This window comes from Monodelphis domestica, chromosome 7 (genome assembly GCF_027887165.1).
Source record: "Monodelphis domestica isolate mMonDom1 chromosome 7, mMonDom1.pri, whole genome shotgun sequence".
NCBI lineage: Eukaryota > Metazoa > Chordata > Mammalia > Didelphimorphia > Didelphidae > Monodelphis > Monodelphis domestica.
This window is the reverse complement of record NC_077233.1, coordinates 207,813,586-207,952,219: the sequence shown is the minus strand read 5'-3', so window position 1 is coordinate 207,952,219 and position 138,634 is coordinate 207,813,586. Positions and strand designations below refer to the sequence as shown.

General features: G+C 44.4%; 9 protein-coding genes, 1 long non-coding RNA gene and 2 other non-coding genes across 25 annotated transcripts; 6 read left to right on the top strand and 6 right to left on the bottom strand.

Annotated features, from left to right (window-relative positions):
• Positions 1 to 16,793: 16,793 nt before the first annotated feature.
• Positions 16,794 to 20,332, bottom strand: LOC130455616 (uncharacterized). Its single transcript, XR_008913675.1, has 2 exons — positions 18,691 to 20,332; positions 16,794 to 17,724 (listed from the first exon to the last, which is right to left on the bottom strand). It is a non-coding gene; the product is annotated as an uncharacterized LOC130455616 (long non-coding RNA).
• Positions 17,448 to 24,373, top strand: STX4 (syntaxin 4). 3 transcript variants are annotated; one of them, XM_007498519.3, is made up of 11 exons: positions 17,448 to 17,581; positions 18,244 to 18,345; positions 18,522 to 18,621; positions 18,812 to 18,886; positions 18,989 to 19,059; positions 20,332 to 20,440; positions 20,669 to 20,745; positions 21,094 to 21,231; positions 23,302 to 23,412; positions 23,505 to 23,606; positions 23,904 to 24,373. In XM_007498519.3, the coding sequence occupies exons 3-10, from the start codon at positions 18,543 to 18,545 to the stop codon at positions 23,583 to 23,585; spliced, it is 741 nt and encodes a 246-aa protein (XP_007498581.1). In that variant the 5' UTR covers positions 17,448 to 17,581; positions 18,244 to 18,345; positions 18,522 to 18,542; the 3' UTR covers positions 23,586 to 23,606; positions 23,904 to 24,373. The 3 variants fall into 3 exon arrangements, with proteins under 3 accessions (XP_007498581.1, XP_001372058.2, XP_007498580.1); XM_001372021.5 differs by lacking the exon at positions 17,448 to 17,581 and adding an exon at positions 17,665 to 18,039; XM_007498518.3 differs by lacking the exon at positions 17,448 to 17,581 and adding an exon at positions 17,713 to 18,057.
• A 26,982-nt stretch (positions 24,374 to 51,355) lies between these two features.
• On the bottom strand, positions 51,356 to 65,754 carry ZNF668 (zinc finger protein 668). Of its 2 annotated transcripts, none has more exons than XM_007498520.3 (3): positions 65,631 to 65,754; positions 53,546 to 54,232; positions 51,356 to 52,884 (listed from the first exon to the last, which is right to left on the bottom strand). In XM_007498520.3, the coding sequence occupies exons 2-3, from the start codon at positions 54,208 to 54,210 to the stop codon at positions 51,651 to 51,653; spliced, it is 1,899 nt and encodes a 632-aa protein (XP_007498582.1). In that variant the 5' UTR covers positions 54,211 to 54,232; positions 65,631 to 65,754; the 3' UTR covers positions 51,356 to 51,650. The 2 variants fall into 2 exon arrangements, with proteins under 2 accessions (XP_007498582.1, XP_003341692.1); XM_003341644.4 differs by lacking the exon at positions 65,631 to 65,754 and adding an exon at positions 65,089 to 65,219.
• Positions 65,284 to 75,664, top strand: ZNF646 (zinc finger protein 646). 8 transcript variants are annotated; one of them, XM_056806345.1, is made up of 5 exons: positions 65,284 to 65,395; positions 66,705 to 66,833; positions 67,524 to 67,584; positions 68,131 to 73,714; positions 75,340 to 75,664. In XM_056806345.1, exons 4-5 carry the CDS (start codon positions 68,218 to 68,220, stop codon positions 75,402 to 75,404), a joined length of 5,562 nt encoding a protein of 1,853 aa, XP_056662323.1. In that variant the 5' UTR covers positions 65,284 to 65,395; positions 66,705 to 66,833; positions 67,524 to 67,584; positions 68,131 to 68,217; the 3' UTR covers positions 75,405 to 75,664. The 8 variants fall into 8 exon arrangements, with proteins under 8 accessions (XP_056662323.1, XP_056662324.1, XP_007498587.2 ...); XM_056806346.1 differs by lacking the exon at positions 65,284 to 65,395 and adding an exon at positions 65,744 to 65,880 and having other exon boundaries at positions 66,705 to 66,835; XM_007498524.3 differs by lacking the exon at positions 65,284 to 65,395 and adding an exon at positions 65,910 to 66,131.
• A 335-nt stretch (positions 75,665 to 75,999) lies between these two features.
• Positions 76,000 to 83,111, bottom strand: PRSS53 (serine protease 53). The gene is made up of 10 exons (XM_056806353.1): positions 81,594 to 83,111; positions 80,393 to 80,413; positions 80,062 to 80,224; positions 79,615 to 79,880; positions 79,378 to 79,532; positions 78,810 to 79,029; positions 78,403 to 78,553; positions 78,065 to 78,309; positions 77,790 to 77,935; positions 76,000 to 77,032 (listed from the first exon to the last, which is right to left on the bottom strand). The coding sequence occupies exons 1-10, from the start codon at positions 81,649 to 81,651 to the stop codon at positions 76,760 to 76,762; spliced, it is 1,698 nt and encodes a 565-aa protein (XP_056662331.1). The 5' UTR covers positions 81,652 to 83,111; the 3' UTR covers positions 76,000 to 76,759.
• Positions 83,112 to 83,252: 141 nt separating this feature from the next.
• VKORC1 (vitamin K epoxide reductase complex subunit 1) lies at positions 83,253 to 85,642 on the bottom strand. The gene is made up of 3 exons (XM_056806352.1): positions 85,272 to 85,642; positions 84,259 to 84,368; positions 83,253 to 83,822 (listed from the first exon to the last, which is right to left on the bottom strand). The coding sequence occupies exons 1-3, from the start codon at positions 85,448 to 85,450 to the stop codon at positions 83,602 to 83,604; spliced, it is 510 nt and encodes a 169-aa protein (XP_056662330.1). The 5' UTR covers positions 85,451 to 85,642; the 3' UTR covers positions 83,253 to 83,601.
• A 16,413-nt stretch (positions 85,643 to 102,055) lies between these two features.
• BCKDK (branched chain keto acid dehydrogenase kinase) lies at positions 102,056 to 106,501 on the top strand. Its single transcript, XM_007507920.3, has 12 exons — positions 102,056 to 102,259; positions 102,901 to 103,254; positions 103,337 to 103,405; positions 103,502 to 103,612; positions 103,998 to 104,045; positions 104,233 to 104,352; positions 104,465 to 104,563; positions 104,779 to 104,852; positions 104,939 to 105,067; positions 105,156 to 105,245; positions 105,531 to 105,689; positions 105,795 to 106,501. The coding sequence occupies exons 2-12, from the start codon at positions 103,066 to 103,068 to the stop codon at positions 105,937 to 105,939; spliced, it is 1,233 nt and encodes a 410-aa protein (XP_007507982.2). The 5' UTR covers positions 102,056 to 102,259; positions 102,901 to 103,065; the 3' UTR covers positions 105,940 to 106,501.
• Positions 106,502 to 106,647: 146 nt separating this feature from the next.
• Positions 106,648 to 118,684, top strand: KAT8 (lysine acetyltransferase 8). Of its 3 annotated transcripts, XM_056806341.1 has the most exons (12): positions 106,648 to 108,985; positions 109,046 to 109,140; positions 113,318 to 113,392; positions 113,551 to 113,726; positions 114,974 to 115,027; positions 115,143 to 115,307; positions 116,175 to 116,264; positions 116,747 to 116,887; positions 116,979 to 117,072; positions 117,172 to 117,322; positions 117,567 to 117,721; positions 118,468 to 118,684. In XM_056806341.1, exons 1-12 carry the CDS (start codon positions 108,939 to 108,941, stop codon positions 118,530 to 118,532), a joined length of 1,308 nt encoding a protein of 435 aa, XP_056662319.1. In that variant the 5' UTR covers positions 106,648 to 108,938; the 3' UTR covers positions 118,533 to 118,684. The 3 variants fall into 3 exon arrangements, with proteins under 3 accessions (XP_056662319.1, XP_016279442.1, XP_001372200.1); XM_016423956.2 differs by having other exon boundaries at positions 106,648 to 109,140; positions 116,747 to 116,845; positions 116,955 to 117,072; XM_001372163.4 differs by having other exon boundaries at positions 106,648 to 109,140.
• On the top strand, positions 108,837 to 108,901 carry MIR12375 (microRNA mir-12375). The gene has a single exon (NR_162943.1). It is a non-coding gene; the product is annotated as a microRNA mir-12375 (primary transcript).
• Positions 108,990 to 109,053, top strand: MIR12376 (microRNA mir-12376). The gene has a single exon (NR_162944.1). It is a non-coding gene; the product is annotated as a microRNA mir-12376 (primary transcript).
• A 56-nt stretch (positions 118,685 to 118,740) lies between the features above and the next one.
• On the bottom strand, positions 118,741 to 122,037 carry PRSS8 (serine protease 8). Of its 2 annotated transcripts, none has more exons than XM_056806344.1 (6): positions 121,772 to 122,037; positions 121,495 to 121,512; positions 121,178 to 121,254; positions 120,732 to 121,003; positions 120,369 to 120,535; positions 118,741 to 119,991 (listed from the first exon to the last, which is right to left on the bottom strand). In XM_056806344.1, the coding sequence occupies exons 2-6, from the start codon at positions 121,504 to 121,506 to the stop codon at positions 119,680 to 119,682; spliced, it is 840 nt and encodes a 279-aa protein (XP_056662322.1). In that variant the 5' UTR covers positions 121,507 to 121,512; positions 121,772 to 122,037; the 3' UTR covers positions 118,741 to 119,679. The 2 variants fall into 2 exon arrangements, with proteins under 2 accessions (XP_056662322.1, XP_056662321.1); XM_056806343.1 differs by having other exon boundaries at positions 121,089 to 121,254; positions 121,772 to 122,036.
• A 1,985-nt stretch (positions 122,038 to 124,022) lies between these two features.
• Positions 124,023 to 136,518, bottom strand: PRSS36 (serine protease 36). Its single transcript, XM_056806340.1, has 14 exons — positions 136,341 to 136,518; positions 136,024 to 136,059; positions 135,432 to 135,597; positions 133,825 to 134,099; positions 132,633 to 132,802; positions 131,073 to 131,316; positions 130,853 to 130,982; positions 130,468 to 130,706; positions 130,212 to 130,372; positions 129,771 to 130,011; positions 128,555 to 128,696; positions 125,694 to 125,950; positions 125,295 to 125,416; positions 124,023 to 124,588 (listed from the first exon to the last, which is right to left on the bottom strand). The coding sequence occupies exons 1-14, from the start codon at positions 136,372 to 136,374 to the stop codon at positions 124,301 to 124,303; spliced, it is 2,505 nt and encodes an 834-aa protein (XP_056662318.1). The 5' UTR covers positions 136,375 to 136,518; the 3' UTR covers positions 124,023 to 124,300.
• Positions 136,519 to 138,634: the final 2,116 nt, after the last annotated feature.

Here is a 138,634-nt window from a genome sequence, read left to right as displayed (position 1 = left end):
CATTTTTTGTAATCTTTGTCAACCTGGTGGATATGAGGGGGAATTTCAGTGTTATTTTAGTTTTGCTTTAGTGATTTGGAGAATTTTTCCATGTAGCTGTTGATAGTTTGGATTTTATCCTTTGAGAATTTCCTATTCATATCTTTTGACCATTTATTGTACAATGACTGTTATATATTTTCTTAATTCTCTTTATTTCTTGGATATCGAACATGTATCTTTTGTCGCATATATTTTCCCTAAATAAAAATTTTCCTTCTAATTGCATTGGAGAATTTTTGGTAGACACTCTTCAATTTTATTAATCAAAATTGTCCATTTTATCTCCTATGGCAATGATGTTGAACCTTTTAGATACCAAGTGCCTAAACTGCAACCCTTATGCAGCATGTGAGCCCCCCACCCTTACCCCAGATAGAGGAGGAAGGAAGTGCTCCCATTGGGCTGTTGAGCAGAGGGATAGGTTATGTGAGAAATGTCCTCAGGCCTGTGTGGAGAGGGGGAAGGGAGTAGCCCCCTCTGGCATGGGTACATAGGTTCACCAACACAGTCCTATGGACTTTCTATTCCTTGTTTGATAAAGAAATAGTTCCCTATCAATAGCTGTTCTCATTATTTGCTCTTCAGATTTGTTTATGATATGACCTATTTTTTAAATACTTACCTTCTGTTTCAGAATCAATACTAAGTATCAGTTCCAAGGCAAAAGAATGGCAAGGACTAGGCAATTGGATTAAGTGACTTGCCCAAAGTCACACATATAGAAAGTGTCTGAGGCCAGATATGACCTTTTATAATTAAAGCCTTGGAACCATTTGGAGTTAATTGTGATACACAGTGTGAAATGTTGGTTTAAATCTAATGTCTGCCAAATTGATTTCCAGCTTCACCAACAGCTTTGTCAGAAACCCAAAACTTGGGTTTTCTGAATATTATGCTAATGATCTTGTGAACCTTATCTGTTCCATTCATCAGCTTCTCAATTTTCAAATCACTCAGTGGAAGTACTTATTGAATCTGGGAATGGGGAGGGAAAGAAAATGAAATATGTAAACATGGAAAAATATTTTAAAATTTTAAAATAAAAAACTCAATGTGTTCAATTTTCAAACCCAGTAGCCAATAATAGTATTAATGATTATTACTTTGTAACATATCTTGAGATCTAGTACTGCTAGGTTCTTTCCTCTTCCCACTTTTTTTCATTATTTCTCTTGAGAATCAACCTTTGGTTCTTCATGATATATTTTGTTATTATTTTTCAAGTTCTGTAAAGTAACTCTTTAATAGTAATATTGTACCGAATTTATAAAACAATCTAGTATTTTGATACAGTCTAACCCCGAGTAGATAGATGTCTTTCCATTTATGTCTGCCTTTACTTGTGTAAAGAGAATTTTTTAGCCATAATAATTTAATTTCTATATGTTGTAGTGTCTGGATTCTGAGGTATTTCATATGTTCTCTAGTTAGTTTGAATGGAATGTCTTTTTTCTGTCTCATCCTGTTGAGTTTTGTTGGTAATATATAGAAAAGCTAATAATTTTTGTGAGTTTCTTCTATATCCTGTTACTTGCTGAAGTTACTGTTTCAATTAGTTTTTATTTAGCTATCCAGGTTCTTCTCTAAGACATTATGTCATTTACAGAAAGCAAGAGTTTTGTTTCTTCTTTGCCTGTGGTTATTCCCTGATTTTATTGCTTATTTTTTTATTGCTATAGTTACCATTTCTAGAGCTATGTCAAATAATAGTGGTGACAGTGGGGATCTTTGCTTTACTCCTGATGTTTTTGAAAAAATTTCTAGAGTTTCTCCATTACAGATAATGCTGGTTCTTGTTTTATGTGGATACAGTTTAACACATTAAGAAACAATGTTTATTCCTGTTTCTATTTTAATTTTTTAACTTAAATGAGTACTGTGGGTTTTTTTTTAAGTTTTTTATCTATGGTTTGATATAATCATGTGATTTTTAAAATTGTTTTGTTATTAACATGGTCTATAATGTTCATCGTTTTCCTCATGTTAAACCAACATTGCATTCCTAAGAGAATGACAATTTATGCAATATTTGAATTAATTGCTTTTTAAATGTTTGATAGACCTTACTTGAAATTCATAAACTTCCCTATGGAAATAGGTTTCTATTTCAGATCTTCAGAGTTTATTCTATTTCATATCTTGTCATATTGGAATACTAGTAGAAAGTTGGTATTTAAAAGATGAGCTTTTGTGTTGTGAATCTTAAAACTTCTCAGACTCTACCTTGAAACATTTGGTTAAGGCTATTCCCCATTTTAAACAATGAAGGTACTTGGTCAGGAATGTATTGAGAACTTTACATTACTCCACCCATACTTAGGCATACTTTAGGGGAAGATAAAGTTGTAAACTCCTTACTGAACAATGAAAAAGTACTTAACCCATACTTATAGTGAGGCAAAAGCCCTTAAGATAGGTCTATTTTTAGATCTAATACAAAAGGGTGCTAAGTACCTATGAAGGTCAAATTAATCACTAAAAGGTCAAGCAACTTACAAAGGGCAAGCTTAGCAAAAAGGTGTGAAGTACTCAGAAGATATAGTCTACCCAGAGAAGGTGAGAACTAAAGAGTGATGAAAACTAAGAATGGGTAGTCCTAGGAAAAGTGTCTACTATGATTGGTAGATGTGAAAATTTAGGGGAGGTGACAGAAGAGAAAATTTTCTTTAAAAGGAAGGAGCTTGAGGCCTCTGAAGTTAGTTCAGCTTTGGAAGCTGAATTGGAAGTCAGGAGTCAGAGCTGGCTCTCTGAACTCAGTTCAGGAGTTGAGGATTTCAGTGAAGAATTGAAGTTTTGCTTGGGACAAAATCTTGTGGTGAGTGGATTAAAGACTGAATTAGTTTCTCTCTTAAAGAAAAAGGCCTAGGCCAATTGGCCTAGGCCCTAGCCTTTTCCTACTATTTCCTCTTACTCTGTCTCTTTCCCTTCCCTTAATTCCTTCATTTGTATTAATTAAAATCTTCATAAAACCCAGCTGACTTGGGTATTTCATATTTGGGAATTTTTCCCATGGAGACCACTTATTTTTAATATAAAATCAAGACACAAAAAATTATCTTTACAGTTTTGGCAATTCAAGGTCTTGAACCCACATTTTCACGGTCACAGTGTCCATAGAAAATTTGAGTTCATGTACAGGTATGCAAAAAAATACTCAAAATCACCAGTGATTAGGGAAATCAAACCAAAACAATTCTGAAGTATCATCTCACACCCATCAGATGAGCTAAAATGGTAAAATGACAAATGTTGAAGGGGATATGGAAGAGTGGGGATACTAATGCACCTTTGGTGGAATTGTGAACTGACCCAATCATTCTGGAGAACAATTTGGAATTACATGCAGAGATCTATAAAACTGCATATCCTAAGACCCAGCAATTACAAATATAATTTTTTATATTTATATATAATTATATATTATATATATATATTATATTATATTATGTATATGTATATTATATATACAAATAATTATATTTGTAATTGCTGGGTCTACTCCAAAGGTGATCAGGGAAAAAAAGGAAAAGAACTGATATGTTCCAAAATATTTATAGCAGCTCTCTTTCTGATGGCAAAGAATTGGAAATGGAGGGGATGCCCATCAATTGGGGAATGGCTAAACAAATTGAGGTATATGATTATGATGGAACACTGCATACCATAAAAAATGATGAGCAGGTAAGGTGTTGGTTTTTTTCATTTGTAAAGATCTACATGAGATAATGAAGCATGAAATGAGTGGTACCAAAAGAACTTTATATACAGCTACAGATTTAATATTTGAAGATTAACTTGTAAATATTTACCTCCAGAGAATAAACTGAGAATAAGTAAGTGGAAACATAAGAGACACAATCTATATATTTTGCCAGATGATGCCTTGTATGATGTGGGAAGGGAATAGAGGGGGATGAATAAATAAACAAATAGATAGAAAGAAAGAAAGAAAGAAAGAAAGAAAGAAAGAAAGAAAGAAAGAAAGAAAGAAAGAAAGAAAGAAAGAAAGAAAGAAAGAAAGAAAGAAAGAAAGAAAGAAAGAAAGAAAGAAAGAAAGAAAGAAAGAAAGAAAGAAAAGCAAATGAAAAGAAAACTTGGTATCATTAAAGGAGCTTTGTAATTTCCTGGACACAATCCAGTTCATTCTTCCCCTTGTATGAGAGAAGAGCAAACTCATCATGCTGGAAGACCAACTCGAGCAAGGGAAAGGCAGGAAGGAGAGAGAATTCTGGAGAAGGAACAGAGGAACTGAGAAGATCCAAACAGTTGAACTCAGTTCTCTTTGGGAAGCCCACCAAGGAGGTTGATCTGAGTGAACCTCTGAGCCTGGAGCATTCTCCTGTGAAGTCAGACCCCAGTATCCAGTGAAAGACAAACCAGAGTGAATAGACTTTGCTAGACAGCCATTCACCACAAGATTTCCTCTCAATCCCTCTAGACAGCCTTGAATTTAATATCATAGTTAGGGCAGCTAGGAGTCAGGACAGCTCTCACAATTGATCCCAGAGGGTCAGGCAGGCAAGCCTGACACTGCAGGATTTGGGGAGAAGGAGTTCAATTGTTATTTGGGGACTTCCTATTTCCCACCTTCCTATTGCCTTGTCCCACAACTCACTTGCCCTACTTTTCATGTGATCCTTTAGAATAAATAGTTGTTTACTAGATCAAGTGCCTGCTTCATAGTATCCAAGAAGGGAGACTTGAAGTTTGGGGGGAGGAAAGTTATACTTCTCTCCTCAGAGAGGGAGAAGCTGTCTGTCTTGTATTTTATTTCAACCTGGTCTCTGAGGGAACAGTAACCTGTGATTCTGAAGGCAACCAGAGTGGGGTTTACCAGGGAAAGAGAGAGGGAAACCAATCTATCTCCTCTCTCTCCACCTCTTGGCTTCATTCCATCTATACCACACTCTGGTCCTGAATTCAGTGGTGGGAGATTTCATTTCTCTCCCTCCATTATACCCTTCTCTTCAATTCCTGCCTCAATTTGTTCTCCATTTTTATTATTTATACCAGTTATATATTCTATTAGTCAAGCTCTATAGGTTTTCTTTTTTCTTTTTTTTTAAACCTTTACATTCTGAAAACTGAGGATACTCTCCTATTCTATAGAGCTGAGCTGAATGGACAGGGAAGAGTTAAGGCAATTAGAGTTAAGTGACTTACCCAGAAGGTGTCTGAAGCTGTATTTGAACCAAGGACCTCCCATGTCTAGGCCTGACTCTATCCATACAGCTACCTAGCTGCCCCTCTACAGGTTTTCCATGTAAATAAATATCATAATTTGAGAGGCAAACATTCTTCAAGGTCTTTATTGTGAGGATGGTCAAGTCAAACTCTTTGAACAGTTACAGATCATTACAAAGAAAGCCCCAGGGCTACATTTGGAAGATGATACAATGTCATTCACAAACAATAATATCTAGAGGACCCTACCAACTACAGAGAATCCCTCGCCAACTTTCCCCTCCATCACAGTGGCAAATAGGTTTAGAGAATAGATACTTCCTTGTTTTATCCCTCTGCTTTATAATGTTTGTGATTACTAATATTATAAATCAAAACAAATCTTTCATGATTTTAATGTGGAGAGATATCTAGTTGAAAAAAAGTTTTTAAGGTGGCATTTTCCTCCACTGATTCAAATAATTTTTAATAATCAACAAAGAATATTGTAGGATCTTAGGTTCTTTACAACTTCCAAGCAATTTTGGAATGGTAAAGAGGTTCATTTTTTTAATATCACTGGTGAAATTCTGCTTGTTTCCTATGAATCTGAAAACTGAAGATATTCTCAGACTCTATTGAGATGAACTGAATAGATTTTGTATAGGTGGGAAAGTTGATATATAGGTTGATATTTGTTGATGTTATCTTTCTAAAAAATTTTTTTAACATGCTTTTAATATTCTTCCCTAATCCAGAAACTTTGCGTATTGACTCCAAATCTCTCACAATGTGTTTTCTTCAGAATGAATTTCCTCTATAAACACTCAGCCCATCCACTCAGGCTGCTTTTTCCTATCTTTGTACTCAATGTAATTTCTAGTTTCCTTATGGACATATCCTAGACTATGACGTTAGGATCCAAGTATTAGGGTGGCCCTACATGGTGAAAATTTGTCTTCAGTATTCATTAAAAATCATTTCCATTTTTCTTCTATTTATTGTACTTCTACATTAGTTCTTAATGCCTTTTAGAAGGCTTTGCTGAGTCTGAATTTGTTGCAAAGCTTTCTTTAAATTAGCTTTACCTTCTACTACTTCTTTCAACTTTAAAAGATTCCATTATTGGCCAATATAACAAAAAAGGAAAATGACAAATGCTGGAAGGACTGAAGGAAAATTGGGACACTGATGCACTGTTGGTGGAGTTGTCATCTGGTTCAACTATTCTGGAGAGTAATTTGTAACAATGCCTAAACAGCTCTAAAACCACATACCCATTGACCCAACAATACCACTACTAGGTCTGAATTCAAAAGATATTTTTTTTAAATGGGGTTGGAGGGTGGGAAGGAGGAGAAGGAAAGGCCTATTTGTACAAAAATATTCATGACATCTTTCTCTTTAATTCTTTCATGAATTTTTTATTGTATGTGTGATACATGTCTTCTGTCACAGTGTGGGGAATATGGAAATATGTATTGCATGAAAGCACTGGTATAATCTATAATGGATCATTTACTGCCCCAGGTGGGTAGGTGGCAGAAGGAGGGAGGGAGAGAATCTGAATTGCAAAATGTTTTTTAAAAATGTAAAAAATTTTTGACATGTAATTGAGAAAAATAAAAGTAAGTCAGACAACTAAGAAAAAATGTTTATTGCAGCTCCTTTTATGGCAGCAAAGAATTAGAAATTGAGGGATTGTCCCTCAACTGGAAAATGGCTGTATAAATTATACAGTATTATTGTGATAGAATACTATTGTGGTATAAGAAATGATGAGTAGAATGAATTCAGAAAAATCTGAGCTCATATGAACTGGTGCATAGTGAAGTAAGCAGAACCAGAAGAATATTGATGGCAATACTTTTTTGATGAACAACTGTGATTGACCTAATTATCCACAATAATGGAGCAGTCCAAGACAATCCCCAAAACTCATGATGAAAAATACTATCTGCCTGTAGAGAAAAAACTGATGGAGTCTGAATGCATCCCAAAACATACTATATTTCACTTTCTTTCTCCTTCTTTTTCAATTTGAAACCTCTTCCACAAAATTACTAATATGGAAAAATATGTTATATCATTATACATATAAAATCTATGTAAGACGTAATGGACTTCTCCATTAGTGGTGGTGTAATGTCCCTGAACAACTTGCAGGGACCCAGGAGAAAAAAACACCATTCATAAGCAAAGGATAAACTATGGGAGTGGAAACACCGAGAAAAAGCAACTGCCTGAATACAGAGGTTGAGGGGACATGACAGAGGATAGACTCTAAATGAACACTCTAATGCAAATACTATCAACAAAGCAATGGGTTCAAATCAAGAAAACATCTAATGCCCAGTGGACTTACAAGTCGGCTATGGGGGGTGGGGGGGGGGAGGAAAAGAAAATGATCTATGTCTTTAACGAATAATGCTTGGAAATGATCAAATAAAATATATAATAATAAAAAAAAAATCTATGTTAGAGTGCTTATTATCTTAGGGAGGGGAAAGTGGTAGGAGGGAATGAGGAAAGGAGGATGGGAAAGAGGAAGAGAATTTGAAACTCAAAATTTTTTTTCTAAAAATGAATGTTTAAAAATTGCTTTTATGTGTAATTAGAGAAAAATTAAAAATTGTTTTTTTAAGAGAGAAAAAAGATTACATTGCTAACAATTGTTCACCACCCTTTGTAAGATTTTTGAAAAAGTTTCTAGTCTAAGTGTCTTAGGCAAATCAAGACATTGTCTTGTCCTCCATCTCTCTCAATTGATCAAGTAAGTAAAATATTTGCCATTAAGTGTTTTCTGGGATCTTTTGGTTTTATTTTGACAATAGTCATAGTTATTAATCTGTATAAAAGAATTTTCAGTGGTATCAATGTCATTTTGGATCTCTATTTCCTATTTGACATTGCTGATTATTTGTTTAAATATTTCTGGATTGAATCATTTAAGTAGAATGTTATACTTTTCATTATTCTTTTTGCTTTTTAATAATTTTGATCTTTGCTTAATATGTCTGAATATGCACAAATAACTGATCCAAGATAGCTTTGACACCACTAATAAGTATTTTTCTGTCATTAACATAAAATCTGGTTCATTTTTGCAATGTTATTTGGTGATCACCATGAATAGAACTTTATTATATCTTTTCTTGAAGAAAGTGTCTATGATATAAAGGTATGAGGCTTCTGTGAAATCTATAAATCTTTGGCTTCTCTCATTCCTTTTTCTTGAATGAGACTTTCCCATATCTCTTTCACCATATTCAATATTTTTCACTTTTATTGAAGTATTGATGATCAGAGTACCTAGTGCTTTATTTTGGGGTGCCTTATCAAAGTCTTTATAGAATTTCTCTACCTATACCTCCTCGGCAATCAATATTGGTCCCAAAGCTGCAATTATTTTCATGGTGATATTTTTGCAAACACTTATCTATATTGCAATACCAAATAACCAGGTATCCCATAAAAATAATGTTTCTTTTGGGGAGAGGGGCAATTAGGTAATGCAGTGGATAGAATGCTGGATCTGAAGTCAGAAAGACTCATCATTCTGAGTTCAAATATGGCCTCAGACATTTCCTACCTTTATGACTCTGGGCAGGTCACTTAACCCTCTTTGCCTCTGTTTCCTCAAAATGAGGAAAAAGAGGCCTAGAGACAGGAGGTCCTAGGTTCAAATTTGACCTCAGACACTTCCCAGCTGTGTGACCCTGGGCAAGTCACTTGACCCCCATTGCCTAGCCCTTACCACTCTTCTGCCTTGGAGCCAATACACACACATATATATATATATATATATATATATATATATATATATAAGACGGAAGGTAAGGGTTTAAAAAAATAATGAGCAAGAGTAGGAAATGGCAAGCCACTCTAGTATATCTCCTAAGGAAACCCCATATTAGGTTTCTCCTATGAAACTATGAAAACTTACCAGAATTTACTTGTCCTGTTAAATATATTTTTATAATTGCTAAAGAAACGTAAAGGGTTTTTGGTGCTTCTGTCTCTTAGTGAACAACAGAATTGGCAATAATTTGGTAGTTTAATAGCAAATATTACACACTGATGATTAAGGTATGGAATAGTTAGGTAGCAGAGTAGCTAGAATGCCAGACCTAGCATCCCTTGGAAGCTTGTTTTGCTGATAATACTTTAGTCCTTCACAGTTGACCATTATATAATAATTCTGTTACTGTGTACATTGTTCTCCTGGTTCTGCTCACTTCCCTTTGCATCAGTTCATAGAAGTCTTTCCAGATTTTTCTGAACTTGTTCTGTTCATCTTTCCATAAGGCACAATAGTATTCCATTACAACCATGTACTCTAGGCCTTGTGTGTGATATGTGTCTTCTATTGTGATATGAGTAATATGAGTTATCACATGAAATTATGGGAATAACCTATATCAGACTACTCACTGCCTCAGAGTAAAGGTAGGAGAGGGAGGGAGAAAACATGAACTTTAAAATGTCAAAAAACAATTGTCAAAAACTCTACATGTAACTGAAAAAAAATTTAAAAACAACAACAATGTATGCTAAAATATGATGGAAGAATTGAATAACCTTAACATTGGATACTTACCAATTCTTTGATATGCTATTGGAAGAAAGAAAGAAAAATATTGATTGTATCATTAGTACCTCCTTCTCAAGGTCATTGTGAGAATCAAAATTGATACAATGATTATTAATTTCTTAACTCAAAATCAGGCATAAAGTAAGCACTGTATATTTGCCTTGTTACTTATTGTTATTTCCTTGGTTGGATGCAAAAATTCCATATTGGAGGTGCTAAGCTAGGTGGCTCAGTGTATTGAAAGCCAGGCCTAGAAATAGGAGGACCTGGGTCCAAATCTATCCTTAGACACTTCCCAGCTGTGTGACCCTGGGCAAGTCACTTAACCCCCATTGCCTAGCCCTTACCACTCTTCTGCCTTGGAGCCAATACACAGTATTGATTGAAGGTAAGAATTTTTTTTAAATTCCCTACTGGATAACTCTGTAATCAGTACAAAATACATATATCTAGAATTTTGTTAGCTATGTGATCTTATAACCAGTTATTCAAGTTTACCAATTTGTACTATACATAAAATAATGCTTGGCATGAATCAGATAAATCACTGCATTAGTTATTATATATATATATATAACTATATAATAGTATTAAATTAAAAAAAAATAGTTAGTATTAGTATTAAAATGGTAAATTCTTTTTCATCTAGATTCTTTTGGGTTACTGATTAATCAATTATGAATTCAATTGTTTTACAAAAGGTCATTTAAATTGTTTAAAATTGTTCATTTGTAAATGTAAAGTATAATGATGTTTATACTTTAATTTTGGCATGATGTAAATCTCTTTATGTTGGCCTTGCCTGAGTTTTAAGATTGACCAGTCCTAATTTGGAATTATACCCAAAGTGTTATAAAAGAACACACATCCTTTGATTCAGAAATACCACCACTAGGTCTCTACCCCAAAGAGACCAAAAAAAAAAATGGGAAAGAACCTATTTGTATAAAAATATTTATAGCTGCTCTTTTTGTGGTGGCAAAGAATTAAAAACTAAAAGGATGTCCCTCAATTGGGGAATGACTGAAGAAATCTTGGTATATGATGGTGTTGGAATACTATTGCACTATAAGGAATGATGAACAGGATGATGTCAAAAAGAGCTGGAAAGACCTCCATGAACTGATGCAGAGTGAAATAAGCAGAACCAGGAAAACTTTGTACACAATAATAGCAGTATTGTGAAACAATCAAATGCGATAGACTTAGCTACTATATAAGTGGAATTTGGGGAAATACTAAGAACCTTCTGGGAGATGAAGTCCTACTAACAGCAATACAATGATCCAGAACAATTCTGAGGAGCTTATGAAAAAGAATACTATCTATCTCCAGAGAAAGAACTGTTGGAGTAGAACACAGATGAAGGCATAGGACTTATCACTTGTTTATTTGGGTATATGTTTTGTGGTGTTGATTTTATAAGATAATTCACTTACGAAAATGACTAATATGAAACTGTTTTGCATGATAATACATATACAACCCAGATTAAATTGCTTGCCAGCTCTGGGAGGGAGGAGGGAAGAAGGAAGGGAGACAATTTGGATCATATAACTTTGGAAAATTTATGTGGAAATTTATTAAAATTTTTTTAAGAACTAAAAAAAAAGATTTACCAGTCCTACAAATGGATTTAGGTACTTTAACAACAATAACTAATAAAATTTAGCCCAGTACATTTTAAATTAAACTAACTTTGAAGTTAGACCAGTAAATTCTTATTTATCTGATGTAATTTCATTGGCCTATACATGTTACCTTTTGGCTAATTGGATCTTTGACAAAACATGTTGCACTGATTCATACCTTTCCTAGAACATTATGAGCTTAAAACTCACTTGTGATAGTATGAATGTTTTTCTGTTTTTTCTGTTTTCTGTCTTTTGGAAATGCATTTGATTAAATCAATGTCATCTGATTATTGCTGAATCTTGTCTTAAATTCAGGAAGCAATTAGCATTAATGTGTTTTCTTGTGTTGTAAATTTTGAGAATCCATGAAATAAAAGGAAATTAAGGGAATAGTCTTAGAAATATTCTTGTTCAAAAGAAGTTTGTTAGCTGCCATATATTCATCATCTATATGACCTTACAAAATGTGATTACTTTATTAAATTTAAATGGCTGCCTTTTGCTTTAGGATGCATTTTAAGCTGTATTTAAGAAGGGAAATTACTAGAAGTGGGATGTAGATAACATCTTTTGGGTGAGTTTTTTGAAAATCTAATGAATTTTTCTTCTAGTTATTTCAAGAACTTGATATGAGGTTATCCATTGTACCTATCCCTACTGTGGGGTTCCCCGACCCCCGGGGGCCACACAGGAAGGGGTTCTCCTTTGTGGTAGGACTCGAGGAGAGGCAGGGAATCTGAGAACCAGGGTGAAGAATGACAGACACAGACAAATCAGTGTTTAAATAGGGCAGGCAAACCCCTATGATATTCTCCTTGGAAGGAAAATATAAGAATTATGGAACACAAGGTAGAGGAGGAGATTAAGGTAGAGAATGCAAAGCCGAGGGGGGCTAGAGCCTCAGGAAAGGAGAAGGTTTACTAGAGATAGAGAGAGAGAGGTTCCTAGAGCAGAGTGAAGATCCAAGAGAAGAATCATGGGGCCGCCTTCTATTTTTATTGTGGGGTGTTTGGGGAAGCACTCTCAAGCAGGTAGCAATCGAGTTACAAAGCATAGACAATTCAGATTGGGTGGCAATGTGAAGGTGACACCTTTATGGGCATGTAGATTTCAACCCGAGCTTTTTCAGGGGTATGCGACTCCGCACCAAGCGTTAATGAGTTTGCCTTAGGCAACGGGCAGCATGGCCAGGTCAAGATTTCATTCACAAGTATCAGTGTGTTACCTGGTGTCCGAAGACACAGTAATCATACAATCATTTATATTTCGTAGATGTGAATATGCTTGGAATGCTACACCTACACTGGAATTGGTGAAACTTATTATTTAAAGTGAAATATCTTGGGACTATAAATGATCTTGTTTTGAGTTCTGAATTAAGGTATAATTATCTGATGGATCATTAAGTCAGTAATCCAGCATTTGAGAAAAATACTACATGATACTCAGAGGGAGTGTGATCCTGAACTGTTGCAGGTGGAGATATGTATCAGGGAAAAGCTGAGAGGACAACTCTGATATGGCCAGAGGTAGGATCCTCTTGATTCAGTTTGTCTATTATGTTACTTCCTTTTAAACATGAATGTTTCCCTCATGATTAAGCTGAGTCTGGCAATGAAATAGGGTTGATACTACATGACTACTGGCTGCCAACTGTGACTCTTACCTGAAGTCAAACAGAGCTAAGGATGCTTTGTCCTGCTATACAGTTGGTAAGTCATTCTGTGCCCCTAACCTTAGTCTTGGAAGCTGATGCTGCTATCATGATCACAACCTGCTTCTTCTGATAACACATCTCTCACTGGAGCAAGGTAAGCTGTGATTTCTTATTGATATAATTGTTGTTGCAATATGTTAGCACCTCTTTCTATTTTCAAGTCTGAGATTATAGTCAATACCATCTCCTGAACAACTAAGTGAATGGATGAGTATTTAGCCTTGTCATCTGCCTACTTTTGGAAAGGTACTTATCTATATCTTTTCCAGAATAATTATACCATGATATAAGACTTTGTGGGACCGATGTATATATCTATAATTAGTTCAAGTTAAAATCAGAAACAACTTTGGTTTTGTTTTGATATAAAGAATTTTAGAAAACAAAAACAAATTTAAAAAAGAGAATTTTATTTAGTACAAGCATTTTTTCTTAGAGAAGAGTAGTTTATGAAATATTTTGTGTTTCATCTAAGAGAAAATTAATTTTATTTAGGTTTATTTAATTTGGGATTAACACCTGGGTATTGAGTATGTTCTCAAATGTAAACATGTTTTACAATGGATTCCTTATTTGATATGCACTATTTTGGAATTAATTTGTTTATCCTATCACAAAACATTCTGCTATAATTGAAGTTATATTTGTAACTGTTAAATGAATTCATTTGTGTAATGGAGGTCATCTTATGAAAAGTGTTCTGTACCATATATTTTTTTGAGAGAATTAGACTCTTATCAGTCTCTACTCCTCCTTATGGGAGAATTGAAATTAATTTTGAATTGAATTTTGAATTTAGAGTTCTAAATACTTGCAAAATTAAGAGTTTTTAGACAGTAACAAGACCAGACAATTATCTATGTAATATTAAAGGTTTTCAAAAATTTTGAGGGCTTTAATAATTCTTTCTTCTGTGGTATTTTTTTCCTTGTGGTATTTTAAATATTAAACTTACATGACCTCTGAAAAGCAATTTGAAACCAGAGAAGAATATCGACTAATTAGGAGACCACTTTAGAGCTGTCCTGAGGACTTCCAGGTTGTCCAAGAAAAGTTTCTAGGGACTAGACAACTGTATGGAACATCTAAGATTCAAGATGCTAATTAAATGGACACTGGGGGTGGTCAATTTCAACATATAATACCTTGGCCAGAAGGTCTGACATGGTATTCCAGGCTCATTGGTTTCTTTTCACATCAAAGTTGAGTTTGATTCCTCCTACCTTTGGTGACCTTTTGGCCTTGATAGGTTATCCATTTTTGTTCCAGACTAGTCCTTGTTGAAATTGCAGCCCTTTCTATTGCATGTATACTCCCACTCCCAACAAGATTGGCTCCCACACCTTTATACCATTATCTGTGTCCCTGGAATGTACTGGGTTTTTTTGACATCATCCTTTTTTCCTTTTCCCTTTTGAGCTGTGGCTTCTTATCAGTAATCCCTCTAAATTTAGGCTCCCTTCAGCATAGACATCTGAAACAATATACTCCTAAATGACTATTGTTAACATGGAAATGACACAGAACTATTAAATAGTCAGAAAAACCAAGTCTTTAATCAGGATAGGGATAAGTCCAATTTGGCCCTTTACTCAGAGTAGGTGCCACAACCTTTTCAGGGTGCAAACCCTGGACTCTGGGAATGTTATCCCTAGGGAGGGCCACAACACTAGATGACAACTCCGAGGAACAAAAGAATTTGGGGAACTTATATACCCTTTGGGAAATTCAGGGGCAGGGAAAGATGATTGACATTACTATGGCTACAAGGAAAATGGGAATGTTCAAACTACACTGACAAGATACAATCAAGCTAGGGAAAAGAATCATAGCTAGAAGCTAGGGTGCAAGAGAAGGGGGCTGCTTACAAAGTTGCTAAAGGATGGTTCATGCCCTTGTCTGATCTTCCTGAGAGAGGTTTTAATGCAATAGGGGACACTACCTAAAACAAAGAATGTCCTTAGCATATGCCTATCTCATCCAACCAGGATTATCATTTCCCTTCAGGGTAGATTCTCATGGGAACAGGGAACAAGTACAAGCTTTGGGGGTCTCCAATCTACAAGCTAAATCTAAAATTGGGGTTCATCAGATCCCACTAGGCCACAAGTTTGGGATTCCTAAATTCCATGTTGACACTATAAATTGGGAATTTTTTGAGGTCCATCTTCTGTCTTATCTTCCAGGGATTACTTATTGGTCTCCTCTGTATTCTGGCTCTATTTGTCATGTTTAAACTAAGCTCCTAACATTTCCTATGTTCCTTCTAGGTTGTTAAGGAGGTTATGTTTCACCAGGTTCTCGCATCTTGAGCCCCAGCTCCCAAGCCCTCTGGTGGGTCTATAAAGTATGTCACCTTGACCATAAAGAAAGAATGTGGAAATGTATATAATCTTGAAGATAATCAAACTGTATTTATTGAGTTACCATATTCCTCAGGGTCTGAAATGGAAGAATAAATGAGACAACCAATAGGAAATGAAAACTGCTTGACATAACAGTAATTCCTTACAACTGAATTCCAGGTGACCTGCTGAGCTGGCAGACCTGACCCAAAACAGTCTTATCTTTTAAAAAAAATTTTAATATTTTACTCAACTATATGAAAAAATAATTTTTAAACTTTTTTTAAAGTTTAAGACAAATTCTCCCCTTCCTTCCCTCTCATGTGATGGCTAGCAATCTGATACAGATTTTATATTTGTAATAGTGTAAAATATCTTTCCATATTAGAACTTGAGCAAACAAAAGTGAAGAAATAAAGTGAGATATAGTGTATTTCAGTCTGCATTAAGATACCATCAGTTCTTTCTCTAGAGGTGGATTCTGTTTTGCCTCATGAGTCACTGAAATTTGAAGTTTTGTTGAAAAAAAATTTTGGATCAATGTATTGCTAGAAATAGCTAAGTTGTTCAAAAATATTCATCATATGATATTGCTTACTATGTACAATGTTCTCATGGTTCATCTCACTTCACTTTGCATCAGTTCATGGTTTTTCCAGGTTTTTCTAATATTATCCTTCTCATCGTTTCTTATAGCACAGTGGTATTCCTTTTCAATCACATACTATAATTTGTTAAGCCACTCCCCAATTGATAGACATCCCCTCAGTTTCCAATTCTTTTCCACCACAAAAAGAGATGCTATATTTTTTGTAAAAACAGGTCCTTTCCCCTTTTTAAAATCTCTTTGGGATACAGATCTAGTAATGAAATTGATGGATCAAAGGGTAGTTTAGGCCCTTTGGTCATAGTTCCAAATTGTTCCAAAGAATAAATGTCTTATTATTGAGGGTCCTGAACCAAAGAGTATACCCAAGAACATCCTGTTTTCCAGAGCCCCAAGGACATTGTTTTTGTGTGCCAAGAAGTCCCCAATTTATTCCCGCTTCCAGACCATTCATTCCCCACCACCACCACACAACCACAAACTGCTAAAACTATAATAATCCAAGGCTTAAACTTGTATACTGAACACTTTCAACAAAAGCTGAGGGTATCTTCACTTACGTGTCTCCTTTTTTTCCCCTCAAAATTTGACTTTTACTTCAACTGAGCATTTTTGTGCCTTTGCTTTAGAGGTCTCCAAATCCTAGCACCTCCTAATTTAGGATCCCAGAGAAGGGGCGAGAAAGATAAAGGAAAGTTTTCAAGGTTTCGTTTTATTATATACAAGTCGAATAACACTTTTTAATCAACAAAAAATAGATGCAGAGTATCTTTGCTATTTATGCCTCTGGATCAGGCATTCTAAAGTAGAATAGCCTCTGCTAGTTTCTGTACAGCAAAAAAAATGGTTTCCAAAATATTTTCGCCACGGGGGTGATTTAGCAAGGTCATGATAGCTCGTCCTTGAGGTTGCCCTAAATTGTGGAGATTTGATTTTAAGATATTTAGGACCCTGGGTCGGGTACGTACTAAAGGGAATGACACCTTAACCCGGTCCTCCGAGAGAAAAAGGCAAACTCCGGGAAAAGCTAGGGGGCGGGGAGGAAGGGAGGAGGGAGAGTAAAGGGGTGGGAAACGAAGGTCACATGTTGCTGATTTCCAAATTTAGAGTGCTGGCCTCCGGGAACTTCGGGCTAATCTATTAGTGGAAGGGGGGGGCGGAGTTTAACTATTTTCCAGAAAGATCATGTCATCTTAAATCTAGCTAAGATTCCTAGGACCTGGCTAACAAGAATGATTTACGAGGGAGGTCAAGGCGGTTCGTGCAAATCTTGTGACCTGGGGTTTTAGAAAAATAAGGTGTTGGGGGGAGGGGGAGAATCAGAGTAGGTCACTTAAGGTGGCGAGGGTGGAGACCATGGGGTGATGTGAGCAGGTCGAAGACGGGCGGCTGACGCTTGGATGACGTGTGTTTCTCCCCTTCCTCCCCCTCATCTGGTAACTTCACGTCCGGTGATGAGCTCCTTCCGCCCAGCTTCCGGTAAGGACGAAGCATCCTAGAGTCCTGGCAGTCTCACTTCCGTTCAGGTTGCAGCTGCAGCTTCCCGTTTCCGTCTTTCCAGAGGGCGAGGAGAGAACTTCCTCTATGCGCATGCGTGGATTCCTCGCTGGTGGGGGGAGGGGCTGGAGTTGTAGGATTGGGAGGAGGAGGAGGGAATTACAACCTGTGGAACGCCGAAGGGTCTCTGTGGCTGGATTCTTCCCATTGGTTATGGGAGGTGGAGGGGGGCGGAGCTTGTAATATTGGGGGCTGGAAGGGGTCCCAGGGGTGTTTGGGGGGAAAAGGGGAGTGGTGGTGGAGGTACCAGTGTTTGAGATTGGGAACTTTGGAGGCCTTGAGGTTTGGGCCGAATCTGTAACCCCCCCCACTAGGTGCGGGGGGGTGGAGTGGGAAATAACTAGGTCAGCATGCGGGACCGGACCCACGAACTGAGACAGGTGAGACCGGAAGTGAAGGTCAGTGACCTGATGCTGAGGTGTCAGTGGGAAAGGCATCCAGCGGCTTCCCAAACGGCTTCCGCACCACGGGGGTTCAAAGGCACCTGGTTTGGGGAACCTGGAGTAGGGAGCGTCTCACGGGAATGGGGAGGGGGGGTATAGATACTGCGCAAGGGCCCCCATCAGTGATCCTTGCCCATCTAGGGAGATGACAGCTCTGATGATGAGGGGAAAGAGCGAGTGGCCCTGGTGGTGCATCCAGGTACCGCCAAATTGGGGAACCCCGACGAGGAATTCTTCCAAAAGGTAAAGGTGGGGCGGGGACGCCAAGAGGCGACATGCCGGGGCACGGATTAGAGGGGCTTTCCGGAGGACTGTCGCGGGGTTGGAATGCCTGGATTTGGAGCAGGGAGGAAGGAAGAGGAATCTTGGAGGAGTAGAGAGGTTCCCTATTTCCCTTTGCCCTCCTTGCTCTTCCCCAGGTCCGGGGCATTCGACAAACGATGACGAGATTGGAGAACAAAGTTAAGGAATTGGAGAAGCAACAGATCACCATCCTCGCCACCCCTCTTCCTGAGGAGAGTGAGTGAGAGCGAAGAGCGCATGCTCACTCCCTATCCCCTGGGGATTATGGGCTTTGTAGTACTTCACCTGCACAGAGTGGGTCGTCTTTCCAGGTGGGAGGGAATTCGCGAAACCTCCAGGATCCCTGTTATTGGAGCTATCTTGGAATCATGCTTTTCTCCGATTCCCACCCTTGCCTCCAATTTAGGCATGAAGCAAGACCTCCAGAACCTGAGAGAAGAGATAAAGCAGTTGGGGAAGGAGATCCGGACCCAGCTGAAGAGTGAGTGCTGATTGGCGTGCTGCCAGGGTTCTGGGAAGAAACCTGAGGCTAGAGGCAGGTCCCCTAAGCCCATTGCCCTGTCCCTCCTTTGTCCTTTAACAGCCATTGATCCCCAGAAGGAGGAAGCAGATGAAAACTGTAATTCTGTCAACATAAGGATGAGAAAGACCCAGGTGCGTCGGACCTTTCCAGAACCCTAGCATTAATTGTCAATTAAAAAATTTTTTTCAATTAACAAAAATCTATTTTCTCTCCCACCTCCCTTCATTGCGGTGGGATAACAAAGAAAAACTAAGTCCTTGTAACTATGCATAGTCAAGCAGAACAAATTCTCATGTTGGCCATATTGTCATTCTGCACCTTGAACCCATCATCTCTCTGTCAGGAGTCAGATAACAGGCTTCATCATGGGTCATTGCAGAGTTTTTAAGGCTTTCAAAATTGTTTGTCTTTACCATCTTGTTATTGTGTAAATTATTCTCTTCAGAACCTGAATGGTTCAATAAATGTTTCCTGGAGGTCACCCCTGAAGGGAGTGGAGTTTCAAGGGAGAGAATAACATTCTTAATGCTTTACCCTTGTCCTGGGGGTGCTTATAATTTTAAATGATGGGTGTCAAAACAAGAGAACAACATGAGGTTGTAGTTATGATGAATGTCTAAGTGGTTAAATGCTATAAAGACTTCTTTGTTGACTGCCTTGATCAGGGTAGGAGAGTTGGATTAAGAAAGGTAGATATGACTTAAACAAGTGAGGAGTATAAGGTGGCAATCCAGGAAGGGGGAACAAAGTTTGTTGATGTGCTGTCAAGAATACCCCTACTAAGGGTATCTAGGTAGCTCAGTGGATAGAAAACCAAGGTTGGAGATAGGAGGTCCTGGGTTTTGAACTGGTCTCAAATACTTCCTAGCTGTTTGACCCTGGGCAAGACACTTAACCCCATTTACCTAGCCCTTCCCTTTCTGTCAAGATTAAAAAAAAAAAAAAGAAATATCTCTACCTTGTTTAGGGCACAGTTCAGTTGAATGCTATGTCTGAAGTGGAAAGTTAGTTTGGGGAATGAGTAGAAAATAAAGCTGAAAAAAGTAAGTTGGGCCCAGATCGTGGAGGGGTTTTAAATTCCAGGCTGAGGACTTTTTACTTTATTCTGAAGACAATGAAAAGTCATTGAAGAAGGTTCTTGAGCTACAGAATCAAATGATGGAAGCTGGTCTTTTGGGGAGGATTAATCTGACTGCTTGTGTGAGATATATTCCTAGAAAAGAGAAAGACTGAAAGCTGAGGGACTTTTTAGGAAATGGTTGTAATAGGCCTGGTATGAAGTGACGGGTCATATCTTGGAGAACAATGATGAGAATAGTCTCATCTGAACACTGACATCAAGCTTCTGATTCCCAACTGGGCCTTCCTTAACTGACATTCCACCCTCTACTCTTCCACCACAGCATGGAATCTTATCGCAACAATTTGTTGACCTCATCAATAAGTGTAATACTATGCAGTCGGAATATCGGGAAAAGAACGTAGAACGGATTCAGAGGCAGCTAAAGATCAGTGAGCACTGGGGAATGGGTCGAGGGGAGATGAGGTGAGGGGAAAGGGTGAAGGAACATTTAGCTATGGGGGGAATGTTGTCCTTGGAAGTAAAAGGGCAGACTTGGGGGCAGCCTAGATTTAAATGGGAACAGTACAGCAAGCCTTTGATCTGAAAGAGTAAAAATCCAAATGCTGAGCATTTAAGTAAGAGCCTGGTCTTTTCTCCTTCCTCCCTCCCCTTCCCAGCCAATGCTGGAATGGTATCAGATGAAGAGCTGGAACAGATGCTGGAAAGTGGACAAAGTGAAGTGTTTGTGTCCAATGTGAGTCTGTCACATAGTCAAACTCTGACTCTCAATCTATTTCTTCTGGGTATGTTCTATTGGTACTCAGTTCCCCTGCAACTGGAAAACTGGAATGAAATAAAATTTCACTTCTGTGAGGTTAAGGAAATGGGTTGGCACTTTATCTCCTGCCTGAGTCTTCCTATTTCCTTCCTGGCTTTACCCTTGTGTCCACTCATTTACACAACATCATGGGTTAGGATACGAGCAGCCAAGGTAGTATCTGTTTATCCATGTCCACTGGGCCCCTAGAGATCTAAGGATTTCCATCTACCCTTTGAGGATGAAATGACCTTTAAAAGTATGCCTCACTCTTCCCTGACCCAGATCCTGAAGGACACACAAATGACAAGACAAGCATTGAATGAAATCTCTACTCGACATGGAGAAATCCAACAACTTGAAAGAAGCATTAAGGAACTCCATGAAATCTTCACCTTCCTGGCCACTGAAGTAGAGATGCAGGTTGGAATCTATCAGCTCCCAGCTAGCCCTCATTAGAGCTAAAGCTACACTTTGCCATGACTTCACCTCCTCAGAGCTCTGCCTTTATTCAGGGCCCTGTCACTTTTAAAAGCTTTCTTGCCCCCAGTCTACCTATTTTAAGTCTCCTGCTATTCTCAGCCTCTCCCCTTTCCCCCATTCCTAAAGCTATATGCCAAGTAGGTACAGGGTTGCCTAGGGGGATACAGAGGGGTATTCACTGTACTTCCTTTCCCCATCAGACACTTAAAGGGAAAAAAAAATTGTATTTTTTGCAGATTACATGTAAATACAATTTTAAAGAGATTTTTGACATTTTTCAATCCATGTTCTCTCCCTCTCTCCCACTCCTCCCCCCAGGCACTTAAAAATGTAATAAACATTAAGGGCCAACTAAGCAGGAGGCACTGAGTTGAGTGTTATAGATAAATAGCAAAGATAAATCTGATACACAGTGTATTCTCAAAGAGCATACAATCTATAGACCAGAAGAACACGGGCACAGATAACTACAGTAAAATGGAAAGTGGGATATTTTACAAAGAAACTGTCTGGTAAAGTGCTCTGAGAAATGTGAGTAGGAGAGGTCACTTTCATGGGAGTGAGGGAGTGATAGCACAGGTAGGACATTAGGGAAAGCTTTTTGGAGGATATACCATCAAATTGGAACTAAAAGAAAGTGAAAGGACTCTAGCAGTTGTAGATTGGAGGAAAGGAAGGGAAATATTCTTGGAGTGAAGGATGGATTGAAGATATTTATCTGGAATTTAGAATAAAAGAGATGAAATAGTATGAGATAAGGCTGGTGTGGTAGGTTGGATCTAGATGGAGTATGTTGGATATCAGACAAGACTTTATATAATTTACTGTGTAGGCAGTAGATAAGAGCAATTGAATGTTTTTGTGAGTAGAGCAGTAGTATAAACAGTAAAGTAAACTTTAGGAGGATTACTCAATAGATTAGAGACTGACAAGAGGCAGGAAGACCTTGTTAGGAGGTGATAACCATAGTTAAGGAGTGAAGAGATGAGGTCTAATAGAAAGAGTGGTGATTGTAGGAGTGGAAAGGGAATGGATGAATGCAGTATTCTGAAATTAAGTGGAAAAGGCTTGGCAGTTGATTGGATATTTGGAACAATAGAGATAATCCCAAAGTTATGAACTAGGATAAGTCTACCAAGGAAAATATTTTCAATTTTGGATATATTGAATTTGAGTTTACCAGACAAAGATAAGCAAGCAGTGGGATTAGAACTCTGAGGAGAGATTGGAGAAATAAATATAGATTTGGGAGGCATTCACATAAAAGGAATGATTGAGTTCACCAAAAGGGTATGAAAAGAACAGGGAGGACAGATGAAAATAGAACCTTTATGAAAACATTATGAAAACATTAAATTTTAAGAAAGAAGGAAAATAGGTTGGAGAATTAGCAAGGCAGAAAAAAGGTAGAACTCTGCTAATGTATCATCTCAGAAGCCAAAGGAGGAGATGGCCCATGGTGTCAAATACAGAAAGTATACATACATAGTAATATCCAACATTTGAATGGGCCTTTTAGGAGAAACAGAAATGTTAGGTAGTGGAAAGATCCCTAATTTAGTTTCATATGACTTCAGTTCACATTCTGACTCTGCAAAAACTCTAAGAACTTGTGACTAATAAGTAATAACTTCCCTAGGCCCAAGTTTCCTCTTCTCCAAAAAAGAAGACATCGGACTCTCTCATGTCCCTTCCAACTCTGAATCTGACTTCTAGCTTGAGGGACGAGGAGGGGAAAATCAGGGAAGATTTCATGGAAAAGGTGTTATTGTGGCAGAACTGAAAAAATGAGTGGGCCTTAATAAGGGATAAGGGGAAAACAATTTAAGCCTCTATATGAGTCTGTGAGGTCATCATTCCTAGTTGGTTAGATAGGAGATAATTTGATTTAGGTTCTGTGGAGGGCCTTGAATCCCAGAATAGGGGACTGCTCTTGATCTCAGTCTGCTTTAGTCTCTTCCTCCCACCTATCTGGTTTTAAACCCAACATTCGTCTTCTTCACTCCCTAGGGAGAGATGATTGATAGGATTGAGAAGAACATTCTCAGTTCAGCAGACTTTGTGGAACGAGGTCAGGAACATGTCAAGTCTGCACTGGAGAGTCAGAAGAAAGCCAGAAAGGTGAGGGAAAGGTACTCCCACCAGCAGTACCAAGAATCTTCCCATACCTGCTGGCCCCAGACCATACTCTAAGCTCTCTCTCTCTCCTGCAGAAAAAGGTCGCCATCGCTATTTGTGTGACCATTGCTGTTCTCGTCCTTGCTTTAATCATTGGTCTCAGCGTAGGGACCTAATAGCAACCATCATCAGCTGAGGTGAGCAGCTTTATAAACCTAAGAACTGGTAGACTGGCCCCTCCTGCTTTTTTTCCTCCCAGAAGCTCCTGCATCTACCCCTTTTGAAACCTAGGCATCCTATTCCAGGACTTCTACCTCAAAATGGCCCTTTGCCCTGAACCCAAGGGATTTTGGGGATTTTTTTTGTTTTTTCCTGGAGTCCCTTGTTTAGCAGCTCCTGCCCTCCTTACTTCTTCAGTTCTCAAAGACCTGGAATCCTGCCCCACCTCCCCCACATTCTCCCTCTGACCCTTATCTCCTTCCTTTCCTTTACAGGTGAGAGGGGAGACTGGCTTTTGGGGGCACATGGAAACTAGGAAGGAGGTCATCAGTACTGCCTCCTCCTTACACCTCCAAGCGCAGTTAGGAGGCCCAGCCCGCAAAGAAGGCAGATGTTTTACCTTGGAGAGGAGGAGTGGGAAGAAGATGGGTAGCACCTAGAGCCCCATTTTATCCCTTGTCTTATCCTCCAAAGGCTTCCTGCCCTGTATAACCTCATTTTATTTTCCCCTCCATTACCCTAAACTTCACTCCCCCATCCCTAGAATCCTATTCCAGTCCTTCCTACCCCATCTCCCAGTCCCTCAAGTGACTACTAGGTGGTTAAATGGGATGGAGAAGCCTCAAGGTGAGGGCAAGAGAACAGCTTAACCCTCTCTGGGCCTTTGCTCCAGCTTAAGTGGGTTTCCAGGTGCTGGGGTCATCTAGGACAAAATTTTATAAGAAATAAAGTTAAAACAAGTGTATTATCTGGATTGTGCCTGATTTTTGTAGTCTCCTGGACCTTTTAGAACCCAAATGACACTTTTCTGGGAAAAGGCAGTGCCCCGTTCTTTTACCATTTCTTTCACAAGACCACATTTACCCTTCTTGGTAAATATAACCAGAGGGTATTCCCATGCCTACTACAGACCAGACCAGGCCAGGGTTCAGTGGTTTGAACTGAACTGCTGGCAAGAGGTGTGGCGTGGCCAGGTGGAATCGAGTCTGCAAACAGTGTTGTGCTGGGCAGGAATAGGTGCCTGACCCTTGGCCAGAGAAGGTTCAGATTTTAGAGGTAGGATGGGGTGGGGAGTGAATGACCTTGATATTTGTCTTTTGTCGAGATAAGGGAGGCCTCAGCTTTTAGATATGGGTTTTATGGGGGCAAAGTTCCCATCCGGTGAGAGGGCTGTGGCCAGTCTACCCCGATCCCGCCTCTTCTCCCCAACTCCAGGCTACTCCTGCCGCCGTCCCAGGCTCTTTTCTCTGCCCCTGCCCCTGGCCCACTCGAAGCCACATCAGGGGAACACTCTGACCAGTTCCCTTACTCTACTCCTGGACCTGGGATGGGAGCCAAACCCCAAAAGGGAGAGGACAGGGCCGAGATTAAGGCCTTACACCTTCTGCCCTAGTCCACAACTGGGCAGCTGCCTTTGCGAAGGGAAGCAAAGCATGGTTAAAAAAAACAACAAAGCACTCTGTGTTCTCAGCAAGGGAACCTCTGGGCTGTGCACTTAATATCCATTCCCAAAGTGGAACTGCCCAGGGATTGGGCCTGTGGTCCAGAGTAGGCGAAGCCTCAGGGTTGAGTTCCATTCAGTAAAGGATATAGAGCTGGGAAAGAACAGTCTCAGTCTGGGTGGAGCCAGGATGTGATTGGCTGGAAGCGAGCAGGAGGTGGGATCCAAAAGGTGTTAAAGAAGTCCGTTGGGGGGGTGTCCAGGTAGAGTAGCTGTGGACTGCACGTGTACCTCATGTCTACCTCCTCAGCACATGAGACCTCCCGAGACACCTGGTTTTGTGCGGCTTGAGATTGCATGTCTCAATATACTGCCTGTGGACAAGGGCGGGAGCTGGAGCCTTGGCCAGAGGAACTTCAGATTTTGGAAGCGCGATGAGGTGGGGAGTGAATGATGTTTCTGTCTTTTGGTTGAGATGAGGGAGACCTGAGGCAGGTGAGGCACCAATCATGGGTGTCCAGGGAGAGAGCTGGGTGGAAGCAGAGGGCAGGGAAGGAATACTTGGAACCTCCCATAGAGAGCTGGGGGGTACTGCAGAGGAAGGTATAACATAGGTGGAACTGAAGGATCAGAACACAGCCTTTGTGATGGAGCCTGAGAAGGCCTGGAAACAATGAATAAACATTTATTGAATTCTACAGATAGGTATATACAGATATATAGATATATATATCTATACAGCTATATATATATATCTGTATAGAACTATACAGATAGATACAGATAGGTGCCAGACTGTGCTAAGCTGGAACAGGACTTCCCTTCCACCCATTCCCAGAGGGAACTACAATCAAACTGTTTGGCTGTGAGGATAGGTCCAAGTTAGTGATGGCAAACCTATGGCACGGGTGCCTAAGATAGCACCCAGAGCTCTCTGGGCATGCAGGCCATGCCCCAGAATTTGTTACTAAAAAGGCAGAGAGAGCAGCTGAGTAGCACAGTGGATTGAGAGTCAGGCCTAGAGATGGGAGGTCCTAGGTTCAAATCTGACCTCAGACACTTCCCAGGCGTGTGACCCTGGGCAAGTCACTTGACCCCCATTGCCTAGCCCTTACCACTCTTCTGCCTTGGAGCCAATACACAGTATTGACTCCAAGACAGAAGGTAAGGGTTTAAAAAAAAAAAAGGTGGAGAGACTCTACATTTTTCACCCTGCCCACCCATCTGCCCAGCAGCCCACTGGAAGCCCTTCCTCCTCCCTGCCTTGTCTTGGGGGCTGAGGCTGGCACTCCATCTCTAAAAGGCTCGCCATCACTGGTCTAGATACTAGAAAGTAGAGGACAAGGGGGCAATACAGTTCAGAAGGCAGGACAACTGAACTTTCAGACTTTTCTTCTTATAGCTTCCACCTGCAATATTGTGTTCTAGACCACCTTAGTCCAGGCTTTCTCCTTTCTTCCTCTGAATTACAGTCATAAAGCAGGGACACGTACTAGATTTTGATCCAGATCTATACCAACTGTCATTTGTCACTCTGCTTGGCTCTAGTGGATGGGGTCAAGTCTCACACACTCTGCATGTATCTTCCTTTCTCAGGAGGGACAGGAGAGCTGGTAAGTGACCCATAGATCTGTAGACTTCAGCAAATGGTTTCTGGGATCCCTACTATGAGGAATAATACCATGAGAACCAGGGGAAGGTAGTAGGGGGTCAGTTTCAAGAGAATGAACAGATGCTTTTCCCTTCAGGAGCCAGCGATAGACTTCAGTGCCTGGACAGAAAACCTCTGAACCATGCCAACTGTGGCCTCACTTTAAACTGCTGAGGCAGGTGAGGCACCAATCCTGGGTGTCCCTGGAGAGATTTGGGTGGGAGCAGACTGCAGCACTTTCTCAACTGTGGCCCCACTTTGGGGTTCACTCTACTGAAGTCCAAAGACCCCTGGAAAAAATCCCTGCACCATGCTGTGGATTATATCTCTGAAGAAAGAGGTAGGCTTCTTTGTCTTAGAAACTGTCAGCCTGGTGGCTTGTGGCACCAGAAAGGCATATGCTTGTGGAGCTGCCCTGAGACAGAAGATTCAGAAACCTGGTGTTGCTTAAGGCACAGAAAGGGAGGGGGATAAGCAGCCACTGAGAGGGTGAACCAACTTGAGGCCCATGAGTTACACCAGGATGTTTTCTATGTCACTGATGCCTATGTGCTTGTGACTTCTGAGGCAGGAAAGGCCCACTGTCATGCTACTGAGCTAGACCCCTCCTGCCTGACAGCACACCTTTGACTTTGATCATGTGGGTCTGGGCCAGGGTAGGAAGACCCAATCGCATTTGGAGGTATGAAACTGAGACTTCTTCACTGGTGATAATGACCTTTTTAAGTAGTCACCAGAGCAGCTGCCCCTTGGCCCATGGTTGACTGGATCATAATTGCTGGTTGACTTTTAGGCCACATGTAGAAGATCTATGGTGCTCTCCCTACATAGGTGAGAAAGAGTTGCCTCCTCTTCCCTGCTGGAGACTCTATGCTTCTGTGTAGCTTTCCAATCTGTGTTCCAAAGGCATGGCAATTATTTTTTGATTATTGATTGCTTTACATTATCTGTGTTTCTTCTCTAGTTCTAGCGGTGTAAATTCTTGAGAATAATAATTGTGGCAATAATTTACATAGCACATAAAGCATTTTGCATCATTTCATTTGAACTTGATAGCAATCCTCTGAGGAAGGTACTAGGTGGCCCAGTGGATAGAGAGAGAGCAGTGGACTTAAGAGTCAGGAAGACCTGAGCTTGAATCCTACCTTGGATCCTAACTAGCTATGAAAAGTAATTTAACTTCTCTCAGCCTGTTTCCTCATCTATAATGGGAGTAATATTAGCATCAACCAGAAGCAACTAGGTGGCTAAATGGTTAGAAAGCCAGGCCTGAAGACTAGAGGTCCTGGGTTCAAATATGGGCTGTGACACTTCCTGGCTGTGTAACCCTGGGCAAGTCACTTAATTCCTATTGCCTGCCCCTTACTGCTCTTCTCTCTTAGAACTGATACTATTGATTATAAGACAAAAGATAAAGTTAAAAAATAGTAATAGCACCAACTTCCCAGAGTGGTTTTGAGGATCAAATGACATATTTACTGTTTGTAAAATTCTTTGCAAATCTTAAAGCACTATATAAATGCTGGCTAGAGGTAGCAGTAGTATAGTTTTTATTTCCATCTTACAGATGAAGAAACTAAGTCTATGAATGGTTAGGTGATTTGCTGATAGTCACACAAATAGTGCATTCTAGAGTTGAGATTTGAAACCACTTCTGTCCTCAATAAAACTTCACAAAACGATCAAGCTAAACTCAACTCTTTAAGAATAAACTCCGTGCTTCCTCATGCCATTTTAGTTTCATTCAACAAACATTATCTCCTGTATGCAGAGCTCTAAAAGGGGATGAGGCAATATACAGAATGGACTTAAGTCAGTGTCTGCCTTCTCATCCACTTTACAGTTTAAGAAAAATGAGCTCTGACTCATATACTATCATGCACACTAATAATACTACTCTGCAGTGGCTGGTGGAAGTAATTAAAAGAGTTGGTGAGGGAGCTCTAATCACAACATCCACAGAGTTTTAGACAGATTATTGGGTGACCTTGAAGAAAAAGACAAAATTGATGGTCCAAAAAAAAAATTATTTTGACTTTTAAAAAAAAAATTGATGGTCCATTCAACTGAAAAACAAAGCCCAGTGGGAGCAGATGCGGCAAAGAATAGCAACACAACATCTGTAAAGACATCCACAGCTGGGCAGGTGACAGATGTGCCCCATATGGATTACCCACACATACTTCCTGTAAAGATCCACTCTTCCCACTGAGCGTGTATGTATTTGTGGAAGAGTGGATTCAAGTTTATGAGAGGCATCTTATATTATTCTGCTGTTTCCAAAGCTCTTCATGTAAAGGAGAGGCAGCGCCAGAGACGGGGCCTTCAAGTCAGGATGAATTTAAGTTCACATTCTATCTCTGACACATACTAGCTCTGTAGCCCCAGGCAAATTATTTAACTTCTCCATGTGCCTAGGCAATTCTACTGGATAAAGTTGCTCATCTACATTGGTAGAGGGTGAGTTCCCTAAAATGATAAAATCACAGGTGTGAGCCATAATCAAAAATTTTATATGATATACTATAATATGTGCATATTTAAAAAAAACAACAACAACTTGACTTATATCTTAGAATTGATACTAGGTATCAGCTCTAAAGCAGAAGAGCAGTAAGAGCTAAGCAGTTGGGGTTAAGTGACTTGCCCAGGGTCACACAGCTAGGAAGTATCTGAGGCCAGATTTGAACCCAGGACCTTCCATCTCCAGACCTGACTCTCTATCTACTGACCCACCTAGCTAGCCCCTCCTTATAGTATCAGTTCCAAGGCAGAAGAGTGATAAGAGATATGCAGTTGGAGTTAATGATATACTGTAATATGTGCGTATTAAAAAAGAAGCTTGACTTATGTCTTAGAATTGATACTAGGTATCAGTTCTAAAGCAGAAGAGTGGTAAGGGCTAAGCAATTGGGGTTAAGTGACTTGCCCAGGATCACACAGCTAGGAAGAGTCTAAGACCAGATTTAAACCCAGGACCTCCAGTCTTCAGTCTCCTGACTATCTTCTGGGCCATCTAGCTGCTCCAATATGTGCTAAGCATTGCAACAAGTTAGAAGCAGCCGGATAACTCACTGGAGAGAACACTGGACCAGCCAGGCAGACCAGAGTTCAAATCTACCTCAAACAACCCTGAGCAAGTCACATAATCTGTTTGCTATTAGAAAAGGAAACAACAAACCACTCTGGTATCTTTGCCAATAAAATTCACAGGGTCATAAAGGGTAGACTGAACAACAATATGGCAACAAGTTGCAAGAAAGCTTTGTGAAATAATATGGAAATAGGTCTGAATCAGTGACACATGTAAAACCCAGAGGAATTGCACCTTGGCTCCGGGAGGTGGATGTGGGGAGGGGAGAGAAAGAACATGAATCTTGTAACCATGGGAAAATATTCTAAATTGAATAAATACAATTTTCCAAATTAAAAAAAAAAAAAGAACGCTTTGTGAGGTCCTAGGGGTTCTCACAGACTGGACTGAACAAAGAAGGCTTTAAGGAGGAGTTGTCATTCTGAGTTGGGGCTTCAAAGTTTGGATAGGTATTATTCAATAGACAAAGTTGAGGGAGAGTTCTGTAGGTACAGAGAATAACATAAACTAATCCGTGGGGGTGGGAGAGTGCAGAATAGATTCAGAAGAAGATAACTTAGCAATAGGGTGTCTTTGAAGCCATAGGAGAGGGGTTAACAGTATCATTTGCCACAGGAAAATGAAGGATGAGGAAGACTAAAAAGGAAAAAAGCTATTGGATTTAATGATTCCTAAGTCATTGCTAACCTTTGAGGGAGCAGTTGCGGTAGAATGGCAGGGGTGGAAACCAGGCTTCGAGGAGTTGAGGTGAGTGGGTGCAAGTGAGGAAATGAGAGAAGCCAGCCAAGGAGACGTAAGGAGCAATTAGAGACACTATACCCTTATTAATGCAGCCCAAGATGGAATGAGTTTTTGTGACTGCCACATCCCATGGCTGACTCAGCTTGAGCTCACCATCCACTGCAGACATGCATAGCTTCCTAGTTTTATATCCCCACTTAGCACATGTCTGGTATTGTTAGTTCTGCCATTAAATTCAATTTGAAAAGCATTTATTAAGTGCCTGCTATGTGCAAGGCACTGTGGCATATATATATATGATATATATATATATATATATATGATATATATATATATATATATATATATATATATGCTGGGGATCCAGAGACAAGACAAACCCAATCTTTGCCTTGAAGGAGCCTAATTCACACAGATAACTAAGTGCCAGAGAGAGTACTAAAAACTAGGAAAGGCTCATCCTAGGAAGTGGCACCTATATTCAGACTTGAAGGAAGAAATGGTTTCTAAGAAGTAGGTGTTAAGAAGCAGTGCCTTCCAGGCATGGGGGACAAAATGTGTAGGTAATGATTCTGGGGGCAGGATGGTGAATTCAGGAAATATCAAGGAGGTCAGGATGGCTGGAATGTAGCCTTTGTGAAGAACAATAATGTGAAATAAGCTTGGAAAGGTAAAAGCTGGAGGCAGATTGTGAAAGGCTTTAAATGCTAAGATAAGTTTGTATTTTATCTTAAAGCCAATAGGGGAGGGGGCAGCTAGGTGGATCAGTGGATGGAGAGCCAGACCTAGAGATGGGCGTTCCTGGGTTCAAATGTGGCCTTAGACACTTCCTAGCTGTGTGACCCTGGGCAAGTCACTTAACCCCCCTTGCCTAGCCCTTCCTGCTCTTCTGCCTTGGAATCAATTCACAGTAATAATTCTAAGACCACAGGTAAGGGTTTTTTAAAAAAGCAATAGGGATCCACCAAAGACTCTTGAATAAGGTAGTGACCTGTTCAGACCTGTGCTTTTAGGAAGATAATTTTGGTAGTTGGATGGAAAATAGATCAGAGAGGTAGATAGGAAGCTAATAGAATAATTAGGAGATTAAAGGTAATATAGTCCAGATTACAGGTGAGGAGGGCAGGGCTTGATCTGGAATGCTAGTCATTTGAGTGGAGGTCCTTCATTGGACTGTAAGCTCCTTGAGGCAGAGATCATATCTTATTTTCCTGTCATTCCTAGATTGCCTTTGCACACAGTAAATTATTAGTAGGTGCTGTTGGGGATATATAAGAAGAGGAATAATTATAACACATTTCTATAGCGTTTTAAGGTTTGCAAAATGCTTTTCCTACAACCACACGAAGAGTAGCACAAGTATTATTTTCAGTCACTTCCCCCTCCCCCATCCCCAAAATACCCATTTTAGAGATGAGGAAGTTGAGGCTTAGAGAGGTTGCATGACTTGCCCATGGTTCACAAAGCTAGCAAGTGTTGAAGCTGGGATCCTAACCCAGATCTATTCACTACAATTCTATCACTCTTTTTACTCCACTACCCTTCCATCCCAAAGTAGGTTAGAGTAAGCTGGGGATGACAAGAGAACAATTCCAAAGCAATAAATAGATCAACAATCACAGGATACTGTGAGGCACAATGTACATGAGCACTGAGGGAATTCAGAGTAAGAGTGGCTCTGTATGGGCTAGAATTAGGAGAGGATTCCTGCAATCAGTGCACTTTGTGCTAGATCTTGAAGAATGGGCAAGACTTATATAGGCCAAGAGGAGGAGGGAGGGCATTGTAGATGCAGGGACCATTCTGATCCAAAGAGTGTGTGTGTGTGTGTGTGTGTGTGTGTGTGTGTGTGTGTGTGTTGTGAAATGCAATGAAAACATTACCTTGAAATGCTGTTCAACCCTTAACCCTGCCACCTTGCTTCCAGATTTACCAACTTCAGGAGAACCATTACATAGCTGTGAAACACTAGTGTCCATGGCAGAAAAGCCTCGAGATGATCTCTTGGACACTCCCTTAAACAACTCAGATCTGGTCTTATTTACTGATGATTTTTCTTTCATGAGGGATGGCATACCCTACACTGGAGCTGCCGTAGTCTCAGAATGTGCCACTGAAATGGTCAGCTTCGCTGCCCTCTAACATTAGCGCTCAAGGGGCAGAACTCATAGCTCTGAAACATGCCTGTATAATTGCCAAGGGTAAAAAGGCAACAATTTATATGGATTCTAGATATGTTTTGGGCATTTGTCACTCAGTCGGGATGCTATAGCTCCAGAGAGGATTTTTAACCTCAACTGAAAAATCCATAGCTAATGCAGAAATTATTAATGAAGTTCTTTCTGCTCTCAAACTGCCTGAAGCCCTAGTTGTAGTCAATGCTCTGCCCATACAGGTGGCTCTGACCCTGTCTCTAGAGGAAATGACTGAGCAGATACTGCTACAAAACTAGCAGCCATAGAAGGGCCTGAATTACTTTTAACATTAACAACCACTGATGATTTAAATTTATCACTTTCCTATAATGAAAAGGAAGTGGGAAAATGGAAACAAAAATTCAAAGAAAAACAGATTAATGGAGTCTGGGTGTCATCTGGAAAGGAAACTCCTGCTCCCTAGAAGTTTCTATCACCAAATTTGCCAATCTGTTCATAAAAATGGTCATTTTGGCACCCAGGACATCGTGGACTCTGTTAAGAGAGTATGGATAGCCCCTGGTATAACCACTATAGCCTCTAAAGTGTGTTCAGCCTGCTCTACATGCCAGGCATATAACCAACATGCCTTTCGTGGCAAAGCTTTTGGTGGGTGTCCTCTGGCTTATACACCTTTTGAGCACCTACAGATAGATTTCATAACAATGCTAAAGGCCTAACATTATAAATTTTGTCTAGTCATAGTAGATCAACTGACCAGATGGCCGGAAGCATTTCGGGCAACCCAAGTCACAGTGGCTTTTGTTGCTAAGGTGCTTTTAGAGGAAATCATTTTACTGATTCTGTCTTAAACCAAACATATTCTTACTTGGGGATAACTCCCAGATTCCACGTTCCATATCATCCCCAGAGCTCAGGTCCAGTTGAAAGGATGAATAAAAAACTTAAAACTATGATTGGCAAATTATGCACCGAGACCCATTTAAAATGGCCTGAAATTCTCCCTCTGGCCCTATTTTATCTTAGAAGCAGGCCTAGAGGAGACCTATGCATTTCACCATTTGAAATGCTTTTTGGACATCTGCCTATACAGGCTAAGCCTTTCTCCCCAGTATATACATCACTATTAGGGGGAGATACTACTATTGCTTCCTATATACAGGAATTACAGCACAAACTGTATGAACTCCATGAATCCGGAACTGCAATATAAGCCGGACCACTAGACTTTTCACTTCATGACCTGAACCCAGGAGACAAGGTGATATTGAGAATTTCCAGTGTGCTGGAGCAACTCAGCCTTCCTGGGAGGGACCATTCCAAATATTGTTAACTACTCCAACATCTATAAAGGTTGGAGAGAAAGACTCTTGGATTCATTGCTCACATTTAAAGAGAGCATCTTCTGTTGAGACTGATTGACTGTATCCCATCACATGCATTGAAGATAATAATCCATTGACAAGTGGATGCTGTTTTTCAAGAACACTGAATTCCTGGTTTTTTTCTTCTTTTTCCCTTATTTTTTATTATTGCCTTTCTTCTATTTTGATTAGAATATTTGATTTTTCCCCCTTTTCCTCATTTCTTGTACTAAAGTTACATACAATTAAATATTTTTTCTGCAGTAATATAAGTTTAGTATATATATACTTGCTATAATATCAATGCATACCCAAAAGCTTTAAAATATGGGAACCTGCCATTTATTGATAAAATGTTATGGGACTATGATTAATGTTTGTGTCTGATTCCAGGAAATGGGATAAAAACAAGGATCACAGACTTAACCTGAATAGTGCCAAAAGAGTACACAGGAAATACTAATGTGGACTCGAGGTTGTGACACTTAACATACGTTGTTGCAGGACTTCCTTGTATCTACACTCTTTGTGAAGTACTCATACAAATACCAAAATTTGACTGTCATGCTGGCTCCCTATATCCCTGAGAATGATTAAAAATCAGACCAGGGAATGGTGCTTCCCTATCAAATTAGAATTCTAGTTTCTTTCCTTCTTATAGTATGGCAACTTCCTGTAGTCTTGGCTGCAAATGGGTATGTGAAATATTACTGAATTCTGTCCTACAGACTTGTGAGATAGAAAATTACTTTAAATTGAACCTGTACAAGGGCCCATTATGAATTTATTCTTGCTTACTCAAAATTTTATATACATAGATTTTGGTATTTTTGATTCTGATTTTGAATTTTATTTTTTCTTTCTCCCAAAAGTTTAACTTTTTTCCATATTTTTCCCTTTATATATTTTTTTGTTTTGTTTTTATTGTTTTTGAAATCTTTTAATAACTGACTCATACAGCCCCATAACTCAACAATGCATCCTGAGCTGAACTGGATGTTTTTTTTAACACCCACTTCAGAGGGGGATTGTATTTTAATAAAAATCCAAGATTTTGAAAATTTTTTGTGTTTAAGAAAGATCTTCAAGGAAGAAGCTTGCTAACTCCTAAATCCAGAGAATGAACTGTTGCAGAAAGATGCCAGAAAACCTACATTACATCAAGATCAATAATGAACTTTGGGGTGTGGTTGATTGAACTGAAGGATGATTGAACATTTATTTTGAATGTACGCTCTTATGCCAAAGGGGACTTCCCCCTAATTGGTTTTAGTCAATGTGCCCAGCAAAACATTGGTTTGCACTCTCTCTCTCTCTCTCTCTATCTCTCTCTCTCTCTCTCTCTCTCTCTCTCTCTCTCTCTCTCTCTCCTACTTCCCCATTATCTCTAACTACTGTAATTTCATAGCTGGTATGTTTCCAAGATCCATCAGAGAGACTAGTATTCCTGGGGCCTCAGGGTGATTGTGAAATTTAAAACTATTCCACCCTAATCAGACCATTCTTTTTTTTTTTTTGTCATTTCCAAACATTATTGATTGGAAACAAAGATCATTTTCTTTTCTTCCCTCCCCCCCTCCCACCACCTCTCCCATAGCCCATGCGCAATTCCACTGGGTATCACATGTGTTCTTGATTCAAACCCATTTCCATGTTGTTGGTATTTGCATTAGAGTGTTCATTTAGAGTCTCTCCTCAGTCATATCCCCTCCACCCCTGTAGTCAAGCAGTTGCTTTTCATCGGTATTTTTACTCCCACAGTTTATCTTCTGCTTGTGGATAGTGTTTTTTAGATCCCTGCAGATTGTTCAGAGACATTGCATTGCCACTAATGGAGAGGTCCATTAAATTTTATTGTGCCACAGTGTATCAGTCTTTGTGTACAATGTTTTCCTGGTTCTGCTCCTTTCGCTCTGCATCACTTCCTGGAGGTTGTTCCAGTCTCCATGGAATTCCTCCACTTTATTATTCCTTTTAGCACAATAGTATTCCATCACCAACATATGCCACAATTTGTTCATCCATTCCCCAATTGAAGGGCATCTTTTTTTTCCATTTTCCAATTTTTGGCCACCACAAAGAGTGCTGCTATGAATATTCTTGTACAAGTCTTTTTCCTTATTATCTCTTTGGGGTACAAGCCCAGTAGTGCTATGGCTGGATCAAAGGGCAGACAGTCTTTTATCGCCCTTTGGGCATAGTTCCAAATTGTCCTCCAGAATGGTTGGATTAATTCACAACTCCACCAGCAATGAATTAGTGTCCCTACTTTGCCACATCCCCTCTAGCATTCATTACTTTCCATAGCTGTCATGTTAGCCAATCTTCTAGGCGTGAGGTGATACCTCAGAGTTGTTTTGATTTGCATCTCTCTGATTATAAGAGATGTAGAACACTTTTTCATGTGCTTATTAATAGTTTTGATTTCTTTGGCTAAGAACTGCCTGTTCATGTCCCTTGCCCATTTATCAATTGGAGAATGGCTTGATTTTTTGTACAATTGATTTAGCTCTTTGTAAATGTGAGTAATTAAACCTTTATCAGAGGTTTTTATGAAGATTGTTTCCCAAATTGTTGCTACCCTTCTGATTTTAGTTACATTGGTTTTGTTTGTACAAAAACTTTTTAATTTGATGTAGTCAAAATTATTTATTTTACCTTTTGTGACTCTTTCTAAGTCTTGCTTGGTTTTAAAATCTTTCCCTTCCCAAAGGTCTAACAGGTATACTATTCTGTGTTCACCTAATTTACTTATAGTTTCCTTCTTTATGTTCAAGTCATTCATCCATTCTGAATTTATCTTGGTGTAGGGTGTGAGGTGTTGATCCAAAACTAATCTCTCCCACACTGTCTTCCAATTTTCCCAGCAGTTTTTATCAAATAATGGATTTTTGTCCCAAAAGCTGGGGTCTTTGGGTTTGTCATAGACTGTCTTGCTGAGATCATTTATGCCAAGTCTATTCCACTGATCCTCCTTTCTGTCTCTTAGCCAGTACCAAATTGTTTTGATAACCACTGCTTTGTAGTATAGTTTGAGATCTGGGACGGCAAGTCCTCCTTCCTTTGCATTTTTTCCTTCTTTTTGTCAGTTGATGCCCAATAGATTTGGCTCCACCCTCTTACTTTCACCCTATGTGTATCTACCTTTCTCATATGTGTTTCTTGTAGACAGCATATGGTAGGGTTTTGGACTCTAATCCACTCTGCTATTCGCTTGCGTTTTATGGGTGAGTTCATTCCATTCACATTCAGAGTTATGATTACTAGCTGTGTATTTCCCAGCATTTTGATTTCTGCTCCTTTACTTGCCTTTTCTTCTTTCACTATTTCCTTCTAAACCAATGTTTGCTTTTGAACAGTCCCCCTTGTTCCCCCCTTATTTTACTTCCCTTTCTACTCCCCTCCCTATTTATCCCCCCCTTATTTTCCCTGTAGTCTTTCTAAAATTAACCCCCCCCGCTCCCTCCCTCTCTTGTACTGCTTCCCTCCCCACCAGACCGTTTGTTACCTTTCTTCTCCCCTATAGGGTGCAAATCTATTCTCTGCCCCCAATGGATTGGATTGTTTTTTCCTCTTTGAGTCACTTTCAAAGCACGTAAAAGTTGAGTATTTCCTGTCTCTGACCTCTTTACCCTTCCAGTGTATTGATGTTCTCCCCCCTCCCACCATGAGCTTCTTTATGACATATAAATTTACCCCCATTTGTTTCTTTTCCCATTTCTTTTAATATTAACCTATTTTTAAGCTCTAGTTTTATATATATATATATGCATACTCATGCGTATGTATTTTTGCATGCATATATCTATATACCTATTTATGTCTTGTCCTTTCATCCTATACAGTTTGTCGCTGTTCCCTCTAAGTATACTTCTTTTTGCTGCCCAGCTAATAACAACAGTTTTTAAGAGTTACCAATGACCTCTTTTCTTATAGGGATACATATCATTTTAACTTATTGAGTCTCTTAAAAAAATTTTTTTTGTTTTTCTTTTTTCCCCTCTTTTTAAATTACCTTTTGATGATTCTCTTGAGTTCTGTGCTTGAACATCAAATTTTCTGTTCAGGTCTGGTCTTTTCTTTATGAATTCTTGAAATTCTTCTATTTTGTTGAATGATCATACTTTCCCCTGTAAGAATATAGTCAGTTTTGCTGGGTAGTTGATTCTTGGTTGTAGACCTAGTTCCCTTGCTTTCCGGAATATTGTATTCCATGCCTTTCTTTTTTTCAGTGTGGATGCAGCCAGATCCTGAGTTATCCTCACTGTGGTTCCTTGGTATCTGAATGACTTCTTCTTGGCAGCTTGTAATATCTTTTCTTTGGTTTTATAGTTCTTGAATTTGGCTATAACATTCCTGGGTGTTGTCAGTTGGGGATTAAGTACAGGAGGTGATCTGTGGATTCTATCAATCTCCACTTTTCCCTCTTGTTCAAGGATTTTGGGACAATTTTCTTTAATAATTTCCTGTAATATAATGTCCAGGCTTTTTCTTTTGTCATGGTCTTCTGGTAGGCCAATAATTCTTAAATTGTCTCTCCTTGAACGATTTTCTAAATCCTCTGTTTTGTGAATGAGATGCTTCATATTTTCCTCAATTTTTTCATTCTTTTGGTTTTGTTTTATAGTGTCTTGCTGCCTTGTGAGGTTGCTCGATTCAAGTTGTTGTATTCTGGTTCTTAAAGACTGGATTTCATCCTTAGTTTTTTGGTCATCCTTTTCCTTTTGGTCAGATTTTCTTTGGAGGTCATCTTTCATCTTCTTCACCTCATCTTTCATCTGTTTTGCCTCATCTTTCATCTCCTTTGCCTCATTTTCCAGCTGGTTGATTTTGGCTTTCAAGACACTATTTTCTGTTTCCAGATGACTTATCTTAGTTTTTAAGTTCTTTTCCCAATTGTCTTCAGCCTCTCTTAATTGTGTTTTGAATTGCATTTTGAGTTCTTCCAAAGCCTGTATCCAATTTGCTGGGATTTCTGATTTTTTCTTTGCTGGGTCCTCCCCTTCTGTTTCATTTGCTCTTTGCTCATTACCTGTGCAGAAGCTATCTATTGTAATTTCTTTCTTCTTTTTCTGTTGTTTGCTCGAGTTTACCCCTTCTTTGCTCCCCATATTTGGCTGTGCTCTTGCTCCTCTCATTTTGTTTTGGTTTTGGGGCTCTCAGTCTCTCCTCTTGGAGCTTTGTCAGATCTCTTGGTACAGTCTCTAGGGGAGGAATGTTAGCTTCCCTGTCCTCTGGAGGCTTTTGATTGGATTGAGTTTAATTGGGTTGGGCTGTATGTGGTATGAAGCACTGAGGCTCTGAAGACTCCTGGAAGGCTGGGCCACCCAGGCTCTCTCCAGTTCTCTCTAGCTGCTTCTCCACTGTCCGAAAGTGCCTTTGCCTGCCTCCCTAAACTCTGAGGAGTTCTGATGGGATTAGTTCAACTGGATTGGTCTGGATGTGCCTGAGGCAAGGGTGAGACTGGAGCCCGATGGAGGGACCCAGCCATGGCCCGTTTCTCCCTGGCTTCCTCCCCACTGTCCAAGCTAGATGCTCTGAGCCCGGCGCCCCACTGCTCCCAAGGTAGACCCTGCAAACCAGCACCTTTGCCCACTCAGAGGTTCCTGCTGCTGCTGGGGGCTCAGCCCTCTGGGTTGTGGGGGAGGGGTCCTAGGACCTTCGCTTTGCCTTCCCCTTAGCCCTGAGTATTCTCGGATTCTGGCTTCTGGGGGGGGCGTACCTTTTGATTTGAGTCCAGAAGGAGGGTTCCCTGCTTCTGTCCTGTTGTTCAGATTGAATTTCGGTGCCCTAGGAGCATTCAGTCTGTATCAGTAAGGAAGGGTCTTCCACGAGGTCTGAACTTTTGCTGCTTACTCCCTAATCAGACCATTCTTTAGAAGATCTGATTTAGCTATTTCCTGATCAATAACAATGGAGATACTTGGAATAACAGAATCAGCTTGGAAAACCCACATTCTCCACCCTACTTAGTTTAACAAGATTTTGAAAGGTCTGCATCAAACTCAAGATTCAATTATTTGAGGAGATGGCCTTCAACAAACATATGCAAAAAAAGGACAGACCTCTGGGCTGTGATGTGTAGTGAAAAGTGATGTAAAAACATCCATATAAGGCACATCAGTGTCTGCCTCTCTCTCTTTCCCTGGAGAGACAACTCTGGCTGGCAGTGTGCTAAGTGTTCCGACATCTTGGAGTGTTGGATGATGAGTTTGCCCTGGAGCTGATTTCAGGTTCGGGCATCTTAGCTAAGCCTCTTTGGAGGTCAAGCTGATTCTTTCCTCCGTCACATTCAAACCCTTACTTTCTAGATCTCCTATCTTCCTGCTGTTACAAGGGAATCACTTTAAAAGACTGATATATATTAATTTAAGGTCGCCAAGGAATCAGCTATGTAATTCCTAAATGAAAAACTCAAGTCAGCCGTCAGCCTTTTTTGGTGTTTAATTACAATAGGAGCAAGAAAGGAATTAGAGATATATATAGAGAGAGAAAGGGGAGAGAAGGGAATAGGGCTTAAATACCCCTTCTGTTTAGGCTGGGCCAAAAGGCCCAAGCCCTTAGATAGCTGGGGCAAAGAAAAGAGATCAGTCCCTTTCACTCACGTGTCCAAAATGGAGAAACAGTCTCAGAGGCCCCCACCTTCAGCTTCCTTCAGAGCAAGCTTCCCCCGAGCCCAGGAACAACCCACCAAAAACTCAACCACCTCCCCCTCGAGTCTCCAGACCCTCCTATCTTTAAGGACACCATCCAAGTTGCCTCCCCTCAGTCCTCACATCTACCAATCACTCTTCATCAATTTCCCTGTCAATGGAGGCTCTCGCTTAACCCAGGACCGCCCAGAGGTTTCTGGCTTTTGCACATGTCTGTTGAAGGTCATATTTTTCAAATGATTAAATCTTTACTCTTTTGTTACAGCCCTTTCTAAATCCTGTTAACTTGAGTATGGTAGAGATTGGAATAATTAAATTTTGATCTAGGCTGCAGCCCTTACTCAATCCTATTAGGACTGAATAGGGTGGAGATTTATTCCAAGTATCTCCATTGTATCAATTCTAAAATCAATCAAGACTCAAAGAAATTCCTGTTCTATGCTTAAGCATAGGTCAAAGTCCTTTCCATTGTTCAGCAAAGGGTTTCTGTCCTAAAGTAATCTTAAGAAGGGAAGAGAAGGAACCTCCCATGCCAATGGAGTTCCCATTCCAATAGACTATCAGTAAGAAATTTTCCAAGTATGAAATATCCCAATGGTGAAATTTTCAACAATTATAAGTCTAAGGAAATTTGAGGTTTACACTGCCCGGTATTAGCCCCTTCTTTCCTCCTTCTTCTTAAAATCTTCTCTTCTATATCAATTAAATCACCATAAAATTTGGCAGCTGACTTGGGTATTTTATTATTGGGGATTCACCCTTTACAATGGGGGGGGGGGGGAGAAAGGAAGGGAAAGGGAGGGAGGGAGGGAGAGAGAGGGAGATGGAAAAGAGATTCAGGGCTTGGTAGATTTGGGAGTGGGGAAGTAGAATACTTAGCAGGGAGTGAAAAAGAGACAAGTCAATGACAGAAGTAATTATGGAGTCAAAGCTAGGGCTAGACTTGGTTCCTGGTTTAAATTCAGTAGATATATATTAAATACGTATGGGCACATCTCTGCACAAGGAAGGGGATACAAAGATTTTAAAAATTACCCAGTTTTTGCCTTCAAGGGGATTTCATAGAGAGTCAGTTAGGAAGAAAATGACATGTACAGAAATAAGTATGTTTATAAGGAAGGATGTGATAAGTGGGAGGGGGAAAAGCTATACAAAGTACAATAGAATAATATGAGAAGATGATTTTCATCTTAAGCATGGGGTGGAATCAGAGAAATCTTCTTGGCAGAGGTGACATGAGCTGAGGCTTGAAGGAAAGGAAAAGGATTTCATCTGGTGGAAGTTGGAAGGGAGTATATTCTAGGCAAGGGGAACTACTAGGGTGAATGTAAGGATGCTGGTGGGAGCAGAACACAGTTTGGGAACTAGCCATTTTACCTGGAACAATGACATACCCTTTCAAATACGTCTAAGTTGTTTCTTCTTTTATCTTTTCCTTTTTAAACCCTTCCTTTCTGTTTTAGTAATAACTCTAAGACAGAAGGACAGGAGCTAGGTGATTGGAATTAAGTGACTTGCCCAAGGTCACATAGCTAGGCCAGATTTCAACCCAGGTCCTCCCCACTTGGGGCCTAGTGCTCTGTCCCCTGTGCTACCCAGCTCCCTTCCTAAGACTTTTCCATTGTAAATTCAATGAAACTACAAAACTTCAAGCATTCTCTCTTTTGTCCTGCTCTAATAGAGGGCTGATACCCAAGGGGCCAGAAAGGGACTTGTGAATCCTATAGAACAGAATGTTTTCTCAAATAGCAATTATGATGTTCATTACAGGACACCCTTTTATAAAGTATACCTTAAACCTCCATAAGAGTCCATTGAATACCTAATCTGTGCAAAGTCTATTAATAGTGCCAGCCTTAAACCCAACTGTATACGATATCCTGACAGAGACATTAATGGCCTTTTTTTTTTTTAAACCAGAGACAAGAAACAATTTGGAGGCATAAGAAGTAATATTAGTGTGGCCAAGATTGGCATGGGTTGTGGAATTTGAAGAACTTTTAAGAAAAAAGTGGAGGAGGGGCAGCTAGGTAGTTCAGTGGATTGAGAGTCAGGCCCAGAGATGGGAGGTCATGAGTTCAAATCTGGCCTCAGCCACTTCCTAACTGTGTGACCCTGGGCAAGTCACTTAAGCCCCTTACCACTCTTTTACCTTGGAACCAATACAAAGAAGAGAGAGGGGGAGGAGGGAGGGAGGGAGGGAAGGAGAAAGAAAGAAAAAGGAAGGAAGGAAGGAAGGAAGGAAGGAAGGAAGGAAGGAAGGAAGGAAGGAAGGAAGAAAGAAAGAAAGAAAGAAAGAAAGAAAGAAAGAAAGAAAGAAAGAAAGAAAGAAAGAAAGAAAGAAAGAAAGAAAGAAAGAAAGAAAGGAAGGAAGGAAGGAAGGAAGGAAGGAAGGAAGGAAGGAAGGAAGGAAGGAAGGAAGGAAGGAAGGAAGGAAGGAAGAAAGAAAGAAAGAAAGAAAGAAAGAAAGAAAGAAAGAAAGAAAGAAAGAAAGAAAGAAAGAAAGAAAGAAAGAAAGAAAGAAGTGGAGGAGCAGCCAGGTAGCACAGTGGATAGAGTGCCAGTCCTAGAGTCAGGAGGTTCTATGTTCAAATCTAGCCCCAGATACTTCCTAGCTATGTCATTTCTTGACCAAGTCACTTAACCCCAATTGCTTAGCCCTTACTGATCAATACTTTGTATCAATTCTAAGACAAAAGCTAAGGGTTTACGAAGTAGTGGTGAGTGGAAGTGAAAATGAATTACAAAATGTCAGAAAATTATTATTAAAAATTGTATCTACATGTAACCTGGAAAAAACAATTACAAAAAAGTGAAGTCTGACTAAGGATACAGTTGTGCAGGAAGAATTAATGTAGTCTTTGCCCATACAATGACAAGCAGGGAGGGAAGGCTAAGGTGGCTTTGGAGCACTGGGGCTGGCAGAGACTGGTGAAATGAGGCAGTGGGAAGAAGGGCCATGTCTCTGGATAGAGCACCCCCATATTTGGTTCCCTTATTAGCAGAGGAGTAGGAGATGGAGGTTCAGGGATGGTGGCTGCCAAGGAGAGGAAGCAACAATGCCTGGAAATGGTGCCCTGGGACAAAGCCCCCACAGCCACACAAAAGTTAGAGGTCTGTATCCTGAACTCATCCTTGTATGTTGTCATCAAGCCACATAACAGAAGTAACTAAACCCACATCACTTCCACAACATACGCTCATTGTAGCATGTGCTTAGGGCAAGGAAAGGCCTTTTATTATACTGGTGTCCAGGATGGCCCTATTGTAACACTGACCTCTGGGACAACAGGATAACCCTTTGCTGGTATTAGGTGGTGCCTTATAGACTTTCTGAATCTTGACAAAGGTGGGGAAGCCAATCTGGGGTTTCTTGCCTGATTAATCTCTAAATTCCTCTTTTGTGATAATTCCTATTTTTCTATTAAATGGATTTGGTTTGGACTAGATAAACTTTTTTCAAACCCTTTCCTTCTGTCTTAGAACTGATACTAAGCACCCATTCTAAGGCCAAAGAGTGGTAAGGGCAAGGCAATTGGGATTAAGTGACTTGCCCAAGGTCACACAGCTAGGGAGTGTCTAAGGTTGAACCCAGGGACTGGCTCTCTATTATCTGAGCCACCTAGTGGCTCTGGATTGGATAAACTCTCAAGGCCCTTCTAGCTCTAACTTCTGTGTTTTTATGGGAGGTTTTGTTTCTGATTTTTGGTTGGTTGTTTGCTTAGAGTTGTTCCCCACCTGCAGCTAGCTGAATCTGGAAGAAGTGGCTAGTTGCCACCACTTGTCTTCTCTCTAAGCTAACCACAATACAGCATCAAGCTGAATTTACTGCAAAAACTTATGTAGGGGGCAGCTGGGTAGCTCAGTGGATTGAGAGCCAGTCCTAGAGATGGGAGGTCCTAGGTTCAAATCTGACCTCAGACACTTCCCAGCTGTGTGACCCTGGGCAAGTCACTTGACCCCCATTGCCTAGCCCTTACCACTCTTCTGCCTTGGAGCCAATACACAGTATTGACTCCAAGATGGAAGGTAAGGGTTTAAAAAAAAAAACTTATGTAAATAATTTCTTCCTTTCAGAACATAATTTCCCCAGCTAGAACATGATGGGGCTTTGATGGTTGACCTGTGAGGCCCCTTCTAGCGCTGACATCTTGGACTTCATGATTGTATCCCTCTTCTGGGTTGCCCCTCACTTTCTCCCGCCCCTTCAGTGGGTGGCAGGTGACCACAGGCTCACAGAATGTGAAGGCTGAGAAATGAAGCTTATCGTTTGCTCTAGTAACCCAGTCCTGAGCTTTCACAGCGAAGGGGTTCTCATATAGCCCTCACACACCATGTGCAACCAGGGAAGGCTTCGTAGAGGCCATGATTCATGGTCTGGAAGGAAAGGCTGTTGGGACAACGGAATCCTAAGTTTGAAGCTAGAAGGGAGCTCCCAGATCATCCAGTCCAGTTCTTTCCATTTCCAGGTGAGGAAACAGATTCAGAGGGCTAAAGCTTGCCCCAAAGTGTAGTTAAGTTATAGAGTTCTTCTGACCTGAAATCTAGGTGACCCTTTCTACTGGAGTCTCTCTTGCATATGTCCTTGCTGCTGTCCTGGAAGGTTGGTGAAAGGTTCCTGGGTAATGGGAACTGAGCGATGGATGTCGGGGTCCTGGGAGAGGAGCTAGGGCTGGGAGACAAGATGCCCAAGTCCTGCATAGGAAGCAGATTCTGAGCAACAGAATACTTGGCATGGTGGAATGGTCAATGGGACAAGACGCCTGGATCCCAAGAGAGAAGATCGAGCTAGACAACAGGATGTCTGAGTTCTGATGGGAGACAAGGCACATTTTTAACTTAAGTTTCTTAGGTAAGTGAACAGAAAAGAATCCATAGAGGAATCTGAAGGGTACAATATAATAGCCCAGGGCAGTAGTAGCGTCTTTGTTTTGTTTTGTTTAAACCCTTACCTTCTGTCTTAGAATTGATAGTAATTATTGGCCCCAAAGCAGAAGGGCTAGGCAAAGGAGAATAAGTGACTCTCCCAGGGTCACCCAGCTAGTTAGTGTTTGGGGTCAAACTTGAACTCAGAACCTTGTCTCTAAACCTGACTATCTATCCACTGAGCCACCCAGCTGCCCAAGTTCTGATGGGAGGCACATTTTAAATTTAAGTTTCTTAGGTAAGTGAGCAGGAAAGAGTCTATGGAGGAATTTGAGGGGTGCAGCACATAGTAGCATCTTTGAATTAGATCTGTTAAGGGAGTCAGGATGCTGGGTTTGGGTAAAGAAGCTGGGCTGATGTCACTGTTTGCCCGGTCATGATACACGAGTTCATGAGGATGTTGCAACCTTTCGCCTAGGGGAGATGGGCAAAGACTTGCTAATCTGTTTCCTTTTATGGCCCCAATCTAGTAATACTCCTACTCAGACCCAGGCATCTGAGGCTTAGTCTTTTGCCTCTGCCATTAAACTGCTGTGAACCCTCTCTTAAAATCCTGTCTCCCCAACATTTTCCTCTTTCCCTACAGAGAGGAGATAGAACTCTGGACCTGTAATCAAGAGGACCTGAGTTCAAATCTGACCTCAGACCTACTATGTGATCTTGGACAAATCACTTTAAACTGTCTACCATGGTTTCCCCATATCTAAAATGGAAATAATAGCACCCACTTCCTAGTACTGTAAGGATCTAATGAGACATTTGTAAGGCACTTAGCCCAGTGCCTGGCACATAGTAAGCACTTAATAAATACTTGTTTCTTTCCTTCATTCTCTGGTCATGTTCTCAATACTTCATCCACTCAAGGATCTTCTTCTTTTTTTTTTTAATCTTTACCTTCCATCTTAAGTTTCAATCCTATGTGTTGGGTCCAAGGCAAAAGAGCCGTAAGGGTAGCTGAGGGGAGTTAAGTGACTTACCCAGGATCACACTGATAGGATGTATCTGAGTCTAAATTTTAACCTAGGACCTCCAGTCTAGGCCTGGCTCTCTATCCACTGAGCTACCTAGCTATACCCCCACTCAAAGATCTTGACCCACAATTCCTGTCCCCACATTTTTCTCAATTCTCTAGGTGGCATAGAATTAGAGCTAGAAGGGATCATCTAGTTCAGTACTTTTATTTTACAGATTAGAAAACTGAGGCTAAGATGGGAAGTATCACATAGCTCTGTTCTGAGGATTGAGACAGAGGTTCTTTGCCTCACTCCCAAGCCAATGCTTTCTCCCTTAAGTCAGACTGTGATCTCTGCCTAATATATAGGTGGGGTTTCTTCCCCTCTCAGGACCCAGGGGTCCCCCACTCCCTTCCTTTCCCATTTCTCTCTTCTTAGCATTCCCTTCTCCTCTGAAATGGTGGGGGAGGGCATTGATATTGCCACAAACGAAGGGGTAACTTCCTTGATGATAGCTCCTGCCCTCTGACCCAGTGGCACCTGGACCCTCTGCCTGGATCCCTTGAAGGGTGGGCAGCTTTGGCCCCCCATCCTTGTCTCTTGGAAGGCTGAGCCAACAGCCATCTTCAGGATGGATCAGAGGCTTTTGCTGGTAGTTCTGCAATGGAAGTGGCAGCTTCTGTAGCCCCCAGCACTCAGAATAACTGTTGGGTAAGGAGCAGAGCTGGGCTCTCAGCCAGGATCAGCTGGAGAGATGCAGGTGCCCCTGGCTAGCTCCAGCTCAGAGGCTGCCAACTCCTGAAGCAGAGAAATCTCCTGGGGATAAGGAGGGCTTTATTGTTGCTGCTGATCCTCCAGGTGAGCACTGGGGGAATGGCTTGGGGTTCCAAAGAAACCAGACTTTAGGGTCCAGGCTCACCTGATTTGAGCAAAACCCCCACACCCCCCATCAGAGGTACTTCTGCCCCCTGGCTTTGTGAATCCACTAGATTTTCCTCTGAGGCTCTGCCCTGGAGAGCTGCACATGGTTAGAGGAGGACTGTGAGGAGTCTGGCCACAAAAGACAGCTGCAAGGGAACGAGCACATTCAGGGGAGCAGACACTTCCTCTCTCTACATCCCCTTGGACCAAGACTCTCCTTAACCACCCCTCTGATTTCCCAGCCTGCCCCTCACACTCAAAGCCTTTTTCCTTGACCCTCCCATTTAGACTCTGTCCCTCTGGATTGCCTTTCCTTGCCCCTGCCCCAACTCCTAAACAATCCCCAGTTCCCACCAGTTGGAGCCTAGCCCTCCCCTTAACTGCTCCTACTCAGACTCCTACCTCTCTCCAGCCATTTATTTTTTTCTAAAACCCTTACCTCGGAATCAGTGCTGTGTATGGGTTCCAAAGCAGAAGATCGGTAAGGGCTAAGCAATGGGAGTCAAGTGACTTGCTCAGGGTCACACTGCTAGAAGTGTCTCAAGGTCACATTTGAACCCAGGACCCCCTGTGTCTAGACCCTGGCTCTCAATCCATCGAGCCACCTAGCTGCCCCCTCCCCAGTTATTTGTCTGAGACCTCACTCTCTTCCTTCCAGACTCCGCAACTCCAGTCCCACTTTCTACTAGCTGAATAGTTGTCCAGGTCCTATCCCCAAAGTTCACTCCAGCTTCCCACTGGGACATCCTCCACCTTGTTACTTCCTACCAAAGCGCATTCGCTGGAATGGGCAGGAGGGTACTGGGGAATAGGAAAGACTTCATAGAAAAGGTGGGACTCAAGCTGAGCATCAAAGATTGACCAGGAAGTTTGTAAGAAAATCATTTGGAATGTAGGTTTATAGACTTGGAGCTGGAAGGGAGGTTGTCAGATCCAACCCATTTATTCTACAGCTGCAAAAGTCGAGGTAGATTCAAGGGATCAGCCCAGTAGGAGCAGAGGAAGGGAGGCAGCAGATTGTGGGCTAGCTTGCAGCATGGCTCATTCTAGTAGAGCTGGAACAAATGGGATATAATGTGTAGCAGGGGGTACGAGGTTGGAGTAGTTTGGGGACAGATTGTGTACATTTGGACACAATTAAACGCCAAACTAAGGTATCTGAAGCTGTTTTCTTTTTCCTTTTTAAACCTTGGGTTTCCCTATCACACCAAGGATGAAATTGGAGCAGCCATTCACAGTCCAATCTCCTTTACCAAGACATGGAAACTCTTTGTTTCTGACCTGTCTATTAAACCCTCCTTAGGCAGCCTGGAGCTCACTATATATCCCTTACCTTCTGTCTTAGAATTAGTACAAAGTGTTTGTTACAAGGCAGGGCAGTATTAGAGTGACTTGTCCGGGGTCACACAGGAAATGTCTGAGGCTAGATTTGAACCCAGGAACCCCAGTGTCTAGGCCTGGCTATCTACTGAGTCACCTAGCTTCCTCTTTCACGTGGATATCAGCTTATTGTACTCCTGCTCAGAACTCCCTGGATCAAAAAATCCCCTAGCCTCAGCCCCTTCTGTAGCAAGGGTTATAGGCATGTGCCAACAGTGGGCGAACCCCTCTCATTTTCTGGATGTGTGACCTTGGGCAAATTCCTTCATCCCTTTTCATTTAAAATGGAAAGATTGGGGGTAGTTGGGTAGCTCAGTGCACTGAGAGCCAGACCTAGAGATGGGAGGTCCTCGGTTAAAATCTGGCCTCAGCCACTTCCCAGCTGTGTGACCCTGGGCAAGTCACTTAACCCCCATTGCCTAGCCCTTATCACTCTTCTGCCTTGGAACCAATACACAGTATTGATTCCAAGATGGAAGGTTAAGGTGAAAAAAAAATTAAATGGAAAGATAATTCAAGATGCTCTTCTAGCTCTAAAATTTCATGATTAGCTGACATCTTTTAGGAACTAGGGAGCCACTGGAAGTTTTTGACTGAGAGGGACATAATCTGAACTGTGCAGCTGAAAGATTAGTCTAACAGTATATAGCATTGAGCTCTAAGTCTAAGAGCGTGGAGGATACTTTTACCATCGGTCCTGGGAGAAGGGACTAGCCATGGTGAGAGAGAGACCATTGATTTATTGTTCTATCCTTTGGTTCACTTCATGAGCATCCTTCAATTTAGTGGGATTTCAGAGATGTGATCAACTCTTTTATAACTATACTTTGACATATTGTCTAAGGTAGTTTATTTAATGAATGTGAATCAGTACTTATAACTGCAGCTAGGTTAAGAAGTTCTTAGTTTTATACTTAAAAGCTATAGTTCATGGGTTTCAGTATAAAATGTTGACTGAAGGGCCTGACGAGTAAGCGAGAAGCAGTGTGAGCCTAACCAGCATCCCCAGACCTCTAGCCTGAGCCTCATCACGCGTGACGGTGATGTTTAAGTACTATGGAAAGTACCCTCTGTGAACCTTTCCAGTCTACCCTCAGTGATTTCCCCTCTGGCCAAACATGGGGAGATGACCAGTCTGCCACCCATCCTATGACCCTTTAGTCAGCAAATGGGCACACACACTGTCATCTGCCTGGTCAGCAAAGACAACTTTTGCCTTGCCCGTCTTGTGACCTGGCCCTCCCAGAGTCGGGGTAGAATGATTTCTATCCTCAGAGCTCCTTCTGGAGTTCTGAGTTGTGGCTCAGGCTCAGGCTCATCCATCATTCCTTTGTTCCTGGGAACTTGAAGGAATGCTCCACCCTAGAGCCTGGTAGATGGGAGATCTAGGGGGAGATTAAATGGGAGATTAGGGGGTTCATCTTGCCCAGTAAACAACTAGGTTAAGCAAAGAATCTGTCAGAAGTAAAACTAAGTCTCTCATTAAGAAACATTCCAGAAGGACACTGCTGACTGGGCAGAACTCAATTTCTCCCCCTAGTCTTTGGGATATGGGACTTAAGTATGGGCCTGGAAACCATCACCATGGGGATGGGGATGGGTCGCGGTCGAGCTTGGACCACCTGCCTCATTAGCTAGTCACCAATTATAGATCTCTTTGGATGTCTTAGGGAGGGGCAGAATGAGCTCCCCAAACTGTATTCTGAAGCTGAGAGGATTTTCTCATCTTTGATTACTGAGAGGATCAATTGACCATTTATTGATTATTGTTAGCCTGCTCAATAAATTGACTCTCTTACCCAGAAGCCAGTCTCCCAAAATTTTTAGTCATCACATGAGAATTTGTTTTACTTGGAACCATTTCCTTAGAAGCCTTAGAAACCTGTACTGGTGAAGCCAAGGGAAATCTCAGATTGTGGCTTTCATTGCAGATTTGGTATGTTTTTCATGTGACCATAGGAAAGATGGCAAGGCAAAACTGAAAGAACTTAATAGTGAGACTAGTAATAGCTGGGCAGCTAAATAGATAGCCTGGAGTTCAAATCTGGCCTCAGCTATTTACTACAAGTCGCTGAACCTTGGCTTGCCTGTTTCTCATCTGTGGGATTAGCTGAAGAAGGAAATAGCAAAGCACTCCATTATGTTTGCCCAGAAAGCTCCAAATGGGGGCTTGAAGCGTCAGATAGGATAGGCTCATCAGCTGTAGAGAAGCATCAAAAGTGACTGAGGTCCCAAGCCTGGGTGGTGGGCATTGTTTTAAAGATAAGTAGGAAAGTCAAGAGGAGGAGGTGGAGGTTTAGAGATGCACTAAGTCTCTGTTATGCTGGCTCTGAGGTTCTGCCAGGACATCAAGGTGGAGGTAGCTAAAAGAAAGTTTGAGAAAGGGGTGAAGCTCAGGGTTACCTTAGAGGGGAATCAGTCTCCAAAAACCAGACAGCAGAGCAAACTTGAGAGCCAAAGCTTTTAATAGGTGCCACTGTGTTGGAGCTGACCTCTTGGGCTGTCCGCCCTCCGAAGCACCCCGCCACATCCCTTCCCTCCAGCCTTCCCATCTTCTGAGAGCGAGGCCTCTTCTCAGGCCAGGAGTGCCCTAATGGAGTATTATTAAGAAGAAAGTGAGAAGGTAAAAAAGCTGCAGGGACAGGAAGGAACTAGATTGGAGGGAGTGGTGGCTGGGCCAGCAGGGAAGGAGTGAAGCCCAGGAGTGGGCTGGGACGTGCAGAAAGCTTGCCAAGGGGGCTTTCACGCCGCCCCTTCCTCAGGCATCCCCAAGAGGGCCACCAGTGGCTCAAGAGGAAGCTGAGGGGTGGGATGAGTACGCTCGTGTTTTCGGAGGTCACTGGCACTAAGGAAGGCCTTGGGACAGTGGGGACAGGCATGGGGGCGGACATCACTGTGGGTACGGCTGTGCTTCCGTAAGCCTGCCCGGTCCAGGAAGCCCTTCCCACACTGGGGGCAGGGGAAGGGGCGCAGGGCTGGGTGGGATCGCTCGTGCCGCCGCAGAGCCACCGCTGTGGGGAAGGATTCCTTACACTCCCTGCACACGTTCTGGGGCACTTCTCCAGGACCTGGAGACTGCTCCTGGAAAGGGGGTCCCCCTTCACTCTCACCCTCTGTGCCAAGGGCCTCTCCTGCCCCAGCCACAGGCTCCCTGAATTCCACCTGCTCCAGTGTCATGCCCACCACCTGCCACTGGGAGGCTACTACCCTTCCTGACTCTGTGGGGAGGCCTAGGAGCCCAGCCTGGGGCTCCCCAAGTTCCACACCCACTCCAGGAGCTTCTGCGCTGGGCAGCACAGGTCCCTCCACAGCAGAACCTGTGGGCAGCGCGACCCCCACCACCAGCTCCTGGGTCATGAGGCCCCCCACCATCTCCCCTCGGTGGGTCCGCTCATGCTTCCTCAGGCTGGAGGACACCACAAAGGACTTGCCACAGGCGGCGCAGTGGAAAGGCCGTTCGCCTGAATGGACACGCCCATGCTTGGTGAGGCTGGCCCGCTCCGCAAAGGCCCGTCCGCACTCCTCGCAGCGAAAAGGCCGCTGGCCTGAGTGGACCAGGGCGTGTCGTTTCAGGTCCCAAGAGGCCACAAAAGTCTTGTCGCATTGCGGGCACTTGAAGGGTCGGTCACCAGTGTGTACGCGACGGTGCATGGCTAAGTCGGCCGGCTGCCGGAAGTCCTTGTTGCACTTGTCACACCGGTAGGGCTTGACTCCTTCATGAGCCCGCTGGTGGCGGCGGAAACTGGACGGATCGGAGAACATACGGCCACAGCGCGGGCACAAGAAGGGTTTTTCGCCCGAGTGGGTGCGCTCATGGCTCTGGTAGGAGCTGAGCTGCGTAAAGCCCTTCCCACAGGCTGGGCAGCGGTAGGGCTTCTGGGCCGCATGGATGCGCTGATGGCAGGTGAGGGAAGAAGAACGGGAGAAGCTCTTGCCACATTCAGAACAGAGGAAAGGCCGTTCTCCTGTGTGAGACCTGAGCCAAAGAGAAGGAGAGATCCTGGGGTGATGCATCCCCCTTTTCTGTGGGCACTTCTAGTCAGAACCAAAACAGGCCACCTTGCCTCACTTTCCCTCCTCTGTATCAGAACCCAGACATTCTCCCTCGCCCTCCCTTCCCATTTCCCCAAGGCTCTGTTGGCAGCAGTGAGGCGGGATTCGGTCCTGACTAGAAAGTTTCGGCCCTGTTTTCCATAACCCAAACTCTAGGATAGGAGTTCTTAGCATTTTTTTTCCTTTTGTTGTGGATACTTTCAAGTAGTCAGTTGAAGCCTATGAACCCTGTCTTGAATGTTTTTACATACCCAAAATAAAGCATTATATCGAAATGGTTGTCTATCTCTCCATCCATCTTTATCTTTTTGATCATTTTAGACTTTTATTGTATTGCCCCTGTCTTTCCTCATCTGTCTGTCTGCCTCCCTGCCTTGTGTGTCCAACATCTACCCATCTCTCCATCCGCCCATCCCCCTCTCTCCATCTCTCTACTTCTCTTTGTGGCCACTCTGGCGGCACCACCTAGAGGCGATGACGGGAATGGAGGAGCTTCTCCTTAGCCAGGGACCCGCTCTCCTCCCTCAGCGCCCCACAGCCTTTTACCCCCCAAAGCCCAGGAAGGGCGGAAGCAGCCCCCTCACCTCTCGTGGTTTCGCAGGTCCTTGAGCTCCGCGTAGGCTTTTCCACAGCGCGGGCAGCCGTAGGGCCTCAACCCCGCATGGGTGCGACGGTGCTTGCGGAAGACGGAGGGGTCAGCGAAGCACTTGCCGCAGTCAGCACACGAATAGGGCCGCTCCCCGGTGTGGCAGCGCTGGTGGATCTTCAGCTTGGACAAGGTACCATAGGCCTTGGGGCACTGCGGGCAACGGAAGGGCAGCTCACCCGTGTGGGACGCCAGGTGTACCCGGAGGCACACGGGCTGCATGAAGCGCCGCCCGCACTCGGGGCACGGGAAGGGCTTCTCCCCCGTGTGGCTGCGCCCGTGGCTGCGCAGCTCCGGGGCTGTCTTGTACGCCTTGGGGCACAAGGAGCAGGCAAAGGGTCGGGGCTTGGGAGCCGGTTCCCCAGGCTCTCCATCCTCCCCACTGCCCGGGCCCTCTGGGTTCCCTGAGGGAGGCCCCGGATCTCCACCCCCGGCTGCATTCTCCTCCGGGTTGTGTACTGGACTGGGAGAATGGGTGGCAGCATGCCGGGCAGCCCGAGGGGCATTGGGGAAAGTCTTGGAGCAAGAGAGGCACTTGAATCTGCGACCGGCTCGGATATACCCAGGGTAGGGGGGCGGGTCTTCCTCCAGCTCCACTTCCATAGGGGGATAGGGTGGGCCTCCCCTAGGATGGAGAGAGGGCACAGATTAGAGTCACACCCAAGGGAAGCGGGCCCTAAGGGAGGAGGTCCTCCCCTAAGGGAAAACCAATCTTGCCCCCAGTCAAAACCCCAATCCCTTTTGGGATACAGTTCAGGGCACTGATTAGGAGCCTGAGGTGTCCAGGCACTAGAGGAGATGCATAGTTGTGATAATAAAGCATTTTTCAATGAATCCACAAACATTTATTTATTCAGTAACTACACAAAGTGGGGCATGGCCCTCAAGGAATTTACAGTCTAGTCAGGGGAGGATGACGCATAGGTAAAGAACCATAGCATACTAAATCATATTTAATGACGCTTTCAAAAGTGCATTAGAAAGGGGCAAAATTGAGTGCTGACAGATCTGGAATCAGAAAGTCTCCACAGAAGATAGGTGGTGCCAAATCATGCAGGGCCTTGAATGCCAGGCAGGGGAGTTTTTCCTGCTCCCTCTGAAGAGAGTCTTCATTAGCAGGAATTAATTTAATTATCAATAATTGCTTCCTTTTATTAATCCGGAGCTGTCTAGAAGACGCCACTTAAGCCTACCTGCTCCCCTAGGAAGTCACTGGGTTCCCTCAAGAGGCCAGGTGCAGTTTTGTTTAATGAGGCAATCAGTCTGTGGGAATATTCTACCCCATTCCATCCTGGGGGGTGGAGGAGGAAAAGCCCACCTAAGGTAGCAGCTTCCACTGAAAAGGAGCAGGTAGGAAGTTCAACCAGGGTAGCTTGAATCCCCAGTTCCAAATCCTACCCTTCCTTTCAGGGCTCCGTTCAAATCCATGCTGGCTGCTCTGACTATTTCAGTACACATGTGGCAGGATCATGACCTAACTGGATGGATCTTTGGATATCATTTAGATATGGGAAGTAACTTGGCCAAGGCCAAAGAAATCACAATAAGCAGGATCAGAGTCTTTTCTGCACTCTCAACTATCCTTTCATTTGTAAAATTTGAGGATGGGAGACTTAAGAGATCATTTTAGAGAGGCAGCTAGGTGGCACCCTGGATAGAGTACCAGGCCTAGAGTGGGGAGGTTGTGGGTTCAAATATGGCTTCAGACACTTCCTAGCTATATGACCGTTGACAAGTTACTTAACCCCAACTGCCTAGCCCTTACTACTCTTCTGCCTGGGAATTGAGACTCAGTATCAATTTTAGAAAGTTGTTGCTAAATCAGAATGTAAAGGTTTAGGAAAAAAAAGAAGAAAGGTCATTTCAGGCAAAATATGATGAAAAAGTCATAATGTTCACCCCCCTAGGAAAACATGGTCTAATTTTATTTTATTTATTTTTAAATTTGGTCCTTTCTCTCCCCTCCCCACACCATAGAAGGCATCATCAGGCAAAATATATAGACACAATCTAATTTTAAACATAGGTGAAACATATGATAGAAAATCACAGATAAAATAGTTGTTTTTCAAAAGTCTAAGTGAAAAGGAAGAATGAAGCTGGGTGGAATTATCAAAGGTAAAGAGGAATGAACAGCTCAGGAGAACTAGAAATAAATGGGAATAGGCTACTCAATCAGACAGGTTTCTGACTTTTCTCCTCAGAATGTTCTTGGTTTTACCACAGATTTGGTGTGATTTGGGCAAGTGATTTCTCTTGGGCCTCAGTTATTAAATTAAGGGGTTGAACTAGATGACTTCTAAATTCCCTTCCAGCTCCACCATCTTTGGATTCTATTATAAGAAAGAAAGAAGGAGCCTTCTGGGGGCAGCTCAGTGGAGCTTGATCTAAATTCTGATCTGGCCTCAGACACTACTAGTTACTTGACCCTGGGCAAATCACTTAACTCTATTTGCCTCAGTTTCTTCAAGTTTAAAATGAGCCGGAGAAAAATGGCAAAGCACTCCACTATCTTTTGCCAAGAAAACCCCTAGTGGGGTCGAGAAGAGCCAGACATGACTGAACAACAATAATGAGGAGGAGGAGCCTTTCTAGCAGGGATGTGGCATAGTCCAAGCAGAAATGCAGGGACACTAGTCTGGTGGAAACTAAAGGCAGGGGGACCAGTTAAGAGGCTGTGTCAGTAATCTAGGTGTGAGGTGATGAGAAGCTAGTAAAGTAGTGGTGATGGAAAAGAAGGAAAAATCACTTGGAAGATGGAATTAGCAGAGTTAGTGACAGATTGGATGAAGGGATTAGGAAGGGGAATGAGTAAGAGTCAACTCCTAGGTTTCCTGCTTATCTCTACAAGAATGGAAGGAATCAGCAGTACTAGTGCCAGAAAAGGGAGAAATTAGGACCTGATGGGCAACAGTTCAGTTTTAGACATGCTAAATTACAGGAACATTTAGTCACTCATTAAAATACCCATTGTGCCTACAGCATAATGCTAGAAGAGAAGAGGTCTCAGTCCTCATCTAGTTAGGAATAACTAATTATTAATCACAGAGTTACATACTTATTGCATTAGAGAGCTGTCAAAGACCTGTTGAGGACTGAGGGAACAAAATCATTATTAGCTGGAGTTGGGGGGGCAACAAATCAGGAAAGTATTCATAACTTCTGAATTGGATTTTTGGGGATACTTGGGAAGTCAAGTGAGGAAGAGGGAAAGGGAAGATATTTAGGCATAGAGAATATGAAAGATAGTCTGGAAGTAGGAGACAATAGGGCTTTTTGGGGGGATAACAAATAGCTACAACAACATGAACATTTAATTAAACTAATAACTGACATTCATATAATGCTTTAAGACTTACAAAGCATTTTACTTATATTATTTCATCCAAGAGGAAGTTGGAAATGCAGGACTTGACCTCTTCAGGCTTCAGGCTATAGACATATTTAAGTGGAAGTCATCTACATAGAAATGGCCAGTGAAGCTTATGACTATGTAGTCATCTACATAGAAATGATCAGTAAAGGGATGACATCATCAAAGATGAAGAGTGTAAAAAGCCCAAGAGAGGGCTAAATATTAAGCTTTAACAAAGACATTATACTAAAGATCCATAAAAAGGCTGGTGGATCAGCAAAAGAGGCTGATGGGTTTAACTACTCAACTGAGTAGTTAAAAAGGATTAAATAGTACCAAGGAAGCTGAGGTTAAGAGTTTCTAAAGGAGGGAGCAGTCAAAAGTTGTCCAAGACTGCAGGGACATCAGGGAGATTAAGGTCTAAGAAAAGAACTTGGTAAATAAACTTTTTTAAAAAATCATTGGTTGCAGAGAGATCTTAGAAAGCAGAGGAAGATGGCAGACTGCATAGAATGATGGGTGCCAAGTACATCTAACTCTTGATTCCAGTTAAAATTATTTCATAGAATCACAGATATCTCAGTAAGAACCTTCAAGGTCACCTAGTCCCAACAATAACAAATAAAAATTCTTATCTACAAGATCCATGACTTCTGCTAGCCTCCACTTGCAGCTTTTTTCCCCCCTTAGAATGTACTTAAATTTGTTGTTCGGTTATTTTGGACTCTTCATGACCCCAGTCTGGGTTTTCTTGACAGATACTAAAGTGGTTTGCCATTTCCTTCTCCAGATCATTTTAAAAGCAAGGAAACCAAGGCAAACAGGAGTAAATGACTGTATAGTTGGAAAATCCTGAACCCCAAAACTACATTCCCCAGAATTCCTTTTGTATTTCCCAGCATCCTTTTCACTTTTTTAAAGTGTGTCTTTACATTATTGTTTATAACTTTGTGTTTCCCCCCTCTCTTCTCTTATGGTCAAGTTAGGCAGGTTTTACACTAGTTTTTTATTTCAAGTTGTCATTAACAAATCTTATAAATATAATACTTGAATTATTGTATATTAATTTTAATTCTCACATGGCTTGCCCAGGGTCACACAGCTAGTATCTGAGGTTGGATTACTTACCTGATTCCAGTCCCATCGCTCTTACCTACTACATAGCCTAGCTGCCCCACTTAAAAACTTCTAAGGTTGAGGAACTCACTACCTTAGGATGGCTCTAATAGTTGAGAAATTGTTATGGTGTTTGAATTAAAATCCCCTTTGGTGGGGCTTCTACCTAGTTGATCCCTCTGGGGCAAAGCAGGAAAAAAAACAACACTTGAAAATAGATACTATGTTCCCTTTACTTTCTTCAACTAAACCTTAGTGCTATAGGGTCTCCAGTCCTCTCTCACCACCATCTTGTCACCCTATCTGAGACATGCCCTATTAAAAAAAAAAACAAAAAACCTTACCTTCTGCCTTCTATCAGTTCTAAGCCAGATAAGTAGCAAGGACAAAGCAATTAGGGTTAAATGACATTCTCACGGCCCCACACAGCTAGAAGTGTCAGAGGCCAGATTTGAATCCAGCTCCGGTACTGCTGTGCTACCTAGCTGCCCCTTGAAAATGCTTTAAGATTGTTGATTTTTTTTTTCCAGAATGCAGTACCCAGAACTGAACACAATACTACAAAAATAGTCTAAGCAGCATTCGGATGACTTGTTACCTCTCTGGACACTGCTTCTATTAGAGAAGCCTAAGATTGATTTCTTTTTTGGTTATCTTGACACAGCAAAAACTCCAAATGAACTTGAAGGGGACTAAAGCATCTTGGTTCTTTATAGATGATATCATTTGATTCTTCTAAACATCTCTTTGAGGCAGGCAAAGAAGTTATTAACCAAATGAACATTCAGAGGGTTTAAGTGACTTGCCCCAGTATGATGGTTAATAAGGGGTAAGCCAGGACCCAACAATAGAGGAAAGCTAGTCTTCTATTATACTAGAAGTGTCTCTCACCTTTGTGTCTAATAGGTCACCTCAGTAACCCTCAGCTCTATGTGTTTGAATCCCAGACATATAGAAGGTAGTCATGGGACTCAGTGGATGACTGAGGGGTATTGAGATGTAAGAGTCAGAGATCTTGATTTCAGCTGTAATTTTGCTGTTCATTTGTGGTGTAATATTTGGACCCCTTATTTCCCCTCTGAGCCTCAATTTCCTTTTCCATAAAAGGAGGGGATTTGGATTAGATGAAGTCTCCTGGGTCTAACATTTTACGATTCTCTAACTACACAAAAATCAAGCCAAATTTACTGAACTTAGTGATCTTCACCAGTCCAGAGACTATGGCTGTTAAAGCCCCTGGCCCCTTTGCTTCCTATAGAAGAGCTGGGGTAACAGAGGGAAGGAAAGGAGTGATGATAATAGGTAAGCATCAGGTTGAGCAATATTTGTGCCCTGGTGGCCTAATAAAAGGAGGGGAGCCACAGTTTCTAAAAGGTACCTGGGGCAGCTAGGTAGCTAAAGTGGATAGAGGCAGGCTTGGAGATAGGACACCCTGGTTTCAAATTTGACCTCAGACACTTCCTGTGTGACCTGAACAAGTCACTTAACTCCATTTGCCTAGTCTTTGCCTTTTTGTCTTAAGAGTTGTGACTAAAGCAGAAAGTAAAAGTTTAGAAAAAAGGAAGGGGGGGTAGAGGGAGAGAGAGGAGAGGAAATAGAGAAGGGAAGGAGGGAGGCAAGCAGGCAGGCAGGAAGGAAGGAAGGAAGGAAGGAAGAATCTGAGCTGGGAATGGTTGAATTAGGAGGAGCAGTAAAAGTCTTCAACACAAGAGGATTCTGGGATATAAGAACTAAAATTCCCCAAAACCTCACATTCATTGTACTGATTCATGTTGCTCCTCTGACCAATACTTTCCATGATTTACTGTTGCCTACTTACAGGATCAAATCCAAACTCCTTGGCCTCTCTGGAATCAGTCTTCTTTGCTTACTTGTGCTTACTCATCACAGTTTGCTCTAGCCATAATACTCTCCTCAGAACAAGTATCACACATAGCTGCCTCTAGGCTTTCTTGAGAAACATTCCCACTTCTACTTTTTCCTCTTCTCTAATCAATTCAATCAAAAATTATTTGTTGAGTGAACTGTATGCCAAGCATTGTGCTAGGAAATACAGAGTCAAAGATAAATTTTATCCTTTCTTGGAAGCTAATTTCAAGTCTCTTCCCTCTCTCTTTCTCTCTCTCTCTCTCTCTCTCTCTCTCTCTCTCTCTCTCTCTCAAATCTTTATCTTCTGTCTTAGAATAAATACTAAGCTAGGCAGAGACACAGCTAGGATGTATTTGAGGCCACATTAGAACTCGGGACCTCCCATTTCCAGGCCAGGAATTCTATCTCTTGAGCCAACTACTTGCCCCTCCACTTCTCTCTTAAAAGTTCTTCAAATGCCACAAGTCATACCAATCTTTGTCTCCTCTAAACTCTAATATTACTTATTCTGATTTTTACCCACTGATTCTAGATCTGCCCTCTGGAGCAATACTGAAACATGTCTGACCCCTTATGCACAATAGTTTGATAGCTTTAGGAAAATGCCGATTATGTAGCTATACTAAATCTTTTTCAGGACAATAGACTCACTCAACATTCCCATAGGCAATTCTCATATTTCTCTTTTCCTCGTTCCACAGCACCTACATCAGAGCAAGGCTATATAGTCTCCCTCTCTAAAGGTTTATTGGTTGAATTAATCATTGGGCCCAGAAAAGAGGAGGAATTTGGCTACTTCATATTCTTCACCCCATTCCCCACTACCACCATCCCACCACCAACACATGCACCCCTTCCTGAAGTCCTGGCACCCATCTCCCCAGGGGCAGGTCAGACAGCTGAGCCCTACTGAGGATCAAAGGATGAACAAATGAGATTGGCAGCTGTTGCTAACAAACTGGGTTTATTTCATTATCAGCTTAGCTGGGATGAGAGGAAGAGGATTGAGGGATAGGAAAGCAATGGGATGGGATTATAGTAGATCTCATTTAGGGCTTTTGGGTAGCTGGTTTTGTAGCAGGGAGAGAAAAAGGATTGGAAGAACCTAATCCTATAAGGGGAGGGAATCCCTTGAACCCTCCTTCTCCAAACACCATTAGTAAGGTTTTTTTGCAGGTGATTTATAAAGGCACCTATAACCCATAAGATCTATTTTCAGCTGCAGCAGAATCCAAGTCCTTTGGGTTATGCTGAATGCTTTCAAGTCCATCTTTCCTTTCTCCATCCCTTCCAATTCAACTTCCTTATATTACTCCCCTGCTCAAAACCTTCAATGGTTCCCCACTTGCCTACAAGATAAAAGTTTAAGTATCTGCCTGGCTTTCATCCTCAGTCACTAATGTCTTAATTTGGTCTAAATCAAGTTTTCCACATTTTACTCCCAGTACTACCTTAGCCTTTCCAGCTCTGAACTCTTTTCCAGATCGAGGACAAAAGGCATATGTTTATCCTAGGCAACATTTGAATCTTCCCTGTCTCCTCCCATTTACCTCTTTAGGGATAATACATGTACAAACATTCCATGGACAAAAATACAGTACTATTATTAATAATAATAATATTACATGTTTGCATCACATGTAAAAATTTATTCATATCACTATTCTATTATTAGTACTAATAATATGTGCCTTTATAAAGTCTTTATTAATGAGTACCTCATTTCAAGCCTCTGGCCCCCACTCACGTGCCCTAGGGAGATGCCTAGGGCATATAAGATGCCTTATATTGCCTACTCCAGGTCCCACTGACTCTTCCTTCTCTAGTTATCCCAATCCTACACTCCCAATGGATGTGTCCTACCCTTTCCACATATTATCCTCTCATCCATTAACTCTGTGTATACCAATCATTCAAAACAAAGGTCATTGGACTTTTGAGTCAGGAATCCTGGGTTCAAGTCCTAGCTCAGTCACTTAAAGCCACATGATGAGAAAATTTCTTGATCTCTCTCTCTGGGAATCAGTATTCTTGAGGATAATAACTAACTACCTCATATTGTAAAGGAAAAGCTTTAGTAGCATTAAGATGCATTAAGAATTTAAATTGTTATCACAACTATAAGGATTTTGTGTCTAGCCTTCCCCACTGGGCTAAGATCACTGAGGGATGGGGGCAGGGACCTAAGCAAGTTCTTGATGATTTGTTGACTGATACATGTATGAGATCATAAAGAGAAGATCTCTTTCTCTAGACTCAGTTAATTAATCTGTAAAATAAAGGGTTTAGACTAAATTATTTCTTCCCGTCCAGAATTAAAATTCTATGATTCTTTCAGGGACAATTTTGGCAGGCTGAAGTGAGGATGTCTTAGACCAAGATGTATAAATTGAAGAGACAGGAGAGGAAAATCAGATGGGACAAGAGATAAGAATTGATGCCATGCCTAAGCCTGTCCTCTAGGACTGTAGAGGCTTCAGATGTTAGGGGAAGAAGTGATGGACAATGAATGTTCACTCTAAATACTGAGCTATTTTTATTTTTGCTCTTGGTATCTTCACAGCCTGACATTGTACATTAACATTATTTGAATTGAAAGATTAAATACTTTAGTTCTGCGAGGGACTTTCAAGGCAATCTAGTCTAACATTTTCATTTTACAGATGAAGAAACTGAGACAGAGAGGGTCAGTGTCTTCCTCAAGATCATATCTTTACTCAAAGATTGGGATGATTTGTCTACTATGATATCTGACAATTTCCTCTAAACAAAGAATATGTGACTGGGCCAAGAGGAATATAGTAAAGGAGAAAGATAAAAGATGAGGATAGAAAAGAAAGATGAACCAAGGGTTGGAGTATATAACATGATCTTGAGGCTCTTTCAAAAGGTAAAGATCAAGAAGAAGCTCCTGACAATGACTTCCAGACATCCATTTACCTCAATAGTCCTGCTCCCTATACTCTGGAACCTCTAAGACGTGGAAGCAGAAGAGATGGGTTTAAATTCCAACTATGCTACTTTCTATCTGATTGACCTGGCTTGTTCCTTCTTGATTATATTGAGTTTCCTGACCTGTAAGATGAGGAATCATCATATCAGAGATTTAGAGAGAAAAGGGGAACCTCAGAGAGCTTCTAGCTCCTCTCCCCTGAAGTTTACAGATAAGGAATCTAAAGCCTACTGATAAAGAATTTCTTGTCTTCTTGCCTGGAACTAAATTATCCCTAAAGTCTCTGGTGGCTCTGAAGCCAATGACCCCGAAGGAAACCCCAGGCATGAGTTTGTGATTAATGAAATCGAATCATCTCATCAAGAATTATTTATGAACAGTTCTCTGGAAGCAGTTTCAGGCAGGGTAATGGACAGAAATTCCAGATTTCTCAGCGACTCCTTGACTCCTTGTTTCAACCTCTAACTGTGCCCCATCCTCTCCAGGTCAGTTTGGGGACAGAGGGAGGCGTCACAAAGTTCCAGTTCTACACCTCTGCAGCTGGCCCAACTACTCCCTACAACCGAGGCCAAGAGCTGGGAGCTGTCCAGTGAGAAGGCTATACCCCTCTCCTTAGAGCTAGTGGGCTCTAGGACCCAGGGAAGGTACAAGGCCCCAAAGCCCTCATTTACAAAGGCCGACCCCAAGAATCCCTGGGAAAGGAGGGATGAGTCCGGCTCTAGGACCGCAGAAGATCTCGAGGCTTCACGGCGGGGCGGGCGGCGGGGGCGGGGTGAGCAGCGAGGCCAGTTTAAAAAGGCAGCGCCAGCCTCAGGCCGAGGCTTTTCAGGAGAGGCGGGGCGTCGGGGAGGGGAGGGGCACCCCCACCCCACCCCGCTGGAACAGCCCAAGTCGGAGGAGGAGCCGTTCCCCGGGCGTGCCTGGCGGCTTAGGGGGCTCCCGGGGGAGAGAAGAGAGGGTTTAAACGGGGGTGGGTAAGAGGTTACCCATAGGGGTTTGGTTTTAATGTTTTCGAGCCTCAAGGGAAACAAAGATTGTGGAGTCCGGTCCCATCATTTTACAATCCCAAAGTCGGGATTCGAATTCTTATCTTCTGACTTTTTATTTGGCCCTTCACACTAGGTCTCTGGCCACGCCACGTGATCTTGGCTGAGTCCGTTTCCCTCTACCTGGGCCTCAATTTCCTTATCTTTATAAATGGGAAGAGTGTAACTGTGACTCAGTCTCTACTTCTGCAAAACGAGATGGATGTAAGGCCTCTAGAGGTCCCCTCCAGCTCCACGCTCCCATGGCTTCCCATTCCCAGTCCAGAGCTAAGGCTTCTGGGCCGAAGCTGCGATCGGGAACTAGGGACCTGCGGGAGCGGGGAAAGGTGGTGGTGTCAGCTGGAAGGGACGCGAGGAGGGGAACAGAGGCAGCCCGGGAGCGCCGCGGGGGGCCGCGAGACCAAGGGACAAAGGCAGGCAAGATGGCTGTCTTTAGGACCGGGGGAGGGGCGCCCGCGGACAAGGCAAAGCCTTCACCAGCGGAGCCCGGGAAGACCTAGGGGGCCGGCACAGATCACGCAAAAGAGATCGGGCTGAACCCCGGCTAGAAGCCGAGGAAAGCGGGGGAGTTGGGTGCATTTGACGCAGACGGCTGCAGTTCCCGGGACAAAAGAGGCCTGCAAAATGGCGATCACTAGGACCAAGGAAAGATAAATGCCCAGCCTCTCTGCTTCCTAGCACGACGAGCCGGGAAATGGGAAGCGCAGCGTGCAGCGAGCCTCACCCCTGGGCCTGGCATCAGGCTGGAAAGCCCGAGGAGCCGCGGCGCCACACCACACAAAGGCATGCAAAATGGCGGTCTCTAGGACCACGCTGGGCCGAGGCTCGGCAGCGGGGAGCAATATTAATCCCGGGACATGGCACGGAGGAGTAGGGGTATGAGTGGTGAGTGAATGAATGAAGGGGAGTGTCAAGGGCTTTACCGGCTTCGTAGCCCAGGGTCCAGGGAGTGTCCCCGTCTCAACAAAATATCAGACCTCAACAGACTATAAAAAAGCATTTGATCCATACACATACATATATACCCCCCTCCCATTTTATGGATAGGAAAACTGAGTCCATCGGTGGCGGCCCGAACCAACGGGACTTCCAAGACCCAAGTAGCACGGGGCGCTCTCCACGGTCGCGCTCCCAGCTCTTACCTGCGGGAGCCTGACGCACTCTCGGTTGCAGCAACTCCAGAGGACAGAGCCGGGATCCCGCTAGAAATAGGGCCGGCGCTAGGACCCAGCGGGGGAGGTGGGAGGAGAGTAAGGCACCGGAAGCGTGGGGTATCCTCTAGCCAAGCGGGTGGGGGAAAGTTTTAGGCGGGGCCCCAAAGAGAAAGAGGGTAGGAAATGAAATCGACTCGCAGTAGGCGGGGACTAAACGGAAATGAAATCAGAGCGGGTTCGGAAGCGGTATCAGTGGACGCCACCAGTAGACGCTAGAAGAGATGCTCGCTCGTAGGTAAAACTCTCGGAAGTGAGTCAAGGACCAAGCGGACCCCCTCAGCTGTCATTGGGTGGGGAAAGATTTAGGCGTAGCACCAATACAGACTTGAAGCAAGCCACACTTCCGGTGGCTGCTCCTCCCGTTGTTACTTAGGCCCTAACGTCACCGGAAGAAGCAAGCAACTAGACAAGGGGGATTCCATAAGAAGCGTCACCAACCATTAGTAGCTAGCCATTTGTCCAAAACCCACCTGACTTGTAGCGTGTAATGGGAGCAACCATTTGATTGCTGTTCCCAGAGCAATGTACGGCGGAAACTATTTTAGCTGTGCTCCACCGCCTGCGCAGTTAAACAGTCTTTGGACAAACGGAAGTGTGCCTGGAGATGTGGGCGGGGCTAGTATTGTGCCTTGGATACGGCTCCCTGGCACCAGAAACGGGGCGGTCCTATTGGGCAGGCAGCAAAGAAGGGAAAGTGCTACCGGGGCGGGTTTGACGAAGGTTAGTAGGGAAGCCTTTGCGGGGCGAACACTTCCTGTTTCCTAGTAACAATAGGAAGTGTCCGCGGAGCCGGGGGAGACCTCGGGCTCGTGCCAGCTGCACTCCCTTTCCTTTCCCCCTCCTTCCCCTTCCCTTTTCCCTTCCCACTTTCCCTTCTTCCCCTTCCTTGGCATCCTGGCCCAAGCGCGCTTGCGCGTGGGTGCGAGACCCTTCCCCCCCCTCTCGGGGGGGGGAACTTGAACCGGCATCGGGTGACTACTCTCCTCCCCCTCCCCCACCCCTCCCTAACTCGCAGAACTCTCCGGCGGTTGGGGGGTTGGGGGGAGGAGGAGGAGGAGGAGGAGTAGTGGTCTTCATTGTGCGCACGCGCGACCGGCCAGCCAGCTTTCGTGAGACTCGAACCCCCCCCCCAAGTCCGTTGCCCTATAGGAACGAACGCCACCTAATTCTTGTCTTCTACGCCCTCTGACCTTCCTCCCCACCCCACCCCCTATTAACTCTCAGTCCCTAGAGAAAAAGGACTTTGGGCCCCTCCCAGTCAACTGGTGAGCTCGAAGCTGGGAGCTCAGAGGGACCAGCGTCCTTTCCCCGCCCACAGGGAGGCGAGGTGAGGGAGGAGAGGGGATTTGAGGGCCTGAAGGGCTGGGCTGGGTTGAAATGGAGGGGCACAAGAAAGGGTTGGGAATTGTGTGAGACCTGAAGATGGAGAGGACAATACTGGCTGCTCTTGGGGGAAGCAGGGGTGGGGGTGGCACACCCAAGACCTTCCCTTCTGGTCCGAAGGCCCTGGAGAGAAAGTGGAACATTTATGTGTTCATTTCCAGGTGTCTTCTTCCAAAGCTAGAGAGATCCAGCGGTTGAGATTGATCTAAAGAGAAGAGCAGGACTGTGGGATCCACTTGGGGCAGCCAGAAGAAAGGGCCTTTTGGAAGCAGAGGCAGGGCTGAAGTCAGGTGTGTGTACCTGTGTATGTTTATAAGTGTGAAGTATATGAAGAAGGCCAAGAGTAGAAGTGTGGGAGAGCAAAATGCCTTGGGGAATAAAGAAAAGAAGAGGAAACTGATAGAATAACCAAGGAACAAGGGAAAAGATATGGGGAGAAAGACCACTTGTACAGAGAAGTGGAGAACAAAAGGCAGAAAGGCAGTTGGGAACTACCTGGTTATAATGAAAGCAACATAAGACTAGGAATCAGGCCTGGGTTCAATCAAGACTCTCTGACTTTGCTCTTTTACTCAGCTCTGTGTCCTTAACCAAGTTACTTCCTCTTTCTGAGTCTTAGAAGACTCATCTGTAAGATGAGAGGGGATGATAAAATCTGTTCTCTCAATCTCCCAGAGTTATCATGAGGATTATATGAAATAGGATATGTGAAGTCATTTTATGAACTCAGAAGCTTTTTTAAAAACAAGTATGAGGTATTTATTTGATAGGTAACTTTAGTTGTGTGTTTGGAGGTTGAGGGAAGAGGGGTCAGCAAAGAACTGAGAATAAAAGAAGAGAATAGTAGGGGAGGAAATGGGAGGGAGGAGAAAGATCTAGTTAAATATGAAGCTAGAATAGTAAAACAGTTAAGAGGGTATAAATAATTACATAGGCTAGTATTTATTGGAACAGTGAGTCTTGATTTCTTTACCTAACAGATCTTCAACTGGAGTGTGGTGATTAGAGGTTCTGACTTGGATCCCCAGCAGCCCTAATAAGGTATTATTAGTATGGCCATACCTCAAATAACTACTTTAACTGTGGTGGTAAGAAGTGAACTTTATTCTTATCCAAAGACTTTGGAGAAAGAAAATTCCTAGCACACCAGTTCATATATAGTGTGAGGGGAAATGTGGTTTATCATTTCAAAACTATAAAGATAGGAGGTGGGAGGGGGTATGATTTGGGGAGCTAAAGACAGATTCATTTGGGAGGGGTATTAAAAGAAAAAAAAGGAAAAGGTTCTTTAGGTTATGATACCAACTACAGTTAAGGGATCTTGGTGCTAAACTTTGAGTATCAGAAGAGATAAAAGATAATTGTAATTTCTGCCTTTGATCCAGGGAATCATTTGAGTTTAGGGCCATATTTCAGTTCTTGCTTGCCCCATCAATGTTTTCGATTGAGGATCTCCATTTGATCAGAGAATTAGGAATTTAATGTATACCCTGAAGTAACTTTTCAGATATAACTAATGTATAAGGCCACTTAAGCAGTAAGGTATATTCTAAAATCCTTTCTTAATACTTCCTTTTTTTTTTCTAGTCCCCTTTGCTACTCCTCCAAAGAAAGAAGATGCTATCACCACCTACCTGTGTTTCCTGAGCTCTCTGCAGCTTGCCTTGCCACCTCATGGAGGATACCCCTGCCTTGATCAGCTGCCCTGATTGTCAGCGTCATTTCCCCAGCCTCCCAGAACTGGCACGTCACCGTGAGCTACTCCATCGCTCACCTTCAGGCAGGAATGGCGATGAGGCTGATGAGATCCCGAGGCCATACAGATGTGTTCAGTGTGGTCGAGGTTATCGTCATGCAGGTAGTCTGGTCAATCATCGACGGACCCATGAGATTGGCCTCTTTCCCTGTACCACATGCAACAAGGACTTCTCTAATCCTATGGCTCTCAAGAGTCACCTGAGGACTCATGTCCCTGAGGGCCGAAAGAGGCGTCGACCTCCCCGCCACAAAGAGGCCACATCATATACTCAGGGTCAGATGACTACCACTGACATTTGTCGGGGTATGCCTGGTCCTGGGGAAAACTGGAACAACCAGGCAAATCATGGACAAAGTACACATGTATGGGAGGCTGAACCTGAGCCTAGGGAGGCCTCTGGTACCTGGGAAAAGCCACCTGGACACAAGGATGGCTGGGAGAACAGGACAAATTCTAAGGAGAGTACAGAGGGATGGGGAAATACATCAGGTCCCACAGAGGCCCCTGCTCTTCCTGCTCCAACCAGTAGCCTTCTTAGCAATTTGGAGCAGTACTTAGCAGAATCTATGGTGGATTTTACAGGGAATGAGAGACCACCTCAGTCCCCCCCTGCTGAGGATGAACGTCGATATAAGTGTGGACAGTGTGGCAAAACCTATAAGCATGCTGGAAGCCTAACTAACCACCGTCAGAGCCATGCTCTAGGTGTTTACCCCTGTGCTGTATGCTTCAAGGAATTTTCTAATCTTATGGCTCTAAAGAATCATTCTAGGTTACATGCCCAGTATAGACCTTACCAGTGTCCCCAATGCCCACGAGCTTTCCGCCTTCCTAGTGAATTGTTAGGACATCAACAAGTCCATGAAGGAGAAGGGAAGGAACTACCATGGGAAGAGAAAGGAGAACCATCTGCCAATGGCCATGATAGAAGTCAGCTTCATGGTACCAAGGAGCTTAATGCCTCTGGAGAGTTCAGCACTTCTGGAGAGTTTGATGCTGGAGATCTTAATGAGGGTGGAGTAGAAGAATATAGGCCTTTCCGTTGTGCTGATTGTGGTCGTACTTACCGACATGCTGGGAGCCTTATCAATCACCGGAAGAGTCATGAGACTGGTGTTTATCCTTGCCCAGTCTGTCCAAAGCAGCTATTCAATGCTGCAGCCCTTAAAAATCACTTGCGGGCTCATCTTAAAGCTCGTCGCAGTGGAGGGGAAGAGGAGCAGCAGCAGCAGCCACCACCTCCCACACCACTACCATCCCTGATGGCACTGCCACCAGAGGTTGATCCAGAGGAAGAAGAGAATCCTGCTACTCCAACTACTACTACAGACCACCGCCCCTATAAATGTAATGAGTGTGGGCGGGCTTACCGTCATCGTGGAAGCCTGGTAAACCACCGGCACAGCCATCAGACTGGTGAATATCAGTGCTCACTTTGCCCTCGACAGTATCCAAACCTCATGGCCCTCCGAAATCATGTGAGGGTGCATTTTAAGGCAGCACGACGCAATGGAAGTCAAGGGAGAGAGGAACCACTAAGTCACGATGGGGAATGTATCACACCTGGCCTAGAAAGGGAGGATTCTACCCTTAGTCATGAGGAGGAATGCCCTGAAGAACAGCAAACAACCCAAGAGGAAGAAGATCCTAGTGAAGAAGGGACAATAGATAGCCATCCAGAAGTAGACATGGCAGTGGCACAAATATGTGGTCTTTGTGGGATGCTTTTTGATGACATAGAGAGTTTAAAACAGCATGGTCAAACCCATCAAGAAGGGGAAAATAATAGAGGAGAGTCATCAGAGTCACCTCCAAGGGCCTATTCCTGTAGAGACTGTGGGAAGACTTATCGACACTCAGGAAGTCTCATCAACCACAGACAGACCCATCAGACAGGTGACTTTGGTTGTGGGACCTGTGCCAAGCATTTCCATACTGTGGCAGCCATGAAGAGCCACTTGCGACGCCATAGCCGGAGAAGGAGCAAGAGGCATCAGCTTCGGACTTCGGGGAGTTCTGGTGGAAGTGACAGCAAAGTAGTAGTAACAAATAGAAATGAATCCTCCCCAGAAGGCTACCAAGAAAAGAATTTAATTGTGAAAGAGGAAGAAAAAGAGAAAACTGACTTTCACAAAGATTTGAAAGTGAATGGAATTAATATGGCCAATGATAAGTTGGAAAACAATGAGAACTGTTTTCAGAATAATATTAAAAAAGATAACTGTAAGCTAGAAAGAAATGACTGTTCCCCGAGTAATGAAGAGGACAAAATCAATGAAAAAAGACTGGCAGGGAAAGAGTCCTCTTTCCTTGGGAATCTGATAACAGGCAATAAGGGAGGCAGTGGGGATACTCCAGCTTTGGTAGAAGGAGTACATAAACAAGAGAGTGTGTATGATGCTATTTCCCATGGCCCTGAGACTCTCAATGGTTGGCGGACCTCTGGCCACCACACTTGTCATGATTGTGGGCGATCTTTCCACCATACAGCTGGCTTACTAAATCATAGACCTTGCCACCCACCAGGCATCTACCAGTGCTCACTCTGCCCTAAGGAATTTGACTCACTCCCTGCTCTACGAAGCCATTTTCAAAACCATGGGCCAGGAGAGGCCACATCAGGCCAACCTTTTCTTTGTTGTCTCTGTGGGATGATCTTTCCTGGCCGAGCAGATTATAGACAACATAGAAGTCAGGTCCACGATTCCCCTGGTGAAAACCAGGGTTCTTCAGAAGATGAAGAGGAAGAGGCATTGGCCTCTAACTCCACTCCCTTGCAGCTCTCAGAAGCAGAGCTATTAAACCAACTACAGAGGGAGGTAGAGGGATTGGACGGGGCTGGCTATGGGCATATCTGTGCCTGCTGTGGCCAGACATATGATGACCTAGGAAGTCTGGAGCGCCACCATCAAAGTCTAGGGAGCATTTCAGTAGATGGAATAGATACGATTCCTACAGACATGGAAGAGAAGGAAGGGATCTCAGAGACAACTTTGGGTGATAATTTTGAGAGCACTGTGACCTCTATCTCCCAAGATGACACAAGCACTATTTCTGAGGCATGTTTGGACACTATGTCCAAAGATGGTATGGAAGTTGTGGGCAATGTAGACACAACCTCTGAATTAGGGATAGAAGGCAGCAGTGTTGAAGCTGTTCCTGAATCCCTCTCTCCTGCCCAGCCTCGTCCCTTTCAATGCAATCAGTGTGGTAAGACCTACCGACATGGTGGGAGTCTGGTAAACCACCGTAAGACTCACCAGACAGGAGATTTTGCCTGTCCCATCTGTGCCCGAAGATATCCCAATTTGGCTGCCTACCGAAATCACTTGCGTAATCATCCCCGTTGCAAAGGGGCAGAACCCCAATTAGGAGTCATCCCTGTGGTAGAAAGCAAGGAACCAGAGAAGGCAGCAGAGATAGGGCCACTGCAGATATCATCAGAAGAATTGCAAAAAGAGCTTAAAGAGAATGCAGTAGAAGAGAGAGCCATTAAGAAAGAGCCAGAGGAACCCTCTGTGAAGCAGGAAGATGTGCCACCAAAAGACGATGGCATAGAAGAGGGGAATTCAGAGGAGGCCAGTATGGATCGTCCCTTTGGCTGTGAATTGTGTGGTCGGACATATAAGCATGCTGGTAGCCTCATCAACCATCGACAGAGTCATCAAACAGGACATTTTGGCTGCCAGGCCTGCTCCAAGGGTTTCTCTAACCTCATGGCTCTCAAGAACCACAGGCGTATCCATGCTGAACCTCGTCGGTTCCATTGTGGAGAATGTGGCAAAGCCTTTCGGTTGCGGAAACAGCTAGCCAACCATCAACGTGTTCATGGGGAGCGACGAAATGGCAATTCTGGAGGATCTCGTAAACTGCTGTCAACATCCCCCTCGCTGACAAGAGATGAACGACCTTTCCATTGTGGGCAGTGCGGGAGGACTTACCGGCATGCAGGAAGCCTCCTGAACCATCGTCGGAGCCACGAGATAGGGCAGTACAGCTGTCCAACCTGCCCTAAAACCTATTCAAACCGCATGGCACTAAAGAACCATCAGCGCCTACACTCAGAAAGTCGGAGGCGACGGGCAGGAAGGGTAAGGCGTGGGGGTGGACCTCGGGTAGCTGTGCGCTGTGCCCTTTGTGGCCACAGTTTGCCTAGAAGGGGATCTCTGGAGAGACATCTTAGGGAGCATGAGGAGACCAGTAAGAAGGAGCTAGATGTAATTAAAGTACTTAGCCAAACAACTGTCAAAGATGAGAGTCAGGTAGATATCCATGAACCAGAAGAAAGATCATGTGAGTATGAACTTGGAGCTCAGGTCGATAACCAAACTAAGGGCACACAAGAATTAGGTCAGGATCCCAGTGGGTTATCAGGAAGTCCAGAAGGCAGTGGAGAGTCATTGTCCTGGACCCAGGGGAAAACAGATGGGTGGCATATTAATGAGACACCAGTGAGTATATCAGGTAGCCAAAAACACACCAGACCAGGTGACTATGGGCTTGGGAATACATGCAGTCAAGAAGATAGTCAACTTAAAGCCCCAGAGCCAAGTACCTTAGAAGGCTGGGATAGTGGGCAGACACAGGACCAAGATAACAGTTCTCAATCCCAGCTAGAACTCCGTCCTTTTTGCTGTGGACAGTGTGGCAAGACCTACAGGCATGCAGGCAGTCTTCTGAACCACCGCAATACCCACAAAACAGGCCATTACCACTGTCAACTCTGTTCTAAGGAATTTTCAAATCCCATGGCTGCCAAAAACCATGGCCGCATTCACACAGCTACCCGTCGCTTCATGTGCCCTCACTGTGGAAAAGCTTTCCGTGCCTCTCGTGAGCTGACTAGCCACCAGAGAGGCCATGCTATGGATCAAGGCCAGGCACCCCCTCAGGTGGAGGAAGCTGATGGACAAAAGGTTGAGACTAAAAGGGATATGGAAGATAAGTGTGTATCAGGGCAAGGAGAGACCCAAAGAGCCTCTGAAGAAATATCAGAGTCTGAGACAGCTATGAAGGAGGCAAAAGAAGTGGGGTTAAAACAAGCCACGGAAGAAGAACGTCCTTTCTGTTGCACCCAATGTGGGCGTTCTTACCGTCATGCTGGCAGCCTGCTAAACCACCAAAAAGCCCATGCCACAGGTCTTTATCCTTGCTCCCTCTGCCCCAAGCTACTGCCTAACCTATTGGCCCTCAAAAATCATGGAAGGACACACACAGACCCTAAGCGCCATCGCTGTGGAATCTGTGGCAAAGCCTTTCGGACAGCAGCCCGGCTAGAAGGCCATGGGAGGGTCCATGCACCTCGGGAGGGACCCTTCTCTTGCCCACATTGCCCTCGCCGCTTTCGTCGCCAAATCAGCTTCTTGCAGCACCAGCAACAACATAAAGAGGAGTGGACGATGACTAGTACTGGTATGAGAGCATGAGTGGATGGGTGGAAGGGAGGTAGTCTTATGAGGTACAATGAAAGGTCTTGGGAGGCAAACCCAAGGTGGGATGAAACTTTGAAAGCTAGAGCCCTAAAGTGGGGGAAATAGCAAAAACTAAAGGGGATCAGCACATTTAGATTATGAGTATTAGTTAAAGATTTCAGATTCCTCGGCATAAAAAAAGAAAGAGGATCTCTGAAATCCTTGCATTCTGGAGGTACAGAGAAATTGAGTAGGGGAAGAATCTAATTATCTGAGTTCTGGTAAAATAATGGGCAAATAACTCAGTTCTGGAAAACAATGGTAAAACCCAGTTTGGTGGAAGGCTTGGGACAGGATAGATAAAAGGACCTATAAAAGGGGTGAAGGTAGTTTTAGAGAACCCCTTGAGCTCAAAGAAGAGGCAAATCAGAGTGGCCCAAATAAGGGCACAGAAATTGACTTATCTGTTCCTTTGCTATTGGGAATTTCCTCCCCTTTTGGAAGTTAGCTAGCCCATCAGTTAGCCAAATCTGGAATCTCTTCTTACTCATCAAGAAGATATATCAAATCAATGTGTGTACCTTTTTTCTTTGGAAAATCCCCTTTCCAAGAACAGGTAGCAAGTAATGTATGCAGGGGCATCCATTTCCCACTGTTTAGACAGCAAGGGTTTATCACTGATTGTTCTTGTGTCACATATATTGCACTTATGTTTCTCCCCTCACATTTATACCTAACTTCCTTCCTGAAGCCTAGGAGAACCTAGCCTCCCACTCTTACACACCGTTTTAAGCCCTCTACTTCACAGCCCTTGGCTGTTTTGCCATATGCACCCTCAATTCCTACCATTTAGGCAACTTGTTAATTTGTTCCTTTTCCTTAGACCTACCAGTTCTCCTAAAATATAGATATCCTTTTCCCTTGAAATCTCAATCAGATGGTTTTATTTTTTTCTCCCAGGCTCAATTCTTTCTGTCTCAGTCATCCTCCCCCTTCCCTCTCAAAACCAAGCTTGCCTCTTGCTCCAGGGGTGAGTCACTGTTAATTGTTTCTTTGAAGCTGGCCCTGGCTGAAGCAATAACAATAATTAGCCCCCATTTTGCATCTTCTATCAAAGGGGGGGATCAAAAGTATAAAGTAACCTCCACCCACTAGGACTTAAAGGGTGAACCTTTTCCATTTGTCAGAAAGAAAACTGAATCTGGACTGGAACCTACCTATACACTCTGGCTCTAAAATGAGCCTTCTCTTCTTATGCCAGAGGGGAAACTGAGGTAGTCAGGCAGTTCTTCCAGCTTATTCCCAAAAGATCTAGTTCTCTTCCAACTCTGTAAAATGTCACTTGGAAATTGGAGAAACATGAGATTCTTAAAGGGGAAAGTGACAGAAAAGAAAAGATGGAGACAGAAAGATATTTTCAAGGACAAGAGCCTTTTTTGACCTTAAGAAAATTAGGACATAGTATCTGAGTCTTAGAAAATAAGTGAAAGTAAAGCTTCTCGGTTCACAATAGAAACTAACATTTGGCTGAGATTTAGGATACTTGAGGATTTAAAGTTCTGTTTAATTTCATAAATATATTTACTCAGCTAGGAACCTGATGTTTTTGTCCCTTTCTCCCCTCAGGAGATACACAGTCACCTACAGCAAGAGATGTGGATCTCTCCTCTCCTCTCCATCCACCCCCATGACTAGTCCTAGACCCTTCACTCCAGTGGCCTCCAGACCTCGGCTTCTCCCTCTGAATTGTTTCTCCCAAAGACTGGGACATCGGGGTTCTTATTTCTGCTTTTTAACTCAGGAGAGTTTGGATTTGATCTCTTCTGTCATCCTCTTGGAAAGGACTCAAGAGAGTTGGCAGGATAGAACAATAGAACGGTTAGAGATGCTTTCTTCCTGCCCCTTCCAATGAAAGATTCAGAATCAAGGAAAATCCCAACCCTGGAGAAGATGTTTCTGCCCTTTTGCCATTTCTCTCTGACTCCCATCTTCGGCTGTATGGGACTAATTTCCCAGGATGCTGGTTGTCCAGTTCTTAGGAAAGGGTTAGAGTTGTACTGAGTTCTTTTTTCCCCTCTCTTCCTCAGCATCAAGGACCCTAGATCTACTGTGTGGGTCATGAAGAAATGGATAGAGGACAAAGGAACCTTGGAGTCTTAAGAATGAAGGGGGGTGGGGGGGAAGCATAGGTTCAAGGGAGATAGACTCCCAAAGAGGGAGAAGAGAACAGGATTTCTCCCTTGGGGGAAAAGCCTTTTGCTACAATTTGTAACTTATTTTCTAAAGTCTATTTTGTAAGGTTTTATTTAAGTTTTAAAAAAGGGAAAATTTGCTCCAAAAAAAAAAAGGAAATTTTAAGAAAAAAGTTGGCTGCTATAGTATGTATTATGTATCTGGCAGTTGAAGGAAGAAAGTCTGTTCATGGGATTTTGCTCTGTGATGGGACATGCACTGGTTGGATTTGGGGGATGAACATCTAGGAAGAGATCTCCCTCTCCTGCCAGGGATTGCAGGGGATTGGGATGATTCTGTCTTCTGTCTTTTCCTGGCTCTGAAGTGTTCACATTTCTTCCCAAGTCCAGATAGGCTCCTGCATTCCCACAGAACCAGGTACACAAGACTTTAGTCTCTTTCAGTGAGGCCTGCCCTTGCATAAAGAGGGAGTAACAACCCAGTCTCTTCCTGAGGCCATCATATCTTGATTCCTTTGGCACCTGAAATTTAAAAAAAAGCATGAGGTAGGGGGAAGGGAGAACAGGGGTTATGTGTGGTGTAAATGAATTGGAAGTTTACCTCTGGCCTGTCCATGTATAATGTAGGCATCTTGGAGAAGTTCAGTCACCAGCTACAGGGACCAGCTCCTATGGAGGAAATGGGGGTAGAAGGGAAGGAAGTAGGAAATTCAGTTGACAGAACTCATCTGGGATATAATTTTCCCTGTGACTAAAGTTGGGAATTGGGATAAAGTTGGGATAATTTCCCTTGGTCCTAGGGGCAAAGGGGAAAGGAGAGAGCAGTGCAAGAATTTTTTTTTTTGAGAATTAAGTCAGGGTTTATGTAGGGAAGGTCCAGTAAGGTAGAGTAGGGAGGGCTTGCTGGGTTTCATACTTGGGTTAGCAGGGCAGTTTTCGATCTCAGATTCAGGAGGTTCAGCAAAATAGACCTGCCATTTTATGCTGCTAACCCAGTCTTCATAGGCAGGGAGTGCAGTAAAGACCCCAGGGCGGACTGGGCCCCTACAGGCATCACTGAAGCTGTGTAGCCCTGCCAGGAACCATGTGCCCATCACTTCATGCACCAATGGTGATCCTGACAAGCCCTGGAAAGGGGAGAAAAGACCCATCACCTTTTGCCAATAAGCTTTCTAAGAGACTCAAAAGCCTGGGGCAAAGCACAGATTTGTGCTGCTTCCCAACATTTGCAAAAGTTAAAATCTAGTTAAGCTGGGGAACTATGTTGCAGTCTGTACAAGATGGGTAGGTCTTTCTAGAATACTGCTTTTGGTGGAAGTTGTAATGACTCATGTCTTTAGTGCAGGCCTCTTTCTGAACCAAGACCCATCTGAAAGCCTGTCTGGCATACTTTAGAAGTGATTCTGATACTAGGGCTTTTTTTTTTTGCTTCCGGGCTATTTCATTGGAGACCCCACTTAACAGTTCCCCAACCTTACTTTTATGGTATCTATAATAAGAAATTGGGGAGTCCAGTCTATGTTAACAGGTTTCAGATTAGAAGGTACTTGTAAAGTTGTTAGTGGGAAGCAACATCAGGCATAAGAATTAAGGGTTAGCCTCAGACACTTCCCAGCTGTGTGACCCTGGGCAAGTCACCTAACCCCCATTGCCTAGCCCTTACTGCTCTTCTGCCTTAAAACCAATGCACAGTATGTAGTGATTCTAAGACAGAAAGTAAGCGTTTAAAAAAAAGGGGGGGTTAAACTCTCCTTAAACTCAAGGAAATAGAATCAAATACAAAGATGGAAGAAGCATGGGGATTGGGGTTGAATTTTGGAAAGAGCCAATCGTTGGGAATTTTGGGTCTTAATGTGGTTTCAGAGGTAGCTGAGGTAGCCTCACCTCACACTGGAGAAGTTCCCCCACAGCACTGCCACAGAGCATCCCTGGAAGGATAGGGATACCCTCACCCCCAGGAGCAGCATGAAGTCTGCTACAGGCACCAGGTCCAAGGAGAGTCACAGGAACTGCTAGGGAGGGGTCAAGATCTGTGAAGAGAGGAGACTCCCTAGTTTCTAAATGTTTTACTTAACACAGTATTCCCAGATTGCTGACGTGCTTTTGTTGCATTGGATTCCTAGTTTGGGTGCAAGTAACTGGGTCCCATTTCCACCTACCTGTCCCCTTTTGAGCTCTACCCAGTGCCCAGCCCTGTGCCCCTTCAGGTAGATGGTGGGAGGCATAGGGCAGACAGAGGGGTCGAAGGCTGGGACCCAAGATGACAGGCTGGGACAAGAGTAGCAAAGCAATATCATAACCACCCTCTGGGTGGGTGTAAGCACCATGAAGGGTGAGTTGGCGAAGCCCTCGCTCTACCTCGCCCTTGCCCAACCCTATGGTCCATTCCTCCAAGGTCTGGCGCCTGTGGAAAGAAAAGTGAAGGATTTGGGGGAAAACGGGTTTGAGTATAAAGAGCTAAGAGAACATGAGTCCTGGATTTGAAGGGCAGCCTTACCCAATGAAGCAATGGGCAGCTGTCAGCACCACTTCTTCAGATACCAGGGCCCCACCACATACAAACTGCCCAAGGTGCCTTAGATGTACATCCCAGGGCCATGGGGAAGGAGCTCCAGGATGGGGGTCCTTCCCCTTCAGTGAACCACAGGCTACAAGAAAGACACAGAGAACCTTGAATGCCTGGGTAGCCCCCAAGAACGGTTCCTAAGCTCCCTTTGGGTTTGAAATCCTCAACCTAGGTGGCCCAAGTTTCTGACAAAAGACTAGCTTCCACCTCAGATGTTATTTTGATTGTTTCCTGCACTTTGAATGGTAGGAGCTACATTTGCACCAGGTTGGTTGTCCAGCCTAGAGAAGGTACTATTTTTCATCCTCCAGTCAGCCCGAGGCATCCCTGGCTCTTACGGATGCAGCTGTCCTCATCACTGCTCTCTAAGATCTCTGGGCTCTGGTAGAGAAAGACAGCCCCCAAGGCCTGGGTCCTCAGCCAAGGAGTATAGGCGGCAAGGTCAGTCAGTAGCACTGGGGTATCCTCTTGGGCACAGCTTGAGGAGAAGCTGATGATTCCAACCTGAACCCAGTGCCCATCTGGCTCCTGGCATAGCACTGGACCCCCAGAATCTCCCTAAAATAAACAGAAGAGGCATGGGTGTGGAGTCCCCCAACCCCCATCAATGCCTCTGAATACCCAGAGCAGACATCATTTGGCAAATCTTTCTGTCGATCTGGTTGATTTCTGCTCTATCCATTCCCCTTTGATTCTCTTCCAGTCCATTCTTGCATCTCCACCTGTTCGTCCCATCTCCACAAACTTACTTGGTGATTAGACACAACTATGAAGAACTGAACAGCCAAGGGGCCCTTCTGCCCGCCATCTAGCCCAGCCCACTGCTTTCTGAATTCCAGCGTCTAGCCTGCAAGCCCTGTTCCTTCCTTCCCGGCCCCATTCCTCCTCTGATCTCTCTAGGAGTACCTGGCAGGGGCCCTGAGCCCCAGGGGGGGCCCCAGCACACAGCATCCCATGCCGGGCTGGGCTGGAGAGCTGCCGCAAATGCAGCCGGTTGTAAAGACAGTTACAGGTAGGGCGGCTGATGAGACGCAGACGCAGGTTGCGGAGGATCCCGGGAGCTGAGGGGGATAAGAGGCAAGGGGCTGGGGACTAATAAAGGGATAGACAAGAGCCCAGCAGGTGCCCAAGGAGGAAGCTTACCCCTCGCCGTGCCCTGGCCCCATCCAGTGGCCCAGCATGAGGCTCCGAAAGGGAAGCGGTGGCTGGGCTGGGGGAGGCAGATGGGAGATCGGTGCAAGCTGTGGTTCAGCTGGAGGAGGGCCATGTCAGAGCCCTTAGTATAGTGGCTGTAAGTCTGAGGGAGGTGGAGGGAGGTTAAGCCTACTTCCTCTGCCCCTAAGCCAATCCCATCTTGCTGCAGAGAGCCCAGCACCACTGACCAGGGCCTCAGATCTGTCACAGAAGTCCTAGAAGGGGGAGACACAGTGGTTACACGTTTCCGGCCTTGCGGGATTTCTTAGCCTAAGGGCTGGGGCTTTTGGTGGTTGTTTTTCATTGTCCTTTGTAGAGAAGCGTCTCAAAAAAGGGTGCCCCCATGAAAGCTTAGCCTCAACCCCATGGAGGATGGGTGGGCCTGTCCAGACTCACCTGTCGAAGCAGTGGGCAGCCGTGAGGACCCAGGTATCCGAGACCAGGGACCCACTGCAGATGTGAACTCCCTGTCGCCTCACACTTGCTTGCCACGGCCACTCTCCAGGCCTGGCATAAGCCTCCCGAGGCGTGGGAGGGCCAGGACCTCGCTGCCCACAGGCTAGAGACAAAGTTTGAACATTGATCCCTGTTCCCCTCCAGGTCCGCCAGACACCGTCACCCCAAGGAAGTCTGCCATATTCATCAAAATTAGACCTTGGGCTTCCAGGCCCTCCCCCACAGTTAGACCCAAGCCTGTCTGGGCTTCACCCCATCTCCCAGGTCTTACCTTGTTGAGCTGCATGCAGTCCTGAAAAGAGACAGAGATACTGGTGAATCTGTTCAGCCTGGTGGCCCAAGGCTGGGTCCCCACAAGGGAGCTGGTGTGAGGGGGACAGGCCCCTTTGCCCCTCCCTCTCAGAGACTCCATGACTCCACCACCACCTCCCAGAAAGAAAATATTTATGAGATCAAGAAGCAGCTTTTACTGGAACAGATGCAGAGCGTCAGCCAACGCACAGGTAATTACTTCTCCTCCCTGACATTTGTGCTCAGCAATCCACAGGGCAAGGAGAGGGCTTTCGGCTCATTCCTGGGACTCTGAAAGCACTCCAGAGGTGAGTGTCCAGTTCCCCAACTATTTTCCTTCTGGACTGCAGGAATATTGCCCCTAGTCTGTCTCTCTTGAAGTGAGTCAAAGTTAATTTTTGGAGGGGATGAGGTCATTAGCCTAATTGTCCCACAGATCTGAAGGATGAAAAAGGAAAGGTAGGGAGCATCTAGGTGGCTCAGTGAATGGAGAGCTGGGTCTAGACATGAGAGGTCCTGGGTGCAAATCTGTCCTCAGATATGTCCCAGCTGTGTGACCCTAGGCAAGTCACTTGAACCCCATTGCCTAGTCCCTACTGCTCTTCTGCCTTGGAGCCAATATGCAATATTGATTCTAAGGTGGAAGCTGAGGGTTTTGTTTTGTTTTTTAAAGGAAAGGTGGTCCTGGTCATGTTTACTTGGAGAAGGATCCAGAGAGTCCCCTGCTCACCATCTCCCTGCTACAAGAGGTTAGTAGGAGCTTAAAAAAACCATCTGTTCCCCTGCCCCAGGGGAGGTCCCCAAATAGTCATTCCAAAAGCCCACACCTTGATATGCACAAAGACAAGACGACTATCATGAAGGGCGGGTACAGGGGTGATCACAAACCTCAGCTCACACATCAGGGAAGCATCAAGACAGTCTCCCAGTTTTTGCTCTTGAACAGAGGGTCAGGGGCACAGTTACAGAGAGATGGGATGATTGTCACACAAATAAACTTTCAGAAGAAGCCCGAGTTCATGGCTCTCCACTATACCCTCTGGAGGTATCTGGGCAGAAAAGCTCTACAAAGGCCCAGCTACTCACACAATCAGCCTTGGAGAGGTTTCTCCCAGGATCCCATAGCCCACCCTCTTTCCCTTACATAGTTGAGGTCCTTTTTTCCTCCCTCCAGGTCTCACCCCTTGAGAGAATCAGTGCTTCCAGTATAAGTAGTCCTGGTCCCCAGCTCTGCTTCATGCTGCTGCCAGCTCTGCTCTGGTGCTGCCCTCGGGGAGGCCACCAGGTCTCCTTTTCCTTGGGGAGCCCCACCTCCAGCCAAGTCCCACCTCCATCCTGCTTCACTCACCAAGTGAATTCCTTCACCCTGACATAATTCCAGGTTAGGGCTAGCTAACCTGACCCTGGGGGTTGTAACTACAAGGGAATATTGCTTTCTCAGAGCACCCCCACACTTTCCTCCATGCCCAGAATATGGCAGGATGGCTCAGTCTGACACCCTAACACCAGGATGTTCTTATGGCCCCAGAAAGATCTCCATTTCCTTTTGATGAGGCTCTGGACAAAGAGAACAATTCAGGCTGATCAAACGGCCATACTCTCCACAGCCTCCATCCCTTCAACATCCTTACAAATTTTAATTCAGCAGATATTATTCATAATAGGCAATATTCCCTTCCCACCGTGCCGGCTTTAATACTCCCTCTACCCCCTTTTGGTCTTTGTATTAATTCTTTCTTACCAGGAATAAGGCCAGATTCTTCAAGGCAGCTAAGTAATGCATTGGATAGTTTTAGGCCTAGAGTAAAAAAGCTCTAAGTTCAAATCCAGTTTCAGACACTGTGACTCTGGGTTAGCCACTTAATGTCTACCTCAGTTTCTTCAATTATAAAATGGAGATAAGAGCATCCACCTCCCACGGTTGAGGATCAGATATTTGTAAATTACCTGGCACATAGTAGGTGCTTAATATTATTCCCTTCTCCCATTCTGAAGGAGTCTGGTCCAGAATGCGACTCATGATCCCACTTGTATGTACTCCAGATCTTTTCCCTTCTTTTCTTCTCAGTTCCCTTCCTTCATTCTGTTCTTTTTTGGTCTCCTCCTCTCTTTATAGCTCCATTAATTAATGTCCCAGCAATTTCATCTCATTTCCAAATCTAACCTGGCAAAATCCATTGGTCTGAGTGACCCCAACTGTTAAAAAAAGATTCCTCATTGGAAACATCTAAATCATAAGCATTTTCTTTATTCTTCTAGTTCTTATCCATCTAAAACCTCACTCTTTTCCTTATTTCCTATCTCAAATCCTAACCTCAGTCCAAATGTTAACTTCCCTATCATTCCATGCCTCTAGTCCTAGACCTAATTGACCCAGATAAAGGAAATACAAAAATAGTTATAAAATAAAATAGAATTGGGCTAGATCTCAAGTTTTTCTTAAGTCTAAAAGCTACAATTCAAGTCCACTAGGTAGTTTTGGAAACAGTAGAAGAGATTGTCCCAACCAGGGGGTGAGGGATGGAATGTATTGCAAGGATGTTTCCTGTCTGAGGAAAGGGACCCCTTTCTCACCAAAACAGGGTAAGAAATCTCCCTAAACCATGAGGATAATGAGGTAAGGGCCTAGGGTTTTACTCCCCATGCTTGGGGCTGATACTGCCTGGAGCCTTGCTGACTCTTGCAAAGTGGGGAACAGGACTAAACAAAGTACCAGCACTGACTCATCCTCACCAGCCCCCAGGCAGCCTAAGGTGGGGTCCTAAATGCTTGGCTACCTAAGGAAGGAAATGGGGCTAGTTTTGGCCCAAAGCAGAAAGACTCCACATACTCATACAGTGTGCCTTTCTAATTTTATTTATTGAATAGCATGAATTAGGCTGTCCCCACTTTTAACAGATAAGCAATTCCTATCGCAACTTCCCCCCCAAAGTGGTAGTCTAGGGGGAAAGGGTGGAACCAGCAGGTGATTCCAGAGACAACTGGTACTGAGCAGTAGGATCCTGCCTATGCATCCTGGAAACAGCTGTCCCCTGGTGGTGGGGCACAGTCAAACACAGACTCAGTTGTGAGCATGGATCTTTCCACCATCCTTCAGTCTTCATCCAAACTCCAGCAGCTGGGGGGTAGGCTCCTGGGTTGGACCAGAGGGCGATCAGGGCTCAGAAATCCCCACTAGAGTCCCAGAGGTCAGTGTCTCTTTTTATTGCGGTCCTGTAATCTCAAGGGCCCCATTGCCCTCTGGTAATTGAGTATGGCCAGGCCCAAGTTGATGGCATAGGTAGAGACACAAACCAGGCAGAAGTCATAAAGCACAAAAAGCAGGATCCAGGCTAGGTAAACTGAGCCAAATAGAGAAAGCACGGAGCTGAACATCAAGACTGAAGAAGCCCACCGAGCACTGTAGCAGCCTGGGGGAAGAAGACATTGTCAGGGCAATGAGCATTTTCTTCCTTCTTTCCTTGCTGGATTGGAGCAGGCCCACTATGCCTTTCCCTTTAGTCAGCTTCCAGTAAAGTATGATACTGATGTGTACTGCTTACTGATAAACAGCTCTATCAACAGCCTTAGTTTCCTATCAGCTTCCTTTCTTCAGAAGTTAGGTCACAGGTCTCAGGGACTGGGAAGGGCCTTTATCTCCCTTACCTGTCCTGGGGCAGAGCACGGGAATTCTGAGTTGAGCCCATAGGGGTCCCTTGGTTCATACTGGTGACTAGAAATGGGGAAAGTGGAGGTGGGGGTCATCAAGAAAATGAGGTTTCTAGGAAAGCATGGGTGGGGCCTACCAAGGAAGAGGCAGGGACTGTGGAGAAGTGGGCACTCGGAGGAAAGGGACTTCCCACTCACCCAGAAGGAGCTGCTGGCTATAGAAGATAAGGCCGAAGATGCTGTTGGACTGGTTCAGGATGCTGTCAGGACCCAGGAAGGGTTCCACAAGCCCAAAGCCCTTACTCCATCTGAAGGATAGAGGAAGGGGGGTGGGGGGGTTGCGTGGAATCAAGGAGATGCAGGCTGGGAAAGGTGGCATCTGGTCCCAGTCTCATCCCAGCTTAGTTTCTGTGAAGTGGTTAAATTGGGCAATTTGGGAATACATAGAGAACCTACCCCTTCCTCCACAGTCCCTGCCTCTTCTTCCATAAGCCCCTCCCGGGCTCTCCTAGAATCCTCCATGACCCACCCCCAACACTTTCCGTTTGTGTGCTTCCGTTTCCTCAGCTGTAAAGAGGGGCATAATTAAGGACAAAATTGATATTTGTAATCAATTAGCACAGAACTTGCCTCACAATTAATAAATTGTTCCTTTCCTTCCTCCGGGACCCAACGGGACATATCCCCACTCAAAATGTCCCATGGGGATGGCCCAATAGTGCTTTGAGTGGACGCTTGGGTCAAGCTAAGGAACGTGGCCACTAAGCACTGGTCTCACCTCCATCCATTGCTCCCAGGATACTCTTAAAGCAATTATCTGCCCCGCCCCCTTCTCACTCCTCAGTTCCCAGGTGGTGACTGTAATAGGTCAAGGCCTGGAGCCCAAAGGGTTAGGCCAACGACCTCCAGGGTGGGGGGAGGGAATTGAGCCACGTCATGCTTTATATATCGGTCACAGCCTTCGTCCCAGGAATGCAAGCCGCGGTGCCCCGAAGGTCCTCTTCCTTCCCACCTTCGGGCAGACCCAGAGAACCCTCAGAAGTTGAGTGCGGGGGCCTCTCATCACCCCAAGCCCAGAAGTGTCCCCGCTATCCACTCCCTCACCCCGAACTGCCCAGGGAGCACTGCCCTCTTCCCGTACACCCCGGGCCACCAGCACCCCTCTCCACGCTTCATGCACCCCGCTCCCCGATGCAGCCCTGCGCGCTCACGGGGAGGAAAACACGCGGGAGCAGCTGATGGACTCGCCCAAGTCGCAATAGGCGCGATATTCCCGACTCCGGGCGCGCTCCGCCTTCACGTGCAGGGCGTAAGCGGAGAGTGCGAGCCCCGCCAGACAGAGCGCAAGCCGCGCCTTCCCGGGGTTCCCCCAGCCGGCGTGAGACACCATGGTGATTCCCCGAGGAAGCAGAAGCCCGAAAGCCCGGAACAAGGCAAACAGCCACGGGTACAGCGACGGAGACGCGGCGGGGAGGAACGCGGCTGAGGCCACTCCCACTCCTCCCGTAAAGGCGATTAGCCCGCCTTCCGAACCCGATCGCCCATTTCGGGAAGAGGCTTAGGAAGGGGGAAAGGGGAGGGGGGGGGAACACTCGCTGCGCAAAGGCTACTGGGAATTGTAGGAAAAAAGTTCTTCCTAGTGATGAGGCTAGAGCCTGTGGAATTTGAAAGACTTCTGGCTCAGCTAGGAAGGTCGGCTCTGTGCAGCAGTGTTGCCGGCCGCAGCCACAAGGGGGCAGGACTAACCTAAGTATCTTGTGGCCTTGTGACCATTCCATGGCACTCCCGGGTGGCATCCCCCCTGGAAAGTGGACTGCATTCCTTATAGGGCTGGAGAGGGAAAGAGAAGCCATATCCCACTTCCCGTCCCTTCACCTCCTATCCCGCCATGGATTCAGGTTACCTATTGGCCTAGCCTTTCCCTGGACTTCTATACCCTAGCCCGCCAGGGGAGCCTGGCCCTCGAATTATCAGGGGTCAGGGAATAGTCACTGCTATTCTTTTCGTGCTGTTTTAACCTATCTCCCACCCTCCAATCCAGAGTGAAGCCCTGATATTTTCATTATAACTTTCAGAGAGCAAGTGGAAGTGTTATTAGAGCCCAGTTTAAACTCCGTCGCTATCTTAAATTTTTATAGATCACTTAATTTAATAAATGTAACTAGGAATTCAAGTCATTTGCATTGGTGAAGCCTGATTATTGCATGCTCTGACCCTAAACTGAAGGATGGAGTTGGCAAGAACTTGGGAGAGGAGATTCTGCTTTTTCTGACTTCCAGCTTGAGAATGAAAAATCTAGGTTCCAGATTCTCCTCAAGGAAAGGTTCCTGAAGGGAAAAAAAGACTCTGGGAAGAAGCCCACATGTAGAAGAACATATCATTTATGATTAGATAAATAGTTGATGAATTAATGTTGTCAAGCATTTATTATCTACCATTAAACATTTCTTAAAAGCCTATTATGTGTCAGGCACTATGCTAATTATTTGGGATACAAAAAGAGGCTTCTTTCATTGCTAGCAGCAATTCTACCTAGAATTGAAAAGTATTGAATCACACAGGCCAAACATCACACAGCTAGTGACTGAGAAAGGATTTGAACTGAAGTCTTGTTGATAACAAGGCAGCTTGAAGTCAGGAAGATTCATCTTCATGAGTTCAAATCCAGCCTCAGACACTACCTGTGTGACCCTGGGTATATCACTTAACCCTCTTTGCCTCAGTTCCCCATCTGTAAAATGATCTGGAGAAGGAAATGGTAAAAAGCTCCTCTATCTTTGTCAAGAAAATCCCAAATAGGACCTCAGAGAGTGGGCTACAGTTGAACAACTTGTTGATTTTGCCTACTGAGACTCCCATGTGCAGATGAAGCTATAGTAATCTAGCAACCAAGGGAGCCCAGGAAAGACATTCTTCAGGTAGAGGGATTTAGACATGCTTGAAGAAAGCCAGGGAAATGGAGAGGGAGAACATAAATGGCAGGGAGACAAAGGCATAAAGATAAAAGATGGAGTATTCTGAGCAAGTATGGCTAATGTAGAGGGGAGTAAAGCAAGAAGATTGGAAAGGTAAGCAGAATCTACATTATGAAGAGCTTTAAATGCCAAACAGAACTTTTTATTTAATCCTGAAGGAAATAGGAAAATAACTCAAATTTATTGGGGTGGGTTAGAATGGGGAGACAGGAGGTAGGGAGAACAAGGGGAAAACTATTGATAAGACCTGGGAAACCAGGAAAGCAGCCTAGCAGGAATTAGGCTTTGACCAACATCTTCCATCATATCCACAATAAATTCAAAAGGAATATTAATATGAACATTAAAGAACATACAATAAAAATTAGAAGAGAAGTAAATTATATACCCTTCACAGATGGGTAGGATATAAATTCTTTTTTTTTAATATATTTTATTTGATCATTTCCAAGCATTATTCGTTAAAGACATAGATCATTTTCTTTTCCTCCCCCCCACCCCCCATAGCCGACGCTTAAGTCCACTGGGCATTAGATGTTTTCTTGATTTGAACCCATTGCTTTGTTGATAGTATTTGCATTAGAGTGTTCATTTAGAGTCTCTCCTCTGTCATGTCCCCTCAACCTCTGTATTCAGGCAGTTGCTTTTCCTCGGTGTTTCCACTCCCATAGTTTATCCTTTGCTTATAAATGGTGTTTTTTTTTCTCCTGGATCCCTGCAAATTGTTCAGGGACATTACACCGCCACTAATGGAGAAGTCCATTACGTTCGATTATACCACAGTGTATTAGTCTCTGTGTACAATGTTCTCCTGGTTCTGCTCCTCTCGCTCTGCATCACTTCCTGGAGGTTGTTCCAGTCTCCATGGAACTCCTCCACTTTATTATTCCTTTTAGCACAATAGTATTCCATCACCAACATATACCACAATTTGCTCAGCCATTCCCCAATTGATAGGCATCCCCTCGTTTTCCAGTTTTTGGCCACCACAAAGAGCGCAGCTATGAATATTTTTGTACAAGTCTTTTTGTCCATTATCTCTTTGGGGTACAGACCCAGCAGTGCTATGGCTGGATCAAAGGGTAGATATTCTTTTTGTTGCCCTTTGGGCATAGTTAGGATATAAATTCTTAACCAAACAAAGGAGACAGGCAATTAGAAAAGAAAAAAAATTTCATTAAATGAAATTTAAAAGCTTTTGCAGAAACAAAATTAATGCATGTAGAATAAGAAAGTGGCTTACTGGGAACAAAACTTTCTATGAAATGTCTGGGATAAGATTTTGGTATCTAAGATAGAGTGCTAATGGAAATATATAAGACCAGGGCAGCTAGGTGGTTCAGTAGATAAGAGTGCCAGGCTAGCAAGACCTGGGTTCAAATACTAACTGTGTGACCCTGGACCAGTCACTTAACCCTAGTTGCCTATCCCTAACTGCTCTTCTGACTTGGAACTGATATAGTCCCCTGCACAAGACCTCTATAGTCACCTTCACCTTCCCAAATGGTATGGATTCCAGTGGTATCCTCCAAATGGCAGACTCTGGGGCTCAGCAAAATGGTTAGGTGACTAATACTGCCCTCAAGGGTTCTATTGAGGATGTCAAGCAGTTTACCCCATTTGTGCCCCCAGGGCCCAGAGAAGTGGAACAGAGGCCTGGTAAGTCAGAAACCTTCCTCCCCAATTGAAGCATTCCAGGCTTCTCCATTGACTCCTGACTGCTTTGGGCTCTTTTAGAATTGATTTTGTGGATTTTATTTTTGCTTGTTTGTAGGAGGGCAAAGAAACTTCACACCCTACTCTACCATCTTCTCATGGTGCATCTCACTAATTGTTCTTTGAATGTTTAGTAGAATTCATTTGTGAATCACCAATAACTAGTTATTAAAGAAACCTCCTAACTAAACTAAACTATCACTCTTTGCAGATGATATGATGAATCTTTAAAGAATCCTAGAAAATCAACTAAAAGACTAGTGGAAATAATTAACAACTTTAGCAAAGTTGCAGGGTACAAGATGAACCCACATAAATCATCAGCATTTCTATAATTTTCAACGTAATTCAGCAACAGGAGTTAGAAAGAGCAATCACTCTAGAAGAAAACTATAGACCAATCTCCTTAATGAATATAGATGCAAAAATCTTAAATAGGATACTAGCAAAAAGACTCTAGCAAGTGATCACAAAGGTTATTCATTATGATCAGGTGGGATTTATTCCAGGAACGCAGGGATGGTTCAATATGAGGAAAACCATTCACATAATTGACCATATCAATAAGCAAACCAACAAAAATCACATGATTATCTCAATAGATGCAGAAAAGGCCTTTGACAAATACAACACTCAATCCTATTGAAAACACTAGAATGCATAAGAATAGAAGGGCCTTTCCTAAAAATAACAAACAGTTATCTATCTAAAACCATCAGCCAACATCATATGCAATGGGGATAAACTAGATGTTTTCCCAATAAGATCAAGAGTGAAACAAGGATGCCCATTATCACCTCTATTATTTAACATTGTACTAGAAACACTAGCAGTAGCAATTAGAGAAGAAAAAGAAATGGAAGGTATTAAAATAGGCAATGAGGAGACCCAGCTATCACTCTTTGTGGATGATATGATGGTCTACTTAAAGAGTTCTAGAGAATCAACCAAAAAGCTAGTGGAAATAATCAACAACTTTAGCAAAGTTGCAGGATACAAAATAAACCTACATAAATGTCAACATGGAATCTAGAGGTCCCTGGACTTGTAGTGACATGGGCACTGTATCCCCAGAAACTCAGGCAAACTATTATCAGGGAAACTCCTTTGCTCCCTTACATCCTAGTGACTTTGAGCCTAAAAACACCCAATGACCCCTCTAGGGTCCTGAGATGACTATCTACCTTTGATTGTCCTCTAGATTTAAGATGGACAGAGAGAAGCAACCCTAGGCCACACCTGGATCCTATCAGACATCTGTTTGTCCCCTAAAACTAAGGAAGCTTTATGTTCCCAGGCAGACCCCAGTATGATCACCCCACCTCATGCCTGAGTGACTAACACTCTCTGTTGTAAAAAGTATAAAATCCCCCGAAGTGATGTCGTTGGGGGGAACAGCCTTTCCATTCATGCTTTCCTCCCAAGGATCTGCTCCCCATCTTGCTGTTCCACCTTGCTATCCTCCTGGCCATTCTCAACATTACCTCCTAAATTAATCAATTTCTCTTTTTGTTTCAAGCTAAGTTTTAGAGTCTTGCATTCTTGCAAAAGGTATCATTCCTGAACCCCAGGGGTACACATCTGCACCCCCATAATATATTGGGGCCCAATGTTTTTGGCTCTCTTGAGAGCTACTCCTGTACCCTGGATCATCCACAAGAACACAGCTTCTCAGGTAGGAAGGAGCCTTTTCTTTGACTCCTGAAACCCCCATCTTTTGGATGATATCTTTGTGGGACCTCTTTCATGCTCTCTCCCATCAGCCCCAGATCAGTCCAGCCACTGGATTTTGTGGTCTATTGGCTTCCCCTTCTGATACTGGAAGATGTTCTGGCATGTGGTAAGTCTCACCTCAGTGTTAAACTGAGTGCTCTTGGTTGGGCAACCTCTGTGGACACACAGTTGTTGACCCTCCGGTGTGGAATTGGCCATTTTGCATCCAAATGGGACAGAGACAGAGCGTACCTAGAGATTCCCCTTTGGGGTGTATACTTAAAAATTGGAAAAAATTGTCATTAAACAGCTTAAAGAAAAAGCAACTAATTTCTTTTTGTAATGTTGACTGGCCATGTTACATCCTTGGCAATCAAGAGGCATCGCTGTTATGGGCGGGAAGGATACCTTTGGGATTCAGGAAGGATACCTTTTGCAAGAATGCAAGACTCCAAAACTTAGCTTAAAAACAAAAAGAGAAATTTATTAATTTAGAAAGTAATGTTGAGAATGGCCAGGAGGATAGCAAGGTGGGACAGCAAGATGGGGAGCAGTTCCTGGGAGGACAACATGGATGGAAAGGCTGTCCCCCAGACGACATCAGTTCTGGGGATTTTATACTTTTTACAACAGATGCCATGTCATGGTGTGGAGGTGACCTATAGAGTGTTAGTCCCTCAGACACTTGGTGGGGTGGGGTATTCATCTGACTGGGGTCTGCCTGGAGGCATAAAGATTCATCTCTTTGTCCATCTTAAATCTAGAGGACCCAAGGTGGGGTCATTGGGTGTTTCTAGGTTAGGAGTCAGAGGATGCAAAGGCAAGGGAGTTTCCCTGATAATAGTTCGCCTGGGTTTCTGGGGGTACAGTGCCCATGTCAGTGGCCTATCCATGGTACTCTAAATTATAACATCATCAGACAATTGAATTTGTTTTGCAGAAGGGGAGGGAAATGGACAACCATTCCCTATATTTCAGCCTTCATTAAACTTATCCAGAATCCTGAGCTAAGAAAATTCTGTCACATGTGCCTTGCTACACCCTTACTGACCCCTTCTGGGGAAAGTCCCCAACAGGATGTTCTGGATGATTTAGCTCTCTAAGGCAATTTAGCTTCCCTGAGGGGTAGGGAGAGAGCATCCCTTACACTGGCTGCAGGTGCAGCCAAGACCTTCCCCTGCCCCAAAATTAACTTCTACTTTAGAATCCCCTCCTCCAGATTTTCCTGGTTCCTCTCCTCAATTCTCAGTTCCCACACCTCCACCCTACTCTCGGGGTTCAGAGCCTGAGACCACTCCTCTCTCTACTCACAACCGTAATATCCTTTTGTACCCCACCACTGCCTAAGGATAATGTTACCTCGCCCATTCCTCAACTAAGCCCACTCCACACCCAGAGCGGATTGAACTATGGGGACAGGGCTCACCTCCTCCCTATGAGAGAGGTACCCTTGCCAGATGGGCTGGCTCCGGTACCTGTTCCCTTTTCTATGACTGATCTAGCCCAGATGAAGGAGCAATTGGGTCACTATTCAAAAAACCATACCAAATTCATAGAAGGTTTTGAATCCCTTACCCTGCAGTTTGACCTGTCCTGGGCAGATCTGCATATTATTATCTCCACCTGTTGCACTCCAGATGAGAAAAAATGGATCTGGGATTTGGCTGTAGAAATAGGTGATGAGAAGGCCCTAGGCGGCACATGGACAGGAGTTCCTTGGGCCACCGTAGTCCCAGGGCAAGATCCTGGATGGGACTATATGAATGAAAGGGACAGACTTAGGAGAGACCATATGATAGATTGCCTCCTTGAGGCCATGCAGAAAGGGATTAGAAAGCAAGTAAATTACAACAAGCTCAAAGAAATTACTCAAGGAAAAGAGGAGAATCCAGCCCTCTTCCTGTCCCGATTAGTAGAAGCCATGAAGCAATATACAAATGTCCAGCCAGAGACTGATGAGGGGGCGCTTATCTTAAGGCTCCACTTTATAGGACAGTCTGCCCCAGACATCAGGCGAGAACTGCAAAAGCTGGATTTGGGACCTCAGACTCCAATTAACCAATTAATGGCTGCTGCTTTTATGGTTTTTCACAACAGGGACCTTGTTGAGACAGAAGGACAGAAACGTGAGAAACTTCTCATGGCAGCTCTCACCTCTCTGACCTATGGGCAGAGGCCAAGGGGCTCTTGCTACACCTGCGGACGGGATGGGCACTGGTCAAAGGACTGTCCTTTGAAGTAAAGACTGCCCACGACTCCGTGTCCAGCCTGTGGCCGGAAAAATTGGAAAATGAGGGGATGCCCTTCAAATGGGGAATGGCTGAACAAATTGTGGTACATGTTGATGATGGAATATTATTGTGCTCAAAGGAATAATGAACTGGAGGAATTCCATGTGAACTGGAAAGACCTCCAGGAAGTGATGCAGAGTGAGAGGAGCAGAACCAGGAAAACATTATACACAGAGACTGATACACTGTGGTACAATTGAATGTAATGGACTTCTCTACCAGTATGCCGGGATTGAGGATGAGAGGGGATTGAGGATGAGAGGGGCAGTTGATTGATTTTACAATGGTAAGAAAGGAAAAGGAGGAGTTCCAGACAGGAATAACAGTGAGGGGCTGATGCTTTACAATGGACACAAAAGGGAAAGACCCAGCCAAGGACTGGCCCACCAAAGTAAAGGAATTTAGCCTAGAGGGAGAAACCACTGGGACAAAAGAGATATTTGACATCTGATGGGATTAGCTATACCCACTCAAACTACCAGGAGGTCTATTGTTAGCCTGAGACCAGTGAAGTAAGACCTTCCCTCAGGGAGGAACTCTCCCGGTGACAAGGCCAAAACCTGGGGTTTCTTCCTCCAAACTAAATAAACTGGGAAACACCAAATCCCTCCAAGCTACATGTCTATATTCCACTTTGACAACCATCAGAGGATCTCAGACTAACAATAGACTTTAAGATGTTAAATATCTCTTTTGTCCCAATGGTTTCTCCCCCTAGGCTAAACTCCTTTACCAAGGTGGCCCAGCCCTGGGCTGAGTCTTTCCCTTTTATGTCCATTGTAGGGCATCAGCCCTTCCCTGTTATTCCTGTCTGGAACTCCTCCTTTTCCTTTCTTACCATTGTAAATTCAATCAACTGTCCCTCTCATCCTCAGCCTCCAGGTTTCACCTAGAAAGGTATTTAAACTCCCCAACTTTAATGGATGCTCTGAAAAGCATGATTGGCCTTCCCAGGGGCCAGTGTCCAGAGCCAGGGTTCAAACCTCAGACTCTGTGCAGTTGTGTGTGTGTGCGGCACACAGCTCTGTGTGGAGGACCACTATTGCATTGAACCCCTTTCCCTTGATTAAAGAGTGACTTTGGCTATTTTAATAGCTATGTGTTTTTTCCCAGTTAACATAGTCATATAATTTCTGTATTTGTCTTGGTAGATAAATTCCTAAATATTTTATATTGTCTATAGTGATTTTATTTTATTTTTATTTTTTATCTGTCATTTTTATTTCTTTTTTTAAATGTTACTTAATTAGATGATTTGGAATAATTTTCCATGGTTATAAGACTCATGTTCCTTCCTTCTCCTCCCCCCACTCCCCTCCCATATCTGACACGCAATTCCACTGGGTTTAACATGTGCCATTGATCAAGACCCATTTCTGTATTATTAATATTTGCACTAGGGTGATCTTTTAGAGTCTACTTTCCCAGTCATAGCCCCAGTGACGGATGTGATCAAGCAGTTGTTTTTCTTCTGTGTTTCTTTTCCCACAGTTCTTCAGTGAAGTACGACTTTCCTTCAAGGAGGAACTCTCATGTGACAAGGTCAAACCTGGGGTTTCTACCTCCAAACTAAATAAAATGGGGATCACTAAATCTTTCTAAGCTACAAGTTTGAGGACCTCTAGATTCCACATTGAAAACTACAACTACAAAACACTTTTCACAAAATTAAAACTAGATATTGGGGGCAGCTTGGTGGCTCAGTGTGTTGAGAGCCAGGCCTAGAGATGGGAGGTCCTAGGTTCAAATATGGCCTCAGACACTTCCCAGCTATGTGACCCTGGGCAAGTCACTTAACCCCCATTGCCTAACCCTTACTGCTCTTCTGCCTTGGAGCCAATACACAGTATTGGAAGGAAGGTAAGGGTTTTTAAAAAACAAAAACAAAAATAAAACTAGATCTAAATAATTGGAAAAGCATTAATTGCTCATGGGTAGGATTAGCTAACATAATAAAAATGACAGGTACCCCAATTAATTTACTTATTCAGTGCCATACCTATAAAACTACCAAAAAACTTTTTATAGAATTAGAAAAAAGAAAATAGCTAAGTTCATCTGGAAGAACAAGAGATCAAGAATAACAAGGGAAATAATGAAAAAAAATGTGAAGGATAGGGGTTTAGCAGTACCAGATCTTAAACTGTACTATAAGGCAGTGGTCATCAAAACAATATGCTACTGGCTAAGAGACTGAAGGGATCAATGGAATAGATTAGGGGTAAATGACCTCAGCAAGTTTGAGTTTGATAAACCCAAAGATCCCAGTTTGGGGGACAAGAACTCACTATTTGACAAAAGCTGCTGAGAAAATTGGAAAACAATATGGGGGAAATTAGGTTTAGATCCACATCTTACACCCTATACCAAGATATTTCAAAATGGGTAAATGACTTAAATATAAGGAGTGAAATCATATATAAATTAGGTGAACGTAAAATAGTATGCCTGTTAGATCTGTGGGAAAGGAAGGAATCTCTTGCTTGGTCTTAAATTCCTTCCTTTCCCACAGATCTGACAGGTATACTATTCTACCGTTCATCTAATTTATATATGATTTCACTCTTTATATTTAAGTCATTTACCCATTTTGAATTTTTCTTTGTATACCACCTAATACTGGGCAACAGAGGGAAATGACAAAGGGCTGAGGGACTCTTAAATTAACTAGGAGACTTTCTACAGAAGCTTAAGACAACTCTATCTTGGTTTTAGATGATTAGGTTGTAAGTGGAGGTCTGGAGGTCTTGTTCGCCCTGACACTCACCAGGCCACAGTGATGGAGGCCTTCTATAAGTTTAAAGAATCGATTCAACTATTTAACCTAATCTAATCACACTTAATTATTTTATGTGTTAAGATTAGTTGATTATCCTTAACTGGCAACATGTATATTAAATATGTTAACACTAAAAAAAATAATTACTTCCCCTATAAAATACTCTATTATACTGATTAGGAATTAGCATGGAGTAAAATCATTGAGCAATAAGCCTGGAGTCAGTTCCAGTAGGGTAAGGATCTAGGAGTCAAATTTCACACAATAGCTTTACTCATCTCTTTTCAATTACATATAGAAACAATTGTTGACAATTGTTTTCTGACCTTTTATGATTCAGATCCTCTCCCACCTCCCTAAAGTAGTAAATAATCTGATATAGATTACTTTAGTGCTTTCATATAATGTATTTTCATATCCACTGTGTGCCTGAAGACACAACATTGTTTTATGAAACTCCAAATTTAAACTTTGTCCCAAGAGAAGAAAACTCCCAGAGGGACCCTTATCCTAGACTGAACAATAAAGCATCAAGCATCCATTAAACATCCTGAATATAGTCATAGAATAGAATAGAATAGAATAGAATAGAATAGAATAGAATAGAATAGAATAGAGATAGTCAAATCTTAAGTACCCTTTTGTCTTGGAAGTTTCTCCCATTGTATCTAGGCTTCTCCCAGGTAGTCTGACTCCTCCTTCCCTTATGTCCACTATAAAGCCAATCAATTTAACTTTCTGGTCCCATATGTAACAAGGAAATCACTTTAAAAGACTGATATATATTAATTTTAAGGTCGCCAAGGAATTCAGCTATGTAATTCCTTAATGAAAACTCAAGTCAGCAGTCAACCTTTTATGGAGTTTAATTACAAACAGGAGGAAGAAAGGTATTAGAGATAGAGAGAGAGAGAGATAGAGAGAGAGAGAAGGGAATAGGGCTTAAATACCCCCTCTGTTTAGGCTGGGCCAAAAGGCCCAAGCCCTTAGATAGCTAAGGCAAAGAAAAGAGATCAGTCCCTATCACTCACATGACCAAAATGGAGAAACAGTCTCAGGGGCCTCCACCTCCAGCTTCCTTCAGAGCAAGCTTCTCAGAGCACAACCTCTCAGAGCAAACCTCTCCAACCACCCCTCAGTCCTCAGACCCTGCTATCTTTAAGGAAAACATCCAGGTTCCCTCCCCTCAGTTCTCACATCTACCAATCACTGTCCATGTCTTCCCTGTGCCAATGGTGGCTCTAGCTTAACCCAGGACCGCCCAGAGGTCTGTGGCTTTGCACATGTCTGTTGAAGGTCATATTCTCAAATAATTAAATCTTGATCCTTTGCTGCAGCCCTTCCTAAATCCTGTTACCCTGAGCAGGGTGGAGATTGTAAGTTCCAAGACCTGGTTCTGTCATTCCAAGTATCTCTATTGTATCAATTCTAAAATCAATCATGACTCAAAGAACTTCCTGTTCTGTGCTTAAGCATAAGTCAAAGCCCTTTCCATTGTTCAGCAAAAGGTTTCTGTCCTAAAGAAATCTTAAGTAGGGAGGAGAATGACCCTCCCATGCCAATGGGGTTCACATTCTAATAGACTATCAGTAGGAAATTTTTCAAGTATGAAATTTCCCAATGGTGAAATTTCCAACATTTATAAGTCTAAGAAATTTTAAGGTTTACACACATTCCCCCAAAAGTATATAAAATTCCAAGTTCTTTAGCTCATTGAAAAATCTCCTTTCTGAGTGATTTTCCCCAGAAACATTGTTCCCAGAGTCCCAGAGCTTTGACTCTATATGGTATCTATTCCTCAACCCTGTCAATCTGATCTGTGTCAGATCATAGCATTGTCTTTCTTGTCCTGATTAAAGACTCATTCATTCTAACTAGGGGTTCTGTTTTTTCAGGTTTGACACTTATGACACAATAGTTTTTTATTACAGCCATATACTAAAGCTTGTTTAGCTAATGACATCTCTTGACCCACTACAAAGTAGGTCTAAAATATTTTTGTACAAATAGTTCCTTTTCTTTCTATCTCTGATCTCTTTGAGATAGACCTAATAATGATTTTGCTGACTCACAGTGTAATTATAGTTTTATAGTCCTTTTGATATGGTAGTACAGGGTACCTGGGATACCCCAAGCCTCTAAATGAATCCCAGGTCAAAAGAATAAGTGAAAAATTCCTCAGTCCTGGATAGAAAAAACAAAGCCTTTATGGAGTGGCAAAATAACCCAAACTCTGCTCCTAAAAAGGACAGATTCAAGTCTCTCCAAGCCATGGCCCAGCGTGAGATCAGGAAGATGCAAGACCGATGGGGGGAAAAAAAGGCAGAAGAAATCCAGCGCTTTGCTGATACAAACAATTTTTCAGTGCCCTCAAGACTGTCTATGGGCCATTAAAACCTACCACCACTCCCTTGCTATCCTCTGACAGTGACACTCTCATAATAGATAAAAAAGGCATCAGCAACAGGTGGAAAGAGCACTTCAGTCAGCTTCTCAACAGACCCTCTTCAGTCAACCAAATCACCCTTGACCAGATCCCCCAAAACCTCACCATTGAACAATTGACATCCTTCCTTCAATAGAGGAAGTCCAAAAAGCCATTAAACAAATGAGTGTAGGCAAGGCACCCGGTAAAGATGGGATCCCAACCGAGGTGTACAAGGCCTTAAATGGAAAGGTGCTCCAGGCATTCCACATAGTGCTGACCAGCATATGGGAAAAGGAAGACATGCCCCCAGAACTCAGATATGCCTCCATCGTAGCCCTATACAAAGGCGTACGAGCAGCCTGTGACAACTACAGAGGCATCTCACTACTCTCCACTGCTGGAAAGATCCTCTCCCGTGTTATACTCAACAGACTCCTGTCATCTGTTTCAGAGCAGAACCTGCTTGAATCACAATGTGGCTTCCGACCAGATCGCAGCACCATTGACATGGTCTTCACGGTGAGGCAAATGCAGGAAAAATGCCTTGAGCAGAACCTGAGTCTCTACATTGTCTTCATAGACCTAACAAAGGCGTTAGACACAGTGAACAGGGACGCATTGTGGGTGATCCTTAGCAAGCTTGGTTGCCCAGCAAAATTCGTCAAACTGATCGAGCTCTTTCATGTCAACATGACAGGGGAAGTCCTATCTGGTGGAGAGACTTCCGATCGCTTCAGCATCTCCAATGGCGTGAAACAAGGCTGCATCCTCGCTCCAGTGCTATTCAACCTCTCCTTCACCCAAGTATTACGATATGCTGTGATGGATCTAGACCTGGGCGTCTACATAAAATACCGTCTGGATGGCTCACTATTTGACCTTCGCCGCCTGACTGCAAAAACAAAGACAACAGAGAGACTCATCCTGGAAGCTCTCTTTGCAGATGACTGTGCTCTCATGGCCCACCAAGAAAATCATCTCCAAACCATTGTGGACAGGTTCTCCACCGCAACAAAACTGTTTGGCCTAACTATCAGCCTCAGCGAAACAGAGGTGCTGTTCCAACCTGCACCAGGGAGGCCAACGAACCAGCCATGCATTACAATTGACAGCACGCAGCTTTTTAACGTCAACACTTTCAAGTACCTGGGCAGCACCATTGCCAACGACGGGTCCCTAGACCACGAGATTAATGCCAGGATCCAAAAGGCCAGCCAGGCGGGTCCCTAGACCACGAGATTAATGCCAGGATCCAAAAGGCCAGCCAGGCACTCGAGTGGCTGCGCTCCAAAGTCCTCCAACACAGAGGTGTAAGCACTGCAGTGAAGCTCAAAGTGTATAACGCAGTGGTCCTCAGCTCGCTCCTGTACGGTTGTGAGACATGGACACTGTTCCAGAAGCACATGAAACAGCTGGAGCAATTCCACCAACACTCTCTCCTGTCAATCATGAGGATCCGATGGCAGGACTGAATCACCAACCAGGAAGTCCTCGACAGAGCCAACTCCACCAGCATCGAAGTCCTGGTCCTCAGAACCCAGCTACGATGGTCTGGACACGTCATCCGCATGGACCCACAGCGAATACCAAGACAGGTATTCTATGGTGAACTGTCAGCTGGACTCGGGAAACAAGGTCGACCAAAGAAAATATTCAAGGATCAGCTAAAGTCCAACTTGAAGTGGGCTGGCATTACACCAAAGCAACTAGAACTCGCTGCCTCTGACAGAAGCAGCTGGTGAGCCCACATTAACCATGCCGCCACCACCTTTGAAGATGAACGACATCGATGTCTTGCTGCTGCACATGAACGCCGACACCAGGCCACAACCGCACCTCCAGTAACAACTGGCGTCCCATGCCCCACGTGCCACAAACTTTGCGCCTCAGCCTTTGGACTCCAAAGCCACATGAGGGTACATCAATAGATGATAATGCACAAAAACAATTGTCATTCTCAGGCACTGAGAGACTACCACTGGATACCAGAAATGCAGGTGACCAAAGAAAGCTGACCCAGGTACAACCAAAAAGACAATTGCTTAAACAAAAAGTCCTAGGGAGATGTATTTCCTTCTGTTTTGGAGTCATTTTCCTTAGTTTTAGCAGTGATGAATACCGGCCATTTGCATCTCAAACACCCCTGCATTCTCTAAGATAATCAATTCACCCTTCTTTACTATGGGGGCCTAATATGTCATGCATAATGTATACCTGTGCTTCTACCCCAGACTCCAAGGCACCTCCCAGGGAAATCCCCCCCCCCCCCCCCCAGTTTTGTCCCCACCTTCCTCTCTAGGTTGCATAGTTTCTGTTCCTTTAAGGTATAAAAATCCTGGACCCTTTTCCTCAGGGAGGCCCATTTCATTTGCACCTGCCTCTTGGCCACTCACTCAATAACTTCTGTTTTTAAAGATTCTTTGGAGCCTGGTGTGTAAAGTGGAAGTTTAAAGGGACCTTGAAATATCAAGGTAAACCCTCTTTAAATGGTCCAGTTGGAGACAAAAGGTTTTAATCCAGAAATAAAGGACAGGAATATTAAGTGAATAACTTTACAGTAGATACAAAGGATTGGATTACCTGGGAGGCCAGAACAATGGATACAAGAGGATTATTCCAGCCATAGGGCTAGACCTCTTGGGAGAAGCTTCCATACACTGGGAGAGACTTCTAAGATAAAACAGTACTTAAGATTGGACCTGGTGTCCCAAACAAACTCCAAAGACTCAACCCCAAACACTTAAAGCTGTAAGGCCTTTATCCCACAGGGAGGGGCTGGAGACCAGCTTTTACTAACTTCTTGGAGATAACTAGTAATAATTTGAGAATAACACACTAATTTCTCACTTCACACCCTGGTAATTCTTTAAGAGGGTTCCTTCCTGAACCTGATAATATCAAACTGTCCCACAACACTTTGGGCATGGTTGCATATTGCTCTCCAGAAGAGTTGCAAGAGATCAAGTGTATTATTTGAAGAGCAGCAAGGGGCAGCTTTATTTTTTTATCTTCCATGCCTAGAACTGTACCTGGCATATAGTAGGTATTTTAACACATGTTTCTTCATAGTATCATAAATGTAGAGCTAGAAGGGGCCCCAGTCCAAATATCTAGTCCAGCACTTTCATTTTATAAATAAGAAAACTGAGGCCCAGAGAAGTTAAGAGGCTGGCCAAGATTACCCAGATAGTAAGTTAAAAAGTCAGCATTTGAACTCAGGTCCTCTGGTGCCACTGTTAATATTCTCTCCAAGTATCTAGGTATTGATTAGATGGGTAAAGCCCAGCACAATTTTCCCCCCATCAAATTAATTTACAAATATATTCCTCCCACTTATAAGAAAGACTATTATCCATATCAAGAGAAAGAACTGTGGGAGTAGAAACAGAAGAAAAACATATAATTTAACACTTATTTATATGAACATAGGATTTGGGGTTTTGTAGTTTATTATAAATATAGTAGATTATATAGATTACTCTATTACAAAAATGAGTAACATGAAAATAGGTATTGAGTGATAATACATGTATAGCTCATGTATATTGCTTGTCAGCTCTGGGAGAGGGAAATGGGGGGTGAGATTATGAATCATGTAACGTTGGAAAAATACTTTAAAATAGATTTTAAAACAAAATAAATTAAACGTTCAATAAATAAATAATTAAAAACAAATTAAAAACAAATATATCCCTCCCGTACCTAATGAGTCATCCTTCCCAACAGAAGAAATAAAAACTGAAAAAAATCAATTTAGCAAATTAAGCCACACATTCAACAAAATCCAAAGGTAAATGCAAAAGTCCCTGATCATTCATAATCTTCATCCTCCACACCCTAGAAGGGAAGGAGGAGAGTTTTCTGGGGCTGAAGTTGAACACATAATTGAACTAGGTTTTGAGGTTGGGCAGCCACTCGGCAGGCGAAGAGAATACTCAGGACTTCAGGGAGCAGGGTAGGCAAAAGCTCAGAGGTATCCGTGATTCCCCTGCCTCAGCAGCCCCGCGACTTCCTGACAGAGTTTAGCGAGGTCGTTCCAAAGAAACTACAATTCCCAGGAGGTCCTGGTCCCTCGGCGTAGGTCTTTTCGCTTACGTCATCACGCAGGAACCGGAGACGGGAGGAGGGAGGAGAGCACTGGAAGAGGAGGAGGAGGTAGTAGGAAAAGAGGGGGAGAAGCTGGGGGAGGCAGCAGCAGAGGGCGCAGGGTGCTTGCTCCGCTTCGTCGCCTCACTCTGGCACCTGGGTTAGCTCCGCTCCGCTCTGCGCCTCGCCTCCTCCCTCCCTCACCCAGGCGGTAAGTGCTGGCCTCATATGGCTTACCCCCCTCGCGGACCCTACCACTGCGGGGACTTACATTGCAGGCCCCAGGAGGGATCTACCACTGCGCCGATGTGGGGGGAAGTGGGGGAGGGTGGAGGGAAAGGAGGGCGCTGGAGGTTACCCCGGTGCTACCATATGTCTGGGAGGAGTGTGGAAAAGGGACCGTAGGAAGTGTCGTCAGTGTGGAGGAGCTCCGCCGGGGTGGGAGAGGAGGGCCTTCCTCCCCATCCTCCAGGTTTGGCTACTCGTGGATAACCAACACCCCCTTCTTTGGTGGGCCATCTTTGTGCCTGCTCTTTTGTGCATAGATCCTCATTGAGGGCTGTCAGCGTGCTTGGTGCTTTTCTGCCAGGATCCAACCTGGCTGTCCTCAGGAGACTTCTTTTCTTCAGGCTGCTTAAGTTTATTTCCAGCAAAAGAGGAGGGAAAGGGTCAGCTACTGTCCTCCTCCCCCAGTATCAGAAATGCCATTCTTCTTAGGCTAGCAGGACCATTTGTCTCCAATTTGGGGCCCCAGGATAAGGATGCTCAGAACTATTTTTAGAAAAATCCCTGAAGTGGAGCTGGGATGGTTCTCTTCTCAGCGTCACAACCTTCTCTGCCTTCTTTCAACAGATGGGAGTGGTTCTACCAAACCTACCCTCTGTGTCCTGCCCTCCCCCCCTAAGTCTGAGGTAAGCCCCTTACCCCAATATCACCTACACCCCAAGCCTATTTTGTCCTCACCTCCTGGGTTCACTTGGAGGCCCACCAGGAAGGATAAACAGGTGGAGAAAGGAGATGCTCCTAGCATCAGTGCTGGGGAGTGGCCCCCGTGGGGTCCCCCCACTCTGGCCATTGGCATCGCGGGCTCTCCGATTCTGGTCTACCTCAGCCACTGATACCCATCACATGGAGCTGGCCAGAGAGCGATCCAAGACAGTCACCTCTTTCTACAACCAGTCAGCCATTGATGCTGCAGCTGAGAAGGTACAACAGAGAGGGGATGCCAGGATAGGGAATTCTGGAGGGTTATGTGGGGGAGTTATCAGCCATCTATTCACCTTTCCAGCCTTCTGTCCGGCTCACTCCAACCATGATGTTGTACTCGGGCCGCTCTCAGGATGGCAGCCATCTGCTGGTAAGGGTTTGGTGGTTCCTTTATTCTACCTTCTTTATATCCTGCTCTCTACTCTGAGCTTTCCACACATAACACATTTACACCTTTGCCTTCCAGAAAAGTGCCCGTTACCTACACCATGAACTCCCTGTTCGAATAGCCCACCGGATCAAGGGCTTCCGAAGTCTGCCTTTCATCATTGGCTGCAATCCTACCATCCTTCATGTGGTAAAAACTGACTTTCCCTGCCATGGGAAATGGGAACCAAACATGATCAGTTATGAGGGAAGGGAGTAGGCTAGTCAAGATTGACTCAGCTGGGGTTGGGGCTGGGGGACTGAAAAGGTAACTGCTGCATCTTAAAATGTCACAACCAGAGGAGACCCTGGTGAACACCTAAGCCCCATCTTTTTCTGTTAACTCAAAAGTTATGAGTTGGTTTCATAGTACTCCAATTAACTGCTAAACCCTTGGGGTAGTAAATGGTGTATACCTTGTGGGGCACTGAGTGCTTTTGAAAGGGTGGGAGGCAGCTGGACATAGTTGGGGCCGAGGAGTCATTAGTTCCTTCTGTAATCCTCCCCTCATTTCCCTTCACTGTTTCTCATTTCAGCATGAACTTTATATCCGAGCCTTCCAGAAGCTGAGTGAATTTGCTCCGGTGAGCTGGGGCAATCCTGGGGGAGGTGGCAACTAGAGGGACAGAGGTTACACATGCAGAGCCTCTGAAGGAGAACAGTCTGTGGGGTTTGGAGGGAATATTAGGTCAAGGACTTCAAAGAAGGGACCTTTTAGAAGAGAGGCACCTTGTGTACTTAGGACTGTCTGATTACCTTGGTGACCTCCAGATAAAGGATCAGGCATCTGAGGCCCAGTATTGCCAGTTGGTCCGCCAGCTCCTGGATGATCACAAAGATGTGGTAACTCTTCTGGCTGAGGGACTTCGAGAATGCAGGAAGCATATTCAGGTAGGGCCCCATAGTCATCTTTAGAGGATTGGGTAAATCAGAGAGCCCAAGACTGGGGTGAAGAAAAAGGGAAGAGGCCCATATTCCTCAGGCCCCTCTCCTTCTTTCTCAGGACGAGAAGCTGGTTCGATATTTCTTGGACAAGACACTGACCTCACGACTGGGAATACGTATGTTGGCCACTCATCACCTGGCCCTGCATGAGGACAAGGTGCCAGTGCCTGCAGGGATGGCAGGGTAGCTCATGATGTCCTAGGAGGGGAAATAGGGATCAGGTAACAAGTCTCTTAGTTCAGAGCTTCCTTTGAGTATAAGACTTGAGATTGAACTAGAGACAGCTGAGTCTTCCAGGAGAGGGTTTCATGGATATGAGGGAGCTGCCTATGTCTAATCCCTCAACCTCCAAGTACCTCCTCCCTCTTCCAGCCTGACTTTGTAGGAATCATCTGTACTCGACTCTCCCCAAAGAAGATCATCGAAAAGTGGGTGGACTTTGCCAGGTGAGGGGAGGACAAAGGGAAGGAAACTGGAAGAGGGACTGCCTAAGGAGGTGGAGGTCCCTCCATGTCCTTGTCCTGTTCTGCAGGAGGCTGTGTGAACACAAGTATGGGAATGCTCCTCGAGTTCGAATCAATGGCCACGTGGCTGCCCGCTTCCCATTCATCCCAATGCCTCTGGACTACATTCTCCCTGAGCTGCTGAAGAATGCCATGAGGTAAGGCCCAGGGTACTGGGAGGAGGGCTGTGGGGAGGAGAGGACTGATAATCACAATCCCACCTGGATTTGGACCCCCCTATCCCAGGGCCACGATGGAAAGCCACCTAGACACTCCATACAATGTTCCAGATATCGTCATCACTATCGCCAACAATGACATCGACCTCATAATCAGGTTCGGGTGGGGATGGGTTTTAGGGGCCCACGAAATAGTAGGGAAACCTAGGGTCAAGAATTGGGGAAGGGCTGGATCCCCATCCAAACCTTCTGAACAGAGCCTGGTAGTTTGGGGAGGATAAGGTCAGAGGGGGAATGATCTGCCCTAGAAGAGCTCGGTCTGATTGGTACACCAAGGCCAGGAGATCCAAAGGATAGAAGTTGGAGGTAGGTGATTTAATTGGGGAAGGTCTTGCAAGATGGTATGGAACAGGGTTAGCATTGTGTGGGTGGCTTCTGTTAGAATTTCAGATCGTGGTGGGGGCATTGCCCACCACCATTTGGACAAAGTAATGGACTACCACTTCACCACGGCTGAGGCCAGCACCCAGGATCCCCGAATCAGTCCACTTTTTGGTCACTTGGATACAAACAGCAACGGCCAGTCAGGACCTATGCATGGGTGAGACCCCCCTTACCAGATTTTGGAGGTCTTCATAGAAGGAGGGGGAAACAAAAGGGCTGGGATAGCTCAGACTTCACATTCATCTTACTTATATCCCTCCAGGTTTGGTTTTGGGCTGCCTACATCCCGGGCCTATGCAGAATACTTAGGTGGCTCTCTTCGGCTCCAGTCCTTGCAAGGGATTGGCACAGATGTCTACCTAAGACTTCGTCACATCGATGGCAAGGAGGAGAGCTTCCGGATCTGACCCATCTAGCTCAACCTTTCCCCTCGGCCTTCACCCCCTGGGACTTACCAGGGGAAGCCACCTGCCTCTCCCCCTCTTCTCTCATCATACTGCTCTTCCTCCCCTTCCTTCCGGGTCTTACAGCTTTGTCTGAAGTGTTGGGAGCCAGGAGCTTCCCTTAGGACCTTTGTAGGCTCTGCCTGGGGTCTCAAAACCTGTTTTCTCTGGCTGTTTGTTGCACCCTGGACTCTGGGCAATCAGATCCCCTCAGCCCACCAGTCCAGGGTTGGTAACTCAGAATTTCTACCCATCAGATACTGCAATTCCTCCATTCATATCCTTCTTTTCCTATCTTCTCTTCCTCTGGCTTTTTGGCCCAGAGCTAGGGAGGATGGGTGGGGAGAACCTTTGGGGGCCCCAGAGGCCTCCTGCATCATACATGTTTCTGGGGAAGTGTGTTTGGGGGTTCATGAACCCCCTTTCCTTCCTCTATCTACTGCTGTGTTTGTAATATTAAAGTGCACATTTTGAAAGCCCCTCCCCCAGGGCAAGGTGTGTGTGTCCTGGCTGGGGGACAGCCAGACTTTTCCTGTCTACCTTTTCTGAGGACAAAGCTGGGGGGTCACCTTGTCTCTTTTCCCTTGCCTCCAGACAGGTAGGCCTGGCTGGGGGTGGGACACACTTTACTTTTTCTAGGGGAGGTGTGTAAGTATAGCAGCCATCCAATTCATAGGATTTAGAGTTGAAAAAAACTTAGAAATGATCTGAGACCAAACCTCATTTTTACAAATGAAAACACTTAACCCAGAAAATAGAGTGCCTTGTCTAAGGCCACATAGCAAGTAACAGGGATTTGAACTGCTTTTCTGTTTTGAAATCCAGTTTTCCTACAATAGCCTCTCCTGGGCTTTTCTCCTATCATAAATAGGAAGTCATCCCTGAATTCTAATCCTAATTTAGAGATCTTCTGCCTTTTTGCTAGTTCCTTTTTGTGGTCAGAGATCTGTTGGAAGTGAGGTAAGGTAGAAGAAATGTCTGAGATAAAAAAAAAATAGGAATTATTGCCATTTATCCTTATTCTCCTTGAATTCTCCCCAGGGCTCCTTATTTGTTTCCTTTCCATGTCCAAGGTTAAAGAGGTAACTGGGGCCGCCTGACATTCTGATGCCAGGTGGCTGTTAAAAATACTCTCAGCTGGGTTGTGACACTCAGGTTGGCCTCCTGCCTGTGCTTAGGAGTCCTGGCCAGCAGGCTTCTGGCTTCAGGGTACCTGGGAACTTGGGCCAGGCCCAAGAGATAGGAAGGGGGAATGTATAAGGGATACGGGAAAACTAGGATAGAAGTGGCAAGGAGGCTGGATTTTAAATGAATCAAATGAGAGGACCCATAGGTGAGGAGATAGGGGAATGTAGTGTTTTTTTCTCCTGTGAGAAATCCCTGTCAGGTCTAGACAGGTGTGGAATTGTCTGCTTACCTCTAGATTATTGACTCATTAATGAGTGCTAATTCAGTCCTTACCATCTTGAACTGTTGATGTCTATACACATGTACTCAGCCCCACTCATAACTGATTCTTTCTCAGGAAGATGCTCAGAGGGAGTCCTGACCTATAGCTCAGATGGCTCTGCAGAGTTATTCATTACCTTCTCTCTTTCTATGCCCTTCACCCCACCCCTCTTGCCAAGTTCTTGGTCTGTGAGTTGAGCTCATTACTGAAGGCTTCTCAAAAGAGGTGGACTTAATGACAGGGGAGGGTGGAATTAAGTGCCTAACTGCCTTGTATGGTCTAACTCTAAAAAGCCATTTTAGACATAATGGTTACTTGGGATTACTCGGACTTGTTCTTTGAGATTAGTCCTCTTCTGACTTGGGTCAGATACTGGAAGTACTGTCAAGTTGATGAAAGGCTCTGTTGGGAATTCATGAGTGGAAGTTTCTAGACATGTAAGTTGGGGTCCACAGATTTGGAAAAGAGGAAAAAATGTGGCTATGAACTTCCAGATAGGAAAAATTACTTCTGAAAGTAGTTTGATACTTCTTTTTAGCCCTATTAAAAAAAGACAAACACCAAAAAAACCTTTACCTTATGTCTTAGTCCAAGGCAGAAGAGCAATAAGAGCTAGGTCTGAGATCAATTTTGAACCCAAGACCTCTCCTCTCTAGGCCTAGCCCTCTTACCCTGCATTTAGTTTCAAGTTTAAAAACATTCTGAGGAGAGATCTCTAGGTTCGAGGGCTTCCTCATTCCTCCCTCCCTTAAGAGCAATGTTTGAGCTGGCACCACCCCATTCTGCCAGAGCCAGTGTGGTGTTTTGGAAAGCGGCCGAGGCTTGGATTTCGGTTGTTTTTAAAATACCAGCCCTGCCATTTGTTAGCTGGGGGATCTTGGACCAGTTGACTTCACATCTCTTGGGCCTCGGCCTCTTGTGTCTGTAAAATAGTAATCATTCTTGCACAATCGATCTCCCAGGGTTATCAAAAGCTACGCATTCCATAAACCTTGAAAATAAGAGCGAAAGGTTAGGGGCTGGGGTTGGTCCTTGAAGTGGAAGAGCCAGCGCCTGCCAGATGTAATGCTAGGTTCGTATTTAGCCGTTACTGGGAACCAGGGAAAACGACTCTGTCCACTCATTCTTCAATTCCTGCGTTTCCGGTTAAAAATTGCAGCTCTCCGCCTTAATCTCCTTGGAACTTCAGGCAGCTTACAGGTGGAGCCTAGAAGCAACCTGATACGTCTTCATGACGTAGTAAAGAGGTTAATCCTTCTCGCCCACGCGGGGCACTTGCAAATCATACGGAAGAAAGGGTAGTGGGGAGAAAACAAGGCCTCCCGAATCGTATCCACCGGCTGGTGAGGATCCCCACCCCTGACGAGGCAGTGCATGACCTCATCGTGGTGTTCTACGTCATGCGACTCCGCCTCCCCCATGCTTCTAGAGGGCCCTAGTCGGCCGTAAGGGACCCGGAAGTGTGGGGGGGTCGTCGAGACGCCTGATTATTACGTCACTTCCGACCGGTTCGATGGCGACGGCTAGCTCAGCTGCGGCCGCTACGGTCGGAGCCCCAGGGGAGGGCGAGCCTGGGGGCGGGGAGAGAACGGTGGCTGAAGGGACCTCCCCGCCCCCAGGCCGCGCCTCCCCACCGGCCCCGGCCCGCGGTGAGCCTGAGGTCACGGTGGAGATCGGAGAAACGTACCTCTGCCGACGTCCGGATAGTACTTGGCGTAAGATCTCGGGGTGGGGGTGGGGGTGGGGGTGGGGGATGCTGAGTAGCCCTGAGGGGTGGGCTTCCTCTGGGACCTAGTGCTCCTGGAAATCCTGCATTTCAGGAGTAAATCTGAGCGATAGGAACCCAACATTGGGGTATCCAGAGTGATCGACTTTGGGCCTGGAGTTGAGCCTTAGAAGGTTGTATAGAGAAAAGGTAAGAAGAGGTAGAATGTATCTGAGGCCAACACCTCCCATAGAGGAAAGAGAGAAGTAGCCCACGTTTCCTGTGAATTTAAGGTTTATTCATTTCACCTTATTTTATTCTCAAAAGTCTTGAGTATTACTACCTTTCTCCCCGTTTTAAAACTTTTAATTGAGTCTTAAGGAAAACCAATAGGTAGAAGTGAAGAGGGAGGGCATCCCAAGACATGAAAATGAAAACCAATGAAAAGAATGTAAAGGATGGAGGTGAGGGGGCTGCGAAGCTAGGTACCTTAGTGGATAAAGAGCAGGGGGAGGGGCCTAGAGATGGAAGGGCTTGGATGGCCTTGGATGCTTCCTAGCTCTGTGACCCTGGGCAAGACACTTAGGTCCAGTTGCCTAACCCTTAATCCTCTTCTGCGTTGGAACCAATCCTTAAGATGTCTTTAATATAGATTCTAAGAAGGTAAAGGTTTAAAAAAAAAAGGATGGTCATCAGGGATGGAGTGGTCATGGGAAGAGTCTGATGTTGCTGAATTGTAAGTACATGGAGGAGAGTAAAGTGAGACAACTGGAGAAAGGTGTGGAGTTATGAAGTATTTCATAAGCCAAACACATGTTATATTTGATCCTGAAGGTCCTAATGAGCCACTGGAGTTTAATTAGAGAAGTGGTCCGTGTCTGTCCTGCATTTGAGTAAGAACTTGGGATGGGAAAGTATTTTAGTAAGAAGACCAACTAGCTGGATGATAGCTGGTATTTATTTAGCATTTTAAAGTTTGCAAAATGCTTCTTTGCAAATATTATTTCATTTAATCTCCACAAAAACCCTGGGAGGATAGGTATTATCTTCCTATTACATATGAGGAAGCTCAAGCAGATATTAAGTCACACAGGTTGGAGGACAGCTTTTAGCTCTGATCTCTGATTACAGGTCCAGCAATTATTGCAATGATCTCTTAACTTATTTGTCTCCAGGCTTTCCCTTTCTCCACAGTATTTTGAGGTTGTTTAATATATGAGGAACTACACTAAGAACTTCAACTCATTTTCATTTATATTCTATTGAGAATAGCCCTCAGGTACTGAGATTAAGAGACTTGCACCAAATTCTAATGCTAGCCAGCTATCCGTCATGCCATACTGCCTCTCCTTTTATCCTTCACATAACTGCCAAAATAAGCATTATTAATCCACAGGTATATACCATTCCCTTGCTTTAAAAATATAAATTAAAAAAAAAACCAAAACTTTAGTAGTCACTTACGTCCTCTTAAGATGAATACAAGCTCTTTATCCTGGCATTCAAAGCCTTCTGAAATTGGCTCCCATCTACTTTTTCAACCACCTTTTACCATACTACCTTCCACATGCTTTTATGTTCTATCCACACTGAAACAACTGAGCTGTTTCCTAACACAAGTGGCATTGTAGCTCAAGTGAAAGGGCACTGAATTTGGAGTCACAGGACCTGAGTTTGATTCTGGGACCTGCTACTTATTACATGTATGATTTGGGGCAAGTCATGTAACTTCTCTGGGTCCTCTTTTCTTTGCTTCTGTAAAACAAGAGGGTTGGAATCTTCTGTTTTCTCTCTCTTTTTTTAATGTTTGCTCATTTTATTTATTTTACTTTCTTATTTCATTGATTTGTTTTTTTGTTTCCTTCATTAAAGTTCCTAGCTATCTCCCTTTTCCCACCCCACACTAGAGAAGCCATCATTTGACCAAAAAATACATACATAAAATTATGTCATGTATGTTTCTGTTAATTCTTTCTTGGAGGTGAGCATTCACAGTTATTCTTCAAATAATGTTTCTGTTGCTGTATATGATATCTTGTTTCTGTTCATTTCACTCTTCATTATTTCATGTAGGTCTTTCAGTGTGTTTTTTTTAATTGCTCATCATTTTTTTTAATTTTTATTTGGTAATTTCCAAACATTATTCATTGGAAACAAAGATCATTTTCTCTTCTTCCCTCCCCCCCTCCCACCACCTCTCCCACAGCCGACGCGCAATTCCACTGGGTATCACATTTGTTCTTTCATCATTTTTTAACTGCAGTCATATGCCATTTGTTCACCCATTCCCCAGTTGATGACATCTCCTCAAATTCCAGTTCTTTACCACCACAAAGGAGAGGTGCTACAAATATTTTAGAATATATAGGTTCTTTTCCTTTTTCCCTGATCACCTTGGGAAACAGCCTTAATTTTCTGGGTATTTCTGGGTCAAAGTACGTATACAGTTTTATAATTCTAGGTATACTTCCAGATTACACTTCAAAATGATTGGATCAGTTCATGGTTCCACCAACAGGATAATGTTCCACCTCCTCCAACACTTGTCATTTTGCCCTATTATTTTAGCCAATCTGATAGATGTGAGATATCTCAGTATTGTTTTGATGTACATTTCTCTAAACAGTAGTAGTTTAGAGGAGTTTTTTCATATTGCTATATATAGCTTTGATTTCTTTATCCCAAAACTATATTCTATGAGCATTTATCAGTTGTAGAATGAATTGTATTCTGTAAATTGGCAAAGTTCTCTATGTGAGATAGGAGATCTATCTGAGAAACTCTTAAAAATGTTTCCCAATTTTCTGCTTTCCTTCTAATCTTGACTATATTGGTTTTATTTGTACAAAAAACCTTTTTAGTATGATCAAAATTATCTGTTTTATCTCTCACACTGCTCTCTATCTCTTGTTTATTCACAAACTATTTTCTCATCCATAAATCTGAAAAGTAATATGTTCCTTGTTCATCTAATTTGCCAATATCTCCCTTTATGTCCAGGTCATATTTCCATTTTGACATTATTTTGGTAAATGATATAAGATACTGTATATAGTTTCTGTCCAACTTCCCAACAATTTTTACCATATAATGAATTCTCATCCCAAAAATATTTGTTCATTTTCACTGCTTATCTCATGCCTAGAATGTATTCTCTTGTTCTTAACTTCATCTCTCCTTGTTCCCACCTTCAACTAAAAGTCTTCTCTCTTACCTCACACTTTTCTAGAGTACTTTGTCTCAATCTCTAGTGCTGGTTTTCAACATTTTACCTTGTACTTTTTCATATTCTAGCATTTGTTCCCTTTAGTAGACTGCAGTCACTTTGAGGGCAAGAACTGATTTTCATAATATTCTTAATACATAACAATCCTGTGCACATTTTTCATACTTGGAGAACTGTGAGGGAATTGATAATTCTGCTGAACCCTGTTTTAGACTAAATTTATAGTACAGTGTTTAGTTTTAGTACCCGTGTTTTATGAAGGACACTGAGAAATTGGAGTTTGTTCAGAGCAAGGTAATCAAGAAAGTGAGAGGACTAGAGTCTGTCTTAAGACACAGCAACTGTGCAATAAAAAGGAACTGATGCTGTATAGTTTAGAAGAGAGAATACTTAGAAGAATGATAGCTCTCTTCCAGAATTTGGAGAGCTGTTGTGGAGGGAAAGGATTATATTTGTTTTGTTTAGACCCAAGAGGGCAAAATTTGAAACAGTGGGTAGGCTATGAGGAAAATTTCAGTTTTGTGCATTTGCTTCCTAACTGTTCCTATATTAGTAAGTATATAATAAGGTATACCTTAATAAGGTATACCTCTGGGAAAGATGAGTAGTGGTCTGGTGATTATCACAAGTGGGCCAGAAAGATTAGAGACTATCCTTACTGGAGACAAAGTCCCAGATTCATATCTGGCCTCAGACATTTTCTAGCTGTGACTGATCAATTCACTTAGCCCCCATTGCCTAACCCGTAGCACTCTTCTGTCTTAGAAGCAATACATAGTACCAATATAGGTAGCTCTTCTGCCTCAAAACTGATACTTAGTTTTTATTCTAAGACAGGGGGTAAGGGTTTAAAAAAAAAAAGAAGAAACTATCCTCCCTGGATGAGAAGGTCCTTAACTCCCTCGCACACCTTTATTTCTGCTTTATCCTTCTGGCAACTCTAAGGTTTCTTGTTCTATAGATTCAGCAGAAGTGATTCAGTCCCGGGTGAATGACCAGGAAGGAAGAGAGGAATTCTACGTACATTATGTGGGCTGTGAGTACCTGGGTTATGTGGAGAAATGACAGTTTGTTTTTTGTTTTGTTTCTTCCTGGATGGCAAGAATCAACTGGGAGCCCAAGACAACAGAATCTGGAATGGGGAGATGGGTGGAACATTTGAGTCTTCTCCTCTCAACTTTTCATCTCTTTCAGTTAACCGTCGGCTGGATGAATGGGTGGACAAGAATCGACTGGCCTTGACCAAGACAGTGAAGGAAGCTGTTCAGAAGAACTCTGAGAAATACCTTAGCGAACTAGCTGAGCAGCCTGAACGCAAGATCACCCGCAACCAGAAACGCAAGCATGATGAGATCAACCATGTGCAGAAGGTCTGAGGCCACCTGGGAAAGGCTGAGGGGGAAGCCCAGGACATAGGCGCTCTTTCTGAGACTTTGCCACTGTGATTTTGTGTGATTAACTGGGTCACTCCTGGAAAAAACCTCTTAAATTTTCTGCATCTGATTCCTCTAACATGAGAGAAGTGACCAAATTTCCTTCTCAAGCCCATTTTTGCTCTAAAATTTGATTAAACAACTTCAACATTTTTTTTTATTGGCACTTGGTGCTGTGCTAGGTGCTTAAGATATGGAAATGAAGTGTACACCGTAGTAAGTGGATGAGACCTATACAAGTTTATAGCTGTTGATTGAGTAAATGAAAAAAGTCAGAGAATATGAGAGGTTTAAGAAAGGTAGGACCACTTCCAGCAAGTAGTGATCAGGAAGCTTCATTGAAGAGGGAGCACCTGGCCTAGGCTTAAGCCTTGAAGGAGGAAATAGGTTTTAATAGATAAGAGATAGAGGAGTGGGAGGAGGAAGTAATATATTGTTCTAAGGCTAGGGAAATAGCATTTGCCAATTTCACAGAGGGTAGGGTGAGATCATGGAATTATGAGTAGTCTGTTTGGAAGGAGTGTAATGGGTGAAGGATGACCTGTACTGAAGCCTACCATGAGGCACTTTTTCTAGGTGGTCACATTTCCTAGAGCTTGTAGGGTAAGGCCCAAATCCATTCCTTCCTTTTCTGCTCCATTTAATTCTCCGCCCATGAGCAAATTTTCTTAAATGTCTACCATATAAACCATCTCTGTATGAGACAAAGATCCTTAAAATAGGACTTCTGCCTTAGAAGGAGTCCTTTCTAGTTGGGGAGAACTAGATGACACTAAAAGAATAATACTAACAGTTATTATGTGGTAAATGACAAATAGTCAGTGATAATCATAGTTATTGGTGAGAGAGAATGCATCATTAAACAGGTGTCAGACCAGTTCTGCAAGAGGATGTCAGAAAAGTGGAGTGGGAGAGGGTCTTAAGCTTGAAGCTCAGTCAGGATTCCTATAGAAGGATAAAAAGGAGAAAGGCATACCTTGGGCAGAGGTACATGGTTCAAGGTAGAGTAGGACAAAAAGGGATAGGAATGACCTGCGTTAGATAATGAAGTCTAGGGGGACATACAAGATAGTTTGGAAACTAGTCACATTGGTGAGTCTTAACTGGGAAGTCATTGTTTGGTGGGGTTATGATAGGATGAAAATGTTTTTTCCACCACCCTTTCCTCTTCCCCTCCCCACCAGACCTATGCGGAGATGGATCCCACAACAGCAGCACTAGAGAAGGAACATGAGGCGGTGAGTACGCAGAGAGGAAAAACCAGGCTTCTCACATCTCTATCCTGGGGTCATCATGAGAAGCCCCTGCTAAGTTTTCTCTCTTTATTTAGCCTTTTGTAATCTTTGCCCTCAGATTACCAAGGTGAAGTATGTGGATAAGATTCATATTGGAAACTATGAGATTGATGCCTGGTACTTCTCCCCATTTCCAGAAGATTATGGGAAACAGCCCAAACTTTGGCTCTGCGAATACTGTCTCAAATACATGAAGTTTGAAAAGAGCTACCGTTTCCATTTGGTGAGTCTTGGCTAAAACCAGCCTAATCAGAGTTGTGGGGGTAAATGCAGTACCCCTGGGGGTTGGGTTAGACAGGAACTTCACTGGGGGAAGTTGATAAGATTAAGAAAATACATCCCCAGTCTTTTGACATTTAGAAGTTCTCCTTATAACATGGTAGTGAAATTAAGGTTGGGTCCTCAGGGGTTGTGAGAGCCCAATTAATTGATAAAAGAAGAATCCTAGATCATCTGAATTGGAACAAACCTTAGAAAGCCTCTCCATAATAGGTTCCTTTTTTATATGTCATACTCTTGGTTTGTGTTACCTCGTAAAGCCTAAGGACCCCTTCTCTGAATGTTTGTATTTTTTTATTTTAATAAATTTCCACATAAGTTTTCCAAAGTCATAGGATCCAGAATGTCTCCCTCCTTTCTTCTTCCCTCCCAGAGCTGACAATTCAATCTGGGAATTACATGTATTATCATGCAAAACATTTCCATATTAGGATGTTTTTAAATACTTGAAGGAATTGCTAAATTTGATTTATAGGTTAATGAAAATAAAGATAAAATCTGTCTGCCCTGCTCTCCATTCATGGGCATCAAGAACCAACCCCTGTTCTAGACTATCTTCCTTATTGTAATAGATAGGCAACCTTAGTTCCAGAGGAGATAATTTACCTAAAGTAACACATTGAGTTGGTGATGAAGCTTAAACTAAAGTTATCCTAGTTGTTCTTCTGACTGCTGTTCCAGGGTTCTTGCAACTATAGTCTGCGGTGAAAGTTTTGGTTGTCAAGCTCTACCACTTGCATGCTGAGCTGCCTCTCTCCCTTCAGAGCTAATCCCATGATGAGAGTCAACCTCATCTCTTCTTCCACCCCAGGGGCAGTGCCAGTGGAGACAGCCACCTGGCAAGGAAATCTATCGAAAGAACAATATCTCGGTGTATGAAGTAGATGGCAAAGACCATAAGGTATGCCCTAGGGCCTTGGGATGGAACAGAAGTACTTTCTCATAATGGGAGGCAATGAAGTTTCTTCTTTTCCCCAGCGTTGTCCTTGATGAAATCTCAAGGTACTCAAGAAATTGTTTTTGATGGAAAAGACCCCATCAGAGGTTTTCCCTCAAAACTGGGCTGTTTAACAAACATTTAAGACTTATCAATTCTATACAAAGACAGGAAAAAATTTAAATTATTTCCTACCCTCAAGAAGCATGTTCACATTCTACTGGGGCTCCAAATCTGAGTGACTGCTAGCTTTTATCAGCATCAGCCTAGAGATCATCCCCTAAGGAGCCTGATTTCTGAGGGCTTTTATTTGGAGTAGGGAGGGGAGAGGAGGTTCAGAGGTCTCCTCCCATTATAATTCCAGGAAGACAAATTACTCTATAGAAAAAGGGGGGTTTCCTAGGGAAAACCCTTAATCCCATTCCTTCCTTTCCTCCCATCCTCAGATTTATTGCCAGAACCTGTGTCTGTTGGCCAAGCTCTTCCTGGATCACAAGACCCTGTACTTTGATGTGGAACCATTTGTCTTCTACATCTTGACAGAGGTGGACAGACAGGGGGCCCACATTGTGGGCTACTTCTCTAAGGTGCCAGCTGGGGCACAGAAGGGATGGGTGTTAGGTTGGGATGGTCCAGTATCTATTTCCTGACTAGTTCTCTACCCGCCTGCCCCTGAAGGAGAAGGAGTCCCCAGATGGGAATAATGTGGCCTGTATCCTGACTCTCCCCCCATATCAGCGTCGAGGTTATGGCAAGTTCCTTATTGCTTTCAGTGAGTTGAATGGTCTGGGATAAGAATGTGGTAGAGGGAGGGAAGGGAGTCTGGGGTACAGTGGGAGTACCTGGGTCTTCAGCCTCACCCATTTCCAAGGTTACGAATTGTCCAAGTTGGAGAGTACTGTGGGTTCTCCAGAGAAACCACTGTCAGACCTTGGCAAACTGAGCTATCGGAGTTACTGGTCCTGGGTGCTACTGGAAATCCTGAGGGACTTTCGGGGTACATTATCCATCAAAGACCTCAGGTAAGGTTGACCCACGATCTTGTTCTATCCAACCACTGAAGCAGCACCACCAGAAGGAGAAGCAGAGGGTGGGGGAGGCAGGTAGGGTGACTGTCATGCATGCCCTCTCTTGGTCCCCAAATGGACTGGAACATGCCTGTCCTTTCCTCCCTGTCATTGTTCTTTTAAGGACTCAGAGGGTACCTGGGACTGGTAGAGGGGAAGCCATAGAATCTCATTGCTCCTCTTCCCCTCACCCCCACAGCCAGATGACCAGCATCACACAAAATGACATCATCAGCACTCTGCAGTCACTCAACATGGTCAAGTACTGGAAGGGGCAGCATGTCATCTGCGTCACCCCCAAGCTAGTGGAAGAGCACCTTAAGAGTGCCCAGTACAAGAAACCACCCATAACAGGTGAGTAGAGGTACTAACACCATGGAGAACTGGACATTTGTACAACTTACTGGGGGATTCTGGGCTCCCCACCTTTGGCCAGACAAGGCTTCCCATGTCCCCTGTAGCTGAACTAGCCCTTGTCTCATGACCACAAAACCGGTCATACCTGTTCCTGGCTGCCAGTGGAAGGCAGTACTAGGCTCTCTGGAGGAGGCTACTTCTCCTTCCCCCCTCCCAGGCTCATTCAAATGCCCTTTTGTTCTCACCTAGGATCATTGAAACCTGGCTCAGGGCCTAATTCGAATGTGGGCTCCCTCTCATGGAAACTTAAAATATCCAAACTGGCAGGCAGTCCAGGCTATAGAACCCCAGGCTCAAGACAAGTTTTATTTTTTGAAATCTGGCCTCACACACTTCCCAGCTGTGTAACCCTGGGCAAGTCACTTAACCCCTATTGCCTAGCCCTTACCACTCTTCTGCATTGGAACCAATACACAATATTGATTCTAAGGTGGAAGGTAAGGGTTTAAAAAAAAAAGTTTTTAAACAAATTGTTTTTTCTCTCCTTATCCCACTACCCTGTGGGGGAAGGGAGGGTTCCTTGCAACAGATATGCAGTCAAGAAAAAAATTCCCATTGTTGAGTTAAAAAAAAAACATGTCTCATTTGGCACTGAATCAGTCAGGAGTTGGTATCATAACCTGTCATCCCCACCATGCTCTAGCCAACCCCATCATTGACTTTTTTCTCCATTTCTCCTGCAGTGGACTCTGTTTGCCTCAAGTGGGCACCACCCAAGCACAAGCAAGTAAAGCTGTCCAAGAAGTGATCGGTGTTCTGACCAGCCCCACTGCATCCCTACCCAGTGATGGTCTTAGACCTGGGAGGGATGCCTCTTTTCCAGTTTGTAAATATGTATAGACTCCTGCCTACCTTTGAGCCCTAAATATTTTTTTAATAAAGAGATTTTAGCTTGTCACAGTACAGTTATAAAATTGGCTGTTTGGGGAGGGAGAAAAGGGAACTATGGAGGCAAATGAGTTTGTACAAATGGTTTATTACGTTCAATAACATCAATTTGCCCCCCACCCCATACATGCACTTGTGCATGCACACATGTACATCCCCTCACCCCTCAGCCCTTTTCCCAGGGGTGGCTCAGTCCTCCAGGGTGCAAAAGAGGAGAGAGGAGGAAGTCCAACAACAGCTGGTTCTAGGGTTGTGTGTAGGAAAGGCCTGTTATGGCCTTTAGTAATGGGGATGGGGGTGGTCACCAGGTGAGGAGGTCGATCCTTCATGAAGAGACATGTGATAGGCACACAGCTTCCTCTTAATGGAGAGGGTACTCATTCATAGAACACAAACACCCATGCTTTAAGGCTGGCTTCTGTGGGGATGCCCAGGCTCCACCAAATCTTTGGGGTTGGTAAGGGTTGGAGTGAAGGGGCTGAGTCCTCCAGAAGAACAGTAGCAGAGTTCTCTAGCTCAGGAATGATGGAAAGTACCAGCTGAGACTGAGTCCTAAACTGTTCACCAGTCTCCGCTGACAGACCTCTGACAATGTAGAGCCTCAAACAACCCCAAAGACCCCCAGCTGCATGCCAAGAACAATTGCCGTTGTGGTGTGGAAGAAGCAGTCTTAAAGGTTAGGCAGTCTCCTCAGGCCCTCCAAGGACCTTGGAGGTATCTGATCCAACCCCTCATTTTACATAGGAGGAAGCCGAGATCCAGAGAGGTTATGTGATTGCCCATACACAGGTAATGTGTTGGAGGTCACTGACAGTTTGTTTGAAAGGTGGATCAGCAATTCCACAATGAAGCTTCAGGCCCCACTGAGAAGGGAGGGGCTCAGTCCCTCCAGGGCTGGGGGGAATCAGGAAAGTGTCAGCTGGCCAGGAGGCAAAGGATGAGGAAGGCACTGAGCCCTCCAGCAAAACCAAGCTGTCTGTAGTGGTCTGCAGTGATTGAATTCTGTTCTAGAGCAGGAGGTGGGAAAAGACTGACACAATGAGGGGCAGCATCAGGCTTGGTACCAGGATGGCTGAGGCTGAGGAGACTTTGGCAAGCTCCCTTTTGCACAGGTCCAAATCCATATGGGACTCTTGGATTAGGGGCACGTAACGGGGCTGAATCTCTGAAACCTTTTGGTGTATCCATGAAGCATAGCTGGAGGTCAGAGTATAGACTCCAGGCCTGTTGGGAGCCCCACAGGCATCTCCCCAGCTCACAACACCAGCCAGAAACCATAGGCCTCCCACAGGGCAAGAGAGTGGTCCTCCAGAATCTCCCTGGAGATAGAAAAAAAAAACACAAAAAATGAGAACAGGAAGCACCTTGGAATTCTAATCTAACATCATTTTTTATAAAGAAGGTACCTGGGGCCAGGGGAAAGGAAGTGACAGTGAACAAGTACTCCCTCCAGTAAGGAGCAGCTATGGGCCTCTATGACTAGTAGATTTGAAAAAACCAGGACAGCTGCATTTTCAGCTCTTTTTAAGGCCATCAAACGCCCTCAAAGACTCAGGCATCTCACCTCTTGGCTCTTTCCTTCAAGGCCCAGATGATGTTGAGTATCTCGGTTCCTGCTTCTTGTTAGGACCCAGATGGACTATTCTCTTCCTTTCTCATCACCCTTGTATCTCTCTGCCTGAGGCCCGACCCTTACCTGGCAGGCATCTTTGCCACCTTGTACAAAGCCAGCACACACCATGTCCTGCTGGATGATATGAGGTTCCTCAGGATCAGGGTTTATGTTGTAAAGACAGTTGCAAGTCTGTCGGCTAATCAGAGGCACCTGCAGCTGCTGTAAGATCTTGGGGCTAGGAAGACTCACTGCAGGAAAGGAGATGATAAGGGCACATGTCAAACCCCAGCCCACCCCCATCTTCCCCGTCTCTGCTTTTTTAAGCCCTCTTTCTGTCTTAATGTCAATTTTAAGATTGAGGAGTGGCCAGGGCTAAGCAATGGGGGTGAAGTGACTCGCTCAGGGTCACTTGGCCATACAGCCATACAGCCACAGGAACCTTACCTGAGTGGTGCGTATTGCCCCAGCCTGTGACAGTGCACTGGAGTCCATTGGGGAAGGTGGCATTGGCCGCCGGGAGGCAAACAGGACGGATGTTCCGGGAGAAGGTCACAGGAGACTTGAGTTGGAGGAGAGCAATGTCCCCCTGGGAGCCCTCTTCCACATAGTTATGATGGGTGAAGACCTTCATCACGGTCCTAACCACGGCATCCGGGTTATAGGCGCTGAGTTGATGGGCCCCCAGCTTCACCTCATAGTCATCCAGTAGGTGCTCCCTGGGAAGGAGAGGAGAGCTGGGCTCAAGATGTTCTGACCCCTTCCTGCCCATCCATCAGTAGCTTTTCCCCTCCTGGCCCTAACCTTGGGAAGCAGTGGGCTGCGGTCAGCACCCACTGTTTGGATACCAGAGAGCCTCCGCACACATGGACGCCATTGTAGGTAATGCTGACCTGCCAAGGCCACTGGCCGGGAGACGCATTGGAGCCCCCCACGATCCGGGGCTGCGGGGCCATGCCGCAGGACGCTTCTGAAAGGGGGTAAAGGGAGCTGTTGGCGCCTCCTGCCCTGACAACCATCCACCCTTCTTCAGCCCTCTTTCTCCCCTTCCCTTCTCTGCTTCATGTGTCCATCCCTTCTCCCATTTTATTTCCCTTTTCTTCTTCCCCCATTCTCCATGTCCAACAAAAAGGCCTTCCCCCATTTCCTTCTCCCCTCCTCCCCATCCCCCCTCTAGTTTTCCCCTTCCCCCTCTCTCCCAGGGGCTCACCTTCTTTCCCATCAGCCCCTGAAAAGAAAGAAAGGAGAGAATGAGCAGGGCGGGAAAGGGGAGGTGGCTAGGGCTGGGGTCTGGGATATTTAGACGGGATGAAGGCCAGGGAGGCCACAAAAGTTTGGAAGATTAAAAAACCCCGAGGAAAGCTAGGCTGGCCAAGATTCCGGGAGTCTGGGCAGCCGGCGGTATTGGGAGATAGAACAGGACCCGAGAAGTGGGGGGAACTGACCGCCTACTGTCCCCTGGATTCAGCCTTACTGCCTTCACTCACCGCTTCCCAGCAGTAGCACACTCAACAAGCTTAGCGCCATCAGCAACGCTAGGGGCCACTCGGATCCCAGACCCATCCTCCAGCTCATGGCCCCAGTCCGGGGCTGCCTTCCTCCAGCCCCGACAGGTCCGTCCCAGGGGGCAAGGAAGACTGTCCCCTGTTAAAGAATTTCCAGTTGGCTATCTCGATGGAAGGGTAGGAATGGGGTTGAGAACTTCAGGGAGGGGTCAGGAATGGCTGAGCTGGTAACCGGTGTCACCTGTTCCCGCCCTGCCCCGCCCCTACCTGCCAGTCAGCCCCGCCCCCTTACGCTTCCCCAGGTTAGGCCAACCGGGACTTGCCCCTAAGCCCCGCCCCCTTTCCCTTACCTGAAGGAGGTGGGGGTTGGGCTAGGGTCAGTTCCAGCGCCCCCGATTTTCTTTCTCAGAATCTAGTGTTTTCTTTTCAACCTTCCTATTCTAAACCTTTTCCCTGAGGAAAGGTGTTTTTTAAATGGTCCTTGGTGCCCAAGGAAATTGTTTCCGTTCTTAAACCCTTACATATTAGAGGCCAGCTGGGTATCTCAGTGGATTGAGAGCCAGACCTAAAGTTCCTAGGTTCAAATCTAGCCTCGGCCACTTCCTAGCTGTGTGACCCTGGGCAAGTCACTTGACCCCCATTGCCTAGCCCTTACCTCTCTTCTGCCTTGGAACCAATACACAGTATTGATTCTAAGATGGAAGTTTTTATAAAACTAAGATGGGTTTTTATAAAAAAAGTTTAGATACAATATACAATAAGGGCTAGGCCCCAGGGTCCCACAGCCAGGAGTTGAGCTGAGGAAACTGTCAATGAGCAGGTGTCTTCTTTCCCAAGTTCAAAACCAGATGCATTACCAAAGCCATAGAAAACCTCAAAAGGGCCAATGCTAGTCACAGATGGTCTGGGTTTATTCAGGACTGCCTGGCTCTCCAAGGTTGGAGGCAGGCAAATAAAATAAAAAGATCTCTAAAGCATGGTGCCCTGTATGTCAATGTGCATAACCTATGAATGCGATGATCTTCCTGACACAACAGTGAACTCCGTACCTCATACTGGTGAGGGGTCAGATGGGTCCCAACCAGACCTAGGATTTGGGCCTTTAAGCTACTCTTCCAACTCCAGGGCCTGGGTCTGAGCAGACTGCAGGTGGGCGAATTCCTGAGAAGCCTTGACCCATGAAGGAGGCTGGGCAGGAGCTAGTTATGGACAGGTGTGCTGCTGTGTCAAGACATTGTTTTATCTGGGGACACACCTGTGATTTTATATACATCACAAAGGGATACCTGAGCCAGATGTCACTCTAGTCTAGTCTAGAACCCCTTTGTGACTGGACAAATCACTTGAAAACATGGTTTCCCACTTTTCCCAGCGGGCACTCATTGGTGAAGCAATTTCTTCCTTCTGGTAGTTATCTGCATCAATAAAATGCCTTTTTATTTTGGGGTCTCTTACAATAATATGGAAATACATTGTATAACCCAGATCAAATTGCTTGCCAGCTCAAATGACTTCTATCTTAAAGGCTAGGCAATGGGGACTGCCTTGCCTGCCTTGAACCCAGGGCCTAGACTAGAGGTTTCCAAGGCTTGGCTCTCATGCTCTCAGCCTCTAACATTTGGATTTGATGGAGGGAGACAACACCTGGGAGGAGGGGCATTGAGACTGGTACTCCTTTACAGCAGTGACAAATACCCAGCTGACCTTGGGCACACCCTCTCCAGGTAGGCAGGAATGAGTGGCAGCTGCCACGTTATCAGCTACAAATTTCCCTCCCAGCCCTGTGTCTTGACTCAAACCTCTGGAACCTCCTGAGGACAGCTCTGGACCCAAACACCTTCAGGGCCTCAGAAATGGCCAGTCTGAGGATCCCTTCTAAATGACCACTGAATTCCAGATGCAGCCTACTCTGACCCCTTTTCCAAGATTCCCAGAACCAAAACCAGAACCAGAACCATGTCTCAGTGGTTCCTATTTCTTCCTCATCCAGGGTTCTGGCTTAGGGATGATGAACCCCTGTGGCTTCTCCCCCATGACAGGCCTGTGTCTTGGGTTTTATGATGTCTCTAAGCCCCATGGGCAGGTCTCCTTCAATCCCCAAGCTGAACTGGTGTCCTCCCACCTACTATCCAGGCCAAGTTCTCAGGTTTCTCCCTCTCTTAGCCCCAGTTCTGTTCTATGGCCTTTGGGTGCTTCCCCCACTCCCACAGGCATCAGGCATGAAAGCAGCCGCTGGCAATGTTGGCTTTGTGTTTATTGCCCAGGTATTCACTCCACCCCCAGGATTCCTTGGCTCAAATTAGCAGTCCAATTAGACACCCAGGGATGGCAGTTCGTCACCATCATCATCACCCTCCTTGGGGGAGGTGAGTGTGTATGTATGGGGGGGGGAAGCTTTCGAGGTTCCCAGCCTGGAACTGGTCTGGGCACATTCTAGTAGGAGTAGACACTTATGACGCAAGAGATGAAATGGGAGGGAAAAGGTACAGTTGCATCTTCTCTCCTTGGACCTCAGACTAGTAGAAGAAAGAGAGGCAGCAGCAGTAATAGTGCAGCTCTTGGAGGTGTGGAGGCCCCACTCAGGCCTGGAGGGCACGGGTCCCGGACACTGTATGGCTTGAAGGTAGACCCTTTGGAAAAGGATGCTTGGTCCAGAAAGGATGCTTCCCCCACCGTGTGGGAGACCCAGGATTCTAAGGGCCCCACTGGGGCAAATAGCTTCCTGCTTCCCCTTAGGGCTAGGCCAAGCAGGACCCAGGAGCCTTGTTCTTTGCACAGGAGAGCTGGTGCTGAATCCACCTAGAGTTTGGAATAAGCATTTATTTAGGACTTCAACAGCATTTTTCTCACACAGAGATATCTTCCCTCGGGAAGAAAGGGAAGTATCTTCCCTTTATCCCTGTGTGAGAAGGGAAGTATCTTCACTTTACAAATGAGGAATCTGAGGGTAATTTAGTCACAGAGGGTTAGGTATGGACTTTGAACCTGGGGTTGATTCTGAGTCAGTCTTTTTTAAACCTTCTGTCTTAAGAGTCTAGATTCTAAGGCAGAAGAGCTGTAAAGCCTCAAGGCAATAAATGACTTGTGCAGGATCATATAGCTAGAAAATATCTGAACCCAGATTTGAACCTAGGACCTCAGGGCTCCAGGCCTAGCTCTCTACTGAGCCACCTGGAAGCCCCAAGTTCTATGCTCTTTTCGCTGAAGCACCCCAGCTCTCAAGCCATGTCCTGTTCCACAAGCTCTAGGCCAGCACTGGACTAGGTGTGGACTAGAGCCAGCACTTGGGTAGTTGCTTTGCATGTCTTGCCCTTTTTCCAGGCAGGGGTCCCAAAGCAAGCACTTCATCTCTAATTGGGGGCTCAGATGGTGAAAAGGATCTCTCCCCTCATTTGAACCCCAAAGATCATTGTCATTCCTCCTAGATCCTAGTTTCTCTTGCCATTGCTTTCTTCCCAGCAACAATTTTCTGTGGCCCCAGGGCTCTCTTCTTGCCCATTCATACCTGCAATCTGGCCTCTGTCCCTTTAGAATACTGGACGCAGATGGTTCCAAAAGGCAGCTCACCCTGGTGGAAGCAGTGGCAAAGTCCAGGGGGCAAGATGGAGACTTCAACAGCCAAGGGGACTTTGGAAAGCAGAATCATTAAGCCTTATCAGTAATGTTGGGGGACCTCAGGGTCTTTTCTCCAGCCCCCCCACTGCACAACCTCTTCTATCCCAAATGTTTTATTCTGTCACCCAACTCCATCCTTCCCAAATGTCCTGACCCCATTTGTCACCTCATCAGCACTTAAGCCCGTCCTCTCGTCTTACACTCCCTCAAAGAGCTGGCCTCGGGTTCTAGGCCGCCAAACCCCTTTCATGTTCCCTGGGGTCCCTAGGGTCCCTTTGGCTTTGCTCACCTTGGTTATCTTGCCAGCCTAGCACCCAGCAGTTTGTCCCAGGTAAGGCAGGCTTATCATGGAGACAGACAGGCAGGGTGGAGGGGGAAGGCTCTACTCTGGTGTCTAGCTCCAGTAAGACCAGAGGTGCTCTGGATCCCACAAGGGAGGGCAGTTGAATGTTTCTGACCAATCTTGACACGGGGAAGCTCGGGGCAGTGAATTCGGGCCCTGCCTTGCCCAGGTACACTCGAAGACTAGATTCCATGTAGGCCTGCCTGTTAGGATAACACCAGTTTCCCCTTTGAGCTACCGCTGTTGCCATGATAGAAGTCCTTTCTCATCTTTGTGAAGCTGGCTAGAATCTCCTTCCACTCCCCACTTAGGTGGAAGGCCCTCCTCGGCCCTGGATGGTTCCTTTTTCTCTAGCTTCAAAGTACTTTACAGAAGGACCTTCTCTTCCTTCAGATCTCACTGTTCTCAGTCTTGCTCTCTTTCCTCCAGGAGCTGCCTGAATTCCACTCCCGCCAAAACCACTGAATGTTATGTATGTCCCCAAAGAATTCACTTGTTTTCTCCAATGTATTTTTTAAAACCCTCACCTGTATATTGGCTCCAAGGCAGAAGAGCAGCAAGGGCTAAAGGCAATGGGGGTCAAGTGACTTGACCAGTCACACAGTTGGTCAGATTTGAACCTAGGACCTCCCATCTCTGGGCTTCGCTCTCAATCCACTGAGTTAACCAGCTGCCCTTCTCCAATGTATTCTTAATAAAACCCTCAAATCTTATCCCCATCTCCAGTGGGAACCCTGAATCCCCACCTCACATGGATTTACCAATTTCCCCCCTTCCCCAGGAACCACTAAGTCACCCTATTCACTGCATAAAAATCACTCAATCTTCCTAAAAAATTATATATTGAAACTATCAGGAAGCATCATCTGCAATGGGGATAAATTAGAAGCATTCCCAGTAAGATCAAGAGTGAAGCAAGGATGTCCACCATTGCCTTTATTATTTAACATTATACTAGAAATTGCTAGCAGTACCAATTTAAAGAAATTAAAGTAGGCAAAAAATTAAAGAGGAAACTAAACTATTATTCTTTGCAGATGACATGATAGTCTATAAAGAATCCTAGACAGGATTCTTTAAAAAGCTAAAAAGCTAGTGGAAATAATCAACAACTTTAGCAAAGTTGCAGGATACAAAATAAACCCATGTAAGTCAGCATTTCTATATATTTCCAAGTTAGAAAAAGAAATTCCATTTAAAATCACCCTAGGCAATAATAAATAAATATTTACCAAGACAAACATAGGAATTATATGAACACAACTACAAAACACTTAACAATTAAAACTAGATCTAAGTAATTGGAAAAATTAATTGCTCATGGGTAGGCCAAGTTAATATGATAAAAATGACCATCCTACCCAAATTAAGTTATACTTATTTAGTACATACCTATCAAACTACCATTTACTGAATTAAAAATCATATAAGTCCATTTGGAAGAACAAAAGATCAAAAATATCCAGGGAAATAATGAAAAGAAAAATGAAGGATGGGGGTCTAGCAGTACTTTAATTGTACTATAGTGTTTATCAAAACGATATGGTACTGACTAAGAGACAGAAGGATCAATGGAAGAGTTGGGGTAAATGTCCTCAGCAAGATAGTGTACTGGTAATAAACTGAAAGATCCCAGCTTGAGACTGCTGGGAAAATTGGAAAACAGTATGGGAGAGATTAATTAGGTTTAGATCAACATCTCAGGCCTTACAAACTCAGAATGAATGAATGACTATAAAGAAGGAAACTAAATTAGGTGGACATAGGTACACCTGTCAGATCTATGGGAAAGGAAAAGACCAAGCAAGAGATTGTTACAAAATGTAAAATGAATAATTTGGATTACATTAAAAAGGTACAAACAAAACCAAAAAATCTAACAAAAACCTCTGGCAAAGGTCTAATTACTCAAATTTATAAGGAGCTAATTGTAAAAAAAAAAAACTATCAATAAGTATATGAAAAAGTATTCTAGATCTCTTAGAGAAATGCAAACTCTGAACCTCGGGTTGGCTAATATGACAGCAAAGGAAAGTAATAAATGTTGGAGGATGTGGCAAAATTGGGCATTGCTAGAGTTGTGAATTCATCCAACCATTCTTGAAGGCAATTTGGAACTATGCCCAAAGGGCTTTAAAAGACTGCCTGCCTTTTGATCCAGCCTTAACACTGCTGGGTTTATAACCCAATGAGATAATAAGGAAAAAGACTTGTACAAAAATATAAGCACACTCTGTGGTGGCAAAAAATTGGAAAATGAGGGGATGCCCTTCAATTGGGGAATGGCTGAACACATTGTGGTATATGTTGGTGATGGAATACTACTGTGCTGAAAGGAATAATGAAGTGGAGGAATTCCATGGAGACTGGAACAACCTCCAGGAAGTGAGAGGGGCAGAACCAGAACATTGTACAGACACTGTGGTACAATCTCAGCAATGTAATGATCCAGGACAATTCTGAGGGACTAATGAGAAAGAACACTATCCACACTCAACTGTGGGAGCAGAAACACAGAAGAAAAACTGATTATTGGGGATGTAGATTGGAGATGATCACCCTGGTACAATTACCAATAGGGAAACAGGTCTTGATCAATGACACATGTAAAACCCAGTGGGATTGCATGCTGGCAATGGGAGGGGGAGGGAAAACACCAATCATGTAACCATGGAAAATATTCTAAATTTTATTCTAAATTTTAAATTTTAGAAAATTTTAAAATATAAAATTAAATTACTAAATCTTGCCTTCTCTCAAAAACACAAATGAAATCCCTCCTTTAGAATCCCAAGAGTAAAACCTACCTTGTCACACAGTGACTAGCTGCTAGGACCCAACGAGGGCTCACCAGGATGCCTATGCAGAATTCACCCCTGATTCCATGCACTTCTGCCATCCAAGGCCATAGACCAGTTTCTTCTGCTGCCAGCTGTCGAAGGCCACAAACTAATGAGAGAAAAAAGATTCCACAGTCAACCAGTCCTCTTCAAAAGTGAAGATTTTTCCCAATGAAACCTTTGAATTTACCCCTCCCCAGGGAACCTCTTGAGCAGCTCCCCCAGACACAGCATTAGCAAGTCTTCCAAAGACCGGTGTGTTCCTTCTCTTCTCTCCCTCTTCCTTCCCTCCCCCCTCCAGTGGAAACCCTGAATCCTGTCTTTCCCCATCATAAAATGAAACCTCAAATTCCCCAGTCCAGCCATACAATTCATCTCTGGACAATGACTAAATCCCACCCCCCACACCATGGAACTCTCATGAATCCTTTCCCCATAAAATCCTCCTTGAGTTCCTCCTTGGAACCCTTTCCCATGTCATGGATCTACCAGCTTCCCTCCAAAATCCTCCCTCCACGTATCAATTAATCTCAAACTTCCAGCTCTCGTCCCCATGGAGCCATTGAATACCTGTCTGTAGAAACTGAACTTCCAAAAGGATAAGTCCACCCCCTTATGCCTATGGAACCAATCATTCTTTCAAAGGAATTGCTAGGTTACTATTTTCTTGTTTACACCCTTACCTTCTGCCTTAGAATCAATACATATTGGTTCTAAAGCAGAAGAATGGTATGGGTTAGGCAATGGGGCAAGTGACTTGCCCAGGGTCACCCAGCTAGACCAGTTCTCCAGACCTGGCTCTCTAGGCACTGAGCCACCTGCAAGGTTACTATTTCTTCCCATGAAATCAGTGTCCATCACCTCATCTCACTGGAGCCATTGATTGTTACTGGAATCCTACCCAGCCCAAACCACTGAATCCTGTTCCCTCCCTTCCCCTATGAAAGTAATCTTTCCTGACATAGGACCAATGAATCTCTCCTCCAAAACACTGAATTCATCATGAAACCCCTGAAAATGTTCCCCCCTCACACAACCCACTCCCAACAAGGACTTATTGAATTTCCACCCTTTCCCAACACTGCATGGAACCTGTGAATTCCATTACTGCATCACCAGGTAACATGTTCCCTTCCCATCACCCCCAAAACCGGAACTTGAAGTGCTCCCCAAGTATCCTTACCTCTAGGGGAGAGAGGAGGAGGACAGCTCTTTGAGGAAAAGAGCGCCTGTGTCCCCTCTTTCCAGTTCCAATCCAGCTGATCCTCCATGTAGGCGTTAATGGTGATACTCCTGATCCAGAAGTCGTGAGTTTGCATTGGGGAGAAGATCTGAGGTCGGAGACAGTTTTCTGGGGGGACTGAAACAGCTGCCAGAAACCAGGTCCCCGATTCTTGGCATAGGAGGCTCCAACGGCTCCCCATCTATGAAGGAGGTATCAGGAGACGGAGGTCTATGAGACCTTTAGCCTTTGGACTTCCACCAAGACCCCCTTCCTTTTCCCAAGACCCCTAGAATCTGGGGGGAACTCCTTAAGCTTCTCCCAGGAAGCCTGGAATACAGGCCCAGATCCCCCCAAACTGAGTCCCTGCTCCCCGAAGCCAGGCATCAGAACTCTTCTCACCCAACAGCGGTGGGTTTCCTCCTCCCGGCGGTAGTAGGGACACAGGGCTTCAGGTACAGCTTGAGGCCGGGGCACAAGCGCCCCCTCCTGGTAAAGGCAGGAACACCACCAGCCGGACATCATCTGGGACTCCAGCAAGGAAGTGTCAACAGTGGGTGGCTCTGGAGAAGACAAAGGAGAGGAAAAGTGGAGGATGCTAGGAAGGGTTTGCTCTGCTGCAGTTGGTGTGGTGGGGAAGCGTGGAATGGGGACTCACCTCCGGGCCCCCACTGGGCCAGCCGGCATTGGCTCCCGGGCAGGAAGTAGTGGTCTACCATGGGCAAGCACACTGGCCTCGTGTTGTCGCTCCTGTTCACGGGCACTTGTAGCTGCAGCAAGGCCAGGTCATAATCGTAGCTCTTGGTATAGTTTTCATTCAACACAACTTGGGCAACAGGTATCCTCATGGCCTTGGGTGGAAGCACCACCTCAAAGTCCTTCTTATTGAGGTCCAGGCTGTCAGGGTTCAGGGAGAGAAATGTATTTTGATTAAGTTTTCATTTCCTTTTAATTCATCATGTTAAGTGCCTCCTCTTCCAATACAGAACTCTTCCTCTCTACCCCTCCATGTGGCCTCTGCTGACACCTGCACCATTGCTCACCCCTGAAAGCAGCTGGCAGGCACCAGGACCCAGTTCTCCGACACCATCACCCCATGGCAGGGCTTGGATCTTGGGCTAACCACTGTAGCCCGCCAGGGCCAAAAACCAGTTCGGTTGGTCCTTCCGCATTCTGAGTGGGTAGAAGTGTTAGAAGGATTAGACTCAAACATTCCCATCTCTCAGCTTAGAATATCAAGGCACCCTTTTCCCTCATCCTCACCTGGCAAGGCAAGGGTACAGTTCCCAAAAGAATACTCTGGCAAATCGGGCAGCAGAGGCTCGGGTTGTGGGGGGAAGGCAACCCTATGTCCAGTCACTCTTTCCCGGATCCAGTCTTCATAGTAGGCCACAGCTGTGAAAACCCCTGGCTTGTTTCTTCTGGCACAACCAAAGCCAAAGCTGGTGATTCCAGCCAGGAACCACTGATCTCCTTCCTTACAGACCAGTGGGCCTCCAGAGTCCCCCTGTGGAAATTGGGCTTTGAGTTGGAGGAGACCAGACCAAACAAGAGGCACTAAGACCCCACAAGTCACAACTATTGTACTTAAAATGGAATGGAATTCTGGGGTCAGAAGACCTGGATGTGTTGCTGTAGGAACTTGGTTAAGTCACTTCATTTCTATAGGTCTCTGATCGATCTCATTTCTAAAATAGTATTACCTACTTTACAGAGTTACTGTTAACCTAAACACAAGAATAGAACAAAAAATGGTTCCTGAGGAGGTAATAGAAGAATGCCTAGCTGCCATTTAAGTCAGCAAAGTCGTAGGGGCTAGGCAATGAGGGTTTAAGTGACTTACCCAAGGTCAAACAGGTAGCAAGTGTGTGAGGTCTGGACTCGATAATTGATTTTTTAAAAACTATATTCTATTTTTTTATAATCGGTCTGCCTTCCCCCATTACGTCATTCTCACCTCCAATGAGAACTAAGGAAAAATAAAATCCTTCCTATACACATTCAGTCAAGCAAAACAAATTTCCATAGCAATGTCCAAAAATAGTTACAGAAAAGCATTAGGGTTCCTTCATACAACTAAGTCTGTTAGGATTGTTTTTAAGTGGCCTCTGACAAAGACTATCTTTTAAGTGGCTGTTTTTTGTACCTGGGTTTTCTGACAACAGTTCAGCTGCCAGAGGGCTCTTTAAGACTTCATTACTGGGGGCAGGTGGGTGGCTCAGTGGATTGAGAGCCAGGTTCAGAAAGGAGAGGTCCTAGGTTCAAATCTGGCCTCTTCCCAGATGAGTGACCCTGGGCAAGTCACTTAATCCCCATTGCCTAGCCCTTACCACTCTGCCTTAGAACCAATACACAGTATTGATTCTAAGGAGGGGAGGTATTACTCAGTAATGGAGTTTTTCTTTCATCCCACTCAATAACATTTCTCCATTTCCCTATAGCTTAAATTTAACAACCTTGAAAGGTAGGTAGTAGCATGCACAAGTATTATTATCCCCAGCTTACTGATGAGGAAAACTAAGCCCGAGAAGAAGTACTTTAATGAAGCTTTCATTTACTTAATTTTTACCAATTACCATTTTTTTTTACCAATTACCATAAGTTTTCTGAAGTTATGGATCCAAATTGTCTCCCTCCCTCCTTCCAGATCTGGCAAGCAATGCAATTCAATTTGGATTATATGTGTATTACCATGCAAAATTAATTAATTTTTTTTGTTGGGTAAGTCAGTTATCTGGAAGATCAAGTATGTGTGGAGAATAACTAAATCAAGACACAGGGGGAGGAGGGCAGATCAGGATAGAACAGATGTCTTCCTCTCACCTGGCAAGTATCCTTCCGACCTTCAGGGAAGCCACCACACAGCATCCCGGGCCCAAGGGTGAAAGTGTAGTTTTGGGCGATTAGAGTGTTGTTATATAGACACTGGCAGGCATCCTCTCCAAGGATTTTTAGTTCTACCTGCTGGAGGGTCCTCGGGGGATTCAGGTCCACTGTGGAGAAAAGGAGGAATCATATTCTCAGCACGGGGAGAATGGGTGGCTGAGGGGATTTGGGGATGGGATGGGTGAAGAGGCTGGCCTAGAAAGGAAAAGACTCAGGAAAGGGGGGGAAAAGAAACTGTGTCCCAAGCTCTTTTTTTCCCCTTGAACATCTGTTCCTAGAACTTCCATTATCCCCTCTAGATAAGTTTGAACTCAGGACCTCCCCATCTCCAGGCCTGACTTCTCACTGAACCACCCCGCTACCCCCCACTTTTGAACTCCGGAAGGTCCATGAACCCAGAAATAGTTAGCATCCCATTTCCAATCAGTTTATAACCAGATGTCAAACAAATCACTATCTCTTCTCAGTTTCAGTCTCTTAATATTTTACTAAACCTTCCATCTTAGAATAAATTATACTTTTGGTTCCAAAGCTAGGGGGTGAGGTGTTAAATGACTTGCCTAGGGTCACACAGCAAGCGAACCCAGGACATCACATCTCTGGGCTGGGCTCTCAACCCACTGAGCCAACTGAGCCTGCCAACCTGCCCCTTCTTTTTAACTTCTAAAATGAAGAAAATACCTGTATCACCTGCCTCAGAGTTGGCTATAGAATATATGTATTTTTCTTCTTCAGCTTTTGCCTTCAGGCTAGGGAACTGGCATTTGAGCAAGTTTAAAGGTGGTTTTCCCAAGGAGGATCACAGCTAGGAAGTGTCCCAGGCTAAATTTGAACCCAAAATCACCCTGCCTCTCATCCACAGAACCAAAGGAACCGTTTTACCTTTCTGGACAACTGGCTCCCCTGCCCCTTCAGCCTTTCCTATCTCTACGATAGTTCCAGTCACTTTCATCTCCAGTAGTCAATCTACCACAACCAATCACGTGCAAAAATAGCCAGTATTCATCCGCTCCACTTCCAACACTCCTACTTCAAGCTGTCTTGCTTGCAAAGTTAGGGTGGCGGGAAACAGGAGGTGGTGGGTTCAGATTTGACCTCGGACCCAGTCCGGCAGAGCAGGGAATCTTACCTTTTTCCGTGATGGCTCCCCAGCCTGTGGCCCAGCAGGAGGCTCCGTGGGCAAAGTGGTGAGTGGCCCGGGGCAGGCAGACAGGCTGCACCAGGTCGCTGAAATTGACGGGCTTGGAGAGTTGCAGCAAAGTGATGTCGCCAATCTCAGCTTCAAGATAGTCCTCGTGGACCAGGACCTGAGACACGTTCCTTCTGATCCCGGGGGCCCCAGACATTTGATTGTGGGCTCCCAGGACCACGAAAAGCATCTCCGGGGGTATCGTAGTATGGTTCCTAGGGGGAGAAGGGAGGCTGGGGCCTGGCTGCTGTGGGGCCCACACACACTCCAGGCCCTCCCTGCCAGGGGTGGCTCGCCACCACGGTTGGGGGTCGGGGGAAGCGTTGCTTGGGGAAGGGGTTGCCGCTTACACCTGGGATGAGGACAGAAAAGTCCTTTTTGATAAGATGTGTAGTTTGAGGCCTGGCCCATTTTATACCTCAGTGGCGAACGAGGGACTACTTTTTAAAAGACACCGGAGAGGCAGCTAGGGGGCGCAGTGGACCGAACCCCAGGCCAGGGTTGGGGGGAAGCTGCATTCAAATGTGGATCTTTCCAACCAAGTCATTGACCCTTTAAGAATTGATTTTGGGATTTAAAGATTTTCTAAAAATCTTCATCTTCAGTCTTAGAATCCATACTGAGTATATTGGTTCCAAGAGAGAATATTAAGGGGTAAGTGATGAGGTAATGTGACTTGCGCAGGGTCACCCAGCTGGGAAGCATCCTGAGTCCCCGAATTGCTCCCCCTGCTCTAGGCTTAACTCAATTAGCTGCTTACTAGGTTCTATCCTAAGTAACTAAGTTGTTACTAAGGACAGAAAGGGTTAAAAGAGGAAACTGAGGCTTAAGGAGGCTATCACATCAAAAAGCTGTCACTATCCAGACCGAATTACTCTTGAACTCAGGGAGAGGGGAGGAAAGGGAGACAACATGCATCCTATAACTTTGGGAAACTTATGAGGAAAATAAAAGTAAATATAAATAAGTCAATTAAATCTTATAAAAAATAAAAGATAAACAAAAAAAATCTGTCACTAGGGCAGGGAGGTGGCTCTGTAGGTGAGACCCAGACCAGGAGATCAAAGTCCTGGGTCGAAATCTGGCCTCAGACACTTCGTAGCTGTGTGGCCCAGGCAAGTCACTTAAAAGCCCACTGCGTAGCCCTTACCCTTCTGCCTTAAAGCAGAGTATCTCCAAGACAGAATTTAACCATTTAAAAAGGCAACTGACACTTATCCTGACGTTTGGCCCCACTTAAATCTTTCCAGTTACCTTGGGCCACTCCTCACACCTCCTCTGAGATCTCTGCTCAGATACAGAATGGGGGAAGGTAGTTCTCTTTTATGACCACTTTTATGGTTCTCTCTGACGTTGCAAAGAGAAAAGAGAGCACTGGAGGTCTCAGCCTGAGCAGGGCAGGTGTCACCGAGCAGGTGATGAACAGGAATGGGGGGAAATTCAGGCGTGCTCATGCCGAGTGGCAAACGGGGTCGGGCTGTGCCAATGGCCCGGGAGAGCCGGGGTCTGGGGCAAAGGGCAGGAAGGGTACAAATCCCCATACGTACTGTACCACACAGTGGGCTGCAGACAGGACCCAGGACTCTGAGATCAGGGAGCCGCCGCACATGTAAAAATCGCCCCAGAACAGGGCAATTTGCCACGGCCAGTCTCCAACGGAGGCATCAGAACCACCCACGATTCGGCCCTCGGGCCGCTGTGGTCGACCACACTCTGCAGGAGGAACTCGAAGGACTCATCTCCCCATCCTCAGGCCCAGAACCCATCATCCTGCCCCCTGACCTACAGTAGTCTCTATAAACCTCTAGGAGTCCCTTGGAAGAACGGGAATCGCCTCTGCCAGAGCATTCTCAGGACTCTGACCCAATGCTTGTGGCCATTGTCTCCTTTTTTCTTTATCTAGTTTATCTAGTCTATCTCTTTTCTGCTTTATCTAGTTTTGGAAACAATTCCATGGGATGTTTCTATGTGAAATAGTCACAAAAGGAAGACTGCAATTCCTATGGCAGGTCTGAGAGCACCAGCTCCCCTCCCCCTGGCCCTGCTTTCCCCACCGAGACCACCAGTCCCCAACCTCTGACCCCCTCCTCCCTTTCAGCCTCTGGAGTGTCCGGTTACCCGCCAGACGCTCACTCTTACCTGGTTCTTCCGTTTTTCCAGGGGCATTTTGGAAGGCTGAGGAGACACAGGTAAATGAAATAGTCTGAGTTAATGAAGTTTACCTCCTTTCCAGGAGTTGCCCTTCCCCTTTCCTTATCTCATTTCCAGTTCCAAGGCTTATGGTTCAAATCCTCTGCCAGGACTTCAAGAATAGTTATTCCATCTCCTGGGTATTCTGGTCCTCAAGCATCTCTCCCCGCCTCCTGGAACCCCTACTCCTTAAGCTCTCAAGAGTCTACTTATTCCTTCCTGGAACCCAAGTCATTCATCCACCTTCCCCAACACCAGTTCATTACCCAAGAGCAGAAGAACAAGCAGGATTGGGGACATGGTGCTGCAGAGCCTGGGGAGGATCCCAGAGCTCTGAGGGACAGGAGCAGGGACCTCTACCCTCCGAAGAGACACCTGCCCTGGGCAGCTGCTGGCCCTGAAACTGCCCCACCCTCCCTGCCTTTATCTCTTTCCAGAGAACTGGAAAGGTCCTGAGGCTGGAGGTGGGAAGTTTTGGGTGCCCCACCCCAAGGCCGGATGCATCTCAAAGGGAAGGGTGGGGTGAATAAGGTCAGCCCACCAAGGTTACAATAGCTCCAAGGCAGGACATCTGCTTTCTGAAGGTGGGGGTGGGTACTATGAGGCCCTCAGGACCAAATTTAGGAAATAAGAATTTCAGGGCCAGGGCCACTGAGTTCCAAGAAAAAAATGGCTTTTTTTTTTTTGGGGGGGGGGCGACCCTAGAGAATAGGGAAATGAGAATCCTAGATTCATTACGAGTTTCAAGGGGGAAAGATTACCCCCTGCGTGGGGTCCCCATGGGAATTGGGGTGAGAAAGGGAGGGGGGCTCTTCATTGATGTGACTCACCTCTGCTCTGGGTAGGGTTGGATGGCCAAATGGACTCTGGGTCGTTTTTTTTTCTCACACAGCTCCAGTTACCCATGCTGCCTGCCAGCCCCAAAGAAAAGAGCCCAGGGAATTTGATCCAGTCCTAAACAACGTGATCACAGATCCCATGTCCCAGAGCAGCCAGGCGGGACGCCTGCACTCCAGGAGGGGAGAGGACTGGGCTGGGGTCCAAGGCCTACTTTCTACCAAGACTCCCCAAGTCAGCTTCTCATTCTCCCCTTGGTGCCTCATGCCCCAGAGCTCACTTTCGTTATCAGCTGCTGGCTTGGAATCCTAGAATGTCAGAGCTGGAAGGGCCCTCCAGACATTGTCTGGTTCAATCCCTTCCTTTTATGCTGGAGGAAATGGAGGCCCAATGAGGGCCTCCTGTGACTTGTTTGAGGTCAGGAAGCTGATTATTCTCATTTTTATCTGCCCCATGCAAGACATAGTTCTTATGTTGGTATCAGTCTCTCCCAACAGAAACTCAGATCAAACCAGGGCAGAAAAGTATGGCCCTACCATGTTCTCATGAGCTGAGATGGGTACAGAAGTAGAATACAATGTGATAAAGCTTGTGGGGAAGAATGGGGCATGGAAATCCAGCCTCCCTAACTCATGCCTCCAGTTTAGGCCAACAGAAGATATCTGTCTCCTCTCAGAGAGGTCACCCGTTCTGGGTCACTGTGTCTAATTGGTCCCTTTGATCATCACCAATGGATTACTACCAATAGTCATGAACTCAACAAGGTCTTCCCTGATCTCTCAGCTTGGTCCCAAACTTCCCAACCGTCCCTGCCTTCTACAGGCATATCCCACTGGAGCAAACCTGTGTAAGCCCTTATCTCAATTCAGATTGAACTTGTCTGTCTTTTCCTGCTGGCACCTCCCCAAGCTTCTGCAGTTTTTGACCTCGCAGAGAAGATGTTCAGCCAAAGGACATCCTGAGAAGTCAGAAGGAATGTTCCTTGGAGACTTCATATTGGCTCGCATCCACGTTGGCTGGGACTTCTTGCTTGCCAGGCCATGTGTGTGGGAAGAAGGAGAGGATCATGGAGATGAGAAAACTAGAATCAGACTTGAAATATTGACCCTTCACAAGGAGAGCCATGGAGATTGGGAGCAGAGGGAGATGTTCTGATTAACTGTGGGCACAAGTGAGACAGGAAGGAACCATCTGGCTGACTGAAGAAGGTTCAGTGAGACTCATGGACTTAGTCTATATAGTGCCTTCTCCCTCCCTTCATTTCTGAAGTGGGGAAGTTGGTCTCTGTATGTAATTTTGACCTCCCACATACAGTTTCTTTTCTGTTCCAGTGGGAGGAGTGGAAGACAGAAAAATTATTTGTCTCTTCTTGATGATAATCAAAGCAGCTGGCATTTGGGAAATTTATCCCTTTAACTTATTCTCATTTTGCACTATTAAAACACACACACACTCACTAAATAGCCATCTAACCTGAGATTGTCTGACTGTGAATGTTAGGGATAGGAAAGAAAAAGAAGCCAAACCCCATGGGGAGACTTATTCCCCCCAGCACAGCCTGGGTGAGAGCAGAACTGGTAGGAATGAAAATATTTGCTGTTGTCAAAAGTGGATTATACAACTGAATCTATTTTTTGCTATATTTGCTGTTATATTTCTTTTTTTTTTTGTGACACCAAATTACTGATGCCACTTTTGGTATTTCCCTACTCCCAAGTCACTT

Coding starts and splice junctions, on each gene's coding strand:
- PRSS36 (XM_056806340.1), bottom strand. CDS start 136,374: ATGTCCCCAATCCTGCTTGTTCTTCTGCTCTTGG. Junction 130,707..130,852: donor CCTGCCAGCTGCTTTCAGGG/GTGAGCAATGGT, acceptor GAACCCTGACAG/CCTGGACCTCAATAAGAAGG. Junction 130,373..130,467: donor GGCCCAGTGGGGGCCCGGAG/GTGAGTCCCCAT, acceptor TGTCTTCTCCAG/AGCCACCCACTGTTGACACT.
- PRSS53 (XM_056806353.1), bottom strand. CDS start 81,651: ATGAAGCAGAGCTGGGGACCAGGACTACTTATACTGGAAGCACTGATT. Junction 80,225..80,392: donor ACTGCATGCAGCTCAACAAG/GTAAGACCTGGG, acceptor CTTTGTCTCTAG/CCTGTGGGCAGCGAGGTCCT. Junction 79,030..79,377: donor GGGCTCAGGGCCCCTGCCAG/GTACTCCTAGAG, acceptor TGTTTATTTTAG/GGAGATTCTGGGGGTCCAGT.
- VKORC1 (XM_056806352.1), bottom strand. CDS start 85,450: ATGGTGTCTCACGCCGGCTGGGGGAACCCCGGGAAGGCGCGGCTTGCG. Junction 84,369..85,271: donor TCCCGCGTGTTTTCCTCCCC/GTGAGCGCGCAG, acceptor TCTATCCTTCAG/ATGGAGTAAGGGCTTTGGGC. Junction 83,823..84,258: donor TAGCCAGCAGCTCCTTCTGG/GTGAGTGGGAAG, acceptor TTCTTCCCCCAG/GCTGCTACAGTGCTCGGTGG.
- ZNF668 (XM_007498520.3), bottom strand. CDS start 54,210: ATGGAAGTGGAGCTGGAGGAAGACCCGCCCCCCTACCCTGGGTATATC. Junction 52,885..53,545: donor GACCTGCGAAACCACGAGAG/GTGAGGGGGCTG, acceptor TCTTTGGCTCAG/GTCTCACACAGGAGAACGGC.
- BCKDK (XM_007507920.3), top strand. CDS start 103,066: ATGCTCCTAGCATCAGTGCTGGGGAGTGGCCCCCGTGGGGTCCCCCCA. Junction 103,613..103,997: donor ATCCTACCATCCTTCATGTG/GTAAAAACTGAC, acceptor TTCTCATTTCAG/CATGAACTTTATATCCGAGC. Junction 104,353..104,464: donor AATGCAGGAAGCATATTCAG/GTAGGGCCCCAT, acceptor CTTCTTTCTCAG/GACGAGAAGCTGGTTCGATA.
- KAT8 (XM_001372163.4), top strand. CDS start 108,939: ATGGCGACGGCTAGCTCAGCTGCGGCCGCTACGGTCGGAGCCCCAGGG. Junction 109,141..113,317: donor ACGTCCGGATAGTACTTGGC/GTAAGATCTCGG, acceptor CTTGTTCTATAG/ATTCAGCAGAAGTGATTCAG. Junction 113,727..114,973: donor AGATCAACCATGTGCAGAAG/GTCTGAGGCCAC, acceptor CCTCCCCACCAG/ACCTATGCGGAGATGGATCC.
- PRSS8 (XM_056806343.1), bottom strand. CDS start 121,859: ATGAGCTGGAGGATGGGTCTGGGATCCGAGTGGCCCCTAGCGTTGCTG. Junction 121,004..121,088: donor GCAGCCCACTGCTTCCCAAG/GTTAGGGCCAGG, acceptor TCTCCTTCCCAG/GGAGCACCTACTGGATGACT. Junction 120,536..120,731: donor GGGCAATACGCACCACTCAG/GTAAGGTTCCTG, acceptor CCTTTCCTGCAG/TGAGTCTTCCTAGCCCCAAG.
- STX4 (XM_007498518.3), top strand. CDS start 18,010: ATGCGGGACCGGACCCACGAACTGAGACAGGTGAGACCGGAAGTGAAG. Junction 18,346..18,521: donor ACGAGGAATTCTTCCAAAAG/GTAAAGGTGGGG, acceptor GCTCTTCCCCAG/GTCCGGGGCATTCGACAAAC. Junction 20,746..21,093: donor GTGAAGTGTTTGTGTCCAAT/GTGAGTCTGTCA, acceptor TCCCTGACCCAG/ATCCTGAAGGACACACAAAT.
- ZNF646 (XM_056806345.1), top strand. CDS start 68,218: ATGGAGGATACCCCTGCCTTGATCAGCTGCCCTGATTGTCAGCGTCAT. Junction 73,715..75,339: donor GTGGACGATGACTAGTACTG/GTATGAGAGCAT, acceptor TTCTCCCCTCAG/GAGATACACAGTCACCTACA.